The sequence below is a fragment of the Schistocerca serialis genome, chromosome 3 (assembly GCF_023864345.2).
Source record: "Schistocerca serialis cubense isolate TAMUIC-IGC-003099 chromosome 3, iqSchSeri2.2, whole genome shotgun sequence".
NCBI lineage: Eukaryota > Metazoa > Arthropoda > Insecta > Orthoptera > Acrididae > Schistocerca > Schistocerca serialis.
This window is the reverse complement of record NC_064640.1, coordinates 663,858,209-664,002,387: the sequence shown is the minus strand read 5'-3', so window position 1 is coordinate 664,002,387 and position 144,179 is coordinate 663,858,209. Positions and strand designations below refer to the sequence as shown.

The window sequence follows — 144,179 nt, the reverse complement described above, 5'->3', positions numbered from 1 at the left end:
GTAAAGGTAGAGAAGAGTGGAACGATCCGCACCCCAAGAGCTGTGGCCAAGGAAGGGAGGGATTTTGAGTTTACGGAAACATCTAATCTTCAGACGTCTGATACAAGGCAGTCAAGTGAGCTTGTCTAAAAGAAGACCCAGGAAACGAAACTGAGACCACAGGTAATCGTTGTGCATCGAGGTAGAACTCTGGACCAGGGTGGACCATAGCACAGCAACAGAAGTGGACCACACACGATTTTGAAGGAGAGAATTGAAACCCCTGTGAGAGGTTCCATGTAGATGCACACCGTATAACTCCCTGGAGCTGCCGCTCTGCAGAGTCCATCGAAGACGAACTAACCCAAATGCAGAAATCGTCCACATACAGAGCAGGAGTGACCAAAGGAGGCCACAAGTCCATCTATAGCAATGAGGAAAAGAAGTACACTCAATACGGAACCCTGTGGGATGCCATTCTACTGGGTCCGTGAACTAAAAACAGTACCAATCCAAGCCCTGGAAGATCAATGTAACAGGAACTGGTGGATAAAAATCGGGAGTGGGCCCCAAAGAGACCACTCATGAAGTAGAAGGTATGATGCCGCCAAGCCGTGTCATAGGCGTTGCGAAGGACGAAAAATACTGCAACCACATGACGGCACTGGGAAAAAGCCTGCCAAACTGCGCATTCCAAGCGAAGTAAGTGATCGATCGGAAATCGTCTCTCTCGGAAGCCACACTGGTATGGGGACAATAGATCCAGAGATTCAAGGACTGAATTGAGCCAACGGGCTACCATCCATTCAAATAACTTGCAAACAACGTTTGTCAGACTAATTGGCCGATAGCTTTCGATAAATAGGGAGGGGGGGGGGGGTCTTACCAGACTCAAACAGGAACCACGATGCTATCCCTCCATTGAAAAGGGATGTCACCCTGGAGCCAAATACAGTTAAGTACCCAGATAGGATGTCATTGCAGAGGTAGGTAGGTAGGTAGGTAGGTAGGTAGGTAGGTAGGTTGGTTGGTTTGGGGGAAGGAGACCAGACAGCGAAGTCATCGGTCTCATCGGATTAGGGAAGGACGGGGAAGGAAGTCGGCCGTGCCCTTTGAAGGAACTATCCCGGCATTTGCCTTGTGCGATTTAGGGAAATCACGGCAAACCTAAATCAGGATGGCCGGACGCGGGATTGAACCGTTGTCCTCCCGAATGAGAGTCCAGTGTCTAACCACTGCGCCACCTTGCTCGGTGTCATTGCGGAGCACTGAGATGTTTAAGCAATTGGTTATGAATGGAGTCTGGGCCACGGGCCATATCATGAGAAGAAGAAAGTGCAGAAGTTCCCACTCAGTAAAAGGTTCGTTGTAAGATTCTGACTGACAAGGGGTAAAACACAGTGGAAGGTTCGACCCGCTGTTTCTGGTGAAGGAAAGCAGCCGGATAGGAGGCTGATGCAAAATGGGTGCAAGATATTCCGTGAGACTCAACGGGTCTGTGCAAAGGCCATCCCGCCCGCATCTCGTGGTCGTGCAGTAGCGTTCTCGCTTCCCACGCCCGGGTTCCCGGGTTCGATTCCCGGCTAGGTCAGGGATTTTCTCTACCTCTTGATGACTGGGTGTTGTGTGATGTCCTTAGGTTAGTTAGGTTTAAGTAGTTCTAAGTTCTAGGGGACTGATGACCGTAGATGTCGAGTCCCATAGTGCTCAGAACCATTTGAACCAAAGGCCATCCTGGAGGGCAAGGCCCAAGAGGGTAGACTGCCAATGGCAACCTTGGAGTTTAGCCCATACCTGTGACAGACGGACAATATAACCGAGGGAACAAACAAAGCATTCCCAACACACCCGTTTGCTCTGTTTGATTAAGTAATAGGCTTTGGCATGAAGGAGTTTAAAGGTAAAATGATTGGCAGCAGAAGGATGCATCTTAAGTTGTTGCAAAGCTCGACGGCGATCACGGATGGCAATGGTAACGGCCGTACTCCACCACGGGGCTTGCCGGCGGCGAATTGGTCCAGATGAGCGTGGGATAGCAAGGCTAGCAGAGCGAGATTGCAACGCAAGAAAGGATATAGATTTTGCAATTGTGCTCGCTACCACGTACTCCTGGGAGCTGTGAGTCCCTTGAAGGCAACTCGAGCTAAGTAGTATCTCTGGTAATAGAGTACGTTTAAATACTGTCTTGACTGATGGAACATTATTTACCCTCATTTTCTAAAATAGCATTAAAGTATTTCCATGTAAGTTATTTTAAAGGCTATATCCCAAACATCTAGAAAGTACTGAGCCAAAAATTGAATTTTCATCGAAAAGCTCTTGTATACCCATAAGAGTAAAGAAAAAAAATTATGAACATCCACGTAATCTTTTTAGAATAATTATCGCGTGTGCATATAGATGTACATATGATATTGTATATCCGAAATATATTCTTTCTAGTTCGTTCATGATTCGAAGGCGAAAAGTGGAAGCAGTATTTTGGAAATTGTAATTATGTCAGAGTTACGCTTACATTAGAGGTTTACTGTCTTACGAAAGCCAAGTCAAGGCATGGGACGTAAGTATACAAAATTTAACAATAGTATGATGTAACCCTGTTTTACGTACTGTTTTCGTATTATGGGCATTCGCTCAGTATCCTCTGCGATGCCAAAACTGCTGTTGTCTGCCCACTTCTCGCTCCTCTGTCCAGTATCGCGTGCGGAAAGGTGGACAAGTATCAAAGAATTCACTAAATAATACGGGTACTTTCTCCGCTATCGGGCATTAGTGTGTGTAACCCGTAGTAGCAGGACGAAAACAACCCATGGTGCAATGTGTCGTCAAATGCAATCCTACTCATCATTTAAAACTGCAGATATGTATGTGATCTTGTACCCCGGCCTAACCGATCTTCATGATCTCAGGCTGTGTAACCGAGTTAACCTGATACTTTTAGTTTTGTGGAGATGTTATCACTCTACAGCCACTGCGGCGTTATGTTCAATTACATACGAGGACGAGGTGGAATCAGTTGCTGATCAGTAATTAGGCTGCAATGTGCAACTAACACGTTTAAAACAAACTCACGGTATTTTGTATTAAACGCTGTTTAAAGATGGCAATAGGAAAGTCTTTAAACTAAAGATATGGTTATGTATTAAATCACAAATATTTATGCACGGAGCTTTATTTCCCCTGACACGAAGTGCTTCGCGTACACTCAACATCTGAGAAGATCCAGGGGTTTTAAGCAGTTTACAGCTGCAATTTTCACTATCCCTAGTAGTCTTCGTAACTTTCACTAATCCAAAATTAATGCAGGTTGGTTTTCCATAAAACCATACCCTTAATTACTAAATACGTTATTTGTGTACTAATACAATGATCCACTGATAGTGTATTATGAAAATTTTAACATTGAAAAGCCGGTCGGAGTGCCCGAGCGGTTCTAGGCGCTTCAGTCAGGAACCGTGCGACTGATACGGTCGCAGGTTCGAATCCTGCCTCGGGCATGTATGTGTGTGTGATGTCCATAGGTTAGTTAGGTTTAAGTAGTTCTAAGTTCTAGGGGACTGGTGACCTCAGATATTAAGTCCCATAGTGCTCAGAGCCATTTGAAGAATTTTGAACATTGAAAAATTAACATCCTTGGGAGAAGTAAATATAATTTTCCGTCATATGCATGCCAAACATTTCTACAAGTTTGCAGTAATCCCAGTACCAAGGAATGAAGGTTGTAATTGATATTGTCGAACCACCAGTTTAGTAAGTCATTGTTTGACAATACCAACATAATTATCAACAGAAGTATGGAGTGACTGGTAGAAACTGGCATGGGGGAGTTTGGGTTTGGGAGGAATGTAGGATCACCTGGGGCCATACCGATCATAGGACTAATGGTGTGGAGACAGGTAAACCACTTATAGCATTTTTAGATTTAGAGGAAGTGTGAAATATTGAGTACAATAGACAAACAGCATTATTTGAAGTTATTAGGAGAATTGTGAGCAGAAATACTACAGCTTTTACAGGACCAAGATTGCAGCAAACGACAGTTCCGGGTGCTAAACGAAGACAGTAGTTGAGAAAGGTTTCAGCTTGTCCACGTTACTGAATCTGTGAGATGGAAGTAGTAAAAGAGTTTAAGCTGTATGGAAGGATAACTGAAGTCACGAAACAATATGGTTTGTCTATTACATGTTAAACCAGCCAGAAACTGCTAAGACTTTGAAGGTAAGTTTAACGGAATGGATAGTATCTTGGATCGAGTTTGTAAGATGACCGCCAACAAAAGCAGAACAAGGGTTATGTAGTCGAATCAGGAAACGCTGAATGAATTAGACTAGGCAATGAGACACCAGAAATCGACGGGTTTTACTATTTTTGCAGTAAGAAGTAATGGCAGAACTAAATAGGAAATAAGAAGCAGACTTTCAACATCAAGGAAATCTTTCCTTAAATAGATATGGCAGGGTTTAATGTGAACTTAAGACACTATGATTTTTCCAGAAATGTTTTTTATTCTGCAGCGGAGTTTGCACAGCCTGTTAACTTCCTGGCAGATTAAACGTATATCACCAGAACCAACCCAGACCCTTGTTTTCACAGGCTAAGGAGGATGGAATGAAAGTTTGTTGTTCAACGTCTGATTACGACTAGGTCATCACGTGATGAGACGAAGTCTAAGGAAGGGAATCAGCTACATCCTTTCAAAGGCATCCCCCCTGAATTTGTCTATGGAAAATGCGGAAAATCTAAATCTGGCTGGCCAGACGTGGGATTTGAACCGCCAAATTCTAGCTCAACATCTTACCACCTCTTTCAGTTAGAAGGTAATTTTCTCGGTGACAACTATCCAGTCACGATATACAACTCGCACCCAGCTTCAATTTTGTTAGTATATCATTTTGAAACGTTCCCTAGGATGAAGTTGAGGTAGTTCTTCACAGTTTTCATCCTGGATTAGAGCTCTAAGAATGTGAGAGATTCTGTGAAGTCTGGGAAGTAGCAGAGAGAGAGACTGTCGAAACTGAAGCTTTGAGGCAGGTCGTGCGTCGTGCATGGCTAGCTTAGTCGGTAACAGGGTTAACTTATGGGTCGAGGGAGGTGATAGGACACTGTCGGGAGGACGGATCAAGTAGGAGCACTGTTCGTGAAAGGTAATGTTCGTTCTCGGTCCAGCAGTTGGCATCTGCTACGAAGTTACAAAATAGTTGAAGTATTTGAAATGTGACACTACAGAAAAATACCAACTATTAGGTGGATACACCCGGTAACCAACGAGAACGGTACTTTGAAATGCCATTATCCGTGTCTTTACCACTATTATGTTCACCGACGATTGCTTTCCCACTGTATTAGTATTTGAGTAACACCTATGTTCTTCCGTATACTGTATCATTCTAGAATGAAATCAATTCTTTCAAATAGAAACTGTTCTCCAGGTTAAAAGTCAAACTTTCTACAAGACATTTGAATCAATTTCAGGTACCTGGAGAATCGTTACACCTAAAATTTCCAAAAGATTTAACGCTATTTTTGCTACAAAACTAAATGAGACGCATCTGGTAAAAGGTTTTTACTCACGGAAATCCGAAAGCGCTAACAAGGCTTCCCAGAGTTCGTAGTCATCCCGGTTCTCCATTACGAGAACAATCTGATATACCATGAAGAAGCAGTGCATAACTATCCAGGGACCCATTAGTCTGATGTTTTTCTAGTAAAAAGACAAGCGTTCACAGGGGAAATTAGCACAAATACTTAATTCTCAAGTACTAAAGTTCCATTCACATCTAACTACTTTTTTTATACTACTGATTTGGTGACTTGTGCTTACCCGGTATCTCGATTGCACCAGATAGTAACACGCGAAAAAATACATTGCACTGTGCACCAATGTTTGAGCGGCCATCAACTTTCCTGCAACAAAATTTTCACCCAACTTTTAGTAAACATTCTTAGCCTCTGTGCGTTAAAAATCAATAACTACTATTGCAATGCAGTAGTCTGCACCGTCACAATTTTCACTGAAGTCTGAAGAAAGGTAAATTTTTAGCCCTGATGAGATGTTTAATGGGTAAGTGCGACTCAGACAGCGTGTTTGAAAATCGAATAATCTCTAATAACAGGTAGTTCCGATTCCTCTATCAGACATAAATACGAGAGCGGGTTAAAAACTAATGCCTCCGAGTGTATATGAGAACGCCGAAAGATTTTAAAGCACAACAAACCGTAAAATTGTACACCTTCATTCTTCCTGTCTGTCCTCTGCCGCTAGAGAGTTCCGAATTGTAGCGTATAACGTGGTGTGTAACATAACTGCCTGTGTCTGAGTATCTGTTTCCGAAAATTAAAGGACAATTTCGGGGACTATACCGATACTGATGAAGCGGTGCAAGCAAAGTTGAGAGTGACTCAACAAAGTCAAACATTGTACACTGAAGGTATCAACGAAGTTGTCTGTCGTTGGGAGAAACGTGTTCGTTCCTAGAGTGACTATGTTGAGAAATATGTAGACATCAAGGATAAAAATATCTAACGTTAAAGTTTGCTTTATTTAGATGGATTAAAGATTATCTGTATGAATTCTGAGGCATTACTTTTCAGCACACCCTCAAAGACGAGTCCACACTGTGCTTCAGGCAACGAAGCAGAGTCCATACTTTGGATAACACGCGAAACATGCTAAAAACCATCGGTATACACTACCGAACGTTAATCCCTTGGTGGCATCATACGTAAAATCTGTGAATTGTGAGGAACCACAAAAGTAAGTTCTAAGCGGTACAAACGAATTTTTATAACTTCTGAGAGCACAAAAGCAAGAAAAGTTCAAAACAGAACGTGCGGCTTAGGTAGCACAGAAGAGTACAGGTCCAGCATCGACCGTGCTATTTTCCGTAATTACCACTCTTTACTCTATTTCTTCCCGAACTAATTTCAATTTTAAAGTCAATGCTAGCGATTGAATCTCATTTCAACTACAATAAGCGAAATGTAAAACTTATCTTGTTACCTAAAATAATAAAGGATGTAAAGGCCCCATGTGAGCCGCTACATGATTCTATGAATGTTAATTTTTTGTCATGGTTTTAGGGCGCAAAACTGCTACAGTCATTAGCGCCCGATCTGTGACTTAGGAAAAGTTAAAAAACGAAACTCGGAACCAGCAGAAATGGGAACGAAACTCAAAAATTGGAGAAACTAAAATTAGAAGGAAAGCTTAAAAAATCACTATAAAAGGGGGTTGGTTGTCCACAACAAGAGCTTCAAATGACTGACGTCATCTCACTGGCACTAATAAACTCGAGAACGCGATCGGCTGAGCGCGCGTCATCTGCCAAAATGGAAGATGGTTCAAATGGCTCTGAGCACTATGGGACGTAACATCTATGGTCATCAGCCCTTAGAACTTAGAACTACTTAAACCTAACTAACCTAAGGACATCACGCAACACCCAGCCATCACGAGGCAGAAAAAATCCCTGATCCCGCCGGTAATCGACCCCGGGAACCCGGGCGTGGGAAGCGAGAACGCTACCGCACGACCACGAGCTGCGGGCAAAAATGGAAGATGTATCAGGCGACAGCTGTAGACGGGCGCGTAACGGAGTAAAATAGGGGCACTCAAGTAAAAGGTTTTTTTTTTGGTTCGGTTTTAGGGCGCAAAACTGCTATGGTCATTAGCGATCGGTCCGTGACTTAGGAAACAATAAAAAACCGGAAACGGAAACCAGCAGCAATGGGAACGAAAGTCATAAAATTGGAGAAACTAAAAGCAGAAGGAAGGCTTCAAAATCCACTACAGAAAGGGGTTGGTTGTCCCCAAAAAAAGCTTCAAATGACTGACGTCATTTCACTGGCACTAATAAATTCGAGAACGCGATCGGCTGAGCGCGCGTCATCTGCTAAAATCGACGATATATCAGGAGATAGCTGTAGACGGAAGCGTAACGGATTAAAATAGGGGCACTCAATTACAAGGTGTCTTACCGTCCACAGCTGAGAGCAGTGGGGACAGAGTGGGGGAGGATCACCGCTTAAAAGATGTCGATGGCTGAAAAGACAGTGCCCTATCCGGAGTCTAGTTAAAATTACCTCCTCCCGACGGTGCGTTCGGGAAGAAGAGGTCCAAGCACAAGGAAGAGCTTTCATGTCCCGCAATTTATTATGGGGAAGTGTCGACCAATGCGTGTGCCATAAATGAACAACACGTCGACATAGAACATTCCGTAGATCGGCGAAGGGAATCGATTGAATAGCTGGCCGAGGAATAGATTTTTTTTTTTGTTTTTTTTTGTTTGTGGTTTTAGGGCGCAAAACTTCTATGGTCATTAGCGCCCAGCCCGTGACGTAGAAAACAGGAAAAAAACGAAATTTAAAATCAGCAGCAATGGAAACAAAGTCAGAAAATTTGAGAAACTAAAGGCAGAAGGAATGCTTAAAAGGCCACTATAGAAAGGGGTTGGTTGTCCCCCAAAAAAAAGCTTCAAATGACTGACGTCATTTCACTGTCACTAATAAACTGTAGAACGCGGTCAGCTGAGCGCGTGTCATCTGCTAAAATCGACGATAGATCAGGCGATAGCTGTAGACGGGAGCGTAACGGATTAAAATAGGGGCATTCAATTAAAAGGTGTCTGACCGTCCACAGCTGAGAGCAGTGGGGACAGAGTGGGGGAGGATCACCGCTTAAAAGATGTCGATGAATAAAAAGACAGTGCCCTATCCGGAGTCGAGCTAAAATTACCTCCTCCCGACGACGCGTTCGGGAGGAAGAGGTCCAAGTGCAAGGAAGGGCTTTCACTTCCCGCAATTTATTGTGGGGAAGTGTTGACCAATGTGCATGCCATAAATGAGTAACTTGGTGACATAAACCGCTCCGTAGATCGGTAAACGGAAGAGACTGAATAGCTGGCCGAGGAAGAGAGACTGCAGCCTTGGCCGCTATATCGGCCGCCTCATTTCCACAGATACCAGCGTGTCCCGGGAGCCAGAGGAACGCCACTGTGACGCCCCCCAGGTGGAGCAAGCGCAGACAGTCCTGAATCCGGTGGACCAGAGGGTGCACAGGGTAAAGAGCTTGGAGACTTAGGAGAGAGCTGAGAGAATCTGAGCAGATTACGTACTGTATCCGCTGATGGCGGCGGATGTAGTGGACAGCCTCGAGAACAGCGTAAAGCTCCGCTGTATAAACCGAACACTGGTCGGGAAGCCGAAAGTGATTTGGGGTGTCGCCAACAATATAGGCACTCCCTACACCTAACGATGTTTTCGAGCCATCGGTGTAAATAAATGTGGCTTCCGTCATTTGTGCACATAGAGCAGCAAATGCCCGACGGTAAACAAGTGTTGGGGTACCATCCTTGGGAAATTGACATAGGTCTCTGAGCAAGTCGATCCGGGGACGGAGCCAAGGCGGTGCTGTACCCCAAGTTGTCAAGAAGGTTTTAGGAAAGCGGAAGGAAAGAGAATGGAGCAGTTGACGGAAGCGGACTCCCGGGGGTAGTAGGGAGGAGGAGCGGCCTGCATACCCGACATCAAAGGAGGCGTCGAAAAAAAGGTTATGGGTGGATTAGCAGGCATGGAAGACAGATGGCTAGCATAACGACTCAGAAGGACTGCCCGCCGATTGGACAGCGGAGGTTCAGCAGTCTCAGCATAAAGGCTTTCCACAGGGCTGGTGTAAAAAACTCCAGACACTAATCCACGGTGGTGGATAGAGTCGAGAAGCCGAAGAATAGACGGCCGAGCAGAGGAGTAGACTATGCTTCCATAGTCCAATTTCGAGCGCACTAAGGCGCGATAAAGGCGGAGAAGGACCACTCGGTCCGCTCCCCAGGAGGTACCATTCAGGACACGGAGGGTGTTGAGGGATCGCAGACAGCGAGCCGGAAGATAGGAAACGTGGGAGGACCAGCACAGTTTTCTGCCAAACACAAGACCCAAGAACTTAGCGACGTCTGAAAACGAAAGGTTGACAGGTCCTAGATGTAAGGAGGGTGGAAGAAACTCCTTTCGTCGCCAAAAATTAACACAAACGGTCTTACTGGGAGAAAAACGGAAGCCGGTTTCGATGCTCCAAGAGTAGAGGCGATCGAGACATCCTTGAAGACGTCGTTCAAGAAGGCTTGTCCGTTGAGAGCTGTAGTAGATCGCAAAATCGTCCACAAAAAGGGAGCCCGAGACATCAGGAAGGAGACAATCCATAATTGGATTTATGGCGATGGCAAAAAGTACAACACTCAGCACGGAGCCCTGGGATACCCCGTTTTCTTGGGAGAAAGTACGGGAGAGAGTAGTGTTCACCCGCACCCTAAATGTGCGCTCTGCCATAAATTCGCGAAGAAAAAGGGGTAGCCGGCCTCGAAAGCCCCAAGAGAACAGTGTGCAGAGGATGCCTGTCCAACAGGTATCGTATGCTCTCTCCAGATCAAAAAATATTGCTACCGTTTGGCGTTTCCGGAGAAAATTGTTCATGATATAAGTGGAGAGAGCAACAAGATGGTCAACTGCAGAACGATGCTTTCGGAATCCGCATTGGGCAGGTGTTAAAAGACTGCGGGATTCCAGCCACCACGCTAAACGGTAATTCACCATACGCTCCAAAACCTTACAGACACTACTCGTGAGAGAAATGGGGCGATAGCTAGAGGGGAGATGTTTGTCCTTTCCAGGTTTCGGAACGGGAACGACGATAGCTTCCCGCCATCGTCTGGGAAAAGTACTGTCGGTCCTAATTCGATTATAAAGGCGAAGGAGGTAACGCAGACTATGGGTTGATAAATGCAGCAAAATTTGGACATGGATACCATCCGGTCCAGGGGCGGAGGAGTGAGAAGAAGAGAGTGCATGTTGGAGTTCCCGCATGGAGAAAACAGTATTGTAGCTTTCGTGATTTTGAGAGGAGAAAGCAGGACGTCGCACTTCCGCTGCACGTTTCTTCGGGAGAAACGCTGGCGGGTAATTTGAAGAGCTCGAAATCTCAGCAAAGTGCTGACCCAATGAGTTAGAAATTGCGACGGGGTCCACTAAGGTATCATGCGCGACAGTGAGCCCAGAGACCGGGCAGAAACTAGGCGCGCCTGAGAACCGTCGAAGCCGACTCCAAACTTCCGAGGAGGGAGTGAAGGTGTTAAATGAGCTAATAAAGAATTTCCAGCTTGCCTTCTTGCTATCGCGGATGACGCGACGGCATCGCGCACGGAGCTGCTTATAGCGGATACAGTTGGCCAAAGTAGGATGGTGACGGAAAATGCGAAGAGCACGTCGCCGCTCACGTATTGCGTCACGGCATGCCTCGTTCCACCAAGGAACTGGGGGGCGCCGGGGCAATTCGGAAGCGCGTGGTATTGAACGTTCCGCAGCTGTAAGAATAACGTCTGTAATATGTGTGACCTCATCGTCGACGCTGGGAAAGTGACGGTCATCGAATGTCGCTAGAGACGAAAAAAGTGTCCAATCGGCTTGGGCAAACTTCCAGCGTCGTGTGCGCATATATGGCAGTTGAGGCTGCAGTCTAAGGACACACGGAAACTGGTCACTCGAGTGTGTATCAGCAAGGGCGAACCATTCGAAGTGCCGAGCTAGCGGAACAGTACCTACCGGAAGGTTCAAATTAGAGAAATTTGTCGTGGAGGCAGACAAAAATGTAGGGTCCCCAGTGTTGAGGCAAACAAGATCCGCTTGGTGGAAGACGTCTATCAATAGTGAGCTGCGCGGACAAGGATGTGGAGATCCCCAAAGCGGGTGGTGGGCATTGAAGTCCCCAACCAGCAAATAGGGGGATGGAAGCTGACCAAGAAGATGAAGGAGATCACCTCGTGCCATTGGTGTGGACGATGGAATGTATACAGTACAAAGAGAAAAGGTGTATCCAGAAAGTGAAAGACGGACAGCGACTGCTTGGAAGGAACTGTTTAAGGGGATTGGGTGATAATGGAGAGTATTATGGAGAAGAATCGTGAGTCCTCCATGTGCTGGAATGCCTTCAACAGAGGGGAGATCAAATCGGGCTGACTGAAAATGGGGGAAAACAAAGCGGTTGTGGGGACGCAGCTTTGTTTCCTGAAGACAGAAGATGACCGGTGAGTAGGATCGTAACAGGATCGACAATTCATCCCGATTGGCTCGAATGCCGAGGATATTCCAGTGGATAATGGATATAGGGCGGACAGAAAATGGAATAATGTGACCAAGGTTGCCGTCAACTCAACGACTGCTCAGAGCTTGCGACTGACAGTGTGGAATGGAATTCAGCAGATGGCAGATGATCCTGATCCATAGGTTGTCCAGGAGCAGCTCCTGCCACCAGCGATCGGCCGCCAGCAGTGCGCCTCGGCGACACAGAAGACGGCCGAGGGCGGTTACCGCCAGGTGGTGCTGTAGGTGAGACATGCCGTGGCGGAGAATGAGAGGAAATGGGTTTCTTACTAGCCTTCTTGGAAACAGGCTGTTTAGATGGATGAGGAACCGATGGTTGTGAAGTTAGGGTACATAAAATTCTTCACGAGTAGGCTCTTTTTTGGAAGTCTGGGTGTCTGACTTCTGGGCTCGAGTTTTAGCAGAACCAGATGAAGGGTGATCCCTACAGGGAGCAGGCGAAAGTGGTGAGGTTGAACGGGTGATCTTTGCGCTGGCTGATCTGACGACCGTGGCACTAAAGGTGAGGTCACATGTCTGCATGGCTGCCTCCTTTCTTGGCTGAGGAGAGGCAAGGACAGTGCTGTATTTACGTGTCTGAGGCACAGTGGGCTTTCGACTGGCGAATAATTTTCGAGCAGCAGAGGTCGACACATTTTCCTTCACTCTTATTTCCTGAATGAGCTTTTCGTCTTTAAAAATGGGGCAATCTCCAGAGGAAGCAGCGTGGTCACCCATACAGTTGATGCAACGAGGCGATGGAGGTGGACAAGCACCCTCATGGGCATCCTTGCCACACAACATATTTGGTCGGATTGGAACAGGACTGGCTGGTGTGATTGAACCACTGACACCGATAGCAACGCATAGGGTTTGGGATGTAATGGCAAACTGAAATTCTCATAGCCCACTTATGTTCGATGGGAGTTGAACTTTGTCAAATGTCAAGAAGACAGTACGGGTTGGAATGATGTTCTTGTCAACCCTTTTCATAACTATGAACAGCCGTTACACCCTGGTCAGACAGGTAGTGTTGAATTTCCTCGTCTGACAATCCGTCGAGGGAACGTGTATAAACGACCTCACGTGAGGAATTTAAAGTGCGGTGCGCTTCCACCCGCACGGGGAAGGTGTGTAACAGAAGTACGCAGCAATTTTTGTGCCTGGAGGGCACCGACTTTTTCTAACAACAAGGTGCCATTTCGTAATCTGGAACAGGACTTTACAGGACCTGCAATTGTGTCGACACCTTTCTGAATAATGAAAGGGTTGACCATGGAGAAGTCGACCTTTGTCAGACCGAGAAACAACAAGGAACTATGGCAATGATGGAAGGACTGTCTGTGGCTGAGACTCATTGAACTTACGCTTGTGAGCAGACATAGTAGAAGAAAAGGAAACCATTGCGAAAGTATCCCCTCCATGATTACTGGCGTCTCTGATGGCGCGCTCCTTCCTTGGGGGGGGGGGGGGGGGGGGGGCTCTCTGAGGGCACTCCTGCCTTAGGTGATTGTTCACACCTCAGGTCACACCTCCCGAGAAACTGACGGAGGGACCAATCGGCACTTTCGGAAGGTATCAGCTCGGGTAATCACCCCTCCCTGGGCCTGGCCGTTACCAGGGGTACGTACGCTCCTACCTGTCTACCCGGGGTGGGGAATTACGCGTTATCCCGTCACTGGCTACGCTTGGAAATGCGTGGGTCGGCCTTCAGACACGCACAGGGAGGAAAAAACAGAGGGAAAAAACAAGGGGAAAGGAAAGCAAAGAAGGGAGGTCTCAAACGCTGCAGCGGAGAAAAGGGCAAAGAAGAGGTAAGGCAAAGAGAAGGACAAAGGAAGGATGAATACTTGCAAGCAGAGAAAGCAAAGAATCTGTTACATTTTCGAGCGTCCGTCTACGGACATAGGCACAAAACATACTCCCAGAGAGGGAGAAAGGGAAGGAAAGAGGCGGAGGTGAGTGGGGGGGGGGGGGGGCGAAGATGGGGGATGGGAAAGGATGCGGAAAGGAAAGGTATTTTTTTTTTTTTTTTGTGGTTTTAGGGCGCACAACTTCAATGGTCATTAGCGCCGTGACTACTCTAAGAATGCACCGCGAGGCACAAGTTGACCACAACAACTAAAAGGGAAAACACGATAAAAGACAGACTGACAGGCATAGGATTAAAAAACAGCATCATCAAATGTCCTTAGCGAGGTTTGTCAAATTGATAAAACGAAGAACACGAGCAGCTGCTCGTGGGTCATCCGCTAAAATGGCATCGAAAGTATTTGGCAGGTTAAGATCGAGGCGCAGTGTGTTAAGATCTGGACAGGACATTAATATGTGTCTAACCGTCAGCAAGTGCCCACATGGGCAGAACGGCGCCGGCGCAGCCGTCAGCAGATGGCGATGGCTGAACCGGCAGTGTCCAATTCTTAACCGGGCTAAAACGACCTCCTCCCGCCGAGAAGGGCGTGAGGAGGACGTCCAAGCCACGGGAAGAGGTTTTAAGGCCCGAAGCTTGTTGTCGGTAAGTGCAGCCCAATCGGCATGCCACAGCGATAAGATGCGCCGACAAATGACCCTGCTAAAATCGGACGAAGGGACACAACAAGAAGCTGTCCGAGGCTGGAGGACCGCAGCCTTGGCCGCGGCATCTGCAGCTTCGTTCCCAGGGATACCGACATGGCCAGGAACCCACATAAAGCTAACTGGAGAACCGACGTCCACCAGCTGCTGAAGAGAGCGTTGGATCCGGTGTACGAAAGGGTGAACCGGGTACGGATCACTGAGGCTCTGGATGGCGCTCAGGGAATCTGAGCAGATGACATAAGCAGAATGTCGGTGGCGGCAGATGTAAAGAACAGCCTGGTAGAGGGCAAAGAGCTCAGCTGTGAAGACCGAACAATGGCCATGGAGCCGGTATTTGAAACTTTGTGCCCCGACAATAAAGGAACACCCGACCCCGTCATTGGTCTTCGAGCCATCTGTATAAATGAAGGTGCTATTGATGAACTTTGATCGAAGTTCAACAAAACGGGAGTGGTAGACTGAACTGGGGGTAACCTCTTTTGGGAGCGAGCTGAGGTCAAGGTGAACGCTGACCTGAGCCTGGAGCCAAGGTAGCGTGTGGCGCTCACCCACTCGAAAGGTTGCAGGGAGTGAAAAATTAAGGTGGTGAAGGAGGCGACAAAAGCGAACTCCAGGGGGTAGCAGGGCAGAGACATACAACCCGTATTGACGGTCGAGAGAGTCGTCAAAAAAGGAGCGATAAGACGGGTGGTCGGGCATTGACAGTAGCCGGCAGGCATACCGACAAAGCAGTATATCGCGCCGGTAGGTGAGTGGCAATTCGCCAGTGTCAGCGTGAAGACTCTCTACGGGACTAGTATAAAATGCTCCAATCGCAAGTCGTAGACCCCGATGTTGTATGGAGTTGAGGCGGCGTAAGATGGATGGCCGTGCAGAGGAGTATACGAAGCTCCCATAATCCAGCTTGGAGCGGACGATCGACCGATATAGACGAAACAGGACGTTTCGATCTGCTCCCCACGACATACCACTGAGAACACGGAGGACATTTAAAGAACGGGTACAACGGGCAGCCAAATATGACATGTGGAGACCAGCTAAGTTTCCTGTCAAATGTAAGACCTAAAAATTTTGTTCTCTCCACGATTGGGAGAGCAACGGGACCGAGTCGTAAGGACGGTGGGAGAAACTCTTTGTAGCGCCAGAAGTTAATACAGACCGTCTTCTCGGCAGAAAAACGGAAGCCATTGGCGACACTCCAGGAGTAAAGACAGTCAAGAGAACGCTGAAGACAACGCTCCAGGACACGTGTACACTGCGCACTGCAATAGATGGTAAAATCGTCCACGAAGAGGGAGCCTGATACATCAGCTGGGAGGCAATCCATTATTGGATTGATCGCGATGGCGAAGAGAGCGACGCTCAAAACTGAGCCCTGTGGCACCCCATTCTCCTGGCGAAAGGTGTCTGACAGGACAGAACCCACACGTACCCTGAACCGTCGATCCATTAAAAAAGAACGAATAAAAAGAGGGAGGCGACCGCGAAGGCCCCGTGAATGCATGGTGCGGAGAATGCCCGCCCTCCAACAGGTGTCGTAAGCCTTCTCCAAATCAAAGAACACAGCCGCAGTCGGGCGCTTCCGCAAGAAGTTATTCATAATGAAGGTCGACAAGGTAATCAGATGGTCAACAGCAGAGCGGCGCCTACGAAATCCACATTGTACATTGGTAAGTAGGCGTCGAGACTCGAGCAGCCAAACCAAACCAATCGAGAGTTAACCATTCGCTCCATCACTTTACAGACACAGCTGGTAAGCGAGATGGGTCGATAACTGGAAGGCAAGTGCTTGTCCTTCCCCGGCTTAGGAATCGGGACAACAATAGACTCGCGCCAGCATGCGGGGACATGTCCCTCAATCCAGATGCGATTATAAGTACGAAGAAGAAAACCTTTACCCGCAGGAGAAAGGTTCTTCAGCATCTGAATATGAATAGAATCAGGCCCTGGAGCGGAGGACCGTGATCGACCAAGTGCGTTTTCGAGTTCCCGCATGGTGAATGGGGCATTATAATTTTCACGATTCGAGGAGCGGAAGTTAGGTGGCCTAGCCTCCTCTGCCTGTTTGCGGGGGAGGAAGGCAGGGTGGTAATGAGCGGAGCTCGTAACCTCGGCGAAAAAGCGGCCGAAGGCATTGGAGACATCCTCAGGGGCCACAAGGACGTCATTCGCGACCGTCAAGCCAGAAACTGGTGAGTGGACCTTAGTGCCAGATAGCCGGCGCAGGCCACCCCAGACAACAGAAGGAGGAGTAAAACTGTTGAAGGTGCTTGTGAAAGCAGCCCAGCTGGCTTTCTTGCTTTCTTCAATAATACGACGACACTGAGCACGTAATCGTTTATAATTGATACAATTCGCCACTGTAGGGTGGCGTTTAAAGGTGCGTAAAGCACGTCGACGAGCACGTAAAGCGTCTCTACATGCTTCAGTCCACCAGGGAACCGGTACGCGACGTGGAGAAGAAGTAGGGTGAGGGATGGAATATTCAGCAGCAGCGAGAATGACTTCCATGAGGTGTGCGACCTGACGATCGCAGCTCGTGAAGGTTTGATCCTGAAAGGTCGCCCTGGAAGAGAAGAGCCCCCAGTCTGCCTTGGAGATCGTCCAACTAGAGGAGCATGGAGAGGGGGTATGCTGCAGGAGATGGATAACACACGGGAAGTGGTCGCTCGAATATGTATCAGAAAGTACATACCACTCAAACCGGCGTGCAAGTTGGGGAGTACATATAGAGAGGTCTAAATGGGAATAGGTGTGAGATGTGTCCGAAAGAAAAGTAGGAGCGCCAGTATTGAGGCAGACAAGGTTGAGCTGGTGAAAAAGGTCTGCTAACAGGGAGCCCCTCGGGCAGGATGCTGGAGAGCCCCAAAGGGGATGGTGGGCATTGAAGTCTCCAGTTAACAAAAATGGTGCAGGTAGCTGAGCAATAAGTTGCATCATGTCTGCCCTGGTAACGGCAGATGACGATGGAGTGTAAACGGTACAAATGGAAAATGTAAAAGTGGGGAGAGTAATGCGGATGGCAACTGCCTGCAGGCCGGTGTGCAACATGATGGGATCATAGTAAATATCATCCCGGACCAGCAACATAACCCCTCCATGAGCCGGGATTCCTACCACAGGGGGTAGGTCAAAACGCACAGAGGTGTAGTGTGCCAAGGCAATTTGATCGCTTGGGCGTAGCTTCGTTTCCTGGAGGGCTACGACGAGCGGACGGTGCAAGCGGAGCAGCAACTTCAAGTCCTCTCGATTGGAGCGAATGCTGCGAATATTCCAGTGAATAAGTGCCATCGTGAGAAAGGGAAGGTAAAAAAAGGGGTCACCTCGAAGGCCGCGGAGGGCCTGGCTTCGAGCGAGCACTGCCGCCGCTATCAGTAGGCGGACAGTCTTCGTCCATTGGGTCTATAGGTTCATCGGCCATCTTGGGAAGATGGCCGGGAGGGGGAGCTTCCTCCGCCGGGGGACGGCCAGATGTTCGGCTACCAGCGGTGCGGCCAGGCGAAACGGATGACGGCCTGGGGCGGCAACCGCTGGGTGGCGCAGGAGAAGAAATGCGCCGTGGCGGAGAAGGAGAACTGTGCTTCCTAGGAGCCTTCTTGGAAGTACGTTTGGTGGAAGTACCGGTCGAAGGCTGGGAGGTCGATGTACGCAGGAAGTCTGCACGGGACGGTTCCTACTTAAAGGCCCGTGCATCTGACTTCTGGGTCTTCGTCTTGGCAGAAGCTGATGAAGGTGCTTGTGTCTGAGGGGTGACGGGAGGAAGAGGAGACGTCGACCGGGCGATCTTAGCACTGGCCGAACGGACGACCGTGGTACTGAAGGTCAGATCGCATGTCTGGGTTGCCACCTCCCTGGTAGTCCGAGGAGAGGCGAGGACAGTACTGTATTTCCCCGCTGGGAGCAGCGTGGGCTTCCTACTAGCCAATAGCTTGCGAGCAGCCGAGGTGGACACTTTCTCTTTGACCCGAATTTCTTGTATACAGCGTTCTTCCTTATAGACAGAACAGTCGCGGGAGCATGCGGCACGGTCACCCTGACAGTTCACACAACGAGGAGACGGAGGTGGACAGTCACCCTCATGGGCATCCCTGCTGCAAGTGACATTTAGCCGCATTGGAACAAGACTGTCGAGTGTGATTGAAACGCTGACACTGGTAACAGCGCGTAGGTGTCGGGACATAGGGGCGAACAGAAATAACCTCATAGCCCGCCTTGATGCGCGATGGCAGCTTAACACTATCGAAGGTCAAGAAAAGTGTCCGCGTTGGTACAAGGTCACTGTTGACCTTTTTCATGACCCTATGGACAGCCGTCACGCCCTGCTCAGCGAGGAAAGATTGAATCTCCTCGTCAGTCAGTCCGTCGAGGGAGCTAGTATAGACCACACCACGAGACGAATTCAAAGTGCGGTGAGCCTCCACCCGCACAGGGAACGTGTACAGGAGTGTGGCCCGAAGCAGTTTTTGTGCCTGAAAGGCGCTCTCAGTTTCTAGTAATAAGGTACCGTTACGCAACCTGGTACAAGATTTGACAGATCCGGCTATGGCATCTACACCCTTCTGGATAACGAAAGGGTTGACAGAGGAAAAATCCTTTCCGTCCTCAGATCGAGAAACGACGAGGAACTGTGGGGCAGGCGGTAGTACTTTAGTCACTGATGGCTGGTCACGTTTCCGTTTTTGGGCAGAAGTCGAGACAGATGGAGTGAAATCCATTGCGGAGGAATCCCCCATGATTGCCAGCGTCTCCGATGGCGCGCTCCTTCCGTGTGGGGACCCTCTCAGAGGGCACTCCCACCTTAGGTGAATGTTTACACCTCAGGTCACACCTCCCGAGAACCATACGGAGGGACCAATCGGCATGGTCAGAAGATATCAGCTCAGGCAATCACCCCTCCCCGGGCCTGGCCTTTACCAGGGGGTACGCGCGTGCCTTACATGTCTACCCAGGGCGGGGAATTACGCGTTACCCCGTCACCGGCTACGCGTGCGAACGCGTGGGTCGGCCTTCAGGCACGCACAGGGAGGAAGGAAGAAGAGGAAAAGGAGGAGAGAAAGGGAGAGAGAGGACTGACTGTCTCAAACGCCGAGGTGGAGACCAGAGAAGGCAAGGAGAAGAAGGTAATGAGAAGGCAAGGAGAAGAAGGCAATGAGAAGGCAAGGAGAAGAAGGCAATGAGAAGGCAAGGAGAAGAAGGCAATGAGAAGGCAAGGAGAAGAAGGCAATGAGAAGGCAAGGAGAAGAAGGCAAGGAGAAGAAGGCAAAGAGAAGGCAAGGAGAAGAAGGCAATGAGAAGGCAAGGAGAAGAAGGCAAGGAAACAGTAAGGAAGACATTGGGTGGAAAAGAGCAAAGAAAGGAACCAACCAAAGGAAGGAAGAAACGAGAAGGGAAAAAGCAAAATGACCGCAAATAGAGGTCGTGGAACCGTCCGTCTCCGGACGCAGGCGCTAACGACCCCCTTGAGGGGGTGGGACTCCTTTTAGTCGCCTCTTACGACAGGCAGGAATACCCGCAGGGGGGGGGGGGGGAAGGTATGCAGCCCGGAAAGGAAGGAAGGCCACATTAGCTCGGGGTCCCGTGCTCGCTATGCACGTATCCACAAAAGAGTTGAAGAGAGTTGTGGACCCCCGAGGGGGGTCACGTGAGAATGGCAAGGTCGGTTTCCCATGACCTTTACTCTCTGAAGCTACGCTCGTTTGCATGGAATCGTTGGTTGGTTTGTTGATCTGGGGTATAAAGGGACTAAACTACAAAGTCATCAGTCCCTTTTTACTGGCGCAAGCAAGACTCAAGTTATAAAAACACCCAACACCACACCTGAAAACAAAACGAATGGAACGAACAAAAAATGGGGCAACATACACCACAAGGAAAAGCAGAAGAATGTATTAGATAGATCATATGGTCTGGGCTGGCTGATCACAATAATAAAAGAGGACAAGCCAGCCACTCTGCAACACAAAATGTCCACCCCAAAAACACAAGGCGATATGAACACTTAAGGAAAAGACGACCGCCAAGACAAACAAATGCTAAGAAAGTGCGACAGAGCTAATAATGAAGGGAGGGTGGCGACCTCAGAGAGAAGGCTAGCTGCCCACCCTTAGATGGTATGAAAAAAACCGTCATGAATAAAACGTAAAACTAAAGCTGAGGTTGAGGCACTGTTGCCAAACACCAAAGGTAGGGTGCTGGGAAGGTTAAAAGTCCGCCACAGAGCGGCTAAGAGTGGGCAGTCCAGCAAGATATGGATGGCAGTTGTATGTGAGCCACAATGACACCGAGGTGGATCCTCGCGACGGAGGAGATAGTCATGTGTTAGCCACGTATGGCCAATGCCGAGCTGGCAGAGGACCAGAGTCGCTGCAAGAGGACTCCAGTCTTCCACATATTCGTAGTCTCCTTAAGGGCACGCAATTTATTCTGTGTACTGAGATCATGCCATTCCATCTCCCAAACTTTAAAAACCTTGTGGCGCAATAATGATTCCAGGTCAGTTACAGGGATACCAATCTCCACAATAGGTTTCTTTGTAGCTTGTCAGCAAGTTCATTTCCTGGGATTCCGACATGGCCTGGGATCCACACAAATACCACGGAACGACTGGACTATTCCAGGGCATAGATTGACTCCTTGGATGAGCGCCACCAAAGGACAGCAGGGGTAGCACTGGCCGATAGCTTGTAGCCTACTGAAGGAGTCAGTACAGAGGAGAAATGACTCACCAGGACATGATGTGGTCAAGAGCACGAGAAATGGCCCCCATCTCTGCAGTGGAAACACTGCAACCATCTGGCAAGGAGTGCTGTTCAATATGTCCTCCATGAATGTACACGAAGACAATGTGACTGTCATCCATTGAGCCATCAGTTTTTTTGTGGGGTTATAGGGCGCAAAATCTCTAACCATCAGTGTAAACCACTTTATGGTCCCAGTACATGTCAAGAATCGAGAGGCAGTGGCAGTGGTGACCTGTGGGGTTAACTGAGTCCTTTGGACCATGTGAAAGGTCCAGGCAAAGCTTCGGCCTATGTGTACACCATGGAGGCGTACGTGAATAGCTCTATATTATAGGTGCTAAAGGCAAGTACTCTTTTCGGACAGAAGTGATCGGACACAAAACACAATCTTAAGCATTGACCTGGGCCTCCGATGCGGGAGATGAACTGCCATGGATGGGAAAAGGAGACATTAATTCAGATGCTCAGAACTATGAATGTGTGCAATGCAACTGGCGAGCAGTTACGAAAGCCTAACCTTCAATGGAGGGACTCCAGCCTCCACCAAGGCACTGGTCACCGGACTAAAATTCCTGTTGCCAGTCAAACACCAGTGATGGACTGGGTTGAGTGAACGCAATACTGAAGGCGCCACCAAAACAAACCAGACTCCCACAGACAAGGTGGGAATGAACAAGGGCTCTGTAGAGCTGCAGCAGTGTACAGCTATGTGCACCCCAGGTGGTACTGCTCAGGCAGCAAGGGACATTGAGGTGCTGCCAGTACTTATGCTTCAGCTGATAAATATGAGGAAGCTGCGTCAATCTGGCATAGAAAACCATTCCCCAAAATCGATGTCTCAACCAGTGAGTGGATCGTCATTAAGGTAAAGTTCCGGTTCTGGGTGAATGGTACAATGCTGACAGAAGTGCATGGCACACGACTTCGCCGTTGAAAACTGGAAGACACTGGCGAGAGCCCATGACTGCAACTTGTCGATGGCTCCCTGTAGGCGCTGCTCGGCAACACCAGTACTGGGGGAGCATTACGAAATGCATGAGTCGTCTGCATACGGAGAAGGTGAGACCGAAAGGCCTGACACCTGCTGCTAGACTATTAATGGCCACTGAAAGTAGATACACACAATACAGAGCCCTGCAGGACCCTATTCTCCTGGATGGGGGAGGGGAACAATGGGAGGCACGAATTTAGACATGAAAGTACAGAGCAAAAGGAAATTTTGGATAAAAATCGGTAGGGGCCCCCGGAGACCCCACTCGTATAATGTGGCAAGGATATGATGTCGCCAGGTCGTGTCTTAAGCTTTTTGTAAATAAAATAGATGGCAACCTGATGCTGGCGTCTGGAAAAGGCTGTTTGGATAGCAGACTCGAGGGACAAGATTATCAGTGGTAGAGTGACCCTGACGGAAGTCACCCTGGCATGGAGCCAGTAGGCCACGTGACTGCAGGACCTAACAACCACCGACTTATCGTACATACTAACACCTTACAAATACCATTGTTGTGGCTGATAATCCTACAGCTATCCACAACAAGCTGGTTTTTACCGGGTTTGAGCACTGGAATGACCATGCTCTCCCACCATTACGATGTAAAGACTCCATCACACTAGATCCTGTTGAAGATCATGGTATGTCTCTTGTAGTCAGACTAGAGATGTTTAATGATCTGACTGTGGATCCAATCTGGACCAGGAGCTGTGTCAGCCCAATGTGCAAGGTTGGTTGGTAGGTAGGTAGGTAGGTAGGTAGGTAGGTAGGTTTGAGTTTAAGGGACCAAACAGCAAGGTAATCAGTCCCTTGTTTCAAAGATGAAGTATCTCACATCTGACTCAGTACAGACAAGACCACCTCCTATTCGAAAGCATTTAACCGCTAGAATGTAAAAGTGCGTAGTGTAAAAGGTTACTAACCAAATAAAAAAGCTATAAGAACAGAGTAAAAGAGAGAGATAAGAGGATCATGGCCAGAGAGGGGAGTCAGGAATCTCCAAACATTTTACAGTGGGAGACACCCCAACCCTCACCGCCCTGCCCCTACTCCAGAGGGAGATTAAAACTCTTACAACTGAAAATAAAAACTACTTTCACGGAGGAGACTGAGAACTAGTTCAACCATCCACGAATCGTCTGCCAATATTAAAGGTAAAGTACGGGAAAGTCTGTTCTTAGTACGCAGACCCAAGAGAAGGGGGCATTCCACCAAACTGTGGGATACTCACTAGAAAGCTCCACAACCACAAAGTGGGGGTAGCTCATCACACAAAAGAAAACCATGGGTCAGCCTGGTGTGCCCAATGCACAGATGACACAGTGTGGTAAAGTCCTTTTGGGAGAGGCGAAAGGAAGGATTCCACGGGCCTGGTGCCACCTTAATGCCACGAAGTTTATTAGACAGGAAAGTAGCCTCCCAAGAGTTGGCCCATGATTGTGCGAAGTGGGATTTGATGTGAAGCCGTAAATCCGCTGCATGAGGGCTTACAGAAAACAGGGGGTAAGTGACTGCTCCCCCAGACAAACGATGAGCGAGCTCATTACATGGGATACCCACACGGCCAGGGACCCTAAGGAAGTTAGTTGGTTGGTTGGTTGTCAACGGAACAAGCAGTGCGGTGAAAATCAGCGAGATGGTCATGGATGGCAGAGACCAAGGGAGGGTGGAAGAAAACACCGGTCAATAGGCAGAAGGCCACTCATTGAGTCCGTACATAACAAAACGCGGTTGTGTTGGGACTGTTTAATAAAGGTAAGGGCCTGGGAAATTGCCATCAATATCGTAGTAAACACCCCACATGTAGGTGGCAGCAGATGACTTTCCGTTCCAACAGAGGACGTGAAGGCATACCCAACATGATCAGCAGATTTAGAGCCATCAGTGTAAAAAACAACAGCATCCCGAAACTCCATAAAATTCGGCAGAAAAAGGAACACCATTGGGGGGATGGAATCTTTCGGACCTCAGCAGAGATACATCCGAATTCGAGGCCAAGGAACTAACCAGGGGGGGGGGAGGGAGGGGAGGGAGCAAGGAAGACAGGACAAAGAAGGAAGCTGAAAATCATGGCAAAGAGACGCAAGGCGGAGCCCAACCGGTAAACCCGCCTGAGGGTGGGAATCAGGTGGGTGACGTCCATGGTCTGGGAACAGGATAGAATAGGAAGGATGAGTGGGAGAGGAACGGATAGCGAGTGCATAAGGCACCAGAAGTTCGAACAGAAAAGGGGGGGGGGGGGAGATCCCAGCTTCAACCAGGAGACTATCAACAGGGCTGGCAGGGAAGGCACCGGTGGCCAAACGGATACCACCATGGTGGACTGGATCCGGCACGTGCTGTGTGGAAGGAGCAGCTGAACCATAAACTTGACAACCATATTCCAAGCGCGACAGAACTAGAGCACAATAAAGACAGAAGGAGGGAATGGTCCGCACCCCAAGAGAAATGGGCAAGGAAGCAAAGGACATTGAGTTTACGGAAACATCCTACCTTCAGAAGTCATATGGGGCACCCAAGTGAGCTTTTTGTCGAAAAGAAGACCCAGGGAACTAAACTGTGGTATCACAGGCAATCGTTGTGCATCGAGATACAGCTATGGATCAGGGTGGATCGTAGTACAGCGACAGAAGTGGACTACCCGCGATTTTAGAGGAGAGAATTGTAACCCGTGTGAGAGGGTCCATGCAGAGGCCATCAGAGGAACTAACCCAAACGCAGAAATCATCCACATACAGGGCAGGGGCGACCAAAGGAGGACCAACAGAGGGCACAAGTCCATCGATAGCAATGACGAAAAGAAGGACACTCAAGATAGAACCCTGTGGGATGCCCATCTCCTGGGTCCATGGAGAACTAAAAACAGTACCAACCTGAACCCTGAATGACCAATGGAACAGGAACTGGCGGATAAAAATTGGGAGTGGACCCCAAAGATCACACTGATGAAGTGTAAGAAAGATGTGATGGCGCCAGGCCATGTCATAGGTCTTACGTAGGTCAAAAAATACTGCAACCACATGGCGGTGCTGGGGAAACGCCTGCCGAACTGCGGATTCCAAGCAAAGTAAATGATCAAATGATCAATCAGAGACCGTCCCTCTTGGAAGCCACATTGGTAAGGGGACAATAGATCGCGAGATTCGAGGACTCAATTGAGCCGACGGGCTACCACCCATTCAAGCAACTTACAAACAACATTGGTCAGACTAATTGGCCGATAGCTGTCAACAAATAGGGGGTTCTTACCAGGCTTAAGGACAGGAACCACGATGCTATCCCTCCACTGAGAAGGGAAGTCACCCTGGAGCCAGATACAGTTTAACACCCGAAGAAGATGTTACCATTGTGGAGCAGTGAGATGTTGAAGCAGTTGGTTATGAATGGAGTCTGGGCCAGGGGCCGTGTCATGAGAGGAAGATAGAGCAGAAAGAAATTCCCATTCAGTAAAAGCCTCGTCGTAAGATTCTGACTGACAAGGGCTAAAACATAAGGTGGAAGCTTCGGCCCACTGTTTCTGGTGAAAGAAAGCAGCCGGATAGGAGGCTGATGCTGATGCCATTACAAAATGGATTGCAAGATGTTCCGCAAGAACTAACGGGTCCGTACAAAGGCCATCTGGGAGGTGAAGGCCTAGGAGGGTTGACTGCCGATGGCAACCTTGGAGAGAGAAGTTTAGCCCATACCCGTGACATAGGGACAGTAGAACCGAGGGAAGAAACAAATCGTTCCCAACATATCCGCTTGCTCTGTTTGATTAAATAACGGGCTGTAGCGCGAAGGCGTTTAAAGTTAGTAAGGCTGGCTACAGATGGGTGCCTCTTAAGGTGTTGCAAAGCTCAACAGCGATCACAGATGACAATGGCAATGGCAATGGCCGTACTCCACCACAGGACTTGCCGGCGACGAAATTGTCCAGATGAGCGCGGGACAGCAAGGCTAGCAGCGCGAACAATCGCGTCAGACACGTGACGTGGGACGTCATCAATACAACCTGACAAAGAGGGAGAAAACTCGACCTGTGCAGTGTATAGAGGCCAATCGGCGCGTTGGAAAGACCAATGAGGTAACCTGTCCATCGGGGAGCTGGAAGGGAGAGAGAGAATCAACAGGAAACGGTCACTATCACGAAAGTCGTCGTGTGGCGACCAGTGTAATGAAGGGAGGAGAGAGGGAGAAGAAAGAGAAAGATCAATGGCAGAAAATGTACCATGACTGGCACTGAAATGAGTAGGGGAGCCATCAATAAGAAGGCACAAGTCGTGGTCAGCAATAAACTGGTCTATGAGAAGACCTCGTCTAGATGGAAATGCACTGCCCCACAAGGGATGATGAGCATTAAAATCCCCAAGGAGGAGGAAGGGAGGAGGAAGTTGCTGAAGAAGGGCAGTTAAGGCAGCAGGTGTAAGATTGCAAACCGTGACCTCAGAGTCCAGGTGGACCCAAACAGCAATCGTTTCCAATTTAGTTTGAAGAGGAATCGACGTGCTACCAATGTCTGTACAGACCAACCTACAAACGCCACCAGAAGCCCGCAGGGGTCCGACCCGATTTCGACAAAAAACATGGAACCCACTGAGGGTCTGTAAGTGAGCATCAGTAAAATGAGATTCCTGTAGAACCACAAAAGCTGCAGAGTAAGACGAAGTAAGGGATTTCAATTCTGGAAGGTGACTATAGTATGCATTACAATTCCATTGGATAACCACAGAGCGATGATTTAAATGGAGGCTGAATACGCTAAATCCAGTCCTACCGCCAGATCCCCACCCGTCATGGACAAGGAGGGGGCGACATCCATGAACGACAGGTCAGAACCCGGTTGTGGAACCAGGAATGGGACCTCTGGTAACACCAGATGCTCTTTGTTCTGGGACGTATGTATCTTCTTCTTTTCAGGCTGAGACCAAGGAGGGCTGTGTGGCATAAAGGAGCCAGCTGCAGCAAGATCAGGAACAAAAAGAGACCGGACGACCTAGGGGCCAACAGGCCGCGGCCCTCGTGGTCAAGTGGCAGTAGACATTTGGCCTGGAAGGTGCCGGGAAGGGGGCATCCTGGGAGAGGCGCCCTTGACTGGCAGACGCCGAAGGAGTGGGCCACTTCTCTGGTGGGGGAGGGGGAGCAGCGCCCAGAGGAGAAGGTGTGGGAGCCGCAGGGGAGGGTGTAAGGAGAGGGGTCCGGGATGGGGATAAGGAAGGGGGAGGAAGGGGTGAAGATGTAACTAAAGCATAACTAGACGTCATGGACGCAGGGTGAAGACGTGTATACTTCTTACAAGCCTCTGTAGGTTAAACGATCAAGGGACTTATACTGCTGTATCTTCTTTTCCTTCTTATATACTGGGCAATCTGGTGAACGTGGAGAATGATTGCCACGACAATTAACACACACACAGAAGGGGGAACACAGGGACTCCCCTCATGGAGCAGACGTCCAGTCACCACAGAGAGGGGCCTGTGAACAGTGGGAAGACATGTGTCTGAAATGCAAGCACTTAAAACACCTCATAGGAGGTGGGATGTATGGCTTCACATCACATCGATAAACCATAATCTTTACTTTCTCAGGGAGAGTATCCGCTTCAATGACCAGGATAAAGGCACCAGTATCAATTCGATTGTCCTTAGGACCCTTCTGAACACACTGAACAGAGTGAACACCGTGCCGTCCGAGATTGTCCCAAAGTTCCTCATCAGTTTGAAGGATGAGGTCCCTGTGAAAAATCACACCTTGAACCATATTTAGAGACTGGTGGGGGGTAATGACCACAGGAATTGTGCCAAGATGGGTACAGGGACGAAGGGCTGCAGATTAGGCAGCTGAAGCAGTTTTGATCAGCAACGAACCTGACCACATCTTGCTGAGGGAGTCCACTTCGCCAAACTTGTCTTCAATGTGTTCCACAAAGAATAAAGGTTTGGTATTGGTGAAAGTATCCCCATCAGTCCTGGTGCAAACCAGAGAACGGGGGAAAGGTTTCGCCCCTAGCCGACAGGCCTGACCCTCTTCCCAGGGGGTAGCCATGCAAGCAAAGGCCGAAGGGGCAAGAGAAGCAGCACTCCAAGAATCAGTTCCACGCAGAGTGACGGCCGCAGAAGAACGGCCAGTGTTCTGGACCCGTATGCATTTCATTTGCATAGTGTCCGCCCTGGTACCACCCACTCCAATCAGGGGCTCTCCTCACAGGTGCCACCCAGCCACAGCAAGGGCCGTCTGGCATGGCAGCCATTGCCGGGAGTTCTGATGCTCCCGGATGATGAGCAACCACTCCAAGGCATGCATGAGGTGGTCACAGCTCAGGTATCAGAAGTGTGATCCCTGTGTGTTCAGGGGGCTCAACCAAAAGGGTACATAGCGACCCCACCACACGGGCTGGCTACCATGCTGGCTATGCACCCTAGCATCAGACAACAACATCAAAGAAAAGGTGGAATATACTAGGAGGGCACACTTCAGAGACACTAGGTAAGGTGCTCTTCCCCAAATGGCTCACACTATGGAAGAGAAATTTAGTAATGGAGGTCAAACCCCAGAGGGGGACCAGGGTGTGCCAAAAGGAGAAGGTGATTACGCAAAAAAGCCAAACCGTAAAACCAACAGAACCAGGAGGGTAGCAGGGGCCAACATAAGCAAGGATACCAAGAGAGGGAGAGGAGAGGGTGAGGGTGAGGGGAAAGGAGCAAGGATGGGAAAGGAGGGGAAGGGGAAGGAAATGCAGCCCTGGAAAGAAAGAAGGTTGCAATAGCTAGGGGCCCCATGCTCGCCACGCACGTATCCACAAGAGTTGTGGACCCCCTGGGGGAGGGGGGGGGGGGGCGCGCGCAATAGACGGAGGCTGGAGTCGTGTCCTTAGGAAGCGAATGAAGGCTAAGGTCACGAAGCCTAGATGGTGAAGGGTTCACACCCACTAGGAAAGTAGCAGGTAGTGTGAAGTTAAACCGCGACAGTAAGAGAGTTGCTAACACAATTTAAACTGAGGATGGTTTCTGAGAGTACTGTCTGCTGAAGGCAATGTTTCGGTTCTACGTTCTTGGATGACGCAGGAAACTACTATCTCGTCTACCCTCAGCCCAAGTGTCCATTACGTGTATATTCTAATTACAGTTACCTCTTAGGTTAATGTGCTATCGCAGTCTGCCATTCTTCATGGGCACGAATCTAGCAATGTTAGCTAGACACTCTGCGAATTATCTATGTCCATCTCCACACGTTTCTGATATCGCGTGGCCTCAACGTAATTCGGACGAAGTGGGATGGTTCTTGGTACTACTGGGTGTTTTACACCCACGCTAGCGGGAACACGAAAATGTATTGAACCACCTGCCTTTAAAATCTTTTACAATGAAAGTATATTTAATAACGTTTTGTTATATATTTTCACGGGGAACTAAATTTCGTGGTCACTGCCGTATGCTTTAACAAAGACAAAAGCTGCAGTGAGCTTTTACCTGAGCGGTGATTGTAGGAAACACGAGGGAGCAAATCTCATGAAGTTTTCTGCATTTTTTATACCTTTGTTTCTTTGGTAACCTGTTGAAATAATTTGTTATTTCATAGTACTGATTTTTACTTGCCGTTTTCAGCTATTTGGAAATCTCTCGGTAACATTCGTATTTACTAAAGAAAATGTTTATTCTGAACTTTTTGGTAACCAAAGGCAACATAATATAAAGCTTATTTTTTATAATAGTTGAGACTACCTGTGAGAGTTCTCAGTGGGAGCCACATCGGAGGTCCCAGTAGTCGAAGCGGAGACCAAGTTGTGTCAGAGCCCCCGCACAGCTTCTCGACCATATCGAAGAACACCATGGCAGACATTATCTGAAAACCAAAAAACGCGTCATACTCCAATGTTTCAATCCATTCTACTTTTTGGGTAATATGGATTATGGAGCGGCCTGTCGTAGTCACTATCAGGTGCCCACAACTTAAATATCAAAGCACTCTAATGAACAGAAATTGTTACAAATTTCTGTACAACTTTAGTATCCATACACTGACGAAGTTACGAGTTTCAGGTGGGAATGCACTTTTTTATATTGTGTACCAGACAACACTACACAATTTCAAGGGGGCTCGACAAAAATGTGGAAACACCAAAATGACGTTACTATGCCTAATAAGGAGTAGAAAATCTGTTGGCATTCAAAACAGCTTCCATTCGTCCCTGAATGGACAACCGCAAGTCCTGCATTGTTTTGGAAGAATCATGCCCTTCTCCCTGCGTAATAGTGCCAAGTTCAGGCAGGAAAGACTTATTGACATCTGGTGACCAAGGGAGACGCGATAGTTCATCCTCACGCATACAGAACGAGCCCTGGACGATACGAGCTGTGGAAACCGTAGCCCTTTCTTTGAACACAGGTACACCATTGAGGAACGAACATTGTAAAGGACCTGATCAGCAAAAATGGTAGCATATCCTCGACAGAAATGCGACCTTGCAGAGTAACCATGGGGCCCATGGAATCTTACCATATTGTCACTATTGGGATGTGAACCCAACCGTAAGTTGGAAACAGTGTGAAACAAGACTTATTCGACAAAATGACATTCCTCCATACTCCACAGTCCAGGGTTTATGGTTTCGACGTCACGTTCTCCTGTCACCGGCATTTGCATTACTGTTGAGTTTGAATTCCAGCCCGCCCTGGAGTTCCCTGCTTATAGAGCTCCCTTCGTGTTTTCGTGCTGGCGAAACATTCAATTCTGCAGTGATTTTTGTAGCTTTTATTTTACTTTTCGTCACAATTCTCAGTGACCGTCCTTTACGATCACTCAACACCTTCGTGAGCGTTTTCATCTACTCATGATAGTCCGCTTTTCCTCTATTCGTTACAAATGCGAGTCTGTGCCTCTAAACACCGAACAATTCAGCTACCTTGGTTACGAACGGACACCCGATATGTGCGCTAACAATTTACGCTGTTTCGAAATCTTAGCTTCGACATAATGCACTCACTACACAGAACACTGCACTGACCACTACTGACACTGAACGTCACGAGGACATTGCACAAATTCGTTTCGTGGTGAAATATAACAGCGAAACTTTCTGGGTTGGCTAGCACGTGCATTTCTGTTGAAGCATACATTTCTCGCAGTGTTTTCACATTTTTGTTCAACCTCTGTACACATTTAACAGCTTGTCTGCGTTTCTGCCGTGGACACAGAATGTGTCCACGGAGGAAGTTGTATCGCCGTCTACATTTTAGTTTATCCAAAGCGGAGAATACGATAAATGTGAAAACTATGATACGCTATTCTTTAATATTCACTAATTTACTCCGAAGAACGTCGCAGTCAAAAACCATCTTCTCACATGGGCCTCTGTTCATTTATACATAAGTGTCAAAGTCTGAAAGCTTTGAAAGGTATTGCAGGGTAGCTTGTGCTGAGAAATAATTGTTAAAAATAGCTGTTCGTTGCGCTGTTCCGAGTTAATTAGCACAGAAGTTAGCCAATCAGGCCGTCGCGCACGCAAATTCGAGAGGCCGGCCGGATAATACTAGTTCGTTATTCTCAGCCGTACATGGTAGGACACGACACTGCTCAGACTTTGGCTTAGGTTCGATCCTTACTACCGTCCCATGACCAATTTTTGTTTCACTTCTTCGCCTTCGGAAACCAAACGAATAATGCGTTTGGCGACACCGTCTCTGGCTATCAGCTTGAATTTATGCGCGCAACGGCCTGATTGGCTAAACTTCAGCGCTAATTAACTCTGAAATGGGGCAACTTATAGCTCTTAAGAATTATTTCTAAGCACAAGCTACTGTGCAACACCTTCACAAGCTTGTCAGACTGTTTCTGACCAGCCTCTGTAGAATTCACGATAAGTGCGTCTCTGCCTGTAATACCCAACAATCGTTGAGTCTACCGATAACTACGCAACATTTTCTTTCGAAGTTATGACGTCACTCAATGATGAAGGCACAAAACGTTCTTATGTAATGAAATGGGGAATTTCACTCATTCGGCACAGTATGAAAGCTTTTGCTTTCATCTTCAAGTATCTCCTGCACTATTTATTTAAGTAATTATTGCTTCGATGTGGCAATTCCCTAGCTGATAAACGTTGGTATGAAGTAACGGAGCACTATCAGTAATACCACTACGACTGTTTATTCACACCAATTAACGGAATGCCTCTAGTCTGTACGGCAGAAGCTGATTTTTGCATCAGTATAAATTACCTCGCTCTCATCGCTACAAAACAATTCCGCAAAATTTTAAAAACTCAGTTTGATTAAACTACAGATTTAGACCACGTGATTGTTCTACAAGTTGGAACTATAACAATGTCAACTTACTCATTTACCAGTTATAGTTTAATTGCCGCGTAATTATTACAGCTCTTTAATGCTTTGGTTATCAAGCTGTGGCACACACAAAAAAATTAGCTTAACGGTGGAACATAGAAATGCCTTTGCACTGAAAATTCCGTCCATCAACAAAACCATGAAAACATTCTGATCATATTACCAATCAGCAAGTGTGTATCTAGAACATTTGATCAAGTAAACAGCTTCTCTGACGCATCGAATTTAACTTCTTGCATTATATTTACCATATAGGAACTGACACGTTTGGGGCATTAGTTTTTTTTAAAGAGTTTCTTCGCCACTACAAACAAATCGCTATCAAAGGTTGCACAGTTATTAGCCATCCCGAATGGACTATTTTATACTTCATCTTTTCTCCAGATGGTGAAGGGGACATATTTTGCTGTACAGCTGGTGCTGTAAATTGTTTGAATTACTCTTCGTTTTAACTGGCGACATTTTATAGTTCGCCAAACAGTACAATAATCCAGCACATTTTTCACAGCGAAACAGTAAAAAAAGGAATATGAAGATCTATTACACAGTGAAGTTTTTTCCTGCCCTGTTAGGCTGAGTTTGTATTCAAGCTGACTGAAAAAGTACGTCAGCCGGTTTCAGGCTGGAATTTAGCACAACACGCAACTGAACATTAAATACTGTCACTTTTCACAGGCTCTCTAAATCTGTTACGAAGTACAGATTTCAAACTTTAAACGTAGTTGCTTTTATATATCCTTAAATAAAACCACGAGTATTAACCGTATAGCTGAATACACGCCCTTTATATATTGTTATTTAACAGAAACCCCATTTCTATATATGCAACTTCTATGGAAATGTTGCAGTGTACACATTACAGGGACGACTCGTGACGCAAGTTTGGGAACGCTAACAGTTTCAGAGACTGTTGGTATTATCACCCGTAATTAGCTAGACCGAAAGTGTCCTTATAAATTTTAAACCGCATAAAAGGATCGTAAGGATACTACCTAGGAGGCAGTTTCATCTTTAAGAACCGTTTTAAAAATTTTGTATCCTACTGAACCAAATTACATCTACCTGTAAGGTTCGTATTAGGGAAAACAGTACCATTACAGCAACAGCTCCACACATGATCATGTTACAAGAGCCACTTTGGACTTACTTTACCAAGGAAATGGAAACAAGAAGCTCAAAATATTTTCTGCCAGAATGAAATGCTGTAAATACACAAGGAGGTGAGATAACGAAAATACGTTTAAAAAGGAAGCAAAAAAAAAAAAGTTCGTGAGTAATACATATTACACCAAGAGCAGTTACAGCACTGTAATGGTAACACCCATCACAGGTTTTTCGTGCTTTTCATGAATCTATGAACACCGAAGCCAGGATAATCCTTTTGAAAATACGTAACACCGCCAGTTTCTTTCCTCATTCGAGCTTGTGCTGTCTCCAACGATCTCAACAAAATGCGAAACCAGACTGCCTTCATGACAAAAAGAAACCTCACACTTCCTGACGTAATCTGACATTTTAAACAAATATTTAGAAATGGGTACACTTCGGCAATTACAACAGTAGACAAATCATTGGACTTAAGTCCTTCCCCCACTTTGTCTCTCCAGAGAGAGATCTCATATATTGCACGAACTATCTTAAGATTCGTTTGTCCAAGTAAACGATATGGAATGAATATTTAATATGGCCATTTCATTAAAAATTAGAACCGTTTCCACTGTTCAGCTGAAAGTAAGCATTTATGCCTAACTGTAAAATCAGGGCAAAGATGCCAGCAGTATCTACTGAGAAAACTTATCTGGAATTAATTTCAGTTGGAAAGTATCTGTCCGTTCACGCGTATGGTAATATGTAAATCATCGCTTTTACTTAAATACAAATTCTACTGAAATACAGAAAAACACGGTTTCGGCAACTTTCACAATTTATGTGCTGGAAATATGTTTCAAACGGCATTATCTTCGAAACATGAGCCGTTACATAGTAATGTCATGAGCACAAAAAGACCAGGTAGTATTGATTTACCTATGAAGGCAACGAAAATCGCAGGGGCCGTTCCCAGAATCGCTGGAAACACACACTAATTTTATACCAAAGCTACCTCATTTTTGTTAAGTACAACAAGTATCCTTAATTCTTTTTCAGGAAAAAAGATTTTAGAGTAACAGTGAGTGCTGCCGAGATACCTCTTGCAAGTGGATCCTATCATACTACTATGACTACTTTTACCGTGGAATAGTTTACACCACACCGTAAATAATGTCAGTGAAATATAAAATTTTGCTAGTATTATTACGCCCGCTATTTTTCACAAAACAGCTTGTGCACAACAACGATGATCAATCGTCTCATGTACAAACGGACTACTCACATGACCGACGACTCCAAACACAAGCAAATTATTTTCCATGTAGAGCCGGCGCACTCGACGAGCGAAGGGAGTGTCGAAAATCTTGCCGAATCGCCTGTCCCAGCACATGTTACCGTCTCAACTGCCAGCTATCCTTTCCTCTATTTCCTACGTGACGTACCCACTAGGCGACCTTATCCTACTGCATAACATCAAAGATTTATTACTCATCATCTTTGACAAACATTTTCGCAGTATAATGTAAGAATTTCTGAGCATGTAACTGAAATGATTTATGTAAGTACCCACGTAATACCACAAAAGTACGTGGTATGTATAAGAGAAGTGTAGACGACAGAAGTTTAATTTGACGAAGAAAGCTGCCAGCAGCTTCGCAAATTTCTCCCATTAACATGCACAGCCGGCAAAAGTTTCTTTGAAATTTGTGGACAAAATTTACCACGTCTTTGCCGCCAGGGTACAATACTTTTTATTTCCTTTTGTAAACTTTATTTATATTGCGATGATTCCAGACTGTCACTAAAAAGAATATTAGTGCACATATTTAAATGTCACCTAAACACTGTGATTACGTACCAAGTGAGCTTAAAGGCTAAAAAACCTGTAACCCTAAAATAGTTGAAGACTCTCAAAACGGACTTGCCGTAAATGAGGAAGCGATATATATTATTACTCTAACAGGAAGGACACATAGATTTTGTCGGTTTTTTTTACAAACGTAATATGTTGATACTTCCGTACGTACGTGTCAATAAATACGCCATATCTTCATCCTGTACTTTATCAGAACCTATCGAATTTAAAAGCGTTTCCATTTTCAGAGACTGAATTTCTTCTCAGTATGTTTGCAAATGAATGTCACTGCACCTGTTGATGTAAACGTAGCAATAAAACTAATAGACAGCCATTGGAAGAATGTTGCCAGGAAGCGATGCTATTTTCAGACAAGTGCGTAGAAAACATGCCATTTTTTTCTCGAAATGATAAATAAATTGCCGGAATAGTTTCATTTTTCACTGATAGTTGACGCTTTGACTCCATCTGTTTATATTGTTATGTAAGTGTATGCATAGTTGCGCTGGTATACTGAAAACTGCGGCCACTGAAATTTGCTCTCGGAAAGGGTCGAGCAAGGGTCCACTAATCCCCTTGCCTGGCAAGTAGAGGAGCTGAGGGACGCTACCTGGAGGTTTCCGAGCCTGCATTTTCAAGCCATACTACACAGAACGCTGCAACTGAGAAGGTCAATGTTACGAGTGAATCGACAGCTTTCTGCAAGAAATCGATACACGTTGTAAGACCATGGAACTCATATCAGATGCTGTTTCAGGTACAAGTCATTTGATTAAAACTTCAGAAACGAAATTTCCAACGATTATACAAAAATCAGTTGACAGTTATGATGAGATACCTCATGAAGATTGTTTCTCCAACTTTATTTTGGCGTTATGATTTTTCTTAACTTTTGCGTGTTTCGAAAACGTTGTGTAACAGAATTCTTCTTTTCAAAAGTCTAATTAAGAATTATCTTGGGTCTACTATGAGTCAACGACGACCGTTTAATGTGGCAGTTAGTCAAAAAAATGGGTTAGCTAAGGATATCGATATTGATGAGGCAAATACAAAACTTGCAGCTGGAAAAGAAGGAAGAAATTTTATGTTACATGTTAGTCTCAAATGTTGTGCGTCAGTGGGGGTGGCAATTACGGCGGTGGCATAAATTAAAAGCTGCACCGGGTACCATACTACCTGGCTACGCCACTGTGCAGACCTCAGTCTGAACCAGAGTAATATACTAGCTATGTCGGTAACCCAATACGGAATTCTTTGTACAATCCCGTACAAGTTCGAAATTAATCATAGCAAATATCGCCAAGACATTTAATAACATTTAAATAGCTCATCAGTCTTATCTTTACGTCGTTAAAGCATGTGTATGTGTCTTGGAAGCTTTATAAAATGAATGACAAGTTCACTCACAACAACAAACATTCCAGCATTTGTGTGGAATGATCTGAGAAACCATGAAAGCCAAATACACCACAGCCGACCATAGAATTGAGCCTATGTTTTTAAAAATAATCAGATTTCTATCGCACTTCGTCCAGGCTTTGGACTGGCTAAATGGCAAAAGTAAATTGTTGTCATCAGCTTATAAGCACCATCATTATATCTTCTTTTTTAAGTTTTTTATTTAGAAGTTGCTATTTACATTTAGTACAGTTTTCTATCTACATACATCTTCTGATAAATTTAGTCCGATTTTTGTAGGTAGGAGATAGCTTTCATGCAAGCTCTGATCTCACCATCCTCTTCGTACTTTTTTACTATTTTTACCAACCTTTCATCCCGTTTCATGTACATTGTTTTTTCCGTCTACCTTCCACACTGAACTCTGTCCTCATTATCGCGCACCCTGAATTTTCTGCTTTTCTTTTCATACACCGAATTACGTAATTCATTTTAGGATTTGGTTTAGCAAACATGTTATTACTTTCGTGGTGTCAGCCCTCTACAGCGCTGGTCGTTCTATGCCACCGTTTGTAGTAACTCCAAAGCCTTGTAGCTTTTTCTTCGTTTCCCAACTTCCTTCGACAAAATAGTAAAAAAACTCAGAAAGCCTCGGGATAACCAGTGCTTGTGAATGTATCTTGAGCCAGCGATAACATACATCTCCAGGCCGTAGGAACGCCAGCGCAGCACACATGCGGATTTGTTGTCTCACTTCTTCATTTTCTTTGTACTCATGAGTAAGTCCTAGATCTTGCACTTTTCTCCAGCGGCACATTTCATGTGGAAATAACACCCTTTTACTTTGACTGTCAGTAGCACAACTTCAGTTGCAGAAATCGCTGCTGATTCGAAACCTACGGTCACGTTTTGCTGGTTTCCATTCTGGAATGATTTCCACCAAATTTCGGAAAAGACAGATGTACACTCCTGGAAATGGAAAAAAGAACACCGTGAATTCATTGTCCCAGGAAGGGGAAACTTTATTGACACATTCCTGGGGTCAGATACATCACATGATCACACTGACAGAACCACAGGCACATAGACACAGGTAACAGAGCATGCACAATGTCGGCACTAGTACAGTGTATATCCACCTTTCGCAGCAATGCAGGCTGCTATTCTCCCATGGAGACGATCGTAGAGATGCTGGATGTAGTCCTGTGGAACGGCTCGCCATGCCATTTCCACCTGGCGCCTCAGTTGGACCAGCGTTCGTGCTGGACGTGCAGACCGCGTGAGACGACGCTTCATCCAATCCCAAACATGCTCAATGGGGGACAGATCCGGAGATCTTGCTGGCCAGGGTAGTTGACTTACACCTTCTATAGCACGTTGGGTGGCACGGGATACATGCGGAAGTGCATTGTCCTGTTGGAACAGCAAGTTCCCTTGCCGGTCTAGGAATGGTAGAACGATGGGTTCGATGACGGTTTGGATGTACCGTGCACTATTCAGTGTCCCCTCGACGATCACCAGTGGTGTACGGCCAGTGTAGGAGATCGCTCCCCACACCATGATGCCTGGTGTTGGCCCTGTGTGCCTCGGTCGTATGCAGTCCTGATTATGGCGCTCACCTGCACGGCGCCAAACACGCATACGACCATCATTGGCACCAAGGCAGAAGCGACTCTCATCGCTGAAGACGACATGTCTCCATTCGTCCCTCCATTCACGCCTGTCGCGACACCACTGGAGGCTGGCTGCACGATGTTGGGGCGTGAGCGGAAGACGGCCTAACGGTGTGCGGGACCGTAGCCCAGCTTCATGGAGACGGTTGCGAATGGTCCTCGCCGATACCCCAGGAGCAACAGTGTCCCTAATTTGCTGGGAAGTGGCGGTGCGGTCCCCTACGGCACTGCGTAGGATCCTACGGTCTTGGCGTGCATCCGTGCGTCGCTGCGGTCCGGTCCCAGGTCGACGGGAACGTGCACCTTCCGCCGACCACTGGCGACAACATCGATGTACTGTGGAGACCTCACGCCCCACGTGTTGAGCAATTCGGCGGTACGTCCACCCGGCCTCCCGCATGCCCACTATACGCCCTCGCTCAAAGTCCGTCAACTGCACATACGGTTCACGTCCACGCTGTCGCGGCATGCTACCAGTGTTAAAGACTGCGATGGAGCTCCGTATGCCACGGCAAACTGGCTGACACTGACGGCGGCGGTGCACAAATGCTGCGCAGCTAGCGCCATTCGACGGCCAACACCGGGGTTCCTGGTGTGTCCGCTGTGCCATGCGTGTGATCATTGCTTGTACAGCCCTCTCGCAGTGTCCGGAGCAAGTATGGTGGGTCTGACACACCGGTGTCAATGTGTTCTTTTTTCCATTTCCAGGAGTGTATGTCCCTTTTCTTTTCTTTGGCAGTAATGCAAAGGCAACTGGATAAAGGTCTGTTTCATTATTTGCACTCCTGAAGTCGGCATGAATGATGTATATTTCGAAAACTGCTTGCTACAGCACTTGAATGTACCAACAATAAAAAAAATCTTGTTTACGTCTTAGAGCCTCTCTACCTGTTCTTCCGCTAAAAATTGTTATTCTTTCTCCTAATTTGTCGTCGCTTAAAAGGACACTGCTGCTGTCATTCGTAGCTAGTAACTCTGCTTTGATGTTAGTTTCTGCTCTTGTCTGCGGATCTCTCTCATGCTTGCTGCTCGGGCATTTCAGTGACAAAATCATACCCCCGATTATCCAGGCAACCCAGCTCCTCTGAGTATATTTTGGAAATAGAAGTTTCTTCCTCCCGTGCATTTTTCTTCACCTCGTTCAAAGTCTTCCTTATTGCCCAACGAGCTTCATCCGGGGCTCCACACTGATGCTCGAATGAAAAAAGCATCGTCGAGTCCTTGGTTTTAAGCATTCCTCGGCAGTAGTTTGCTTTCTGTCTTGAACAGCACCACGTCACACTCCCGTCTTCTTTCGTTCTCTTCACTATGTAAGAATAACCTTCGTAGTGGTAACATGACTCACCGGGAATGGTCATTGAAACTTCCATATCCGAACTGTTGTGACAGAAATACATTAGTCGCATGAAATGAGCTATACCACAGCTAGAGCGGTACTAAGGCTATCAGTTCATACAGACAGCTACTGTGGTAGAGGAGTTCTATGGGGATGCTGTTTGGCTGTGTCTGAGGAGCAGGTGGTTTAGGGTAATTACGACGGTCCGGGCACAGGTAAACCGTGACACAAAGGGAACGGATATTGGGCGCAGATTTCACAGATTTCTGGTTGGGCGCAAATTTCAGTGGGCGCAGTTTTCATGGATTCAGTTATACTAAGGGGATGCACTCGCCGTCTGTCTACAGAGAAACAAGGAAGGATTATTAGTTGTGTCAGTAAGAGTACTTACAGCAAAAGGTAACGTTCTGGGTGCGAGTCCTGGTCCGACGCACAGTTTTAAGCTGCCAAGAATTTTTAATGAATCTTAAGGTTTACCATAACTTTTGCCGTTAGGGAGAAGAGAGACATAGCATAAGCTCTAATTGATCAAGAAGAGGGCTGGAAATCGATATGAGATTTTTCAAAGGAGCTATTTAGGCAGTCCTCCGAGCTAATTAATGGAAACCACGCAAAACCTGAACCTGAGTGGTAGGACAATAATGTGAATCCTTTTCCTTACGTATGTGAATCAATTGGGAGCTTAAAAGTTAGCAAATCAGCTTAGATATGCAGCTGACAGAGATCTCTGCAGTACCATCAATAGACGGAAAATGTGACTATCCGTGCAATAATTTTGTCCTTATTAAAATCCTTTCCGTGAAAAAAGCAGCACGGGATAGACTGCTTCCCCGATTATCGATTTTTCTCTTCTCCTGTCACTCGGTTGAGGAGGCAATGGAAATATCTTAAAATAAAAACAGGGAGCACCAGTGTTTAACATTTATGTACACTGAGTGAACAAGAATCCACCAGCTTTCAATCATTTCAGAATAGTTACTGTACAGAGAAACATTGAATCGGAGAGTTACTTCCTATTAAGTCGTCTCAACTAACAGCACATATGGACGTTTCCATTTGTCGAACCATGTGCTATGGATTAATTATTCAATTAGTTTCTTATTTTTTTTTAGTTTTCATGTCGTGCCCACTCAGCCATCTCAGTAATGGAAGACGATACGACAGCATATTGAAGACAAATTTTTTGTGAGTTACGACGATACGAACATAGGAACTACGCAACACCCGGTTCTTCAGGCGGAGAAATCCCCGACCCGGCCAGGTATCGAGCCCCAGGCTCCTTCGATTAGCCATCTGACATGCTCACCGCGCAACTACCGAGGCGGACTACTCAATTTTTAGCTGTTACGGACGGCACTTACAGCGTAGCGTACTGGCTTGCGAGAGAGAGAGGTGGGCGAGACCCGCAACGAATCCGGGTGGCGGATTAATTAATGTCAGTTGGCAGGTACACCGACCAGCCTGTGTGTGGCTTTCAGGCAGCTTCCCACGCTAGTTTAGTCAAATTATGGGCTGTTTCCCAGATTCTGTCACAGAGAATATTATGCACAAACAGTTAAAATATGATAACACACAAAACACAATTCACAGACAGATGACGCACAAGGCTTCCTCCCTTAGGTTACCATGACTGTGATATCAAGGAAATAATAAAAATTTGCTAAATCCTAAAAAAATGCTGAACTTTACAAGACACAATAAATGCTGTAGGAAAGGAAGAAGATATAGCTGTTATGGTGAGAAACTGCAGCCAAAGGTTTCCATTGCATCTCTGGTAAACATGCCCACATAACAATGGTCGTTAAATAAGTAATGTTCGACAATTTTTTTCTCAAAATATGTTTATTCTTAATAGTTAGAATTTGGTGACAATATCAGTCAACGTCACTTTGACATGTGCTATTTTTCTGCATAGGCTCTATCATGCTTTATGGCCTAACGCCAGCGTTACCTGTTCATAAAAGCTCCTGTCCCGTACTTGCACCTATCTTTTCACTACATTAATTACGCTTTCATCATCTTAAAAGTGTCACACGCAGAGAATCCGCAAGTAGACCAAACAAATGGAAATGTTGGGGAGCTATAGGGCTAAAGGGTGGATGTGGTAGTGATAGCAGGTGGTGGAATCTTGGTGGGTGCCTTTTTGTTTTTGGGTTAAAGTGACTCACTCAGGCTAAAGGTACATGACACAAACGCTTCTCCATTGGCCTAAAATTTCTCAGTTCAAATGAAATGGCTCCTCTTCGAAACTTGTGGTCTGTTGTAAGCATTTGTGGAACCCATACTGAGCACATCTTTGAGTACCCAAGAGTCTCAGTCATTGCACACGCACTTCCAATGATCACCAACAGCTGTACAGCCAACTGTCGACTTGTGACATGCTGATATGCACATATAACGCCATCTATGCAAGTCACCTTAAGAGCAATGGCTGTCACAGGACATCCTGAACGTGGTCAATCATCACGTTTAATTTCTGCACATCCTGATGCTTTAACTCTCCTTACCCATCGCCCAACAGTACTCCTATCAACTGTCCATTACCATTTGCTTTGTCCGCCCCGACAGCTGAGTGGTCAGCATGACGGATTGCTGTCCTACAGGCGCGGGTTCGATTCCCGGCTGGGTCGGAGATTTTCTTCGCTCAGGGACTGGGTGTTAAGTTCTCTTCATCATCATTTCATCCCCATCTGGGGCGCAGGTTGCCCAAGGTGGCGTCGAATGTAATAAGGCCTGCACCAAGGCAGCCGAACCTGCCCCACAGGGGGCCTCCCGGTCAATGACGCCAAACGCTCATTTCCATTTTTCCATATGCTTTACACAAACATTTATGTATGTTCACCACAGTTTATTTTCCACAACCAAAAATTTAATTACAGCATGTTGTTTGTAAAGAGTGCCTTTCGTAGACGCCGCTTTGATGGTTTACTCTGCCACCTATCGAAACTGTTCGAAACTTTACACCTGTGCAGAAGAATCATAAAATTTGATGCACAAAGAAGAAGTTTTCCTGTAGACCATACATTAATGGCAGTAAAAAATTGGAATATTATTTATTAAACATACCTTGTGCATCCTGCTTGTTGGCCAGCAGTAGGGAGACGGCGGTGCTAGGTCACGTTTGATATCAAACTGCAAATTACTTAAAATGAACAATTAATTACCCAGCCTACCCCCCTCGCACCCCAGATGACGTCATATGATTTCTTCAGCCGATACGTGGGTTCCCCACCATCAACCTCTCTCCCCTCCTCCCCCTCCACCTTCCCCACCTACCCTATTAGCAGGAATTACGAATTTTGGTGTGAATTTCTTTGTCCTAGGGCTGTGCTGACATCCCACATCACCCTGTACCCAGGAATTGACGGGAAATTAAAAATGGGGGTGCCCTTTCTGGGACTCGAACCGTGGTCCTTCTGGATGGAAAGCCCATCCCCCAACACGTGGAAACTCTCCAGATGCAGGAGAGGAAGGTTAGGTTAGTGTACTTTCTTTATTTTCATTCGGAAACTGAAGTAAACGTTGGTCCTAATTACATAATTAATCATAAAGATCGGTCCTAATTACACAACTATATGCATAGCGCTACACAAGGAGTGCTTAAAATCGCAATACAGCTCGAAAGTAGACTATATCATACAACTGGTGTTATCCTGCTGGGAAAATATTTCACAATACCACTCGAAACTAGTGGCACACGTATTCAAACTCTACCATTCATCTACAAGCTGGCAAGAAAAAAGGCTGGAGTGGAAGGTACTATATTTTTGCTGGGAACTGAGTTCAACTGACGAGATGCTGGTGTTGGATGGAGAGGAGTTTAATAAGCATGTTACCTGTAAGCATACTGGTGAGGACTGTGTCTATTGCTGTCTGACGTCAGAGTTCGCTACAGACGTCTGCTCAGCATTAACCCTCCTGCCCATACACGCTATCACAACTGATGGAAAATGCTTCACTGTTATAACTAGACATGGAAATTGTTTTGAAAAAACAGCACTTGTAATCAACGGATCATAATGTAACACATGTACTGGAGAAAATCATCTTCCCATAAGATTGCAGGCAGGGTGGCAGTTGAGCGTGCATTCTCCTCAATGTACAGTCGACAACTAGCGAAATTATAGGTACTCCTACCTCCCCTCATCCTCCACCTCCCCACTGCCTCCATCTACAGTGGGGACACAGGCTTTATCAAATGGTCAACAGCTACCATGCACGCCGGCTGGGGTGGCCGAGCGGTTCTAGGCGCTACAGTCTGGAACCGCCCAGGCATGGATGTGTGTGATGTCCTTAGGTTAGTTGGGTTTAAGTAGTTCTAAGTTCTAGGGGACTGATGACCTCAGAAGTTAAGTCCTATAGTGGTCAGAGCCACTTGAACCATTTTTTGAGCTACCGTGCGCCTCGCAGTTTTTCTGCAGGCTACTGCCCTTCCCGCAGCAGACGAGTGGCACCCAGCCTGTCTTGAGGCGACGGTCCAAGCATAGGCCCTTTGCCAACACATTAGGATGTAAAGCCAAGTAAACAATATGAGATAAATGAGGGCCACCAACTGCACCTTGCTTATTCTTCTAAAAATAGCGGCATCGCCCCACCCCACACATCTCCCTCTGGTCACAGCATAGCTGCATTGGTGAACTCACATACACTGGACCATCCCCACACCACCCCCACGAGTGCCCACTGTTCTGAATGTGAAAACACTTCACTGTAACAATTGAATTTAACATCATCGCACCTCTTATAATCTAGCATCTATTAAAAGAGGAAAATACAATCACAATGATAATAAATGTCCTCTTTCCACAAAAATAGGTGTAGTCCATTTCTTTTAGTTTTATGAGCAAAATCTGTATAGTTTTTACATTCAGCTGCAGGATACAATGCACAACTCATTATTTTGTGACATCCAATGAAGCAAAAAAAAAAAAAAAAACTAAAGCTCCACTGCCGATTATGGATGACCAGACTGCAGAGGCCTATACAGGTCCATTCTGCGTAAAATGTGGCAAAAATAAAACTTCCACTATTTTGCTGCAAAAACTGCAGATGACCACAGAATGTCCTCATTATTTTGAAACTGTCATTGGAGTAAAAAAAAGCAAGAATTTAAACTCTGAAGAAACAACATCTACATTAAGCAATTTCTTTCAGCTTTACAGACAAATTACATGACCTGAGAGTGTCTCTCGCATTCAAATTAGCATCTGTAAATAAACTGTCATGCACTTGTGTATTACAAACCTTTCAAACATGTGAAATAACATTACAGTATATAACTTTCACGCCATTTGCTCACATGTCAGAAAAAACTCAACCATTCAAGAGGATGTTGCTCTTTTGTACACTATGGCAGGTCCCGTTTCACAGGTGTGATACTCTATCACTGGCATTTATGAAACAAATCGTGAGAGCCTGTCTTGTAATAGAACATCCTATAAGATTTTACCGCATCTATCTCTTCAGATAAATCGAAACCAAATACCATCTGTGTGCTTACATTTAACATTTTTACTCCATAACTCCCCTCTACCAACCTGTCAGAAAAGTTTCCATCATACAGGAGACAATCATTCACAATAGTGGCAAATTCTTGCAGAATATTTTTTGTAAGAAATTTGATCATCACAGCCTGTTTCATGCCTTCTACTCACATGTCGGGAAAAGCATTATTATTTCAAGGTTCCACAACAAGCTATAATTCAAGTGGTGTCTACTTTATAATTAGAGCTTACAAAGTATGAAATAACACAGGACTTGAGGTGACACCTGTTTTTAAACGCACAATTGTGAGGATAATAACAAAAACAGTCATGATTCCACAAGAACAGATACAGCTGATTTCTATTAGTTTTATGAGCAAAATCGGTATAGTTTTAAGAGAACTATATGCCTCCAATCTTTAACCAGAGTTTCCAACAGCTACCCAAAGGTGACAACCTATACAGTTAATGTCATCCTCCACTATGACAGGGTAGCAGATGTCTCGGTGTTCCATTTTGAAGAGCATTGTTTCCTCATTTTGCAGTCATGTTCATGATTACTGTTCTGGTGTTGACCATCGCTGGAATGTGATGTTCACAGCACATGTGAGATGGTAGAAATAAAAAGAGGTACTGTTATTTTCCTGGTGGGAAAAAAAAGAAAAAAAAACATGTAGAGGGCATCACAACGTATGGAAATAGGACGAGTTTGCAATGTTGAGGAACACTTCCAAATAACTGTCTGAATGTGATGACCTCTACATTTAGGCATGTGGAGTGGCCACGCAGTTTGAGGCGCCATGTCACGTATTGCAGAGCCACTCCCGCCAGAGGTTCAAGTCCTCCCTCGGCCATGGGTATGTGTGTTGTTCTTAGCATAAGTTAGTTTAAGTAGTGTGTAAGTCTAGGGATGGTGACCTCAGCAGTTTGGTGGTTCCTTAGGAATTCACACATGCCTCTACATTTAATCCCATGCTCCTCAGTGACAAGTAGCAGATATCTGGTGTTTCACCAGGGCTCTCTCCATCTCAACCAAGTGATGTCTGTCAATCATTATGTGGTAATCAACAGTGTGCCAGTGGATGGATGGAGTGGAAAGACATCATTGATATGAGACAATGTACTGTAATACACACTGCACTTGATAGCATGTTCAGTTTTAGCAATTTTACTAGTTGTTCTGTAATTTCAATGTTAGCCAATGACACAGCAGAATGCTTCCCAATTTCTGTATCATCACTAAATCACACCCCTACTATTTTGCGAGTACCTTACGCTAGACTGCGAATGCAGATAGATGACTGTGCAGTACGTCCATTCAGTCATAGACAGCAAAGTATACCAGACAGCATCCTATACCAATGCAGTTAGTTTATATATTTCCAGCATATCAATCACAGTGTAGAATTTAGGATTAAAACTGGCCATCTTTCCCCGTGTGGATGGGCATCACAGAGTATTCTCGCATTCACAGGATAAAGTTGAAGATTGACAGATCCCTCCCACACTGTCCTTGACCAATGCTCTATGCAACACAGTCGCCAATTTAATCTGCAGCTGACCAGACGTATAGGGGTTGTACACCCTCATCTTACACCCTCTACATTCCACATCTCATGAAGGAACAGGGCAAGCTGTGTCCATAACTGCTGTTCAGCAAAGAATGTTCTGTGCCAATCCTATCCATGACACCCATCCAAATGAACAAGATCTCTCCAGATGCATGCATGTCAAGGAGGGTGGCACCTCTTATCACTGTATAGTAGACATGAGAGTATTGCGGTGATATACCAGACATTAAGAAGAAACTTGTGGTTTACACATGGTGGAGCTCGAGATCGATAGAGTTTGAAACATTTCACATAAATCAACTCTGCTATCAATTCGGAAGTATTATTCCTCTGTCTGGGGTTAGTACCAGGAAGGTAGTGGCATGAGAGAAATGACCATAGAGTATAAACACACACTCCTATGGCTCCATGATTCTGTACAAAAGAATACTACTTTGTTAAACCCATATGATTTCCGAAATACTATTTGTGCAGAACGCAATGCTCTTAATATTCTAATGCGGGATATATTTCTCCAACATCAGACATACAACCACCTTGTAAGTTTTCTACCCCAATCACTATGGTGACAGACTTTGAAATGATAAAACTACTTCCTTCTACACTACTCATGTGTCCGAGGAAGGCATCATCAGTGTATATCCACCACTCGAGCTACTTATAAACCAACTAGAATGAAGTCAGGAGGATGCTGTTCTGTCTCTTAGAGAGTTAATGTTTTTTGTATGTCTTTTTAAGTCAGAAAGATATGTACTCTCGATCACAATTCCCACATCAGTCATGCTTATTACTAGTAGTCATATTGGTTTTTATGGATGTGGCACTGTCTCACCAGGAAATAGAGCAAGGAAAAACCGACCTGAATATTTTCAGTAGCTGATACACTGAGGTACCACCCAAGCCCTGCAGCAGAAAAATGCATACGAAGAAGCAGCAACTTCTTACAAGGGAGTAAGCACCACCATCAGTAGCCAAAGGAGATGTAACGGTTTTACTGCTATTTACAGTAGCATCACCACAGCTATGGTAGCATTCCCCTTGCTCTGGTCTGATGTTAGGTAGTTTTGCTCGTGTGTAGGATAATACAGCCATTTCGTCCTAACACTACATCTCTTGAGTATACGCCCCTCACACTGTTAAAGGTGATATATGCGGCATTGGTCCACTCTCCTGCAGAACACTCTGGGGTCATTACTTAAGTCTGATAAATATATTCATTCTTATCTTTAATACTTACGGAATAACATTTCTTGTGAGAACCAACTGTAATTCAGTAGTATCTGAATCCGATAGCATGTGTGAGAACACAGTTATGGATTGGGATTCATTGTTTCACTTGCTTTAATATAGTGTAACACTGTTGAAGTGTGTTACGAAAACCCACATACTTTACAGGGGGAGGGGGAGGTTTGAAACTGAGTGCAGCCGGAGCATAATTTTAAGCTTTTCTTGGTCCTGAATGTCTGTGTATCCCCAACCCACCTCAATTGCCCTCGTTTCATGGTACTTTTCTTGTAATTTTATTTCTCAGCCAATTTATGTAATTTTGCAAGTTTTTCACTTTTTACATATGTCGTCACATTTACCTCAATTTTACATATTTCCCATCAATTTATTGTAATTATACCAGCTCTTCCTTGATTTTTACCGACTTTATGTCATTTTCTCATATTTTTTTGATATTTTTCCGTATGTATATGGTCATATTGCCGGCATATGCCTGCATTGTTTGACTTTATACAAGGATACCCTACTTTCCCTTGTGACATTACAATATGGTGAGAACTGTGGCAAATTTAAACATGATGGGAATTCCAAAAAGGCGAGAAATTAAAAATAGTCAGTTGTGTAGTGACCCGCATTTATGCCCCTACCATTCCAGACTGTTGTGGTCTATCCCAACTGGCAGGCAGCATCTGCAAGAAGGGTTTTAGAGGTTCAAATGGCTCTGAGCACTATGGGACTTAACTGCTGAGGTCATCAGTCCCCTAGAACTTAGAACTACTTAAACCTAACTAACCTAAGAACATCACACACATCCATGCCCGAGGCAGGATTCGAACCTGCGACCGTAGCGGTCGAGCGGTTCCAGACTGTAGCGCCTAGAACCGCTTGGCCACCCCGGCCGGCCAAGAAGGGTTTTACATGTGCTTATAAACCCACCAGTTTGTCCTTCCATCTAGCTAGTTCATTCATTTTCATAGGTATGTTGCTGTTTACAAACACATATTCTTTGAACACCTGGGTGCTGAAGTGTCTCAGTGTTGATATTGCAGCCAACATTGAGTCTGAGGTTGTAATTGAGATAGAGGTTGTGTAGGAATGAAGGATGATTTGGCTCTCTGAAACAGAGAGGGGTGGTTGTGTGACAGCCACCATATAGCTAGAGCCAATTAACGACCTAGTAGAACCTGAACCATATTAACATAGATATCTTCACCAGCAGCAGTACCAGCAGCTAGAGCAACAGCTGTGTTACTGTGTCAATAGTGAGTGTGTTCAGTGGCACAATGCTAAAACTATTAGGTCTAGAGACAACATGCAATGTATTTTTTAGAACAATAAAGTGTGTTGCTGTGTACCAATTCTGTCAGTGGAGTGATGATGTTAAAATATTGTTTGACAGTATTGTAAAATGTGTAATGCAGCATAAAGTTCATGTGAGACCTGAGTTGGACGATTGTATAGCTGCATGTGGACAAGATTGCATACTGGGATTACATGCAATACATGTAGAATTTAGTGAACATAAAAAATAATATTGTCACATGGAAAATTGCTATGATATTGAAAGAGGAAGAATAGGTATATCTCAAAAGTTTTCCATATGTAAGCATTTCTCAATTAAAATGTGGTAAATTAATGTTGTTTTAAAAGTCACATTATGTGTATAGCTCTAGTCAAGCATATTACTATGTTTTGCTGGGAAGAGATGCATTCAGTTGATACTTTTTATGTATGAGACAGTTGATAGACATAATGCAGCATATACTACATTATTAAAATAACTATACATAAGCTTTGTGTTTTAACCCTCAAATAGGCATATCATTTTTCATAACATGAACAGGTGTGTTGACCCACTTTGAAGACATGTGATGTATAGCTGCCTTTATGTTACTGAGATAAACTTGTATGAGAAAAATCAAAATTTACTCTCTGTTTGGTAACACAATTATAAATAAACTTACATTATATGAGGTAAACCACTGTTTAATTAAACAATAATAAAGTAAGCTGTTGTCACATTCAAGTGTTACGTCAAAATAATGACCGACTCAAAGCATTAAACAGCAGAGTTGCATCAGGTCCTTGCCAGCCACTTATTTGATTACTGATATTTTAGTAAATGACTGCCTCATTGTGGGATTATGTGGCTAGCTCAGAATCTGACTAATTTCATTCCCCAGAAAGTAAATTTTTTCTCACCTAGCTGGCTCATTATTTTATATTTTTGTAGCTCACTTGAATGTATGAAATCACAACTGTGTTATCTGAAGTAATAATGAAGGAATAGGTATGGGCTTGCAACTGTAAAACAACAATGGAATGGTACAAGACACACTTTGGACATAGGCGCACCCACTCGAGAGTTAAAACAGACTAGCAGCTCACTCCCATCTGTAAATCTCTTTTACTTTATTAAAGTGAGAGAGAATGTGAAAACATACATTACAACTGCTGTATATAAAACATATGTGTTACTGCAACAACTGTCGAAATACACATAAACTGCATGATGTGCTATCACAGTTTGATAGTGTTCAGTGGTGTAGTATCAATGCTTATTGGATAACTATATCTGGGCTGATGTGTGATGTATCTCCATTGAAGTAAGCTTACCTGTATATACTGTAAAGAAAACACTTCATCTGATTCAGTGCAGTGCACTTCTTTTGCAGATGTATATTTAGAATAATTTTACTTGTTTGCAACCATAAAGAAAAAAAACTGTTTGTTTCTCTGTATAAATGTGTTTGCATTAATTCATGTACAATTATGATCACCAAAACTGAGGGTTAATGTGAAAATAAAGAACAGACACAGAATTAATTATATATGTATTGTTGTAAATAGCATGCAATATCTCCATCCATCAGAAGAAACCATCACTCTACTTTACGACTCATGTTGTGTATCAATACATGTTAATATGAGTGAACCAACTGTACCAGATGTAGGCACATAACTACATTCTTATTTAAATTTCCATATCCATGTTTATACATAAGAGTTTATAAATAAATAAAAAGTGTAAGAGCTATGAAATTGTAAGAACAATCCCCTGTATGCTAACGTAAATGCGTAGTCCTCACCATTACCGAGTGGATGAAACACCCCTGTCACAAGAACTTCATAGTAACAGGGGCTGCTCTACAATGATAATGAAACTTGGGAGAAGAAGAATGAATCACTACTTCCCAATAATATATGTGCTGTAACTGTAGGACCCTCCAGCTGCTGGAAGGGCAACATTGCTATGTCATTGTTAACAAATCCGGAGTGGATCCACTTTGGACATTGTTACTGGTGCAATGCTAATGTTATCTTAAAGAAGCTATGCTGTTTTTCTTTGATTTGTGTTATCTTCCATTCTTTATATGCTTTGGCTTTTGCTATTTATTCTTTGTGTGTATTGTTGTCTGCCATTAGTTGTAATGTGTTACGTATTACAATAAACTCTGCACAAACAGGCTTATCTCTGTGCTTTATTTACTGTGCCTCATCACAATTTATGGGCCCAGGTGCATAAGTCTGTTTTTCAGTGTAGTGGCAGAGATTTGTTTGGTCATGTCATGCATAGTAGGAAAATTTGACGTTACTGGCATAGTGTTGGCATTGCGCAGTAGGATAATCTTCGCATGAGTTTCAGGGTTTAAAGTTTTCTGGAGGGCACAACTGGGTGGTGTGGAAATACCAAATGGAAGCGATATTCAGAGGAAAAGGTCTTTTAGGATTTTTCAATAGCATTGTTATTAAGCCTCAACAGGAGAAAGAAGCTGAAGTAAAATGATGGCATGAAAAAGAGATGAAAACACAAGAACAAACTGTGATGCGGATGGAGGTAGCACCACTCACACATCTACTTTCGTGTACAATGTCAGCTGGCATGTGGATGAAACTGAAGACCGTTTATGAAAAAGAGTCCACAATGAGTATTCACCTATTTCAGCAAAAGTTTTTCTCACTCCTGCTTAGTGATGACTCGGTGGTTACAGTTATGTCAAAAATAGAAGAAATCGTCACAAAATTGAAGCAAGGGGGTGAACCACTTTCAGATAAAATAATAATAACAAAAGCATTAATTTCATTGCCAGAGCAATATGAACATTTCCGTTCAGCATGGGAGTCTGCCCATTTGAGAAGCAAATGCTTAATGAGTTAACTTCAAGACTGCTCGTTGAGGAAGGGACAAATAATCAGTCCGATCAGCCTTTGCCCAATGTAAGCACGCAGCAAAAAATTAACTATTATGCTTGTGGTAAGAAGGGCCGTTATGCAAAGGACTGTACAAGTAAAGCAAATAGAGAAACTAGAAGCTGCAATTATTGTAAGAAAAGAGGTCATTTGAAGTCAGATTGCAGGCTGTTGAAATTGAAGAAAGGTAAAATGGCTCAGGATGTAAAATGCTTTTATTTGTATGAATCAAGGAGTTGAGCTGGAAGATTATTGGATCTTGAATACAGATGCTAGCAATTGTATGTGCAATAAGGAAGAACTGTTTGCAAAACTCAACAGTATGCAAAGCTCAATGAAAGATACTGTGGGTGATGGTAGGCTTCTTGATGTAATTGGGGGTGGTACTGTGGAACTGTACGCATGGAATGGAGTTAAATTTATCAGTACAGTACCAGTGGAGTTCTTTTTGTGCCTGAACTGAAATTCAATCTGTTTTCTGTAGGAACTGTGTTAGACAAAGATATATATTTAGTGTCAAACAGAGTGAATTCTTCAACAGTAAAGGTGAAGTTCGTGCATTATACAAATGTGTGAACACAATGTATCATATGTTGTTTTCACTAAACAGAACACAGTCAGAAGTGCCAATGATTACCTTGATGTGTGCACATAAAACACACACTGTGGTTGACAGTAATGACACTAGTGAGGTTTCATCAGTCAATATTGAAGGTGGCCTGGTCAGTTTGTCTAAACATGTTGAAAACTTGAGTGACTGGCATAAAAAATTGTGCTACCAGAGCATTACGCAAGTAAGAGAGTTTTTTTCATCTAAAGGGGTGAGCTTCATTAACGACTTTGTCACTTGTGAAGAATATTTGGCAGGTAAACAACATTGCTTGCCTTTCCCTGTCAGTTCGTCAAGAGCTAACGCCCCAGCTGAACTGGTTCATGCAGATGTCTGCGGACTCATGGAGACGCATTCACTTGGAGGAGCAAGCTATGTTTTGCTTTTGAGGAATGACTACTCTGGTTATATCAAAGTATTCTTTATCAAAAAGAAGAATGAAGTTAAAAGTTTAATAAGGATTTTTTTTTTTTTTTACAAAAACAGAGAGAAACTGATCTGAAAAGTAATGTTCTATGGAATGATAATGGACTGGGCTGGAGTTTGTGAATCCTGACTTAGATACATTTTTTAGTGAAAATGGCATAACCCATCAAAGACGTGTTATGTACACATCACAGCAAAACAGAAGAGCTGAAAGGGATGTGCACATCTTGGGTGATTTCAGGAATGCCCAAACATTTCTCGACTGAAGCAGTTAACATGGTGGCTTATGTACTAAATCAAACTAGTCCAAGTCCTGTAGAAGGTAAAACTCCACTATGAAGCTTTTTATGGCAGAGAATTCTCATTAGCAGATTTGAAAATATTTGGAACTCATATGTCTGTCCTTGTACCCAAAGAAGAGAGACTGAAACTAGACCCCAAAAACAAGATAGGTTTATTTATGGGTTATGATAATGATGTGAATGAGTATGGAATAATTATGCCTTCCACAAAAAGAACTGAGATGCATCGAGATGTAATTTTCTCGCCGCCAGCAGTATCTGAAAGGGAGAAGAAAATGGTTGCTAGTGTAACAGGATCAGATACTATTTGTTGTGATGAAGATAACAGAGATAAAGCTTCAGATTCAGAGGAACAGAAAGAAGAAATGAGGACTGAGGTTGAAGAAGAAAATAAAAGTCAGCCTAAAGAAGAACAAGAAATCAGCGAATACAGTGAAACAGGGACATTTCTTTTGAGGATTTAAAGGAAGATGTAGTTTTTGATGACAAGAAGACATACAATCTTAGACCAGGAGGAAAATTCAACACCCAAATTACTTGGAAGATTACGAGTTGGGCCTGTGGACAGCAGTGAATGATGAAGAACCTAGCACCTATGCTGAAGCAATGTCTTGTAGTGAAGCTAAACATTGTATAGATGCCACAGCAAGAGAGCTGCACACCCTGGAAGAAGACAACACATGGGGTTATGCATGTAAGCCAAATGATTGTGATGTTACTGATAAAAAGTGGGTTTTTGGGTGAAAAAGAGATGAAAAAGATAATATTATTGTTTATAAAGCTCGTCTTGTAGCAACAGGTTTCCAACAAAGCTTATCTTATTCAGATATATACATCCCAGTAGCAAGATAATATTGTTTATAAAGCTCATCTAGTAGTAACAGGTTTCCAACAAAGCTTATCTTATTCAGATATATACAGCCCAGTAGCAAAACTAACTTAATAGAAACTTTTTCTGTTTTTTAGTAATGTGAATAACTCTGCCATGTATCAACTGATAGTCTGTAGTGCATTTCTATATGGAGAGATAGTTGGAGATTTTAATGTTAAATTACCTACTGGATGTTGCAATAAAATGAATCATAAAGTTAGTAAACTTAGAAATGTTCTGTATGGTTTGAAGGACTCACCCAAAAATTAGAATGTAAAATTTCACACAGTAATAACTGGCTTAGGATTTGTAAGAAGTAATTTTGAGTACTGCTTACATATAAATACAGAAAATAGCCATAAAGCATACATAATTGTTTACATTGATAATCTGCTGATACCTTCAGAGTGAAATTAACAATTTAAAGCTCTTATAGTGTGATAACTTTAAAATGAAAGTTTTGTGTATGATTAGAAACTATTTGGGAATGAATATTGTCCAAAATTTAAGGGAGGGTACTATTACTATTTGCCCAAGCACCTATCTTGAAAAGATATTGAAAGTTTTTGATATGTTTAAATGTAATTCTGTTTGAACCCCATGGAAGAAAATTCCGATCACAGTATGCTAAAAAGAGAAAAACCTGAAAATGAAGACATTGAAAAAAGGTGTAGAAAATTAATAGGGTCACTGATGTTTGCTATGTTAGGATTCAGACCAGATGTTTGCATAGCTGTAAGTATTCTAAGCAGGTACCAATCATGCGCAAGTCTGGATTTATGGAATGCTTTAAAACATGTCTTGTGTTATATTAAGAGAACCCCAAACCTGAGTCTGTTGTATGCCAGGGATGAAAAGTATACTGATCTTATAATTGGTTATGTGGACTCTGATTGGGCTGGTAACATAGTAGACAGAAAGTCCACAAGTGGCTATCTTTTCAAAGTTTTGGGTTGTAGTGTTTCATGGACATCTAAGAAGCAGCCCACAATGTCTCTGTTGTCAACAGAATCCGAATTTATAGCCTTAAGCATGGCAACTAGTGGAGCCTGTTGCCTCAGTAATTTTTACCGTAATCTTTCTGGCAGTCAAAGAGCTGTTCTACTTTATGAAGACAATATGCCTGCAATAAGCCTTTGCAAGGACCAACAGTTCCATCATTAACTAAAGCATATAGATGTGAAAATTTTATTTGTGTGAGAGAGAGTTTTACTAAGAAAGTTATGTTATGGTACATTAGCACAAATGATCAACAAGCTGATGTTCTAACAAAGCCACTAGGTAAAATAAAATTTGAAAAATGTAGACCCTCAGTTCCATCATTAACTAAAGCATATAGATGTGAAAATTTTATTTGTGTGAGAGAGAGCTTTTACTAAGAAAGTTATGGTATGGAACATTAGCACAAATGATCAACAAGCTGATGTTCTAACAAAGCCACTAGGTAAAATAAACTTTAAAAAATGTAGACCCTCAATTCCATCATTAACTAAAGCATATAGATGTGAAAATTTTATTTGTGTGAGAGAGAGCTTTTACTAAGAAAGTTATGTTATGGTACATTAGCACAAATGATCAACAAGCTGATGTTCTAACAAAACCACTAGGTAAAATAAAATTTGAAAAATGTAGACCCTTGTTAGAAGTTCTTAGAGCCTGAAATTTATTTTTGTGGCACTGATAATTAACACTGAGGCAGGGTATTAATGTCATCTTAAAGAACCAATACAGTTTTTCTTTGATTTGTGTGATCTTCTATTCTTTACACGCTTTCGATTTTGCTGATTATTCTGTGTGTTTATCATTGTCTGCAATTAGTTGTAAGCTGTAACACATTACAATAAACTCTGCACTAACAGGCTTATTTTCATGATTCATTTACTGCACCTGATTGCAGACATTTGTATATACTTTCAAAAATATTATTTCAGTCTAAGTACTGGCTGTTACAGGAGATTTTACATGGCATTGACAGTGTCACTTATATGACATTCAGTGAAAGCAGTGATATCCCGCTGCCTGAAAAAGTGAAACATAACGGTGTATTCATATTTGACAATGTTGCATTCAATTTATTTATTACCATTTGCAGGAACTGCTGGAATCACATGTAGTATGGTTTTCTGGTTACTGATAAAATAAGAAAATTGAATGACAGGTAATATAGGCAAAACTTCCAGGACTTTCTGTTTAAAAAAAAAAAAGTCCAATTGTACCAATACATAATTGTGTCAAATACATTGTATGTTATGGATAAAATCACATGCATGTAAGGTACTCACTCTGAAGGTATGACAAACAGGTCAAACATATACATATATGTTGAAAGAAAAATTGATACAATTAATGGAAGTCTGAAAATCTCTACTACAGAAACTGAAAATTATAATGGAACTTTTAAATGTCATTCTATAGGAAAGCAAATGCTAAGAGATGCTATGAAAATGGTAACTGTAAATGTAATGAAACAGAAAAAAAATCAGAAGACGTAAAAAAAACTCCTGTAGATATTAAGGAGGAAAAAACTTGGGAAGAAAGCAATAAAAACCTTCTGAGGTTAATCAATGTAGTAAATGCAAGGGCTGACGAGACAGAAAGTTTTAGACATACAACGAGAAAACCCCCTATAAGACTATATAAGATGTGTACTATCTTCAAATGCAGCAGCATGTCAATAAAATGTAATGTCATTGAGGACTGGAAGGCTATTCATCAGAAATTAAGAGTGCTATAATTTGGATGTTGGAGCAAGATCAGTCTCTCTCCAAAACATTGAAACCAGAAACAGAAAGTGTTAAACAATTCTTACACACAACAGTTAAAGGTAGGAGAGGAGGAGGAGGAGGAGGAGGAGGAGAATAAGAAGAAATATAAGCTATTACTGATCATGTTAAACATCACAGTATTAGTGAAATTGATGCAGCTTACAGAGTGAGCTGGGATCAGCCATATAATGCGGGAAAGCATGCTATAAAGCTGGGGATAAGCAATTTGAATGAACACATGCTTTAGTGGAGCTAATATTCTTAAAAACTTTGAACCCAGACAAGTAATTACCAACAGAGACACAAATGTATCCCGAAATATCACATATGACTGATGCACATAGGTGAAACAACACCCCTAACAGACAAATAAAAAGATCAAACAGTAGGAAATACATGCATATAATTAGACTTGCATTATCTGGTGAATACAGTGCAAGTGGAGGCATTGACATTCAGCATAAAAGACTGAACAATCTACCTCTGGCATACATATACTACAATGACCCAAATGAAATAACAGAATGCCTACAACAGCTGACAGCATCAACTGCTACAGGGAACAGAGGTCACATGAATGAAATAATATTGGTCATTTCAGAGCTTTGAGAAATTGTGTATTATTGAATCATAATTATGGAAATTGTGAGACAAGAATGTCACAAATTGACATGCAAAACATTCCCACACAGATATGTCATAATAGGAGGTTTGGATGATTTATGGCAGGCAGATGTCATATATATGGGGCAATATTAACAGGCTGATAAAGGTTTCAAATCTATTTTAATGATTATAAATATATATTCCAAGTTAATCTGGGACCCACCTGTGAAAGCAAAGCCTGGGAAGCAATTTACACAGGTGTTTGAACAACTTCTGCAGACAGGGATGAACTGTTGCCTTGACAATCTTCAAATTGACCAATGGGGCAAATTTTGCAACAGGTGTTTCAAGACAGTAATAGAGTGATTTGGAATAGACCACTACTACTCAACATTTTCCTACATGGAAGTGAGTATTGCGCATCATTTGAACAGAATGATAAAAACTGTGTGTTGAAACGATTTAATCTTCAAGGTTCACACAATTCACTAGATTATTCTCCCACAAATAATTCAGCAGTATAACAGAAGTAATCATCATACCATAAGAATGAAACCTATTGATGTTCATGATAATGATCTAAATTGTATACAATTGTATTTAAATGGTGGATCCATGTGAGCATATATTCAGCATGGGTGATTTTATGTGTATTTCAATATCCAAAACTGAGTTTGGTAAATCTGACCTGACGAACTGGTCATTGGAGATATTTAAAGTTTCCAAAGTACACTGAACAATCTGTTTTTACATTCCCATATTTTATGTTTGTCTGTCATTTACATTATTTTCTGTTGGTCCCATCATAAGCCCTATTCCTTTGATAAATTGTTTTCTTGCCATTTCAGATTGTTTAAGCACATCATAACAAATTTTAATGGTTGCTTTGCATAATATTCACTGCTCACACAGTAAATGCAATTGGATTTAAATTAACAGATTGGAAACAACAGATCTACAATTATGTAAATTTGGTCAATTTTACTTTCATTACAATGAAAGGTTGCCGACACACCTAACAATAGTGGTCTGCAACTACGTTGTGTAGTAACTGCGAATGAGTATTTCAAGTGGTATCGACCAATTTTGGAATATGTGTGTCCCGAGTAATCATATGCTGCTTCGCACAAGGTACAGGAGTTGCAGATTCCGTAAAACACAGCAATGTGGTGAGCGGTACATTCCCCAAACTTCATTACGGCCACTCAGTTGCACCATGAAGTGGGCATCCTAGCCTTCCTCCAGGTATACAAGATGCTGGCAATTTTAATCTTTCCTGTTGTACCTCTCTAAACCAGCACATCAGGAATCTCAGTACACGTGACAGGAATGAAGTCTGGAAACACAGATGACCCTTGTGGCTGCTAAGGGATTGAGACCACTCATTTCTAACTCATAATCATTTTATACTTACACATCCAAGTCATCATTAGCTCACTTATTTTTTATTTATTTAGCGTATGGCTAACACAGACATATCATGAAATTACATATACATATGTACATATTGACACACAAGAAACTTAAGTTTGTCTTTACAACTGAATATCCAGTCCTTCAATCCAGCGCACTGCATCTGGAGTTGCTAGCAGGAAGTCCTCTTTGGCGCCGTGATAGGCTCGAATCCTGCATTCACTGACAATGTGGTGAACAGTCTGTTATGGAGCCCCGCAGTCACAAGCTGCATCAGGCAGCTTCTTCCACTTAAAGAGAGCATCCCTGCATCGCCCATGGCTGGTACGGATTCTGTTGAGAGTAGACCACGTCTTGCGTGGTAAGTCAAATCCACTTGGAAGTTTAGCACCTGAGAAGATGTTATGCAGGGGCACATCTGTCACTGCTTCCCACCGACCTTTCCATTCTTCAAGAGGTTTGAAATTCTTAGCAACCATGTCAGCAGCATCGCACAGAGTTGGATGACGTGATTTCAGTCTCATGCGATTTAAAAGTGGCAGGTCACTATGCACGGGTAGGTTAGAATTCCTGGAGATCTTGTGGAATTCTCTCATAAGGGCAGTACATCTGCGTAGATCAGGAGGCATTATACCGGTTAACAGTGGAAGCCAATAAACTGGAGTAGATCTGATTGTGCCAGATATTATGCGCATTGTCGTATTCAGCTGGGTATCAACAAGCCTTGTATGATGACTATTCATCCAAACAGGTGCACAATACTCAGCACTTGAGTATACCAAGCCCAGAGCTGAAGTTCGCAGGGTGGTTGCTGAAGATCCCCAGGTAGTTCCGCATAGCTTGTGGAGGATGTTGTTTCGAGTCCTCAGCTTTTGAGCTAAGTTAAGAAGGTGTTGTTTGAAGCATAGTGTACGATCCAGGGTGACACCAAGATATTTTGGGTTACAATTGTGACGAAGAATTCTGCCTCTGAAACTTACTTCCAGTTTTACGTTCGCCAACTGGTTATTTAGATGGAAGCAACACACTTCTGTTTTACTCACACCGGGTTGGAGTCTCCAGATTTTGAAGTAATTGTCTAATGCAGACAGGTCATTGGCTAAAATCTCTTCTGTTGTCTTCATTTCCTGGTGTTTGACGGCTAGAGCCAGGTCATCGGCATAGCAGTATTTTCTGGACAAAGTGTCAGGTAGATCAGATAGATATAGGTTGAACAGTAAGGGTGAGAGAACTGATCCTTGAGGCAATCCGTTGTTCAGCTTCCTCTCCTTACTTATGTTGCTTCCAGTGATTACCTGGAACTTCCGATCACTTAGCATGCTGTTAATCAGTTGAGCCATTGTTCTGCAGGGTATGATGCGGAGAAATTTGTAGATAAGGCCTTCCCTCCACACAGTGTCGAAGGCGGCAGTTAGATCAACAAATGCCACAGATGTTTTCTGCTTCATTTGGTATCCTGACTCTATGAAGGATGTGAGAGACAATACTTGGTCGCAGCAGCTACGCCCTGGTCTAAAGCCTGCCTGATCAACTGGAACGTTCTCTAAGATAGTGCTACTTATTCTGTTATATATTAGCCTTTCAAAAAGCTTGTAGCAGCAGCTGAGTAGGGAAATGTGGCAATAGTTTTCTACCCTGTTGCTGGGTTTGCCAGGTTTCAGAACAGATATTATCTTCACCTTTTTAAACTCAGATGGAAGTTGACCAGTCAGCAGGATGTCAGTGAAGAATTCTGCCAGCCATTTCTTAGCTTTTCCTCCCATATGGATCAGGAATTCTGGGTGGATACCATCGAATCCAGGTGCCTTAAAAGGTTTGAGGTCCTTCAGTCCAGAGTCAATGTCTGAAACTGTGAAGGGATGGGTATACTCAGATGAGGGAGATGCCTTCTTTTTAAGGTCACGAAGCTGTCGTCTGATATGTCTTGTATTAGCTCACTAATCAGTGGTCAATACTCAATTACCACCATACCATCTCGATCAATGCCTGGACTGTTAACGCAATTCCTTAGCAAGTATTACTGAAGCAAATGGCAACTGCCAATAGCCATTTGAGGTTTATGAAGATGTGCACACTTAGTGACGTTGGAAATGGGCGGGAGGCATTTTCTTTCACTAGGAACAGAGCTCTCACTATGGTTATCCTCCTTAAATGGGACTGCTTACATATGTAGTAGTTTCTTTATTCAGCTGATCGGTTGCTGTATGTTCATTTTATTATAGCTTACTAGTAATGCCCTGAGTTTGCTGACATGTAATCTTTCTTTCCTTATGAGCTACACATTGTTCACAAGTACTCAAACCTGAATATTCTGGCTATAGAAACGTAAATTTAAGCCTTCAAGGATGTTGTCTTTTTAAGATTTCACTTCATTTTTATACATGTTAATGTTTAACACCCATTTATGACTCAATAATAAATTTATGGTTCTCCTGATTATTATCACTGACATGTCACCAATAACTTACACCAGGTATATCTATCAGACACACTATCATGGCAGGTGTGGATGGGATTGAATGGACAGGGCTTGCTGCAGAAGAGTTCCTGTCACAAACATTTCCTACCAGGTATGCATACTGAAACAAAAATATTGATATTTTGTATCAATGTTTCACCAAACTTCAAGTCGTCGTCCACTATCAAGTAACGCCTGCAAGTAACTTCCACAAGCACTTGCTGTGGTATATACACTGAAACAAAATCTTGCCCAATTTACTTCTGCAAGTCACTTTGGCGAGTTAATTTCAGTAACTTGCCCCAAGTACCTGCAGAAGTGTTTCCAGTAGAGTTGCATAATGGAAAATAGGCAAGCTGAAGTTTATAGTGTTGTTGTCAAAAACAGAGCAGCCGTAACCATTGTTGCATAATTATTATCAAAGAAAAATTGTGACAAGTAATAAAAAGTTAAGAAAATGAATTGTTAGGGTCAAGAATACAGTGGTGTTCATATCTAAGTTATCAAGAAACACTACTGAATGAAACAAAATCAGAGAACTTTGCTCAGGTTAAAAACTTTCTGAAAATGTTGTATGCCAGTTTCGAATATCTCATGTCTATTATGTAAACAAAAATAAATATTCGATAATAGGCTACAAAAATATGGCAAGCTATATAACTTAAGAGATCATATTTTAATTACTCTTCGATTTTTGCATACATTTACAAGATGCCGTGGTGGCATGGTAATGTGAGAATTACCTATGATTAATTTCTGCACTGGAATGACTGCTGAGAAAGATCCACCCTTAGGATACACTAATGAAACCTGTACACAAAGGACTATCTGAACACTTATTAGTATTATTTTGCGTTAGTAGTCAACCCTAAGTTGGCAACTTGTGATAAGACAAATACCAACATGAAATATTCCGCAAAAAACTGTTAAATAACTAGGTATAATCTCTATTGAAATAAGAAAAGCTATTCATTGAATTGACTGATTTATTATCATAGAAATGTACATAGAATATGATGTGCAACGCAAATAATACAGAAAAACAAATCAAACAAAACACGTAAAAATGACAGTTATGTCAATTAGAACAGTCTATTGGCAAAGTTGCTTGAAGAGATGGAATTCTCTGCGTGACACCTCCCACTTTGTTCACCAACAGTAGCTCTAAGTGACTGAGTGCGAACCACTGAACTGAAGGGCTGAGCAACGTGTATTAATTGAATAACTGCTGCCGAAACACGAAAGGACATGCCACAGGGTATGTAAGGCAGATCGGTGCTGCAAAAAATCTCCAAGTCCATCACCTGGGCATCCATGCTCAGGCTTGAACATTGGACTTCACCTCAATCACTGCCCATGGATGAACTCTGCTCCTTAGCACTCCTGAATGAAGTTCCTAACTCGGTGTGCCCAAATCAACTCCCCAATGCACACACCATGCCATCTCCAAAGCAACTCCCCCTCCCCAGAAAAAAAAAAAAAAAAAAAAAAAATTTCCTTTGAATCTCATTCTCCCAAAATACTCCACAAGGAGCATCTCTAAACAAGTAACATACCAGTTGCATGGGGCAAGATTTCTCCATGCAAATTGCGTAATCAAAAATCAATGCACAGTCAAAAGTCATTCCCCCAATAAAATGACTTGCCATCAAAAGTTACTGATACCACCAGTCACTGTCTAATTCCCAGTCATTATACTTATTTCTAGCATATGCTGGAAATCACTTGGCATGGGAACCCAAGTTCCCAAAAAATATTCAGACTGTGTCAGCGACAAACTGTAAGGCATTCAGATTCACAGAACAAACGTTTCATAATCCTAACAGACACAGTTCTCTGAAAAAAGGGTCCTCATCCATGTGGCCCGCAAATACCTGCAGGTTCTGAAGAAATTTCTCTCCTGACAGGGAATAATTTCAAGGGTGTTGGCCCATTGTACGAGGGGGCAAGACGGCCCAAAAGTCGTAAAAAGTGCTCTGGCTAGCACTGTGGATAATATGCCATTACTGCTGGTCGCCTGGCGACTCCCCGTGATGTTGTCCCAGCCCTTGGGCAAACTTCTCTCGTGATGTGACAGTTGCCACCAACTCCCATGTTCTCTCTGTCATGCTACCTGAGACTGGCTGCTTCCACCTTCCTAGAATTCATTTAGCTCTTAAAGGTGGCCCTCCAACAAAACAAATTAATAGGTAAATTAATTTCATACTTCCTTGACTGTAGTCTCCATTTGTATCTGTTTAGCGGTTCCAGTGGTACATTTGTTTTGGCCTATCTGTCCATGTGTCATTCTCCTTTTCGACACTGACATTTTCATATCAATGTTGATCACACAAAACTTCTGTGAGTTTGAGGAAAACTTCCAGCAACTGGCAAGAACTTGCAGAAAAATGCAAGAAACTGCTTTCACTAACTTTTGGTGGCTACTTTGGGAAGTTGACAAAATTACCTTGTGCAAGTGACATGCGAAAGTTTACTTGCTAGTCCAGTTAGTGTGCTTCGGTATCCATCTGTAAAATATCAACATTTGTGTCAATTTTTTAGATTTGTTTTTGAAACCACAGGAAAATATCAAAGCGCATGCTCCAGCTGTTTCAGCAAATGATGAAAGATTTTATAACTACAAGCACATGTTGCACAATGACAGACATTCCCTCATTTCGCAGTACCTCTGCATTCTGAGTGCCACACACTGCAATAGCTCTATGATGACTACACAATTTTTGTATATATTCAAAGATTGAGATTTCTTAAAGAAAAACATAGTGATTTTAAGCTAATTATCCTTTCTGTAATTTCATCTTGAACCACCTACAAAATTTGCAGTTATGCTAGTTATTTTTATAACTCAATTTACATACGTTGTACGTAATTTTTTTGATATTTTCAGGTCATTCCAGTGATAATTTTCCAGATATTTTAGAGCTGGTCTGGGCCTTGATTTTAGTTTCTTTTCCAGTTTTGTAAACTAAATGAACTCTCACTAGGTGAGCCTTCAGTGTGTAATATGATTATGCAGACCCAATCATTGGTAGCGGCTGTCCTTCATTGCTTGAAGATGTTCAGTTTGCTGTTCCACAGACGTCTGACGTGTTCCTACTGGCGCTTTAGTTTCAACCAAAATACTGCAATCCATTCCATTCGAGTATTTCGTTTTACCCATAGACAGCACTTCTTGTAACTGTGTGTGTATGTTTGTAAACAACATCAAGGGTAATCTTTTGATCGGTGCAAGAACAGTTGCCACAACAGCAACACACCTGTGCTGCATATTGGGGTGAAGCAAAACTTGTTTTGGTGTATTTTATACATTGTATAATTGTCAATGTGCAGATTTTATTATTTAGTTGCTCATGAAAGCTGATTCACAAGGCCCTTGTTTTGCTGCTTAATTCTGTTGACTCTCTTGACACATATGCCCATAAAACTTCACAATTTTACTATGTCACCCTTTCTGTTCATTACACAGGCGAGATGCCCATGGTGGAGGTCGGCTATTACGCTCTAATTATGTATTTAATCTGTACCTGAAATGCCCCTAGATACACTCCACACTCAAGAAACACTGCTTTAATTGTACACAAAGCCTTAGCAGTATCTTCACGAGTGGACACGTACACATAATTCATAATTATTATTTAATATCCCCCAAAACATGGCATTAAGGGCAGGAGCTATGATTGATTATTCTAGTACTGTAATGACTGATGGTTTGAATATAACAATAGATTAATTGCATAACAATGTAAACTGTACTGATATTAAACACAGGGCTGTTAACACTTTCGCTGCGGCATCGGTGCAGGCGCGCAACTCTCCAGTGCGGCCCGGCAACACGCGAGTGCGGGCCGGTAACACACTGAAACGGCAGGTACTGTCATGAAACAGATTCAAAAGCTGTGCTTCCTCACTATCATCACTCTGAAATTCTTCTGCAGCCTCTAAATGATAATCTCCATGGTATGCCTCGTCCTCACTACAAAGAATATCACTGTCGTCTAGTACACTAAGTAACTGCTCCTCTGTCAATTTAACACTTTTCCTGCTCCTTTTCACATTGGAAGGTCCAGGTGTCTGTTCATTAGTCTCCATTGTGAACAACATATGTTCGATAACTGGCCAAACAAAGGTGTACACGCTTTTATGCTAGCTTAGACGCTGCAACTAGACTGCGCAATCCGGCAGTGAGCGCAGACGCTTATGAGCGTCAACCGCACCGGCATGTGGCTTGTTGTGACGCTTATAAGCATCAGCCGCAGCGGAAGTGTTAATAAGCATATGTACATGAAGTCAAATCTCGGTTTTCTAACCCAGCAGAGATTGGTTGGCAAAGTAGAAATTGAGGGGCATGGGAACAGCATCAGAGTGTACTATTTCGTTCTTGTGTGTTGCACTACTGCTTCACAGTGAGTGAGCACCTGGCTGAACTATTCTACCCTTCCTGTAACTAGTGACTGTCGTTGCCACAATACGGACACACTCACTGCTGAGGATGTCAGTGCACATCGACAAAGTCCCTAATGTGCTGGAGCTGCTATTATTGCAATCCACTGTCGGCACCTATTGTTGACGGCTGGCAAGAGCCCGAGCATTTCCTGTCTCAGGAAATATTCTAAGTTTTCCGAACAGTGGTGCAGAATGCGAAACTTTGCCCAATTGCCTACACAGCAAACACTTGTTACTCTTCTGGCGGTCCAGAACGAAATCCCTCCAGCACTCTACTGCACAGAGATCTTCGAGTAGTTGGGGGTGTTTGATCCCACCAACCAACTAGATTTTCAGCCAAAAACTCTGGCAGGAAACGCTATACCAATCGACTGGCTTCTCGTCAAAAGTTAGTGGTGCTACTTTATGTCACCAGCCCTGTCCCAATTGTCAGGCTTACCTTCTGCACGTGGAGGAAAGTGCAGGTGACTCCGTAGGCACCTGTTTGTTGCACTCCCTGCTGTGCCAAATACGCTATTCCTGGAATAGCCACACAAAAGGAAGCCAGAATAACATGCAACACCCAAAGCTCACTTTTCATGCTGTAAAGAGATTATGACAGTGTCAGTGACTTGTGTGCCCCTGTAGTCTGAGTCAAGTAGTGGACTTTGACGCCAGATGCACATTGGCGAGTGCCTCACCAGCTTTTGTGCCCAGTCCTTTTATTGTGAAAGCCACGCTTTTGCAGAATCGTGGCGGTCTGCTGGCAAGAGCTCTGCCCTCAGCACTTAGCATAGAATTAAACAGAGTGGCCTTTAGGCCGCGTGAAGTGTGTCAAGCATCCCCCTCCATCCGGTTACCCACAACCACCAAGCTGCTGGCACACAACACACATCGCACAGTACATAGGGAGTCAAATTTCATGTCATACGATTTTCCTTTAAAAAACTGTTTTACGTAGATGAAGCAAAACTACATCTATGTCTGTAGTTAATTTCTCAATAAAACTTTTAGTTTTTGTGTTAAAAAATAAAAGCCACTGTTTTGTGATTTGTGCATGTCCTCCGCTATGTAGTATTTCTCATATGATTTTGAGGTAACTATTCGGTAAAAAAATATTTTTCTACACAGTAAAGGATGACAGCCAAAACAGTTGCAGGATAAAAATTTAGTAAAATTCTTGACCAAGGTTTTGGTACATATAAATATACCTTCATCAGAAGTAAAAAATCTAAAATTACATCATGCAATGGAGATTAATAAAACAATTGTGCCAAAGGCGTCGTCAATAATTAAGACATCTTCTCCATTTGTACAACATGACTATGGGCACAGGGTCAATGTGAAGATTTTGTGTCTGTATTACTCTGATAATTTCACTGTTACTTAAGCTTTTGTGTTTCTCACTTCCGATGCTAAGGCTTTTCTAATGAAAGTGTCTTCCTGTTCAGGATTTTTTACTTCTGATGAAGGTATATTTATATGTACCGAAACCTTGGTCAAGAATTTTAATAAATTTTTATCCTGCAACTGTTTTGGCTGTCATCCCTTACCGTGAAGAATTTCAACAGTTGCTGTTGCAGCCATGTTTAAAATCTTGAAAAATTTTTCTATATTTTGTAGCCACACACTGCAGCTTGATAATGAACTTGTTTTCTTTTCGTTATGGCCCATAGTTATTGTGATACTTAAAGTCCAGCAGAGCTCATGCAAGGCATCATGACAGCCAAGGACTGTCTTACACTAGTTGCAAGCCACGTACACCCCTTCATGATGATCATGTTTCCTGGACGGCAGTGGCATTTGTCAAGAAGTTAATGCACCATGTCACAAGACCAAGAGTGTGATGGAGTGGTTCAAGGAACACAGTGGTGAATTCCTGTTGATGTGCTGGCCCCCCACAACTCATATCTGAACCCGATCAAACACATCTGGGATGCAATTGAATGTAGTATCAGAGCTCATCGACCCCCACCTCCTCCCCGGAATTTACGGGAAGTAGATGACTTGTGTGTGCAAATGGTGGTGCCATCTCCCTCCAGCAACCTACCATGGCCTCCATGCTTCCATGCCACCATGTGTTGCCACTGTTATCCATGCCAAATATGCACATGCCAACTATTCCGCAGGTGGTCATAACGTTCTGGCTATCAGTGTACATTTTCAGAGTAACAAAAACGGACTATGCACTGAACATTTAATTTTACAAATAATAATAATGACTGATTATACTATGAACAATTATTAAACTGACTGCAATTGTGTTAAGTATTATAACTGTGTATCATACACGATAGAATATGCCTTGACAGCAACGTTGCAATTATGTTTAACCGTGAGTATTTTTACGTTCATATTCAGACGTCTAAGAAACACATGTAGAATACCGAGTTAAACAGTTTATTGTGCAATAACATCTATAGAATTTACTGCCTTCAACAATGGCATACATTCGGCATTTGCCATATGGAATCTGCTTATTCATGAAAATAAGGTGCAATTTTTATTGTGACATACTTGGCTACATACATACACTATTCAAGCAAATTTTGGCTTTTTCATATCATTTACATCTTTCTGAAGTCCATCCAAGTATCAAGTATGCAATGCCAACTTTGTTACCACTGCATTTGAAAAGCTGACACAAATTTAAAAGACACCTTCAGTTTTGTGTAATTAAAGAATGAAGTCATTTTACTATATTAATTTAAACAAGTAACACACCAGTTTCAGCTATTGTGTTCATTGAAGACCACGAACTTATAATACTACTAGAATATTACAAGTTGGAACTACTAACAGTAACTGTACCATCGACAAAAGCTTCTGTAGAAAGGCCTTAAAAAGGTCTATTCAGACTCAAAAAAGTTTTTCAGGCATGGTACTCCTTCTACAGAAATTGCTATCCTTCGTTTGGAGTACTGCAAACCCTTTCAGACCTGAAACTTCATTCCTTTTAAAAGGAATATGGACCTACAACTTTTTATGTTCTGTCATTTAATTTAGATCATAAAATTTGTTACTTGCTGTAAACTACTTTTTAGCTTACTGATGATAAGCCCTATAATTTGGTTTAGGTTGGTTTCACCTTAAGAAATTTTCGTGAATGGAAGACCAAGAATGGACTGCTCAGATTAGGAAGAGTACAAGACGGGATTGTAGTCTCACTTCTACTGTTCAATATATACATCAAAGGTGCATTGACAGAAATAAATGCAAGGATCAGGAGTAGGATTAAAATTCAAGGTGAAAGGTTCTGAATGATAAGATTGACTGGTGGCATACAGGGGCATACAAAGGTTTTCATGTCCATAGGGGCAGAACATTTCCCCATGAATGTGATTTAGAAATTCTGAGGACATTGTCATCTGCTCATGATTTTCTCCTATTGGTGTGCATTTTTCATACCTGGTCAGTGTTATAAAAATAAACTAATGGTATAAATTTAATGACACCTGTTTACGCTTTCCCAGATTTTACATTTTCCCTCCATTTACTTTATTTTTTATTGGCACTGTCGTAAGCCCTAATCTTTGAATTGATTGTTTTCCTGCTATTAAAAATTTCATATGGATAACATTCCAAAAGCTTTAACATCAATTTTCATTTAGATTCACATAGGAACAACATGGTTTCAGTATCTAAATCATTTTGGGTTCGAAAAAAAAAAAAATAAAATAAAAATATTATAGGTGACATTTTCTCAAACTGTTTCTGCAGTGTGTTGTCATCTGACTACTCTAAACTGCAATCAATCATCAAAAACCAGCATTTGAGTTTGTTTTTCCTCTTAAAAGACAAGTCATGTAGTCCACAAAGTAATATGCAGGAAACAACTGATTTCACCTTAGCACAATTTGCTTCAACTAATTTTGCCATATTTTTTGTTTGTTATAATATTAACAAAATTACATGACTTTTCCACTGTCTCTTTACGCCATTCAGAATTCATATGCATTTTTGTAGATTTATGCAACTTTTTTGAAATTGGTCACTAAATGGCTTATGAATTCAGCATGATGCCCACTGGCTAGATAAGCCTATATAAACTTGAAAGTGCACCTTTAACTGCTTTAGAATGAAGCCTTCATGGCATCCAGTTCAATCGAAATGTTATTTTTATGCCATCTATATCTCTCTTGAAATTATAATTTGTCAGGTTGCCATAAATTCAATAAAATTTTGTATTTTAAGGAATAGTTCCTTTTTCCTTCAATGTAATTTCCAACATAGAAAATCTACATCTACATCTACACTGATACTCCGCAAGCCACCCAACGGTGTGTGGCGGAGGGCACTTTACGTGCCACTGTCATTACCTCCCTTTCCTGTTCCAGTCGCGTATGGTTCGCGGGAAGAACGACTGCCGGAAAGCCCCCGTGCGCGCTCGAGTCTCTCTAATTTTACATTCGTGATCTCCTCGGGAGGTATAAGTAGGGGGAAGCAATATATTCGATACCTCATCCAGAAACGCACCCTCTCAAAACCTGGACAACAAGCTACACCGCGATGCAGAGCGCCTCTCTTGCAGAGTCTGCCACTTGAGTTTATTAAACATCTCCGTAACGCTATCACGGTTACCAAATAACCCGGTGACAAAACGCGCCGCTCTTCTTTGGATCTTCTCTATCTCCCCCGTCAACCCGACCTGGTACGGATCCCACACTGATGAGCAATACTCAAGTATAGGTCGAACGAGTGTTTTGTAAGCCACCTCCTTTGTTGATGGACTACATTTTCTAAGCACTCTCCCAATGAATCTCAACCTGGTACCCGCCTTACCAACAATTAATTTTATATGATCATTCCACTTCAAATCGTTCCGTACGCACACTCCCAGATATTTTACAGAAGTAACTGCTACCAGTGTTTGTCCCGCTATCATATAATCATACAATAAAGGATCCTTCTTTCTATGTATTCGCAATACATTACATTTGTCTATGTTAAGGGTCAGTTGCCACTCCATGCACCAAGTGCCTATCCGCTGCAGATCTTCCTGTATTTCGCTACAATTTTCTAATGCAGCAACTTCTCTGTATACTACAGCATCATCCGCGAAAAGCAGCATGGAACTTCCGACACTATCTACTAGGTCATTTATATATATTGTGAAAAGCAATGGTCCCATAACACTCCCCTGTGGCACGCCAGAGGTTACTTTAACGTCTGTAGACGTCTCTCCATTGATAACAACATGCTGTGTTCTGTTTGCTAAAAACTCTTCAATCCAGCCACACAGCTGGTCTGATATTCCGTAGGCTCTTACTTTGTTTATCAGGCGACAGTGCGGAACTGTATCGAACGCCTTCCGGAAGTCAAGAAAAATAGCATCTACCTGGGAGCCTGTATCTAATATTTTCTGGGTCTCATGAACAAATAAGGCGAGTTGGGTCTCACACGATCGCTGTTTCCGGAATCCATGTTGATTCCTACATAGTAGATTCTGGGTTTCCAGAAATGACATGATACGCGAGCAAAAAACATGTTCTAAAATTCTACAAGAGATCGACGTAAGAGATATAGGTCTATAGTTTTGCGCATCTGCTCGACGACCCTTCTTGAAGACTGGGACTATCTGTGCTCTTTTCCAATCATTTGGAACCCTCCGTTCCTCTAGAGACTTGCGGTACACGGCTGTTAGAAGGGGGGCAAGTTCTTTCGCGTACTCTGTGTAGAATCGAATTGGTATCCCGTCAGGTCCAGTGGACTTTCCTCTATTGAGTGATTCCAGTTGCTTTTCTATTCCTTAGACACTTATTTCGATGTCAGCCATTTTTTCGTTTGTGCGAGGATTTAGAGAAGGAACTGCAGTGCGGTCTTCCTCTGTGAAACAGCTTTGGAAAAAGGTGTTTAGTATTTCAGCTTTACGCGTGTCATCCTCTGTTTCAATGCCATCATCATCCCATAGTGTCTGGATATGCTGTTTCGAGCCACTTACTGATTTAACGTAAGACCAGAACTTCCTAGGATTTTCTGTCAAGTCGGTACATAGAATTTTACTTTCGAATTCAATGAACGCTTCACGCATAGCCCTCCTTACGCTAACTTTGACATCGTTTAGCTTCTGTTTGTCTGAGAGGTTTTGGCTGCGTTTAAACTTGGAGTGGAGCTCTCTTTGCTTTCGCAGTAGTTTCCTAACTTTGTTGTTGTACCACGGTGGATTTTTCCCGTCCCTCACAGTTTTACTCGGCACGTACCTGTCTAAAACGCATTTTACGATTGCCTTGAACTTTTTCCATAAACACTCAACATTGTCAGTGTCGGAACAGAAATTTTCGTTTTGATCTGTTAGGTAGTCTGAAATCTGCCTTCTATTACTCTTGCTAAACAGATAAACCTTCCTCCCTTTTTTTATATTCCTATTAACTTCCATATTCAGGGATGCTGCAACGGCCTTATGATCACTCATTCCCTGTTCTGTACATACAGAGTCGAAAAGTTCGGGTCTGTTTGTTATCAGTAGGTCCAAGATGTTATCTCCACGAGTCGGTTCTCTGTTTAATTGCTCGAGGTAATTTTCGGATAGTGCACTCAGTATAATGTCACTCGATGCTCTGTCCCTACCACCCGTCCTAAACATCTGAGTGTCCCAGTCTATATCTGGTAAATTGAAATCTCCACCTAAGACTATAACATGCTGAGAAAATTTATGTGAAATGTATTCCAAATTTTCTCTCAGTTGTTCTGCCACTAATGCTGCTGAGTCGGGAGGTCGGTAAAAGGAGCCAATTATTAACCTAGTTCGGTTGTTTAGTGTAACCTCCACCCATAATAATTCACAGGAACTATCCACTTCTACTTCACTACAGGATAAACTACTACTAACAGCGACGAACACTCCACCACCGGTTGCATGCAATCTATCCTTTCTAAACACCGTCTGTACCTTTGTAAAAATTTCGGCAGAATTTATCTCTGGCTTAAGCCAGCTTTCTGTACCTATAACGATTTCAGCTTCGGTGCTTTCTATCAGCGCTTGAAGTTCCGGTACTTTGCCAACACAGCTTCGACAGTTGACAATTACAATACCGATTGCTGCTTGGTCCCCGCATGTCCTGACTTTGCCCCGCACCCGTTGAGGCTGTTGCCCTTTCTGTACTTGCCCAAGGCCATCTAACCTAAAAAACCGCCCAGCCCACGCCACACAACCCCTGCTACCCGTGTAGCCGCTTGTTGCGTGTAGTGGACTCCTGACCTATCCAGCGGAACCCGAAACCCCACCACCCTATGGCGCAAGTCGAGGAATCTGCAGCCCACACGGTCGCAGAACCGTCTCAGTCTCTGATTCAGACCCTCCACTCGGCTCTGTACCAAAGGTCCGCAGTCAGTCCTGTCAACGATGCTGCAGATGGTGAGCTCTGCTTTCATCCCGCTAGCGAGACTGGCAGTCTTCACCAAATCAGATAGCCGCCGGAAGCCAGAGAGGATTTCCTCCGATCCATAGCGACACACATCATTGGTGCCGACATGAGCGACCACCTGCAGATGGGTGCACCCTGTACCCTTCATGGCATCCGGAAGGAAATACTGCCCAAGTGACAATTACCCTTTGCATCACAGCATTTGAAGCCGGCAGAGGTACTAGTTACGTGTGTATTTTCTCCATCAGTAAAATGACGGATTTTCAATAAAGACTTTTGAGTTTGACTTTTTTTTCTATGACATTACATCACAAGTAGTATAATGTCCATTCCATCATTTTCATTTTTTGTTTTAATTTGTTTATGAAGTACAAAAAACTCATGAAGTATTTACAAATATTGTTCATTTTTTCATTGTGCTTTCACATCTCACAATGCACAAAATTCTAAGTAAACCACTTTCATGAACCACTACTCAACTAATTTTTAAATATGGAAACAAAAAGAAATGAAAAGTGAACTTCATTAACTGCCGACAACTCCCTTAGGTCTTACCAATCAACAGAGTTTCACACAAGCATGTAATAGCAGGGTGTATAGGTGGACAAGGAAAAAAAAAAATCTCTGATTTCCCGGTTAAAAATACACTTTCTCCCGGATGAAAATACACATTTTCCGCGTTAAGTGACAGTATACTCTTCCTCGGCACTGTAAAAGTCATCAATCCTTTGAATGTTTATGGTTTTATATACCGACGTAGAATTTCCCGGCACTTTAGAAAATGAAACTCGGGGGAAAACACGTTTTTGAAAGACCTTTGATGTGCAGCAACATGTATCTCCATATTTTCGTATTACGAAGGTATAAATTTGAATTCCACCAAACAATGCATGTCACTTTCCGAAGCATTGAAATTGAGATTGCGATGCGCTTTTGTAAGCGTCATAGCTCATTCACGTGATCTCGTCATCTGATGACAGCAATTGGACACGTGATATAGTCAGCCAATAGCAAGATCACTCTTAAGTAGCGCGAATACAGAAATAAGAAAAGTTAATGGCTTAAATTAATATACATAGCAATCACATATAATATTGGTCTCTAAGATTAATAAGTTGGAAGAGAAGCTAAGCTTCCACTTATAATGTTGATCTTTTTGCGCGTGTTACACTTTAAGATACATCACACAAATGTGCCAGTAAAATTTTTAATAATGACGCAAATGTCTCACCTTCTGGGCTAGAAATACTTCTTAATGGTCATCCTCAAAGAGTTGATTTTTAAATGAGAATCAAACGCTTTGTGATTTAAGAAATTCATCGTACATTCTCGCACATAATTCATCTTGCGTAAAAGGAAATCTGCTTTGAACGTAACGCTTTTCAAACCACCATTCGCAATATTTTCCTGCGACCTGTTAGAAATAGGTTCATTTCAGCAGTTGCAAGAAAGCGCCAGATAACTGGCGTCACCGCGCTTGCACGGCTACGACGACGCAGGAAGCCCATATGTTCGTAGGTGTAAAACATTAAAAGATCTTACATTATGTCATAGAGGAAAGAAGACATCAAAGGATACTTCAAGACCGTCGGGATTTCGCGACCCATACTAAACTGCATAATTCGGCTTAAAATGCACATCCGTATGTAAATTTTCTTGGAGTACCAATACTCATGTTTGGTTCTTTATTATAGCATAATACCACACGTGCACTTGAAATGCTGTGAACAGTTGAAACTAGCCAATAGTGTGAAATTAGACACTTCGTTTCAAATAAATTGACTGCCTCCGTAGAAAGGATTAATAAAAGCCAAATCTCTTTAGCAAACCAGCAAAAATAGCTTCATTGTTCTGTAAGGCGATTAATGCTTGACTGTCAAAGGTGGAAATAAAATCTGAAACTATTAACATATTTTAGCCTGTCGTAATTATGCAAACGTATTTTAACTCATTTGATAGCTTCCGGCCAAAAAAAATCCGTTTATCATCATTTAACGCGAGAGCAATAAACTAAGAGGAAACAACAAAATCACTGAACGTAAACACAGGTCACGTGGAGACGATCCACCTCCCCACAACAACTCTGACTGCCCTGTGCATCAGCCCCGGATCTACGATATTTCCGAACCGGGGCAATATTAAGTAGTGGCGCCCAGCCACACTTCCGTAACCAGAAGCGGAAGAAGGTACTACTCATATGCGATTCAACTGTGCATGCGCATGAGCCCGACCGCAACTGCTCAAACAAATCTAATTTAAACAGTTGTCACGTAACACTCACTGGAGGCAATTTGTTGTTATAAAGCATTGCATAGTGTTCCTAAAGCCTTTGACACACTTTACTGTTGGCAGACACTTGTATGAGCACTGTTTTGTTGTTGTGTACAGCGCATTTCCTTTGCAACTTAAGTTTTATTTTCGTTTTTTTGTTTTTTTTTTTTTCCTCCCGTTCATGTTTTGTTGCTGCAGTATCATTCTGCTGTAGCGGGTTACAATAATATCCTATGTTAGAGTATTGGTTCTTACCAGTCAAAATCACAAAAATTTAACTGAAAACTAAAACAATGAAAAATTCCCAGAATTCTAAACAATTCCCGGGTTTTTCCCGGTTTTCTCCCGGATGGAAAAATTCCCGGGTTTTTTCTGGATCTCCCAGTTGTCCCGGGTCGTATACACCCTGAATAGAGATGTTCCAGCTCAAATATGGTGTTTACCTGCAGTAGAGATTGTGAAATTAATTAAATGAAGGCTGTTGTACAACAATTACCCAATGAGTGCCATAACTGTTAAGAGTGCATACCCCCAGTACTTCCAAGGGCAATGACTTCCTACTTCTACAAGCAAGTACTGATCGGCAGCCACACAGTACAAGTGAACACCCCTCCATCATTTGAATACAAATATAACACAATATGATACTTTAAATTAATGCCTGACACTTCTTAATCATTATCTGAATTCTGAAAGAGTAAGCTTTTGTTGGGTGTGTTTTGTCGTGCGACTGTTTTCTTGCATCAACAGCGATTTGAGGTTTATGAAGACGTGCACAATAAGTTAGGTGGGAACTGAAAGGATGACTATTTCATTCCCTAGGAAAGCAACATTTCTGAGACAGAACTCTCATCACAGATATCTTTCTTAATGAGAATATCTCCCAAGTAAGTTAATTACGGACAAGAAAGACCAAACAAGGTTTAACAACATTGTTCAGAAAATGCTGAGGAAACACACTTTTGCATTCTCGGTTCAAACACAAACGCAAAAATGTTGACAGGAAAAAACGAGTAGAAATTTGTGTGTCTATAGAAAGATCCAACAAAAGTCCAATTCCATGTAACAGGTTCCCAGGTATGTAAGTGGCTTAAAGACTTAAGTCCTCAATGGCGAGTGTTCAGCAGAGACGAGGGTACTGTCACGAGTGTCCCAGGAAAGAGCCATAGGACGGCAATCTGTAACTGTTTGCTGATGATGCTGTAGAGTACGGGAAAGTATCATTGCTGAGTGCCAACAGTTAAAGGTCCCAAAAACTAAATGAAGTCTTGCTAGGGTCAAATGGCTGGCTGCCTGCCAGCCTGCCTGCCTGCTGCCCTCCCCTATCCCACCCAGTGGAAGTATGGAAGAATTGCAGGATCTGTTGAATGGCATGAACAGCCTAATGAGCACATACTACGGACTGAGCGTAAACTAAAGGAAGACAAAAGTAATGAAGAGCAGCAGAAATGAGATGAAGAATAATCTTAGCAATAAAATCTGGACAGGTGGAAAGTGGACGAGGTGAAGAACTTCTGCCACTTGGAAGCAAAGAGGACATACGAAGTACGACTAGCACAAGTAGAGAGAGGGCATTCCAGACCAAAAGAAGTGTATCAATAGCAAAAATTAACCTTAATTTGAGGAATAAATTTCTATGTTTAGAGCTCACATTATACGGCACTGAATCATGGGCGTGGAAAAACTGAAAATGAAGAGAATCGAGGCATTTGAGGTGTGGTGGCATATATGGCTGCTGAAAGTTGTGTGCACTGATAAGAAATAAGGAGAATCTCTGTAACCAGCAAGGAGAGGAACAGGATGATAGGATGTGTATTAAGACACAAAGGAATAACTTCCACAGTATTTAAGACATCTATAGAGGGTAAAAACTATAGGGGAGTATGTCAAACAAGTAACAGGACATTGGGTCCAGCTCTAATATAAAATTGTTAAGGCTTTCATGGCCACTTGTTGACAAATTGCCTGTTGGCTTCTTTCTTGGGTTCTTTGACCGACGTTCGTGTGAAAAATCATCAGACGAACTTCAGCCAAAGAACCCAAGACAGAAGCCAACAGGCAGTTTGCCAGCAAGTGGCCACGAAAGCCTTAACAATTTTTGTATTATGCCTCAACAGGGAAGATCTGGTAGACTGTACAGGTGCCTTGACCGATGACAAAAGAAGAAAGCACGACTGATGTCCTCTCTCAACTTCCTGACACAGTACCGGGATGAAGGTGCTACACCGAAGTTCTTGAAATGTAAGCGCCTATTCACTACCGCCCGAGCATACCGTATCTGCGACAGAACGGAACGAGCTTTTCTTCGTGAGTGAATTCTTACAACATGGACAGACTTGGCAAGAACAGATGAGGAACTTTAGGACATTTTCTATCAACTAATTAGCAGAATGCATCGAGACGACTGGGACAAGATCAAAAGCATCACTCACAGGAGCATGAATAACAAACTCGAGCGCTGCACTGAGCGACAGAAGAAAAAGTTTGCAAGAGGCACTGCACTTGGCACCTTGTAAACCTAAGGTATGGAACAGATACTTAGATGATACCTTTGTTGTGTGGAGCCATGCAGAACAGGACGGTGACTTGCTGAGATGCTAACAGCCTCCATGTCAACATAAAATTTACCACAGAACTAAAAAAGTGCTGGTCACAAGAGATGGTGAAAACCTGGGACACAGCATGTATCAAAAACTGACACACATGGACCAATACCGGCACAAACTATCAAATCACCACCCGAGCCAGAAAAGAGACTCGATTAATATGCTCCTACCACGAGCAAGATAAATATGTGAGCCACAGCACCTCAGATGCAAAATGCAACACATGAGAAGTGTTGGGAGGAGCTATGGGTACTCTACAAGTTACATTAGAAGTATAACAGAGCCAAACATCAGGAAAAGAAATGTCTGGTACGGCCTTTCTGCCATACATTCCCAGACTGACTGACAGAATTGACCATATATCGTGCACACAAAGCTTAAAGACTATTTACAAACTGACAAAGAAGATCAAAGAGTGTCTCAGATCGTCAAAGGAGAAAAGGAAACCACTTGCAATGTTGGCAATATACTGATACTGCATACCATGCACGTTTGGCAACGTTTATATTGGAATGATTGGACAGTTGATCAACACCAGTATCACAGAACATACATGACTCTGGAAGTCGCGGAAGTCAGCTGTGGCAGAGCAAGCACTGTGCGAGACCATCCACGAAGTAAAACTCGACGACACGGAAGTTCTGTCTGTACAGAAGAACTATCCCACCCACTTGTTCAGAGAAACTACAGACATACACAAACACAAAAATAGCTTCAACAAGATAGCCTCAAGGTACATGAATCCTGGCTTCCCTAGCTGCAGCGAACGACCGTCATAGGTAACAAGAGAACTGCACTGGTTATGACTACAGAGGAGCCATCAGACGTTGGCGTACCAGGGACATATAGTCTGCGGCCATGAGCTTGGCTCCAGTCCACCACCAGCAATGGAGGGTGAAACTTTGACAATGTCAACCACTTGTGCTGGCAAAACCACAGAAAAATCAGACGAACTTCAGCCGAAGAACCAGAGACAGAAGCCAACATGAAATTTGCCAACTCTGATATTCGAAAAGTTGGTTATTATAGAATAAATACCATCCTTTACACTGAAGTGATTTAAAACACAAAATTGAACTTTAATTAGTGAAGAAACTGTTCATTACAAAATAATCTTGCACTGTGATATGATCAGAACCAGTTCCTGTCTTTCTTTACGAATAACTACACATTAAACTGTTCACTGCTTAAACTTGTCTTTGAACATAACATTTTTAAATGACATCGTGGATAATTGACATATGGTCATATCCAGCAGAATGTTATGAAAATCTAGATTACTTTCTTTTCATGTGAGGACTGATAATCATTCTGCAATGACCATATAGTATTTTATACAGTTGGTTATATCCCTCCTTTCATTGCTTATGGTATTCTATTAACCAGTTTATCCTTATAAATTCCAAAAATTTAACATCCTTTTAGTGGCTATTTTAGTTTTATTTGCATCCAGAAACTCATTTCAGGTCAACACCTTTCATTGTAGAGGAAACATCAGCATTCAATGCACTTCTATTTCACATGAACTATTCTTCTAGGAGTCGTATCAGCAGAATTCTTGAAGTTCTCTTCATTTGACACATTCAATAAAGTGAAACCTTCCCAATGCATACTTGTTTGAGGCAAGAAACAATGCAAACATCCAGTTCAAACAAAACTTAAGAACTTCCAGAAATGTTTGGTTGTTGAATTTACCTATACATTTTGTACCAGTATCCGACACGCAAGTAAGAAAGGAAGACTATCTTTAATGTCTCGTTCACATAGTGGTCACTTGGGATGGAACAAAACTTGGGTTGGGGAAGGGAATCTACCATATCCCTTCCAAAGGAACCATTTTGATAACTACCTTAATGAATTCAGAAAAACCACAAAAAACTTACATCTGGATGGATGGATGGATGGATAGATAATGATTCATACTGCCTGCTTTCTGAAAGCTACTACTGTGTCTCACTGCTGTGCCACCTTTCTAATACATGCAAGTAAGGTCTCATTGAGAGTGAATATACCATTAGAAAATAAAAACTTATATCTTCAATTTTATTCTAAGCTGTATGGTTCAAGTCACTACAAAGGATTTATGTATTTTAATTGTCAACGTTTTTTGACTGGAATTTTATGCTTTAAATAATGTAATAAATCATCTACACACCAAAAAACTAAATGTGGTCAAACCTCTTCTGCCTTCCATTCTGACTACCGTAAACAGCATAGCAAATGTCACGTACTACTGCACACTGCTGTCTTCATATTTTTATATGGTAGTATCCACATGTAAATATTCACCTTGTTTTTATGCAGTGTAGTACAGAAAATACTATTCAAATAAAACAAATTGTTGAATTATTTTTATAATTAGAATCAATATGCATTTCAAGCTAATTTTTTGTAATTTTCTTTTTTTTTTTACAAAATACTATTTCAGTTTCTTGAAGAAACATTATACTTCAGGTACATTACATCACAAAATGTTCATATCCATAATACCACACTCAAAAGCACTTCAGTTGCTGCAACATCAGATTATCTGAAGTAAAGCTTAAAGCAAAGTGGGGATTTCACATGTGAATATGCATTCTCTGCTATTAACAAGATTTTTTTTCCATTTTTTTCGAAGCCAAACTGATCGAGTCACACAATCTTGATTGTCAGTGTTGGTTGAAGTTTGCTCCAGATGTTTCACTGTAAAGAAAAAAGAAACTTTCTATAGAACAGTAGAACTGTCTACAGCACACAAAAGAGTGGTGTAAAAATAAATCTTAGTCTTTATGGAAATGCTTGAAATTCCACCTGTCTCACAGTAAATTGATAACACCTTAAGTGAAGAAACTTCCTGGCAGATTAAAACTGTGTGCCCGACCGAGACTCGAACTCGGGACCTTTGCCTTTCACGGGCAAGTGCTCTACCATCTGAGCTACCGAAGCACGACTCACGCCCGGTACTCACAGCTTTATCCTTTCTTTCAGGAGTGCTAGTTCTGCAAGGTTCGCAGGAGAGCTTCTGTAAAGTTTGGAAGGTAGGAGACAAGATACTGGCACACGTAAAGCTGTGAGTACCGGGCGTGAGTCGTGCTTCGGTAGCTCAGATGGTAGAGCACTTGCCCGCGAAAGGCAAAGGTCCCGAGTTCGAGTCTCTGTTGGGCACACAGTTTTAATCTGCCAGGAAGTTTCATATCAGCGCACACTCTGCTGCAGAGTGAAAATCTCATTCTGGAAACCTTAAGTGAAGGTTAAATTAATGAAATTTAAACAACAGTTTTGTTGACGAGACACTTCCATTCCACACATGATATGGAAACATGAAATAATCTAATGCAGATGTTTCTAAACAATAATGGAAATGATTATTCATGAAACATTGGTAGTCCTTAAAGTCAAAAGTCTGGAAATTCAAAATACTAATAATTACCCAACAGAGGCTAATATTACAAAATTGTGTCTAGTTTACACACACACACACACACACACACACACACACACACACACACACACACACACAAAATATTACTATATTTAAATAAATCTTTTGAGAAGGTGGGGGGCAGGGAGGGGGGGGGGGGGAGAGGAGAGTGGAGAGAGAGGAAACAGACAAGTGCAAGTAGAACACTCACTCTGAGGGTTCCGTACAAACTTAATGACAATAACTTCATGTGCCTCAGTGATCTAGTGCGAGTCTTTCTACTGGACGTCACTTGGGTGACTTGAGTATCCCTAACCTACCCATTATCCAACCACAGAAAGGGAACCAGTGGTTTAACATGGAAGCTGAAACATGTGTTTTTGGCAGCAGCTAAAATAATTGAGACGTGAAGGCTATGTTAAAAAGAAGAGAGAAAAATCTGTCCAACCAAGATTCGATCCCGTGACCCCTCTGTTTCTAGGTATGCGCTTTACCGCTACACCACCATGTGTATGCAGATAATTCATCTATTACTATAGATGAGTGAGTTTCCAAGTGTCAAAACATGACACATATAAGCCCACATCTTTTGGCTGCATTAATTTAAAAGTTTAAATTGCTTACATTGCCAATGGACCATACATCTTAGTACCTGACATAAATTTCAACTTAGCATTTCACTCATCGTTGAGAAGAAGAGTTCTAGACAGACAGACAGACAGACAAATGAAATTCCATTTTACTAATTTAGCTACAGAACCCTAAAAACCAAACAAGGTACTCTACTTTTAACTCATAACGTATTGTGTGATGTAATTAATAGATTTGCTGCCTAGAACGACAAGAAACTGACACCCCCCATTATGAGAGTAATGTTAAATTCTTGTATTATTTTATCCGTATATATATTTTCAAACATACTGCACTGTACATAGTGGACAGTTCTTCTTCCCAGCATGTCTCATTCTTTGTATCCCATCTGTGAATGGTGTGAGGGGAAATTTACTGCCATTATTTTTGGAAATTTGTGGTAAGGTCTTACGGGACCAAACTACTCCCATTACACTTCTGTATGCACACCAATATATCTTATCTTACTTTCATGACTCCTGTGAGACTTACATGACGGAAGTGGCAGAATTGTTGCACGGTGTTCCTTAAACACCGATTCTCGAAGTCTAACCAACAGCTAATGTTTCATCATCTTCCACCACCAGGTAAGTTTAATGAACAAGATTCTGTAGGAACAATGCTGCCTTTAAAGAAGGCTGCATATCAGCACACCAAGTGAAAGAAATATGTAAGCAATTCTGCATTTCCTTAAAGCATCCAATGATGATACTTTCCAGTAAATAGCACCCTCAACAAACAATATGAGATCAGTGTGTGTTTACATCATTAGTAGTCCTATTTCACTACCTTGGGCCACACCTGATGCAACTTGCTTCAGTTGAATATCTGCTGTTCAGTACAACATACTAGATTCCATCAACCAAAAATTATGTGAACTAATCACATGCCCAAGAACTTAATTACTATGACTACTTCAATTAACAACTGACAGTGTAGTAAAGTGTACAATGCTTGTTGAGAACCTAGTAACACCCACCTGCTCACCTGGAACAACATTTCGCAAGATACTGTGCGTGAGAAAAGTGACTGTGTTTCACACCTTTAGTTTTCCGTGGACCAGTGCTTATTCTCTGAGAGATGTTTCCTTTCCTTTAGGCTTAAAATGTAATTTAGAGTCCACAGCAAATGCATAAAGTTAATGATCAGTATCATCAATCTCCATTTAAAAAAAAGTTTACACCAGTAGCCTTATACACTCTTTCAGTCGCAGGACTTCACTGCACACAAGATGTTTAATAAATAAAGCAAGGAAAGAGATGATTCTGCAGCAAATCCAAAGTAAAACCCAAAAGGAATTCTGTCAGAGCCTGGTACATAGCTCAACTTGAGTAATCTTGATTTTCAATGACAGATTGCTTTTCACAAAATATATATAACCTAGTAGATAGTGTCGGAAGTTCCATGCAGCTTTTCACCGGTGATGCTGTAGTATACAGAGAAATTGCAGCATTAGAAAATTGCAGTGAAATGCAGGAAGATCTGCAGCAGATAGGTACTTGGTGCAGGGAGTGGCAACTGACCCTTAACATAGACAAATGTAAGGTATTGCGAATACATAGAGAGAAGGATCCTTTATTGTATGATTATATGATAGCGGAACAAACACTGGTAGCAGTTACTCCTGTTAAATATCTGGGAGTATGCGTATGGAACAATTTGAAGTGGAATGATCATATAAAATTAATTGTTGGTAAGGCAGGTGCCAGGTTGAGATTCTTTGGGAGAGTCCTTAGAAAATGTAGTCCATCAACAAAGGAGGTGGCTTACAGAACACTCGTTCGACCTATACTTGAGTATTCCTCATCAGTGTGGGATCTGTACCAGATCGGGTTGACAGAGGAGATAGAGAAGATTCAAAGAAGGGTGGCACGTTTCGTCACAGGGTTATATGGTAAGTGTGATAGCATTACGGAGATGTTTAGCAAACTCAAGTGGCAGACTCTGCAAGACAGGAGCTCTGCATCGCGGTGTAGCTTGTTGTCCAGGTTTTGAGAGGGTGCGTTTCTGGATGAGGTATCTAATATATTGCTTCCCCCTACTTAAACGTCCCAAGGAGATCACGAATGTAAAATTAGAGATTCGTGAGCGCACGGAGGCTTTCTGGCAGTCATCCTTCCTGCGAACCATACACAAATGGAACAGGAAAGGGAGGTAATGACAGTGGCACATAAAGTGCCCTCTGCCACACACTGTTGGGTGGCTTGCGGAGTATAAATGTAGATTTAGATGTAATGAACTTCTTCCCATTAAAGTTTTCATCAGTATGTACACACAAAAAAATTGGAGCAGTCTAACCTATTTACTGAATCCTGCTCATGGGCAACATGAATTGTTCGTATGACTATTTGTGGAAGAGAAATGAATGGAACATTTTTTTTTTTTTTTTTTCAAAATTTAGGGACAGTCCATTTTCAGATAATCCTGTAATTATTTGGAAAATATCATTTACCAACTCGTGTTGCGTTCTCTCAAATGGGATTTATAATAACACTAGTACTGTCTGCAAAAAGTACCGATCTTGCTTGTTGGTGTTCAGTGGAATGTCGTTCACATATAGAAGGAATAGGTGTGGACCAAAATTGAATCACGCAGGACTCCCTTTACGTTTTCTCCCAGTCACTAAAATTTTCTACCTTCCCCACACTGTCTGAAATATTCAGTGCAACTTTTTGCATTCTGTCTGTTTTAATGCTTTAATCCGGCTGTGAGTGAAGCCATCAGTTCCATAAAACTTCAATTTTCTAAGAGTGTATAATGATCTACACAATCAAGTACCTTAGAAAGATCACAAAAATACCAACTGGTGATGTACTATTATTATATTATTAGTATTACATTATACTACTTGGTGAGCATTTTCAGTCCAGCAAATCTTCTGGAATCCAAATTGTAATATGCTAAGTATCTTGTTTCCACTTAAGTACAGTACTACTGAGTACAACATTACTTTTTTGAATATTCTGGAAAAAGATGTCATTGAGGAAACTGGATGATAATTGTTTAAGTTTCTCATCATCTTTCGCATGAAGAGGCTTCACACTTGCATATTTTAGCCTGTCTGGAAAAATTCCCTGTGCCAGTGATGAATTGCATGTATCACCAAGGACATAACTTATTTAGTTGGAACAACTTTTCACAATTCTGCTTGAAATTCCACAAATCCCATATAAGCTTTTATTTTTAGAGCTTTTATAATGTTTTTAATTTAAGTGAAGGATGTTGATTCTACTTCTAGGTGCTTAAAGTTTTGTAGAATGACATATTTAATGTATTCTCTTGCTTCTTCAACTCAACTATTTAATCCCGTATTTGCTGCTATGTTTAGAAAGTACTTACAACTTGTGAATTATCAGTCACATCACTGTCATTTTAGTTTCATTGTTATGGAATCTTGTACAATGACTGGCTGTCCTGGCTCCCATTTGACAACGCTTCATAAAATTTTACTCTTATTATTGGCATCACTTATTTCTGTAAGGACACACACACTTCTGCACATCTTGATGACTTTGCTTGAAACAGTACAGTATTTTTTGGAGTATGCATGTAGTGTCAGATCTTGACTCACTCAGGCCTTTACATAAATTCTTCTCTTCCTCTTACATGGAATTTTAATTCCCTTTGTTATCCACAGCTTACTTTTTTTAAATTGACCTTCTGGATAATTCTTTAGGGAAGTAAGTTTCACAAACTGACACAAACTTACTATGGAATAAACTGAATCTGATGTCAGCATCTCGTTCTAAACATACCTATTCCATACCACCCCTTTAAGCTTATTCTTAAAATACCGCATATTGTCATTAATAAGCTTCCCTGCTTTATATGGGAAGCTACTGGATATGACGACTACTATATTACAAATCACTGATGGGGAAATTCAGTGTTCCCCAGTAAGTGACAAGAATGGAATAGTAAATGTTGTCATACCCTTTACGACCATTGTACCTATGGGCATATTCCAAAAAGATAATTCAAGACCCTACACTCCAGTTCAAATCACAAACACTTTGAGGAATCTATGGATCCTTGACTGGCTGCCCATTTCCCTGATGTATCGCCGACATAGCATGTCTGCGACGAAATGAGACTACTTTTACTGTCCTACCAGGCCCCAGCCTGTAACCTTCATGAACTACTAACACTGCATGTGTTTGAAGAATGGCAAAAAGTCCATCAGTCAGTCCCTCATGGAGTCAGTCTACTTCCATGCCATAGCAAACACAAAGGTACATTTCTGCCTATGGGGGAGGGGGGGGGGGGGGTCACACTTATAGGCATCATCATCAAGTTTGGGGTGTTCAGCATCCAAGTTGTTACTAGTGTCCGCAAATAATTCTGTGAACATGTGTGCTTTAAAAGTAATAAAATCTTTCTTCTAAATACATCAAAATGGTTAGTGGTCATACAAAAATATAATTTTCAGTAAAAAATACAATAATAAAATAGAAGCCTCAAAATTTGAGGCTGGTTGTCCACCAGTAAATAAAACGGACAAAGAACTTGACAATGACAAATGTTGAAACCTGTGGATGCATCCAGAGCTAACAAGCAGCTCACTGCAAGCAGACCCCATTTTTCATTTTTCACAGCATTGTAGTAGATACTACACACACACATCCTTGGCTGCTGTAGCCCCAGATCCACTGCCCCAAATTCCCACATGCCTTGGCCCTTTTTAAATGGGCATAGATTTGGTGAACATGAGGTTTGTGAGTGTCACCTGTCTTGTAACCTTACGCTCTGGGCATGCTTCAACAACCACCATGGAGAATGAACATGTAATACCATATGGCACAGGGAGCAAGGGACACTTGAAAAAATTTCACGTACTACAGTAAGAAGCTCTTTTGGAATATATAACTGTCACTCAAATCAGGATGTAGCAAGCATTACTGCCTACTGTTGAAAGGGTTTGGCCTGTGTATACATAAAGTGTGTATAATCTCTCTCTTGCATATACGTATCAAATTAATTGCTCAAGGCAGTCATCAAATAATGCATTAAGTATTATTTAGCTACACATAATAAAATGTTAGCTGCTAGTTGGTCTTCACCATACAATTTCATAGAGTTGTCTATTTTTTATCCTGATAGACCTTATGTACCTGCTGGTTGCTACAAATACACAATCCTCTGGTCACCTTTCTCATTTCTCTACGTTCTGCTTAGGGTATCAACTAATTCACAGTGTTCACTATTATTGAAGGGCAGTTACTTTTTTAAATAATGGGGAGTTCTGGGTCTTTTCTGCAAACTTATGTGCTGTTAAATACTGGAATTTTTATTTTATGGCTACCAGTATTTTATACTCGATATTTTTTTCAAATGTGGTTTGTGAGCCAGCATTATTTTGAGGATATCTGAATTTTGATTAATGTCAAAAACAGAACACATGAATTTCAGATGCACTCTGCTACCAAAATGACTGCTATCACTGTACACTTAACCTATCAACCACATCTCGGTAGGATGCTGCAAATCAACTGTTGTTCTGGGACTCTGCCACTTCTTATGATCTACAAAAAGAAAAATTGCATCAGATCACAAGCATTATTAATGATCTACATCTGACTACAATCGATATTCTTGATTGGTATCATTATGACATCTTCCAAATTGTAGACAATTCCACCCAAAATGCAAAGAGTCCACAACAAATTTTTCCTCTCTTGTAACACCAATTTCTTAACAGGAAACACCTGTCAATTAAATCTGAACAGCTACCAACAAACAACACCTTCTTTAGCTTCCATCTGGTCTTCAAAGGTGGCATCACTGCTTAATAAAGAGGGGCATGGTCTGCTGGTTCTTTCCTTCTCATCAGTGGGACAAAAGGTCTCAAACCTATTCCTTTGGAGTATGGGGCTAGACTTGCCCAATTCTCACAGAGATTTTCCCCACACAGTAACTACAGATCTACGTAATGACTCACAAAACCTTCCAAGTGTGTGTGTGTGTTGAGAATGCCAGAGCCCCATGATGCAATCATTAATACAGGACATGGCCATGTCAACCCATCACCTCACAATTCACAGTAGTCATTCAAAGAAGCTAGTTAATAATCACCAACCAAGGTACCAGCTGTCAATTGCTGGGAGGAAAAAAAAAAAACACTACTTAAAACTCCATGAAGTTTCCACAAATCTCAACCATGTCTATTGTTGAACGGGAAGAAATCTACTTTAAATATATCTACAAGAAGAAAAGCATGCAACTAGACATTACATGGACTACTGCACCAGAAACAATGATCACAAGAAGTCCACAGTATTCACCTCAGCAGCCATGCTACTTCTGAACTAGACTTCTGTACGGTTATACATTAACAACTTCTAAAACATACAACTCAGCACTACTAAACTGTTGTGTACTAAATAGTCACTCTTAAGGATACAAAAATCTCGTATTGGATAGAGCTTCAATCTACATCATCTTTACTCAATTCATACTATGGGTTATGAGAAGTATTTACAGTTGTGGAAAGAATAAATGGTTTCCAAGTGATTCTGAAATGTAATAAGGTATGTTACTCAAAAGTCATTCAAATTAGTGAAATACATAAAAATTGTAATATTCTATTCAGACATTTGGAGATACCGTATTTACTCGAATCTAAGTACACTTTTTTTTCCAGTTTTTGTAATCCAAGAAACTGCCTGCGGCTTAAATCGAGTGCAAAGTAAGCAGAAGATCTCAAAAATGTTGGTAGGTGCCGCCAAAACTAATTTCTGCCGTTGAATATATGTAGCGCTACACAGGCACGCTTTGCAGCACAAAGGTAAATACTGGCGCCAAAACCTCTGCATCAGTAAAAAAAAAGTAGAAGATGGGCTTTTGTCTCTGCCCCAAGTTTCGACCACTGCATTTTCATACATTATCCAACAAAGTAAATATAAATTACGTATTGTTCATCTTTGAATGTAGCAGCCTTTCAAATATTCGTAGCAACAAAAATAAATTTCCTTACACAAAAATACCAACAATGCACAAGGCTTTAGGATTGTTGCACGAGTTGATATGCTGGGGCTGATTAAGATTTCACGTAGAGGCATCTATTGCTTCGTGTAATTTTGTGAAGTGCATATTGGTGTTGGTGAACCATAAAGAAGCGTTTTCATTATAGTGCCAAATTCAAGAGGGGTGTTATTTCTTTTGCGGAACAAACTTCTAATTGTGCTGCAGGTCTGTGATATGGGATTGATGAGAGCAACGTCAGGCAATGGCGAATACAGAGAGACAAATTATATGGATGTTCAAGTAGGCGGAAAGCATTTAGTGGGCCGAAGTGTGGCCGATATCATGCACTAGAAGTGATTTTAAATGAATTTGTTAAGGAACAGCGTCAGAAATTCCTGCCTGTGAATGTCAAAATTTTAAAAATTAAGTCTCATGAAACTACCAGAGAGAAAAAAATCTAAAATTTTAAGGCTAGTCGCAGCTGGATTGATCTGTCTATGAAGCACTGGGGTTTTTCACTTTGGAGGTGAACTTCAGTTACACAGAAGCTGCCAAAAAATTATGAAGAAAAACTTGTGGAATTTCAGCACTTCATAATTAGGCGGCGCACAGAAAAGCAATACTTTCTTGGTCAGATACGAAATGCTGACCAAACTCCCGTATATTTTGACATGCCATCAAATTGTATAGTTGATGCCAAAGGAAAGGAAGACATAAGTGTTCTTACATCAAGGGGTGAAAAACAGTTGATGTCCATCACGCTTGCACAGCAGATGGACATAAATTACCCCATTCATAGTTTTCAAGCGAAAGACTTTACTGAAACCAGAAGTTTTTCCAAAGACTGTAATTGTATGAGCAAACTAAACTGGGTGGTTTTCGGAGGACATGGTGCTGGAATTTATTAGGCGTGTGTGGAATCGTTGTCCTGACACAATGCTTGATTTACGCAGTCTGTTGGTATCAGATGCATACGCAGGCCGTGCAACACCTGCAGTAAAACGAAAATTAGAGGAATGCTAAACTGACTTTGCAGTAATTCCAGGCAGGATGATGTCAATTCTGCAAGCACTTGACATCTGTTGGAATAAACCATTTATGGACAAGCTTAAATGCATATACAAAGACTGGCTTTCGAAAAACGACATAACTGACACCAACAGGACTTGTAAAACTTGCAAGTTTGTCGTAAGTGTGCCAATGGATTTAAGATGCATGGAAGTGCGCTCCAAATCAGACTGTGCAACAAGCATTTAAAAAATGTTCAATATCCAGTGCACTAGATGGTATGGAGGATGATGCTCTGTATGAAGAAATGAGCAAGAAAGAATCGAGTGATGGTGATTCAGAATCATGACTGATATTTTAAACATTTCATATATGATGTATTACAAAACTAATAAAATTTTGTTTTAAATTTCAGCATTTAATTTCTAATTTCTAATTTTCTTATTTTATAAGTGTTGCTACTCTGCATTGCACAGGATAGAAAAGCGTGGATAGCTGCATCAAATCAATCTAAGGACTGAAGACAACAACACACTCTGCATTTGAAGTCATCACTAAAGATCTACAACGAAAATCCGACTGGCAAGACTGTTTGGGATGCATGTCAATATGGCCAACTCTACGTTCTGAGTTTTTTCCTACCTGTGACAAGAGGTGGTTGCTAATAGGAACTTTTATGAATCATGAATCACATGCAGTTTTCTCTTCACCACAAGAACAATACCCCGTGTGGAGCTGCTAGTCTCCCATCAGGCGCCTCCCCAGGTGGCGGATTGGGGAATACGGAGTTGGCACACATCACCTCTTTATAGATTTCAAAGCAGCTTATGATAGCATAAATAGAGAGCAGTTATATCAAGCCCTTGATGAACTGAAAATCTCTAGAATGTTGGTAAGGCTGGTGAGAATGACAATGAGCGAAACACAAGGCAGTGTAAGAATAGGAGGAATGATGTCCAACACATTGAGTATTAAAAATGAAGTGCGACAAAGGGATGCATTGGCATGCCTTCTCTTTAATGCCGCCCTGGAGAAGGTGATGAGAAACGCAAACCTTCTGAACAGAGGAACGATCTTCTATAAATCGGTGCAGATACTGGCCTACGCAGATGACATAGATAAATAACAAGAACCCAAAAAGCAATGGAAGAGACATTTACAGCTTTTGAACAGGCCAGTAGGAACATGGGGTTAATTATTAATGAACAAAAAACAAAATATATGGCGGCTGGAAAAGCACATAGAGAAAATATGCCAAATGCAATAACAATGGGCAACTATACATTTGAGAGAGTTGAACATTTCAAGTATCTGGGCTCGATAGTTACACATCTAAATGATACCTCCTTTGAAATTAAGCAGAGATTAATACTGGCCAACAGATCCTATTTTGCCCTAACAAGACTTCTATCCTCAAGGCTCCCGACTCGTACCACAGAATTAACTATGTATATATCACTTATACGACCAGTGCTTACATATGCCTCTGAAGCCTGGACATTAACAACTAAAGATATTAAAACACTGGATGCATTTGGAAGAAAGGTACTTAGACAAATTATCAGCCCAATCTGTGAAAGACCAACCCATCAGAAGGATAGTGAAATCATCCAGACTGAGGTGGGCGGGACATGTGGTTCGCATGAATGATACAGAAGTACCAAAAGAATATTACAAGGAAAGGCAGGAGGGCAGAGATGACGTGGTCGACCAAGAGCCAGATGGGAAGATGGAGTAATCTAAGATCTTAGGAAGATCGGCTATAGGAACTGGAGAGTATTGGCAAAGGACCGAGAGAGATGGAAGGAAATTGTAGAAGAGGCCAAGGCTCATCATGATCAGTAGAGCCAAGAAAGAAGAAGACAAGAATAATACGAATGTAAACATTATGCCATGTATTCTTTCGTGTTTGCTGCTACCTCATTTAAATCCTGTCTGCCTAATAAACTACGAAAGCACAGTTAGACAATAGCAAACACAGAAGAATATACATATCATGTGATGTTTATATTCATATTATTCTTATGCTGTATAGTGATACAGTCAGAAATGAAGCACGGCAACTGACTAGATTTTTAAATCTAAGGTGACTAATTTCTGTGAAGAATGTAATATACTAAAGAAGCGCCTGTAAAGATTTTCAAACTGAGAAAAATTTTCGTTAAACTCTCGTTCAGATCATCATCTATCATACACAATCTATTATTTGGTTCCTGCTGATCATTATAAAAGAAAGCAGCAGTGAAAGCAACAACAAATAGCAGTCTCTTGCCATTGTTTCGCTATTGAAACAATTCCTCTCTTTTTTTTATTGTAAGTGGCGGTAGCTCACACAAAAGCAAGCCATGCCGCGAGCAGCGACAGGTCGTAAAAACTCATTATCAGAATGTGACAAACAATGCATGACACAGTATGTAATGTAATGTACTCAACTGTTGGGAATAAAGTTTGTCTCATGCGAAAAGTACGATGCCCACAGTAAAGAGTTAAGGTAATTTCATTATGTTGCCAGAAAACATGTTTAATTTATTTAATTATGAATAGTTTCTTTGTGTGTGTGTGTGTGTGTGTGTGTGTGTGTGTGTGTGTGTGTGTGTGTGTGTCTGTCTATATACACTCCTGGAAATGGAAAAAAGAACACATTGACACTGGTGTGTCAGACCCACCATACTTGCTCCGGACACTGCGAGAGGGCTGTACAAGCAATGATCACACGCACGGCACAGCGGACACACCAGGAACCGCGGTGTTGCCCGTCGAATGGCGCTAGCTGCGCAGCATTTGTGCACCGCCGCCGTCAGTGTCAGCCAGTTTGCCGTGGCATACGGAGCTCCATCGCAGTCTTTAACACTGGTAGCATGCCGCGACAGCGTGGACGTGAACCATATGTGCAGTTGACGGACTTTGAGCGAGGGCGTATAGTGGGCATGCGGGAGGCCGGGTGGACGTACCACCGAATTGCTCAACACGTGGGGTGTGAGGTCGCCACAGTACATCGATGTTGTCGCCAGTGGTCGGCGGAAGGTGCACGTGCCCGTCGACCTGGGACCGGACCGCAGCGACGCACGGATGCACGCCAAGACCGTAGGATCCTACGCAGTGCCGTAGGGGACCGCACCGCCACTTCCCAGCAAATTAGGGACACTGTTGCTCCTGGGGTATCGGCGAGGACCATTCGCAACCGTCTCCATGAAGCTGGGCTACGGTCCCGCACACCGTTACGCCGTCTTCCGCTCATGCCCCAACATCGTGCAGCCCGCCTCCAGTGGTGTCGCGACAGGCGTGAATGGAGGGACGAATGGAGACGTGTCGTCTTCAGCGATGAGAGTCGCTTCTGCCTTGGTGCCAATGATGGTCGTATGCGTGTTTGGTGCCGTGCAGGTGAGCGCCACAATCAGGACTGCATACGACCGAGGCACACAGGGCCAACACCCGGCATCATGGTGTGGGGAGCGATCTCCTACACTGGCCGTACACCACTGGTGATCGTCGAGGGGACACTGAATAGTGCACGGTACATCCAAACCGTCATCGAACCCATCGTTCTACCATTCCTAGACCGGCAAGGGAACTTGCTGTTCCAACAGGACAATGCACGTCCGCATGTATCCCGTGCCACCCAACGTGCTCTAGAAGGTGTAAGTCAACTAGCCTGGCCAGCAAGATCTCCGGATCTGTCCCCCATTGAGCATGTTTGGGACTGGATGAAGCGTCGTCTCACGCGGTCTGCACGTCCAGCACGAACGCTGGTCCAACTGAGGCGCCAGGTGGAAATGGCATGGCAAGCCGTTCCACAGGACTACATCCAGCATCTCTACGATCGTCTCCATGGGAGAATAGCAGCCTGCATTGCTGCGAAAGGTGGATATACACTGTACTAGTGCCGACATTGTGCATGCTCTGTTGCCTGTGTCTATGTGCCTGTGGTTCTGTCAGTGTGATCATGTGATGTATCTGACCCCAGGAATGTGTCAATAAAGTTTCCCCTTCCTGGGACAATGAATTCATGGTGTTCTTATTTCAATTTCCAGGAGTGTATATCTTTGGAGTTTATTAATGTCAGTAGACCAAAGCATCTAGAATGCAGGAATGTCTGCAACTTCCGGGCACATGTTGGCTTGCCCGCCACTTCTTTGTCAGTATTGGAGGGAGACGAATGTGCTTATGTGACAAGTGTAGTATAATGGAATTAGATTATCAGTGTTAACAATGAAAATGGTGTAGCTGCTAACAAGACGTACAAATAAATTTTTTTTTTTTAGCTGAAAGTATTTCAGATCCGGTGGAGTTTATTTCAAACAGAAGCAAACCCAGGCCATGCTTGTTGAAATGATTATTTTGCAGACCAAACTACAAAAAAACCCTAGACAAACGAGATCTGCAGTGTGTAATCTTTCAGCAGCTACTAAAAAAATAATTCTTGCTGAAATTGTGCTGGAACTGGTCGTAGTATCCCCATTCAAAAACACGTGGTGAGAGTGGCCCTACCACAATATGCCACGTAAGATTCTACAAACAATTTTTCAGTTATCTAAGAAACGAGAAAGAGAACAACCAGTACAATATGGTGGCGGCATCCGGGATTATTGAAAAAGTTATCGAAATAAATTACCACTGAGATTGCGAAGACGACAGAATTCATACATCCTGGATGAAAATGTTCAAGAAAGTCGTATGCTGATACCTTCAAGACAACAGAATGCAGTTATTGGAGCAAGAATAACGGCGCAATGAACCAAGAAAGAAAAAAAAAGTGTAAAGTGTCGTGCAACAACAAAAAAAATCAATATTCATATAAGTGTAGTGCTTCAGTGTTGTGAATTCCATCAGGCACCAATCAACAAAGAAGATGTTATAAGATAAGAAAACCAGTAAACTGTGAGTAAGATAATTTAGTATCATTTAGCAAAGATAAATTTATTGTTTGTTTATTCCTGTGTAAAAAGATGATGATTGTAAAAGAGGAAAGTATTGAGAACGGTATCGCCGACGCTAGTACCGATGTAAATTTATCATATGAAAGTGAATGCAACTGGAATAGTCTGGATCCTGTAGAGGAAGTTGAAACTCGTACGGAAAGACAGGATGAAGTTAAAGACATGTTATCAACAATAATGAATTATATGGAGGGAAAATTTAAGACAATTGATGACACTAACAGACAAAATGGGCAGTGGTTAGGAAATACTAAAGACAGACTCGATGCTAATGACATTTGTTTGGAACAAATGGAGAAAAATAATGAGATTTGTTTTAATAAAATGGAGCAAAACAAAGCTTCTCAGTTAGACCAGAATCTTAAGGACATCTGTGATAGATTTGAAAAACAGTTCAAAGAATATGAAAAGAAAAATGACAATCACTTCCAAAAAGTAGAAGCAAATATTTCCAGTTTGAGTAGTAATAAGGCTAAGATCACGGGTAAGGTCAATTATGTTGGGAGAAAGGTTGAAAATGTAGATGCCAAAGTAAAAAAATCTGAAAACTGAAATTAGCACAGGTAGAGAGAAAATCCGTAATACGTTTAAAGTTGAGCATGCTGTATCAGACATGTAGAAGATACAGTATCTGATCGTACTTCTATTGTAAACAATAAAATTGTTCAAGGAGAAGGCAAATTTGAACAAAAGATAGGAATCATTACTGAAAAAATAGATGTAAATAAGCAAATAAGCAAAGATGAAGTCAAGAGTTTAGAAAATAGTATTAGTGACATCACTAAGAAACTTTGAAGTGCAACATTCCAGTAAAAAACTTTTCAGATGAGAGCAGTATGCATCCGGTAGATTTCCTGCAGCATTGCAAAGATAACTTTTTACCGAATATGAATGATAATTTGAAAGGCTAAATTTGTGAAACGATTTCTGGAAGGCGAAGCATTGTCATGGACTAATCAATATTGTATTGAGGGAATAACTTTTGCAGAGTTTGAGGAGAGGTTTTTAGTAAATTCTGGTCAGAGACAGAACAAGCTAGAATAAAAAGAAAATTCTTGAATAGACCTGTTTATAAACATGAGTTTGGTAGCCTGAAGCAATTTTGCAAAAATCAGTTAAGGAAACTCACTCACCTAAGCAAACCTTTTGATGAACTCACTCAAATAGATACACTAAAAAGAAGGCTACCATATGGATTACAGTGGGAGTTAGCTTATGGACCGGATGACACAATAGACCAGTTTTTGAAATATATAGACAAACTAGACAGAATTATTGAGAAAATGGGTAAACCACCACACCATAGCCAAAATCATTTTCAGAAGATAGGAAATACAAATTGGGGAAACACACAACACGATAAAAAGGAACCACAGAATTTTGGAAGTAATGATTCTCATCAGAGAAATCACCAGTACAACTTCAAGGGATCAGAAGGAAACAATTTCCATTGCAAGGGTCAATATGGAAATAATCATAATCAATTTGGTAACAGACACTTTGGAAATAAACCAAAGGAGTGGCATAGTCATAATGGTACAGGGAGAACTGAACAGGAATTAAAAAACTGAATAGGGCTCCATTGGCGGTCCGCAAGGTAGGAGCTACTTCTACACAAATGGAAAGGATCAACCCAAATTGCCAAACTAAACAGAAAAATATCAATGATATAATAAGTAATTATTTTAAAGAGAAGTGTTATCCCATGAATGTGGTATCTGTTACAAATAATATATGTCATATAAATGAACCAGAAACAAAAGGTAAATTATTTAAAGACACTGATTGCTTAGAGAACTGTGAAGAAGAATTAAACTTAGATTTATTCTACGAGTGGGCTGAGAGGGACCCCTTGCTGGAAAATAGTTGTTCAAATGATCAAAGTGTGTTAGGAATTAGATAACTTATGGAAGAGTCTGGTGGGCTAGGAATGAAAATTGCACCTAGTAAAGATGATTTAAATGTGTATCTGCATACTGAAGGTAAGGGCGTAGAGGATCAAGAGGATATTTTTTGTGATGCTGATTGGGAAGAAAAGGAGATTGAGGATAGTAGTGAAGAAAGATGTTTTATTGGTGTAAGTGAGGGGTTGAAAGCTTTAGGGATTACTAATATAAAAGAAGATAGTAATGAAGTTAGAGAGGGACACATGAACACAGTTGACAATTTGAACGATAAGGATGCCAGAAGTTTAGTCAATGAGCTATTTAATTTCAATACACATGAGAAAATCAAAGAGAAGGAATAAACAGCAGGTAATCTTAACAGCATTAGGGGAGTAGATGATGAAAGGTCAGATAGTGAGCAATTTTTGTTTAACATATGGATTAGCAGTTGTGCCATTAAGGATGATGAAAATTTCAAAAAGATGACACTTGATATATGTGAAACTTTGTATCCAGAATGGTGGCATAGAATTAAGTATCACATTGCACAAAAGTTAAGAAATAAATATAAAGTAGAGATGCACAATAGCACAAAAGAATGTAGTTGGATTAATGAAATATTCAGGAATAGTGATCAGGCCAAAGAAAATGCAATTAGGTTATTAACAGCATATAACTCTGGTAATAACTATACTGGTAAGGACACTAGAAAGGGATATGGATTTAGTGAAATTGAAGATGACTTATTACATGAGAATATTAATAAAAAATTTGACTTTGATGTAACCAGTCCGTTTATTGATGTACAGATACTATCATTGAAAGGAAAGTGTTTAGTGGACACAAGAAGTCAAGTATCTGGGATATCAGAATCATTAAGTAAAAAACTGAAAACTAATAAGGAGTCAGGCTTTTATTACTTTTGAAATTGAAGGAGTACCAGGGTCACATGGGTGTCTCGTTATTCCTGATCTCTCAGAGGATTTTATCCTAGGCATGTCTTGGATAACAAAAGTAAATGCAGCATTTGATTGGGTAGGACAGAAATTAATGATGACTCTACAAAGTGGTGAAGTCATTGCTACGAAACTTCTTACATCAAATGTGTCTTGTACGAAAAAGACTGAACAGTATTGAATTTATTAAAGAAAGTAAGTACATTGAAGGCCATGTCACAGATTTTGATACAGATGAGAGAGAGTTTGAAAACTTGGTAAATGAAAAAGTAGCCGAAGCTAGAGAACTAACTGAGAACCAAAAACAAGAGTTGAAATTATTTTTGTGGGAATATAGTGATGTATTCAACAACATACCAGGAAAGTAATTGGATACCAATGTACTTTGCAGTTTAAGCCACATGAACCTTTCTTTACAAAACCATAAAGTATTCCAATCTCGAAAAGGATAGCAGAGGAGAAAGAATTACAAAAGATGGAAGTGTGTGAAATCATAATCCCTTGGTCATTGTAAATAAACCTAATGGACAAGTCAGATTAGTACTAGATTCCAGACAGTTAAATGTTTATACAGAGAAATTGACCACCCAGAACATCAATGAGTTGTTATATAAATTTAAAAATATCCAAATTATGTCATTCCTTGACCTAACTTCGGGTTTTCATCAAGTACCTCTTGCAGTTAGTTCTAGAAAGCACACTGCTTTCTTATACAATGGGAGATGTTACCAATATTGTGTAGTGCCTTTCGAATTAAACTCCTCAGTTGCAGAATTTATAAGAGCACTAGACTATGTACTTGGCCAAGAAGTTGTGTCAGAATTAACCATTTATGTAGATGATATATTAGTGTGAAATCAAAGTTGGGAGGATCATTTGCAGTTATTGAAAAAGGTGTGTGAAAAACTCAGAAGAGGGGGACAGACATTAAAACTAGAAAAATGTAAATTAGATGTGTCAGAACTCAAATTTTTAGGTTGTGTCATTACTAAGGAAGGGTAAGTGCAGACCCTGAGAAAAAATCTATTGTAAACTTTCCATCGTCTAGAAACCGAAAAGTTTAAGCAACTAACTTAGAAAAAATGCTACATGGAATAGGTCCGAAGAGTGTCAGCAAGCATTCGAGAAAATTAAGAATGAACTGTATAAGAACAATCTTTTACACAAACCAGATTTTAGTTTGCCATTTTGTCTTCACACTGACAGTAGCGATTATGAACTAGGAGCAGAACTATTTCAGGAGAAAGTTGTGAATGGAAAAGTCTTCATTGTGCTATTGCATTTGGCAGTAAATTCTTACTTAAACATGAGAGAACTTACACAGTCACAGAAAAAGAACTACTTGCGGTACACTGGTCATTTACAAAATTTAAAACATACCTGTTAGGACACAAGATAAAAGTGTATTCAGACCACAAAGCTTTAAGTTAATTACAGGAGTGTAGACTATATCATAATAGATTAACCAGGTGGGCAATGTTCATGCAACACTTTGACTATGAAATTGTGTATATTAAGGGGTCAGAAAATGTAGTGGCTGATGCTTTATCAGGTCACCAGTAGGAGGCGATGAGGAAATGTTTGATCAAGAGGAAGAAAAAGAATTTAAAATAAGATACACGAACGGAATCCAATATGAAAAGCTCATAAGGACACTTTGCAATAACATCAGGAGGGGACAAAATAATTATCCTAATTGGAAATTGGTTAAGGACAGTTTAGACAAAAGAGGGTATAATAAACTTGACAAATACTATAAGGTCTTTAAGGGAACACTCTTTAGAAGAACAGATGTGGACTGACAATTGGAAGCTATGCTGGCCAGAGTGTGAGGCAGACAAGTTTATAAAGTACACCCATGAACGTTACGGTCACTGTGGAATACAGAAATGTGAAAAAAGTTACAAGAAAACAACTACTTTTATAACACAGTAAAGAAGGTGAGGAATGAAATATCAACATGCGACATGTCAAAGAGTGAAAGTAAGCAACAGAACATGTGAGAGAGAAATGCAGAACATTTTTCCGGATAAGCCATTAGATTTAGTAGCTGTAGACTTTTATGGTCCTTTACCTAAAAGCAAACGTGGTCATTGTTTTATATTTGTCATGGTTGATGTATTTTCCAAAATAATTAAACTCTATCCTGTTCAAAAAGCTACGAGTAAAGAGATCATTACAAAGATTGAGAGAGAGTACTTCAAGAGTGTAGGGAAACCTAAAGCCATATTATCTGATAATGGTCACAATTTGTTTCAACAAACTGGAAAGCATTCATGGAAGAAACGAACACAAAACACATCTTGATATCCGTGTAAAAACCATTTTCAAACCCAGCAGAAAGGTACATGAGGGAAATAGGAAGACTTTGCAGGACATATTGTAGTCACAAACACCCTAGTTAGTCCAACCATGTAAACAACTTTGAGGACATCATGAACAGCATGCAGGATAGCTCTACTGGATTTTCACCATATGAAATTGTGTTTCATCTCAGACCAGCAAAACTTATTTCTGAATTAATAGACTTTCCACAATGTGCTTTAATATCAATGAAAGAACGTGAAGAGACTGTAAAGAAAACCATGAAGAAACTAGGTGAAGCTAGGAAAAACAGACATGATAGGGAAATAAAGGCTACCACATTCAGAGTAGGTGACCATGTCTTAGTGAATCCCCATGAACGATCGAAGTTACTAACAGCAGAACTCAAGAAGTTTTTTTGACATTTACATTGGGCCATTTGAGATTATTGAGAACCCCCACCCAAATGTGTACCGATTAGTATATCCCAAGTCGAGAAAGCTGTTTGGTCTTAGGAATGTTGTTTCTTTGAAGCTGTATATTGAGAAAAGGACAAATTGAGCCTACAAAGATGCCTTTACCTGGAAAGAATTTTACTGGAAAAATGAAATGCTGTAAGATAAAGTCACAGGAACAAATTGCAATCACCATACTATGCCATGTAACATATCTCATGCAAAATGATGATGTATCTAGGCTGATTGTCACTTAATTCTGTTGTAAAATTAGATTTCATGATTCCAATGTGCTTGTTTAAGTAAGTGTACAGTATTTAATGAACTGCAAAATATGCAAACTTGATAAATGAGGGATTTTATTTTACTGATTATGATAGGAGACAATACATGTCACCCACCCCGACAATTTGAGAACAGCCAATCTCATAATTTTTTAAATCTTTTTTTTATTCATTTAAATAGGCCATAACACTTATAAAATAAGTTCTATAGTTAATAGACTATACTTTCTTGTATATGCAAGTATGCTTTTGTTTTACATCCTGCTTACCATCAATAACCATTTTTATTCGGCTGTGTTGATCACACAACACAGATACTTTATATTGGCTTATTTCACCTCTTCACAGTGATATCTATCACATAATCTACAAGGTTCATGAGAGGATAGTATTGGTGAACTGAAATACTTTTGTAACATCAGTGATGATATAGGAATTAGTGCTATGTTTATTCTAATATGAGAAAATGTTTTAACTTTGGTATTATTTTATAGTAAGTTTCTGGGCAACAAACTGATATATGTGTTTGTGTAATTTATGTTGTGAGACAAAGGAGGGAGTCAATGGGTGATGCAAGAATGAACAATTAACTAGAGTTGTGATAAAAAGTTGTATACAAGCCAAGACGGTGATGCAATTTCTGTATTGGACTGACAAGTGGACCAGTGCACACTTTTTAAGTCCTGGTAGGCTATTGTAATTTAATCAACCATTGGAGATAAACTTTATCTCATGCGAAAAGTAAGATGTCCACAGTAAAGAGTTAAGGTAATTTCATTATGTTGCCAGAAAACATGTTTAATTTATTTAATTATGGAGTTTATTAATGTCAGTAGACCAAAGCATCTAGAATGCAGGAATGTCTGCAACTTCCAGGCACATGTTGGCTTGCCCGCCACTTCTTTGTCAGTATTGGAGGGAGATGGACGTGCTTATGTGACAAATATAGTATAATGGAATTATATTATCAATGTTAAAAGTGAAAATGGTGTAGTTGCTAACAAAAAGTATGAATAAACATAATTTCTAATTGAAAGTATTTCAGATCTGGTGGCGTTTATTTCAAACAGAAGCAAACTCAGGTCATGCTTGTTGGAATGATTATTTTGCAGACCCAACTACAAAAAAAAAACCCTAGACAAACAAGATCTGCACTGTGTAATCTTTCAGCAGCTACTAAAAACAGTAATTCTTGCTGAAATTGTGCTGGAACTGGTCATATTATCTCCATTCAAAAACACGTGGTGATAGTGGTCCTACCACAATATACCGCGCAAGTTTCTACAAACAATTTTTCAGCTATCTAAGAAACGAGAAATAACAACTAGTACAAGTACAATAATGCATTTTCAGCTTAGAGTGACAAACAACTATAACAAAGAGAACGGCAATTATCAGAACAGAGCAAAATAAGCAATCGATTCAAACCAGACAAAGCTTGTGAAAGGAAGGGTACCCGTATAAATACGGACTGAGCACCTGACGCATAGCAATGGCTACCTGGCAAAGCTTAACTGCCAAGCTTACGACTTGAACCAAACTACTGTAGCTGTATCTTCATCCATTTGACCTAAATTGTGTCCCATGTTACAACTGACCAACTTTGTTTCCATTTGGAGGTGCGGTTTAAAACTTATCTCTCCCCTGGAATTTCGAGTCTCAAATTTCACGTGCGGCTTACATTCGGGAAATTTTTTTTTTCCTTTATTTCGAGTCTCATTTTTCAGGTACAGCTTAGATTCGAGTAGATACTCGATATTCAATTGGTATTGTGCAAGTTGGCATGGTACTGTCAAGAAACACTGCAGGCACAGTTTCAAGAGGCAGTGTTTGTGGCTGGATATGAAACAATTCTGTAGTTTCTAACAAATCTTTCGCATATGCAGGGTGTCTCGAGCCCTTTGGGTCAAATTGAAACAGGTGTTAGTGGGTCCACAAATGATTATATTGAGGCAGGGAACCAAAAGATGGAAATGCATGTTTATTGTATTACTGACAAATACACGATACACCACATAATAATGTAGCTCAAAGTAATTGTTCAAAGTGGCGACCACCAGTCTCAATGCGAGTACTGCAATGAAGCATGCAGTTCTGCTGCATTCTCGTGAAGTTCCTGACTGCCTGTTGTACAATGGAAGAGGCAGCTGGCGATAAACAGCATAGACCCCTGACCACCCCAAAGACATACTGCACACAACTTAACTCATAGTACATGTTGTGACTACCACATGCATTGCTCTGGCACATTAACCTGTGCTGCATGCATACTACTATCCCTGGTGTCAGTTTTCCATTGCATCAGACAGCTTGTAATGTGTCCATGGTAAGGTGTGTTATTGTGTACAGCACATGACAGATGGAACATTACTTGTCACAAGAGTTGGCAGACATGTATTTAATGTAAGGTGTGGTAGGATGCAGTGCCCATAAAAACAGCATGAATGTATAGAGAATGCTTTCCCAATAGGCATAATCCTAAATAGATGGAGTTTACTGCATGGATACTAACTTACGAGAGACAGGGTCATCCACATCACAGAGGGCCAGCCAAGGTGCCGCCAAAGACATGCCCCAACAGCAGACTGTGAGGAGATGGTGTTGGATCAAGTGACTGACTACCCGGCAATGAGTAATCATCAACTTGCCAGTGAAATGCAGACTTTGAAGGATAGTGTGTGGAGAGTACTGGTGGAACAGTTATTACACCCCACATTATAAAGACTGTGTGCAAGCACTAGGACTTTGAGCCCCGTATGCACTTCTGTTAATGGATTATCCACTGCAGCACTATAGTGCCAAACTTCATACAGTTTGCATTGTTCACAGATGAGGCCTCATTCACCTGTGACTATGTTTTCAACAGCTGTAGCAGTCATGTCTGGAGTGAGGACAATCCCCACACCATCCCCATCCATCAGTGGCTATCAGCAACAATTCTCAGACAATGTATGGGGGGCCACTGTCCAAAATTACCTAACAGAACCTTAGTTGCTGCCTCCCCATTTGACTGGTCCACATTACCTGGTGTTCCTGCAAGATGGCACCACAGTTCTTTGCGAGAGCACCTCTTGTTGTCCACAAAAGGATGTGGTTTCAACACAGTGGTGCACCAGCCCACTTTGGTGTTAATGCCTGTGAGCACCTGAACAGCTTGTACCCTCACCATTAGATTAGAAATTGAGAGCCCATGCCATGGCCAGTACAATTGCCGGATCTCACACCACTGTACTTTTTCCTGTGGCAATTATGTCAAGACATTGGTATATGAAACGCCCGTAGAAATGGATGAAGATCTGCTTGCTAGGGTCCAAGCTCCCTATCTCCTGATATAACAGACACCAGGTATCTTTGTCAATGTGTGGCAGACCTTCATGCGTCACTGCTATGCATGCATTGAGATTGGTAGTCACCACTTTGAACAATTACTATGATCTAAGTTATGTGGTGCATGCTGGGAAAAAAAAACCAAAAACAAAAACCACAGTCCTGTACCAATTTCTTTATGAAATCTGCATTTACTACAGAATTCATTCTTTGTGTAAAATAAATGCCATTACCTGCTGCATTATCTCTTTCTTCAAAAGCTTTTCAACAGGACAACAGTTCCATCTTCCAATTTTTGTGTGCTGGTCCTGTAAATATAGAGAGCTTCTTTTGAATATACACATTTTGTGAAAAGTTCAATGTTAAATCCTGTCCTAAAATTGTGATTTTTTGTGGTTTATTACCACAACATTCTTAGTAATCCAATATTTTATTTTCAGTTACAGTTATTTAAGCTTTCTGGACATAGCACCACATCTTCTCAACATTGTATGTTAATTGGAAATTCACCAATTGGGAGAGTGGCACGAGTAAACAGTCTCGAAACACATTCCACTAAGAGACTTAATTTGAATGTAACTTAAGAGCTATGATGCAACACTATTTTATTTTTCCAGTGACTGTAACCCACATTTTATTACTCAAAAATTTCGAATAGTCTCTTAGGGCCTGTCCATGAAATGTACCAATATAAATTAGGTTACTCACTAGTGTTCAATCTCATTTTCAAACATACAAGTATATTGCAATTTTATAGGCATAAACGTTAATACAAGTTAATAAAAGTAAATAAAAGTAAAAGTTAATAAAATGTAACAAAAGCAATCTTGTTGTGATTAAAAGTGTGATTTTCAAATAAGAAAGAAGCTTGCCTGATGGTGGATACAACATAGTAACAACGCAGCCTCACCTCTCTTTAAGCTGTCATGGTGAAGCATTTATGAACATGAAGCACAAATCATTTTAGATACTACACAAATACAACTTCAGCTTTGACAATAAGCTGCACATATGTAACTAATACAAGATTCTTAGTTTTATTTTCTTGTAAAATTTGTGAAAAATCTTAAGCGTTAGATGATCACCTCATCATTTTAGTTAGGGACTGTTGTTTCTCCTGACAAAGACGATAGAGGTAATTATTTGAAACTTAATGTTTTACGCAGATCTGATGCACCAAGAAAAGAGTGTGTTTTATAGAAGAATGTAATTGTGAGAAACTTAATTTTTATAGTAACTATGACACTTATACCTGGATCAGAACAACAAAGTGACTGGCAACTAGGCACACGAGACAGCTATGTTGTTGAATACATGATACTTGGGAGCAGAATATGACAGTGACAGCAACAGCTGTGCAGTTTAGAAGTGAAAATTTTCACACACTTCCCTTTAATGTGTGGAAGCAGTTTGTTTTAAAGCATCACAGTAGCTTTGTCACTTTTCTGCTCACTTCAGCTGCCAGCTTCAGACATTATGGCATGTAAAAAAAAAAAAAAAAAAAAAATATGCTGGCGTTTGTCCAATACTGGAATACTGCTTGTCAGTATGAGACCCTTAACAGATAGGACTGATAGACAAAATAGAGAAGATCTGAAGAAGAGCAGGGCACTTCATTTCAGATTCATTTAGTAAATACGAAAGCATCATGGAGATAATCAATCAACTCCAGTGGCAGACACTGGACGAGAGGCATTCTGCATCACAGTGTGGTTTACTGTTAAAGTTACGAGAGCACACATTCTTCGAAGAGTCACCATGGGTTTTGCTTCCTCCTACATATCCAACATGGAGGCTTACTGACAATCTTTCCTCCCAAGAACCATTTGAAACTGGAACAGCAAATAAGGGAGGTGACAGTGGTACAAAAAGTACCCTCAGCCACACACCACTATATGGCTTAAGGAGTATAGATGTAGATACAGAACATGCTATTACAGACTGCAGACAAACTACTTATATCAAATTTAAACACAATGTGAATAAAGTATAGTTCACTCAATGCAGCAATAAGGTCACAAAAACTGAATTTTGTCTTTGTAGCAGTAGCAGTGTCAGTTAAATTAAAAATTAAAGCATTAAATATCATTTTTTTCTTGAACTTTTTAGGAAATATGCAACACTGGTACAAAAGCTTAGATTCATACTTGGGCAAAGAAGTAAGTCACTGCACTTGCAAAAACCATTTGGGATTGCACTGTGAAATATCTGTACACTAGAATAATTAAGCAGTCATCAATTATTCAAAGTACTCGCACTCATGTGCAACAATTACATCACAGGAAGTAAATACTAAATTACAACTTTCACACATTACCCACAGATCTTGCAAATTACTAAAAACTGCAGCTAGTATTAGAGGAAGAGAAAACGATTAACTATCTATCTATCTACTCACTACCACTTATTTTAGTTTCACCTTGACACACAATAATTAACACACACAATGTGTTTTCAATAGCCATCATTATAGCTATGTTTACTATGAAACATGGAACATCCCTCAGTAATCAATACACCTGTCAAACACATTATCTCCGACAAGGAATTAATGTTCCCATGTTTTAAGACTTTTTTCTGAGAATTTGTAAAACACTTAATTTGCTAGTAATAAAAATGTTCTTACAAATTATTTCATAGAAGCAATTTGCTGAATATTCACTGACAATGAGCTGTCTACAAAATGCAAAAACAGTTACAACAATAGGTATTCGACTTAGTCTGTTGTCTGCTCCGGTAGTTGCTTATGTTTCCCTTTGAATATAACCAGTCTGATCAGTCAGTCAGTCAGCAGTCATCACAGACATTTCAGCTCCAGTGATATATCACAAAGTGCATTACAGTGGTATTCACGGTTACTTTGGCACAGCAATCAATTGACATCACCTGAGGCTCCCTACCTCTTGCTTTCCATTCTGCCTTTGTCAGCCATATTTCTCCTTTGTCCTACTGTGCCTCTCAAATGTACTTGTCATTTTTAGGTATTCTGTCACATTTGTGCCAAATTTTAAAGATTGCCTGGGCATATTGCTGATTTGCTTCACTGTGTGCATCACAGTTTCTCAGCACTACATTTACTCATGCCACCTCTTCCTAATATCATTAAGTATATGAGGAAAGATTGATAGGAGGAGAGCAGAAGTTGTCACTGCTTATACCTTGGTTCATCTACAATCTGATATTCATGGATACCAGTTCTTCTAGCTCTGACATTTGTTAGCAACTTCTTGTGCAAGAACGTTGTGTGGTAAACAAAAGTACCATAAGATGAGGTGAACAGAAACAACCAGTCCAATTGCCAGGAGAGTGATTTGCTGACCATGTGCCCCTCCATAACCACATACAGTTAACACCTATCAGCTGAGGATGACATGGCATTTGGCTGGTACTGGTGGACCTTCCAAGGCCTGTGTGGATGGAGTTTAGTATGTTAGAAACAATCAGTAAACATGTACTTCTTTAAAGAATCTAACTCCCATGTATAACGCAGCTTCAAACTTCTGGTTACTTTACAAATGAGTTAATGGGTTAAACATTTGAAGTTAATCAAGAGACTGAGAAAAAGTTCAAAAACAGTTTCTGTCTTACAATTATATAATTTTGCAGGTATATTCAGTGGTATATGTGAATACTGTACACAAACTGTGTTGCAAATAGAGTTGGCAGTAAAGTAACAACATGTGGGCATGCTGAAATGTAATGCCTCCAGATTTTTATATGTAAAAGCTCAAAGCTTTTTAAATAAAACAAATTTCATTAACATCCTAAATCTTTGTTCTTCATGTCTACATATTTATTTCTCAACATAACCATCCTGGTGACAAACTCATTTTTCCCAATGAGAGACCAGTTTATTGCGATCATCACTGCAGAATTAATTACTTCGTTGACGGAGCCACATCACCACCTCTGTCTTCAACACTTCACTACTATCAAACTGTTTGCTAGTTGAGAATGCAGGGTTGTGTTTCCAGAAGAAGATCAAGACTGTGATGGAAATGAGGAATCATCTGGCACTGCTCTCAATCCAATCAAGGCAGTGATTCAAATATATGGAAGAAGTATGCAGTTGTTTAGGTTGTATGCAAGTAAAATTTGTTACTTTTAAGCCAAAGTTATGTTGGTTTAGAAAAAACACCACACACACACACACACACACACACACACACACACACACACACACACACACACACACACAAAAAGGCCCTTCATTTTCGTATACAAGGATTCATTTTTCAGTCAATGAGGCGTCTGAAAGCTCTTCATTTATTCTGGAGTATTAATTTTAGATCCAAAGATATTTTTAAAACATGCTAGTGACTTAATGTATTAATCAACAAACTTCATCAATTTAATGTTACAACAAAGTAATTACAGATCTGACAATCTTTATTTGTAAGACACAATAGAGAACAACAACTCATGCAACATTTTTGTTTTATGGATAAGACTTATCTGATCCAGATAATTTTTTTTCTTCTTGTTCTTTTATATCTAAAACAGATTTTGACATGACCCTGTTCACTCCAAAGACCAGTAAATAAGCGGGGAAATTTAATAATGCCGTTTCTATTTACACCTCTCCATGGGGTGAATGAGACAACCAAGGTTTTATGTTATATAAACAGGAGTTAGGTCCCGAATTTATTTACGAGTTAGGTATAAGACCCATAATCCCATATATTTCTGATTTTCATATTTCTTTTTAAAATTATCAATTTTTTCTTCTTAAGATAAACTTTTTCTGTTAACTCCATTTTACAGTAGTTCAATGGACAAACATCATAACAGCAGACATCAGCTCAACAGACAGTTGAAAAATCACACATGGGGGCAAAACTGTTGCGCTTAATAAAGCAAAGACATGGGCACACACAAAAACACCACAGCATCCTTAAATTGCTTACATTGTTAACTACTGTTGTTTCAAAATAAAGCAAAACCGAGTGCAAAATGTGGAATAGCAACAAGGGTCATTGGTGTTTGTTCGGGATATATATGATAGTGCAGAACGTATGCAAATCATTAGCCATTTCATTCAGTTGCCATTCCTATGATTTCAGGAAAACAGCCGTGTGCATGCTATCCATAGTACTCAGTGTGTCTTCTTTCTAAGACATTCCTGAACTCCACTACTGAGCACAATTATCAGATGGATCCACCATTGACCATGTATAAAATATTTGGGCAGGGGGGGGGGGGGGGGGGGGAGGAGGACATTGTTACTGGCAACATCCCTTTCCCTATTGCACCTACTGGTTGGAATCAGTAAGAGAGGCATCATCACTAGGTTGAGGCACTGTAACAAAGTTGTGCAAAAACAGAAAAGGAAACCTATCTGAAAACAAACCAATATGACTCATCTTGTATTAATGAAAAAAGTAACACTATAGCCTTCCAAAATTAGAATAATGATTTTACTGCCTACTCCTGCTACTGGAAGCTCCAGCCAATCATTTCTCTCATGGTACTCAGCTGTGTCACTTCATAAAGTCCAACAAAATCATCTTTAATACCGAGCAATGCACCTCAGTTCCAGTATCAGTAACTTCCTAGCTCTTCAGAAACAGAGCACCTTTCTCAATCTTTATACCAAGTTTAAAAGCTGGAGCATGTTTATTCTTAAACAATTTGTAAAGCAAAATAGATACACCTATACTGGCTAAATGGCCTGTATTCTTTGAATTATAAAAGATCAACAGAAGAAACGCTACCTTAATTTAGAATATAAATCCTGAATATCAAATTGTAGGAATAAATGAGCAATTAATATTCTTCATCAGCAAACAGAAAAACAATTCTGAAATTTTCATAGAATATAGCAAATTAATACTTGTAAACATATGACATAACAACAACAAATATACGTGTGGCACTGATACAGTGCAATATAAGTAATGGATCATATGTTGGTAGAGTAGGAACCATGTACCGAGCAATAAAACTGCTGAGCTCAAAACAACCATATCTGACTTGCTGAGTGGTTCGTTTTGAACACTGTGTGGGATTAATAGTCATCAGTTACCCATCAACACAATGCCAACATGGGCAATTACGGGCCTATGACAGGCTGAATGTTCCTTCAAAACTGTTGAAAATGTAGAACAAAGTGTCAACAATGTAAAAACAGGGTGTATACGTGGACAAAAAAAAAAAAAAATTCCCAGATTTTTCCAGGGTTTCCCAGTTAAAAATACACTTTTTTTGCATTATTAAGTAACAGTATATTTTCCCTCGGAAATGTAAAACTTATCAATTCTTTTGAATGGTTATGTTTTTATATACGGGCATAGTCTTTCCCGGCACTTTAGAAAACCAAAACTTGGGGAAGAAAACCCCTTTTGGAAAGATTTTTGATGTGCAGCAACATGTACCCTGCATGTTTTCATATTATGGAAGCGTAAAATCTAATTCCATCAAACACCGCATGTTACTTTCTGACCCATTGTAATCGAGATTGTGATGCGCTTTTGTAATCCAGTCGTAGCTCATGTCACATGATCTCGCCAGCTGATGACAGCAGACATTCAGACCCCAGAACACATGATGTAGTCAGCTAATAGCAACATCACTGTTAAGTAGCGCGGATACACAAACAGGAAAAGTTAATGTTTTAAATTAATATACATAGTGTTGCTACAAGAAAAACAAAGCTTTCACATAATATATTGGTCTCTAAGGTTAATAAGCTGCAAGAGAAGCTAAGTTTTCACATATAATGTTGATAGTTTTTGCGCGTATTACACTTTTAGATAGATCTCACAAATGTGCCAGGAAAATTTTTAGCAGAGTCCAGTGACTTATCCTCAAAGTATTCTACAAATAAATTAGCTACCACAGAGGAGAGAGAGTTTCCCGTAGCACTACATCAATTTGCTTATAATAACGACATGAATGTCTGATCTTCTGGGTTCAAAATACTTCTAAATGGCTTGTCAACAAACGCTCTGCGATTTAAGAAATTCATCGTACATTCTCACACATAGTTCAACTTTCGTAAAAGGAAATTTACTTTGAAAGTAATGCTTTTCAAACCACCATTCCCAATATTTTCCCGCGACCTGTTAGAAATAGGTTCGTTTCAGTAGTTGTCAGAGAGCGCCAGATAACAGGCGCCACCGCGCTTTGGCAGCTACTATGACGCAGGAAGCCCGTCTGTTCGTATGTGTAAAACATTAAAAGATCTTACATTACGTCATAAAAGAAACAAAACATCAGAGGATACTCCAAGAGCATCGGAATTTCATGAACGATACTAAAATGGCACATTTGAAGTGCATACTTAAAGAGCACATTCGTATATCCAAATTCCCAATGAAGTAGGTCTCGACCTGATATTAAGCTTTTCAGTGGGGGTTTCGGGATGTAAATTTTCTTGGAGTACCAGTACTGTATTAACTCATTTTTGATTCTTTATCATGGCATAATTCCGTATATGCTAGAAGATGAAAACGTGCACTTGAAATGCAGCGAGCAGTTGAAATTAGCCAATAGTATGGAACAAAACACTTCCTTTCAAACACATTGACTGCCTCGTTCTACAAGGCAATTAATGCACGACTGTCAGAAAGGTAGAAATAAAATAAAATCTGAAACTAGTAACATATATTAGTTTTCTGTAATTATGTGGATGTATTTTAATTCACTTGATAGCTCCCGACCACAGAAGTCTGTTTTGTTTTCATTTGACGTAAGAGCAATAAACGAAGAGGAAACAGCAAAATCACTAGATGTAAACACGGTTCACGTTGAGACTACACATTTCCCCACTATAACTCAGACTGCTCTGTGCATCATCAGTCCTGGATCTATGATATTTCCGAACTGGGGAAATACTAAAACCAACAGGGATGTGTTTCAGAATTATATGAGTAATCGATAGACCAATGTGCTCTGGATGCTAGGCGCTTTGTGAAACGAGGTTTTTTCTCCTGAAGAATATGAATTTGGCGACAACAAATCTATGTCAGTGAAATTGGCCAGTAATTGTATGCATCCGATTTTCTACCCTTTTTATAGATTGCTATGACCTGGGCCTTCTTCCAGTCCCATGGAACATTCCCCTGTTCCAATGATCTGTGATAGATGATGGATAAGAATGGTGCTGTATCTGTAGCATGGTCAACATATAATCTTAGGGGGATACCATCTAGGCCAGATGCCTTCCTTGCGTCTAAGGATCTTAACTGTTTTACAATCCCAGATACACTAAACACTACGTTAACCATCCTTGCGTTTGTTCAATAATTGAAACGGGGAATGGTGCTGCAGTCATCTACTGGAAATGAGTGTTTGAAAGCTAGGTTTAGAATTTCGGCCTTCTGTTTATCAACATCAGTCACATTACCCGTACTGCCAGCAAGAGAAGCTATTGCATTATTTGTAGTGTTCATACATTTAAGTATGACCACAATTTTTTGGGGTTACTTTTAGAATCCGCAGATAAAATATTGCTTCTAATTTGTTAAAAGAATCTCTCATTGTCCTCCTGACGGCTGCTTTCATTTCGCTTAATTTCCGTTTGTTCAAAATGGCTCTGAGCACTATGGGACTCAACTGCTGTGGTCATAAGTCCCCTAGAACTTAGAACTACTTAAACCTAACTAACCTAAGGACAGCACACAACACCCAGCCATCACGAGGCAGAGAAAATCCCTGACCCCGCCGGGAATCGAACCCGGGAACCCGGGCGTGGGAAGCGAGAACGCTACCGCACGACCACGAGATGCGGGCTAATTTCCGTTTGTCAGCGGAGCAGTGACTACATTTAAAATGACTGTGCAAAATTCTCCGCTTTCTCAGCAACTTCCTAATATGTTTGCTGTACCAAGGTGGATCCTTTCCCTCCCCCTATATTTTTGGTAGGCACATACTTCCGTAGCACATGGTGGACAATACCTTTAAATTCCGACCAAAGATGCTCAATATCTTTGTGTCCCACGGTGAATGCTTGGAGCTGATTATGAAGATATTCATTAATGACACTTATTTGCTTTCCCAAACAAGAAAACTCTACTCCATTTTTTTTTTTTTTTTTTTGCAACTTCCACGGACATAGAAGCCACAGCAACATTATGGTAGCTAATACCATCTTCTAGATTAACTTCCTCAAAAAGATCAGGTCTATTTGTCTCCAAGATATCTAGTATGTTCCCATCTCGAGTTGGTTTTCTAACCAAATTGCTCGAGTTTATATGTTGAGAGTGCTCCTAGAATAACTTCACACGAATCTTTGCTTCTGCCTCCTGTGATAAACGTGTAATTTTCTCAGTCAATGGATGCCAGATTATAGTCTCTACCTGTAACTAATGGATCATTTACATATTTATTTCCTATATACTGAAGACTTTCCCTGAAACATTCTGCGACGTTTGTTGCAGATGGTGGTGCTCTATAAAAACATCCTAATACAATGGTCAATCCTTGTCAGATTGACAGCTTTATCCAGACTATTTCACAGTCTGGCCCAGTATTTATCTCAGCTGCATTTAAACAGCTTTAAAACTGCAATGAACACACCACCTTCCATAGCATCAGTCCTATCCTTCCTAAACATTGTCCAATCCGAGTTCAAAATTTCACTGCTTTTTATGTCTGGTTTCAACCAGCTTTCAGTACCTAATACAATATTGGCATTGCTACTGTATTTCAGAGTGTAACTCGGGGGTCTTGCTACAGACACTTTGACACTTTACTAACATGAGATTAAGCATATTTAAATCCTTTGGAATGACCTGTTTAGGCGAACTAACAATTTTTACTGTCACTTTAGTATGACGACAATGCAGTGTTATGCAAACATAACTATTTCTACCTTTTCCTCCCTTTACTATTCTTTAATAATGGGTCTTACCCTACATATTGGCAATGCATATTCTCTTTAGCACTGTTTATTATCTGTAAGCGTAATGGCTTTTCACCTAAGTTTTTTTAATATATACTCCCATTTCATTTAATGCTTGACATTGATCTGTAATAATATATATATATATATATATATATATATATATATATCCTTTTTTTCATTTGTATCTACTGATACCACATAAATTTTAATTTCCAGAATGACTGCATTTAATGAAAATGGCCAAAATGTAATTAATTTTGTTGCATTCGTCCATTATGTAATATGTTTATAATACATTTGTTTACATAATAACTCAGAGATTACTGATGTCACATTTGTATGGTATATTTTATAGGGCCTGAAGATGACGATGTTACAACGTTCAAACTAATTGCCAAAATACAATCGACACCTTAAATACAACTGGAGCCATGTCTTCATTTTTAATATAAATTTATACCAGCTGATGTCCCACTGTCCTCCATTTAAACTATGGATGTACGAACAATTTTTACAGTTCACATCAGTGACACGAACTGGTAATTTTTTAGGCCAAAATCATGCGTGAATGGAACAAGATATGCCCACCATCTCTTAAGATTGGAAGTAATATTCTACTTAAATGGCTTGCATTTGCAGACGATTTGGCACTGTTAGCAAACAATATTGATGAAGCAAAGGTTCAGATAGAACAACTATAACGGTTAGTGGCAAAGGTTGGATTGCAAATTTCATTTGAGAAAACAGAAATGATGCCCAGCTTCCCAGTTAACACATCCCATATCATACTCCATAATGATCAAAAAATTAAGGTAGTATAAAAGTTTAATTAACTTGGTGAGATTATTACCTGGAATGCAAATGAAAGAGCATCAACAGAGAGTAGAACATTAAAACTACAGCGAGCGCAGAGAACCACATGGCCAACCTACAAAAGACAATCTCTCCCAATAAATGCTAGATTTCGACATTACTCCTCCGTTGTTAAACCGGAAGCAACATATGCAAGTGAAATACTACGAAACGAAATATTCAAGCAACAACTGACAAACTGCAGAAAGTTGACAGAAGAATACACCGAACAATTACCAGTAAAAAACATCAAGTTAATGGGCAGTGGAGACTTTTGCCCAATTTAGTAGTGTATAAAGAAAGTGAATCCATTATTGATACAGTGCGGAAAAGAAGGATTGCATTTTTCAGCCACATATCTTGCCTACCAAATACTAGAATCCTGAAGCAACTTTTTGACTACTTCTGGAACAGTAAAACCAAAAACATCTGGTTTAAAGAAGTACAAAGTGATCTGGATGAACTGAAGATCACCAGACACTAAATTCAACACAGAGAAGAGAAACTGCTTCTGAAGAACAAATACACATGGCTGATATTCAAACCATCAGAACAGAAGAAGAATGTAATATCTGCAGAAGAACGAGCAGCCTCATCACAGTGAATGAGGAAATTTTGGAAAACAAAGAAACTGCTCACTGCTAAGACCTAACCTTAATCATTGTAGACTCTGTTGTATTATGTTTGATTTTAGTGCTCCAATGTGAGCGTAATGTAGTATCAACATTCGATACCACACTTGTTAGGGGTTGCAGTTATCGACTGCGGTCCATATTAGTATCACTGGACCCGCGACCAGCACCGCTCCGTGGCTTGTATCAAGTTTCTAGTGAGCTCTCGTCCACTGTTGCTTGGGATGTCAAGTAGTAAAGTAGAATAGCCTTCAGCTGATCAGAAGCAACCTCTAACAAGGCACGCAGTAACGTATGGCCTAAGCGAGGCCTCAATAGCTATGAGTTTATAATTATATGTATGCAGCCAAGAAGAATCCAGCAACGGCTTCTAATTATTTTAGTCATTGCAGATCCAGACCATGCAGCCAGCACCTTATTGACATTACTGACAAACCTGCTGCGATTTGTGTGTTTCTATTTAGCCACCAATCAACATTGGCGACGACTCTTTCATCGTCATCGTAACACATAAACCATGTAAATAAATAAATAAACAAATTTGGGGATCCACTTGTGTGTAATGTTTGCAGATTGAGAATGGTAGCAACTATTACAGAAGCCACGAGAAGTCCGTGAACTGTAGTGGTGTCATGTACTGGGTACTATTTTAATTCAGAGAGGTTCTGACAGTTCATATATGAGAAATATGAAACACACAAGAGTTTTACTTCAATTTACATTTCTCGTTTTAATAATGTTACACCAATTTCTATATTTCTAAACTTGGTGCAGACTCCCCAATGTTTATTTCGATCAGCCATAAGAAGAAATAATGACATAAAATGAAATTACACACACACACACACACACACACACACACACACACACACACACACACACACACACACACAAAAAGCAAAACGTTTTTGTTTATGAACTATTTTAGTCAGCTTTAACTTCTCCAAATGTTAGCAAAGTTCCTTTGCAATCTCGCACATTGGTATTGACAATACCTGTGACAGAGCAATGAGACACCAATTGTATATCTTGTGACACAATTATGGATCTGTCAAGTTTGAAGTAGCTGTGACTTGTGCAGTTTCTTCGTTTCAGCACACTTAAGCCATATCATTACATTTAGTTTCTATAGTTTTCTCTTCTCGGTACGTTTAAAGCATAGGGGCAACAAAAGATAAAACTGAGGATGCAGCCATAGTGTTCCTGTTTGAGGTCTGGCAATATCTTTTCTGCCTCTCATATGCCTATCTGGTCCTGCAAACTGTGTTACCAAACAATAAATTTCCATAATTTTGTAACATATTCCACCAACTGATATCCCTTTAACAGAAAAAACTATTTACTCATGTTGTTATCCATTGAAATCACAATGCAAATCACAGTTTTATGTTTTCTAACTTTGTGACATGCACTCTTTTGTAAATACCACATTAAGAACACTTAACTGGACCCGCTAAAATGTAATTTGGGTGAGAATAATCCATAGGAACTGCAATATGAAAAATCAGCATTCCTTTTGTAGCAAGTTGATGCTATAAAATCATGTAGTTTCACTACATTAATCAATCGGCAGGCTGTCGCTAGCATTTGAGGAAGCACACTTTCTCCTGTCTGCTTCCCAAACTAAATGGACATCTTGTTCAGAAATTAAAAGGTATCCTCCACTGCTGGTTTAATGTCACTAAAGAATCAAAATAAACATGATCTGCTTGCACTTGTCTAAATAAGGGCCGTGACAGGTAACAAATGCTGATGTTTTTTCTGTTGTTGCAGATGTTTACTGACCTGATACTACCAACATAAAAAAAGACAGCTTTTACAGCCAGTATCTAAATTAACTAGTTGACCACCATCTCCGAATTTTTGGCAACTACAGTCGTCTTTTTCCCCTCCATGATTATAATTTCTCAATAAAGACAGCACAACACCTGGCACTAAACGACTGTTTTTGATAAAACAATTTTTTATGTAGTCCCTATTAAGTCTACATACTTTGTCTCAACTTAGCTCTAATAAGTACATTCCAAATCTGAACCACAATCCCGAAAACACCACAAAATACCCATCTATGATTGACAAAATGTCTTTAATAGATCCTAAATGTTTTCTAGCAACAATTTCTTTACATTTTGTAATGGGTAGAAGTTGGCTGGAGACAATCTCATGACATGGGTAAATGTCTCAAAAATTTGTATTTCAAATTCCACTGCCAAAGCATCTTTGTTGGCAAGAGTGTTGTCCTTAGGACAGATAATTTCCCCCTGTTCTTTTGAAATCCAGATCTCTTCTTACATACTGTTTCAACCAGCTAGTCCAGAACACTTCCAAAATATTCAGCATTTAATCGTTTATGCTTTGCAAACAGACCCATAACAAAGTTCTTCAATATCCCAGGAAACATGGGATATAGCATTTTAAGCAGATGAAATACACTTCACATGTGAGCTCAAATTTCCCTACCTATGTGATCTTTCCATAATATATATGTAAAGGAAAACAATGTATTGCTTTCAGGGTTCTCAAGTGTACTGCGAGATGCAGTCATCTGAAGTCCACGATATTTCAGCAGACAACCGTTTCGCCACCATCAGGTGTATTACACTCAATACATTAAATTTGTTTATGTTGAGGGACAACTGCCAATCCCTGCACCAAATGTATCCATTGCAAGTTGTCTTGTGTTTTGTTACAGTTATCCAGTGTTGTGACTTATCTGTAAACATCACCATCACCGAGACACCAATGTGAGTACACTATAACGCTCCTCAAACCACTGTAGCATGGTTCTGCCTATGAGACATCGACAATTATGCTGCTTAAAGATGACATCGCCATCAGGGAAGACATCAAGCATGAAGACATGCAAGTGGTTCGCAGATATCAGTGTCTCTTCGATTACCACCACAGATCCCATGCAAGCACAAGAGAATGTCTCCCATAGCATAATACTGTTCCCACTAGCCTACGTCCGTGGTGTGCCACACATTTAGAGGCGCGTTCACCTCAATGAGTGTCTGCAGAGACGACCATTGACCTAGTGCAGCAAAACTGTGATCACTCTAAGAACCAACACAATTCCATTGGTCAAAGGTCAAATCCCAATGGTCTCGTGCCCACTGCAATCTTAACTGACGATGACATTGGGTCAACATGTGAACATGTAGGAGTAGTCTGCCGCAGAGCCCCATGTTCAACAATGTATAGTGAATTGTGTGCTCTGAAACTCTAGCGTGTGCACCAGATTTATGCTCTTTTGGCAGAGATGCAACAGTTAACTATCTACCATACTTTACACAGCAGACAAGCCTCTGAACTCCACGTTCTGCAAAGAGTTGTGGATGTCCAATCAGTTAGTGCCTAGTGGTAGTTGCACAGTCCTCCCTCTTTCCATAGATGCTCATGACAATAGCACACAAACATTCAACCAGCTTTGCTGTTTTCAAGATAATAATTTACAGGTTCTGCGTAATAGTAATCTGCCCTTTGATGAAGTCTCTGATCTTGACGGATTTTTCCATTTGCAGCCCATATCTTTGCTAGGGTGATCCCCTGTCTGTCTGCGTCTGCTCTGGTTACACACTTTCATTACATCATGTGCCCGAAGTGCCACTAGGCGGCATCCAACGTTGTAGTGGGCAGTTGCCATAATGTTTTGGCTAATCAGCGTTTATATCAAATAATTAGTAAGGGGTTGTACTGACCCTTGTGGTACATGAAACAGGTCAGAATACACGGCTGCAGAAGCAAAGAAAAAAAAGCATGTCAAATTTAAAAGAACACAAAATCCCGATGATTGAACTTTTACTGAGGCTAAAAATTTAGTTCTAACTTCAACGCAAGATGTTTTAGTAGTTTCTACAAAGACACTGTCTCTAAACTGGCAGAAAATCCAAAGAGATTCTGGTCATATGTTAAGTACACTATACTGTGTTCATCATTAGAATAAATTTGATATGAACATTACACCATGTATTCATCCTTGTTTTCTTGAATCTCAATGGATTTAGTTTCACATGGAGCGGAAGCCAAGCGGTGTTCAGTATAGTCAAGTATAATCATAAGTATACGTTTTATGCTGTGTTACATGCACACAGTCTGAGTAATAATGCGGGACAACAGTTTTAATGGCGCATTTCACTTTGACAGTACTGGCCAGCCAGCTGGTCCAATTAACCTGCAATGATGAGAGCAGTTACAGTTCAGACGTAAAGAGAGATGAGCCGAGAGACAATATAGCTTTGAATGTCATTTATTTTTTAAAGAGAATGAAATAATATTCAGCAAAACTCCAGCATTACTGCAGGCTTCTTAGGTGACCAGACAGAAAGGATAAAATGCTCTCATTCTGGCTTAAAATAGTATTCTAATTACAAATACGAGTGATGAAAATTCCCAACTCAAGCACTGGGTAATTTTTCTGAGTGAGCAACATTGTTGTTTTTGTTGTTGTTGTGGTCTTCAGTCCTGAGACTGGTTTGATACAGCTCTTCATGCTACTCTATCCTGTGCAAGCTTCTTCATCTCCCAGTACCTACTGCAACCTACATCCTTCTGAATCTGCTTAGTGTATTCATCTCTTGGCCTCCCTCTACGATTTTTAACCTCCACACTGCCCTCCAATGCTAAATTTGTGATCCCTTGATGCCTCAAAACATGTCCTACCAACCGATCCCTTCTTCTGGTCAAGTTGTGCCACAAACTTCTCTTCTCCCCAATCCTACTCAATACCTCCTCATTAGTTACGTGATCTACCCACCTTATCTTCAGCATTCTTCTGTAGCACCACATTTCGAAAGCTTCTATTCTCTTCTTGTCCAAACTAGTTATCGTCCACATTTCACTTCCATACATGGCTACACTCCATACAAATACTTTCAGAAACGACTTCCTGACACTTAAATCTATACTCGATGTTAACAAATTTCTCTTCTTGAGAAACGCTTTCCTTGCCATTGCCAGTCTACATTTTATATCCTCTCTACTTCGACCATCATCAGTTATTTTACTCCCCAAATAGCAAAACTCCTTTACCACTTTAAGTTTCTCATTTCCTAATCTAATTCCCTCAGCATCACCAGACTTAATTCGACTACATTCCATTATCTTCGTTCTGCTTTTGTTGATGTTCATCTTATATCCTCCTTTCAAGACACTGTACATTCCATTCAACTGCTCTTCCAAGTCCTTTGCTGTCTCTGACAGAATTACAATGTCATCGGCGAACCTCAAAGTTTTTACTTCTTCTCCATGAATTTTAATACCTACTCCGAATTTTTCTTTTGTTTCCTTTACTGCTTGCTCAATATGAAATATGCAATGCAAAATCATACTGCAGGGATTTCACTGTTTTGTTGAATACTGAAGCCACTGAAGGTATTAATTACAGCCAGTTTTCCAGTAATCTCTTAGCTCCTTCCTTATCTGGATCTGAGAAATACATTTCCGTTCTCAAACTGTCATCTGTTACATTGATAACTAGATCAACAACAGAATCCACAAAGCCACCAAGGTGCCACATTTTCTCCTCCTCTTTTATGATGTGCCATTTTGTATCGTGCCAGCGTTCAGCAGTGACGTGAAAAAGCTGCATGTGTTAGTTCCAGTACGTTTGGCAGCTTAACAGCCTTGTTACTTCTTGTGACAAATCCCTTCACTTTGCTCCTGTTCAATTCTGTTGGGTTCACATTGTAGTAGTACAGTGGCAAATGTAAAAATGCAGCAAAAGTATGGTGTGCTCGATGCAGTGAAAATGATTATTTTTCACATCTCTACTACACTTATCACTCTGGTTCATGTGAGATTACATCTGTGGTATAAAAGAATGGACATGGTCCAAATAAAAGAGTATCTGAGTTTTATTAACAATCTTTCATAAAATAATGATAATTAAGAATTTATATTTGAAATCAGAACAGAAATTTTATGTGCAGTATGTAATTAGAAACAAGATGACGCGTTATTCATAAAAAATGATAAATTTTACAATTATGAGATGTAGGTATTTCAAAAATGTATGATAAAGGCAAGACTTGAACAATGGCTCATGAACTGCACAAGATTATCAATCTACTTCACTACCGATTCCGCTATACATCCAGGGTGTATTTGTATCTCAGTTCTATCAAATACAGTCCCTCGGAAAACTTCAAAAGCAATTTTTTCTGCAAATTTAAGAAAAATATCTTTCTCGGCACTTTTTAACCTTGTTCCACATGCACGTTTCACTAAACAACAGGAAGCAGCCTCAGCCATTTTCATACTGCGTATTAACAGCATGACAATCAGAGAACAACAGTACAGAAACTGTGACTACACACAATTTGTGAAATAAAAATTACATAGCTGAAGCGTGAGTAAGAAAAATGTTGATGGCTCCTAATACATTAAAATATCAAAGCTTCACTTTAGCTAAGTTAGTAATAAGATATCTAATAAATAAGTAGGACCTACTAACCAAGAGCATAACACCAGTGTACATGTGCTATGGCTTCTGACCAATCACCGTGTTTCTGTTTATTTACATCAGGTTTATTCTTATGATGAATAGAGTATAGTGGCAAAACACTATCAATATCTTCACTATGCAATAACAATGGTGATGTTTCTGATGATAGTGCCAGTAAAGCAGAGTTACTAAACACAGTTGTTCAAAGTTCCTTCACCAAACAAGACCAAGTAAATATTCTAGAAATCAAATCAAGAACAACTGCCAATACGAATAGCTTGGACCCAGATATCCTCGTGTAGCAAAGCAGCTTATATTGCTCAATAAAGGCAAGGCCTCCAGTCCAGTGAGCTGATTCAACAGCTCCATACTTTAGCAACCATATACAACCACTTGACAGTCCACAGAACCGTACCTAAACACTCCGAAGTTTTGTAGGTCACATGAATACTCAAGAACGGAAATTGGAGGGAGCTGCTGAATTAGAGACCAATATCACTAACATCTATTTGCAGTGGGATTCTGGAACACTATGAATTGCCTCGAAGGGAATGATTTATTGACCAAACAGCCAATACCCATTCAGAAAATATCAGTCTTGTGAAACGCGACTAGCTCTTTATTCTCACGAAGTAACAAGAGCTATCGACAGGGGATACAAAATTGATAAAACGCATTTAGATTTGCAGAAAGCTTTTTTGACACCTTTCTTCACATGTGAATTCCAATCAAACTGTGTGCCTATGGAGTATCACCACAGTTGTGAAACTGGATCTGCGATTTCCCTTCAGAAAGGTTACAGTTTGCAGAGAGTGAAAGTCTGCCGAGCAAAACAAAAGTAATACCTGGCATTCCCGAAGGAAGTGTTAAGGGCCCTCTTCTGTTCCTGATCTATATTAATGATTTAGGAGACAATCTGAGCAGCCCTCTTGGACTGTTTGCAGATGATCTACATCTACATCTACATCCATACTCAGCAAGCCACCTGACGGTGTGTGGCGGAGGGTACCTTGAGTACCTGTATCGGTTCTCCCCTCTATTCCAGTCTTGTATTGTTCGTGGAAAGGATTGTCGGTATGCTCGGTGTGGGCTCTAATCTCTCTGATTTTATCCTCATGGTCTCTTCGTGAGATATATGTAGGAGGGAGCAATATACTGCTTGACTCTTCGGTGAAGGTATGTTCTCGAAACTTCAACAAAAGCCCGTAACAAGCTACTGAGCGTCTCTCCTGCAGAGTCTTCCACTGGAGTTTATGTATCATCTCCGTAACGCTTTCGCGATTACTAAATGATCCTGTAATGAAGCGCGCTGCTCTCCGTTAGACCTTCTCTATCTCTTCTATCAACCCTATCTGGTACGGATCCCACACTGCTGAGCAGTATTCAAGCAGTGGGAGAACAAGCGTACTGTAACCTACTTCCTTTGTTTTCGGATTGCATTTCCTTAGGATTCTTCCAATGAATCTCAGTCTGGCATCTGCTTTACCGATGATTCTTTCTATGTATTTGCAGAACATTACACTTGTCTACATTGAGATTCAAATGCCATTCCCTGCACCATGCGTCAATTCGCTGCAGATCCTCCTGCATTTCGGTACAATTTTCCGTTGTTACAACCTCTCGATACACCACAGCATCATCTGCAAAAAGCCTCAGTGAACTTCCGATGTCATCCACAAGGTCATTTATGTATATTGTGAATAGCAACGGTCCTATGACACTCCCCTGCGGCACACCTGAAATCACTCTTACTTCGGAAGACTTCTCTCCATTGAGAATGACAACCTGTGTTCTGTTACTAGGAACTCTTCAATCCAATCACACAATTGGTCCGATAGTCCATATGCTCTTACTTTCTTCATTAAACGACTGTGGGGAACTGTATCGAACGCCCTGCGGAAGTCAAGAAACACGGCATCTACCTGTGAACCCGTGTCTATGGCCCTCTGAGTCTCGTGGACGAATAGTGCGAGCTGGGTTTCACACGACCGTCTTTTTTGAAACCCATGCTGATTCCTACAGAGTAGATTTCTAGTCTCCAGGAAAGTCATTATACTCGAACACAATACGTGTTCCAAAATTCTACAACTGATCGACGTTAGAGATATAGGTCTATAGTTCTGCACATCTGTTCAACGTCCCTTCTTGAAAACGGGGATGACCTGTGCCCTTTTCCAATCCTTTGGAACGCTATGCTCTTCTAGAGACCTACGGTACACTGCTGCAAGAAGGGCGGCAAGTTTCTTCGCGTACTCTGTGTAAAATAGAACTGGTATCCCATCAGGTCCAGCGGCCTTTCCTATTTTGAGCGATTTTAATTGTTTCTCTATCCCTCTGTCGTCTATTTCGATATCTACCATTTTGTCATCTGTGCGACAATCTAGAGAAGGAACTACAGTGCAGTCTTCCTCTGTGAAACAGGTTTGGAAAAAGACATTTAGTATTTCGGCCTTTAGTCTGTCATCCTCTGTTTCAGTACCAATTTGGTCACAGAGTGTCTGGACATTTTGTTTTGATCCACCTACCGCTTTGACATAAGACCAAAATGATGCTGCAATGTACCATCTTTTTAAGTCATCTTTTATCGGATGATCAAAACCAACTGCACAACATTGTAGATAAGGTATGGTGCAAAAAGTGGCACCTGATTATGAATAATGGAAATTGTGAACTCATCCACACGAGTACTGAAAGGAATCCCCTAAATTTCAGTTCCACAATAAATCTAAAGGCTGTCCATTCAACTATTGGTGTCAAATCATCTGTAGCTGATGAGTAGGGGTAGAGGAGAGTAGTACACACACTAATTGCCCAAAAGCAAGATTCATTCTACTGGGCTTTCTAACTGTGGATGTCTTGCTGTTAACAGCACTTGCAAAGAAAGTGACACTTAGGAATACTCCATTTTAGGACATCATTTTATTGGAACACATTGTCAGAACATCTCTTATTCTTTACTGTAAATGTGTAGGCTTGAAAAATGGATCACAATAGAATGAGCTGACACCCTTAAAACCCAATAATACTGTTCACTGATATGCCTTGTGTATGGCTGTATTCAGCAAGATCAGATTGGGAAGGTCTACGTGGCACTTTCCGAGGCCACAACAGAAGTGACAAGACCCCAAACTTTTAGAACAAAGTGAAGCAGCAATAATAATTCTTTGAAGCATTTCACACCCCTCCACACAGCCTGGGTAGGAAATATCGAGGGAGACATTCGGAGTTGTATATATCCCTTCTGTTTCAGAAAGGGACAGTGAGTACTTTCTTCCACGCAACTGGGGCAGTGGCCATTGGCCTGTAGTTTATTAAACTTTTCCCTTCGGATGTAGTTCTCACTACATACAACTGTGGATGTCACCAGACTCTGTTACTGTCTCTCCACTTTCTGGCTGGCTAGTCAATCTCCACACTGAGGAAGGACAGCATTTTTAGAAATTAAATCTAATCTACCTCTCTTTGGCAGAGCTGTACAGTGCTAAAATGTGGATCTTTGACACAGTCAACATTATGTAATTTATGTCAGAGTTTACTACGTGACTGATTCCAAGTATCACTTGTGCAGAATGCACTCTTACTCGCAAGCCTCTGGATGAGTTCCAATACACGAGGTGACAGTAAAGCAATTACCCAACTGCAGGAAATTTTTTCATTATTGTCTCTGACTTTAAAATCAGTTTAGTTTCACACTGAATCTTTAGCTAAAAATATGTCTGTTTGGTTAACTCCCAACCAGGATTTCTGGACAAGGCCATTGTACAAATTAGATTATTATTTGTTTGTTGTGTTTATAGTTTACCTGACAGAAGATCTTATTTCACTGTAAATCGATGGCTAGTGCACAAGCTGTAAAGATCATTTTGACATCATCCTTGAGACTACTGTCTTTTTTAACATAAATTTACAGGAATTTGGCATAAAATCATTCAGCATATCTGCATGCAACAGTAATTCAGTGTTTACAAACAGGCACGAATATGTTGCCCCAGAAATGCCATCACTAACTTTTATTTCGCTAATAGTTGGCATGAAGTCAAGAATTCATCTGATGACAGTTATATCAAAGGTTACACCCATCACTATCTGCTGAAATTTCCATCATCATACTATATCTTTTGACTAATTAATTAATATCTTTTTGTGCATTAATAGCTAAGTGACTGAAAACTGTACACTGAGGTGACAAAAGTCATAGGATAGTGAAATGCACATATACAGATGGTGGTAGCATCGCTTATGCAAGGTATAAATGGGCAGTGAATTGGCTGAGCTGTCATTTGAACTCGGGTGATTAACGAGAAAACATTTCCAACATGATTATGGCTGCACAACAGGAATTACCAGACACTGAACATGGAATGGTAGTTGGAGCTAGACTCATTCCTTTTCATGGCTCTTTAGGGAATTCAATATTCTGAGATCCACAGAATCAAGAGTGTGCCAAGAATATTAAACTTAAGGCATTATATCTCACCACAAACAACACAGTGGCTGATGACCTTCACTTAATGACCGAGAGCAGCGGCATCTGCACAGAGTTGTCAGTGCTAACAGACTAGCACCACCACAGAAATCAACGAGGATATGATGACCGAAGCTGTTAGGACAGTGTGGCAAAATCTGGCATTAATGGGCTGTGGCCTGCTAACAGCACCTCTCTTGGGCTTATGACCATATCGGTGGTACCATAGACAACTGGAAAACCATGACCTGGTCAGATGAGCCCCAATTTGAGTTGGTAAGAGCTGACTGTAGGGTTCAATTGAGGCATAAGCTCCATGAAGTCATGCACCCAAGTTGTTACCAATGCACTGCACAAGCTGGTGGTGGCTCCATAATGGTGTGGGCTATGTTTGCACGGAAACGACTGGGTCCCCTGGTCCAACTGAACCAATCATTGCCTTGAAATTGTTATGTTTGGCTGCATGAAAACCATTTGCAGCCATTCATGTACCATGTCACCAGGCAACAACTGTTCACGATTGGTTTGAAGAAAATTCTGGACAATTTGAGTGAATGATTTGGCCACACAGATCACCCAACATGAATGCCATCGAACATTTATGGGACATAATCAAGAGGTCAGTTCACGCACAAAATCCTGCACCAGAAACACTTTTGCAGTTATGGACAGCTATAGAGGCAGCATGGCTCAATATTCTGCAGAGGACTTCCAAGAACTTGTCGAGTCCATGCCACGTCTAGTTGCAGCACTACACCGGACTGACACAATACTGGGAGATATCTCACGACTTGTCACCTCAGTGAATTTTAGAGCTGCATAAGATTAAAATTTACAGCATGTAGAAAGATAATTTTTGTGAGGACACACACACACACACACACACACACACACACACACACACACACACACACACACACACACAGTTATCAAATCCACAAATGCTTATTTCATGCTTAATGTATTAAACAGAACCTTTCTAGCATTGTCCAAAGCTGTCATTTGCTTCTTTCTCAGCTGATGTCTCTGGGGCTGCAGCTTTTTTGTGACTGGTTCATTGATATCTACACTGTATTTTTCTTTCCTTATTATAACAGTGTTTATCGTGTTTTCAATGCTTCTTTACGTCTCTCAATAACCCAACCAACAATAATTAAGTCTGGCTTTGCAGTTATTTTCTTCTGCAGTTTCACTCCATTCTTGAGTTTGCATCACCCTCCACACTGGACAGAGCTTGGAATGAAATGAAACTCACCAGTTCCTAAATGAAACTACAAACTACAGTTGAGCTACAAGAGCACCAACCACATTTTACTTTATTTTTCTCTGAGAAGGTGGTGAGTATTCTATATTCTGCTCTGTGGAACTATGTTATTAATTCAAAAGATAAATTGCGAGTGTGGCGAGGTGGGGTATGCTGAAAGCAGTTGGATGAGACTGCCGGCAATCTACCTAAGGGAGAAGCCCACTGGTTTAAATCTAGGTGTATTTTAGGATTTTGAAGATAACAAAATCCCGTACACCTTCATAAAAGCTTGCTTCATTTATGTTTAAAGGAGATGAATGCCTGATCTTTTATTCCATATTAATGGAAAAACATTATGACATAGATAATATTACTTTGTTATACTGCTATGAAGATTTGAGGTAAATGTGTGTTTCAGAATGGAGTCTCTATACACACAGCACGAGCTCAGATTGAGTAAGAACATTAACAGCTTCCTTTCTAAACTATTTTGGCATTTATCTTACATGATATTTTAAAACCACAGAAAAACCAAATTTGGACTGCAAGATGATATTTGCGAGCGTCTTCTGAAGGCAGTACTTGAACTTACTATATCTTACAGCTAAGGTGTTTCTCTGGATTCCAACATATAAATTAACATAAACCACCATAATAGGCTATTTTAATTAACCTGCATTAAAACATTTTTCATCAATATTAAAACTACTTAAATACGAGGATCATTCAGAAAACAGCTCATCAAATGCTGAGCAAACAGTGAAAATCGCATACACACCAATTCCTGACTTTCTTGCTCATCAAACGACACCATTTGGATTAGTTTTGTTTCAGTGTGCTGTTTATAAAGCAGTTCAAAATGTTTAAAATAACTGATCAGCCCACTGACTGAGAAATACGGTTAGTGATTTCGTGTTTGACAGCAAGGAATGTCGCATCAGTGGAACTACGTTGACATAAGTATGGTGCCAATGTGATGGTTAACAGTTAGGTGCATAAGTGGTTGAGAGCTTTTAAGACACGGCAACATGTCCATGAGAGAACTGCAATTAGATCAACCATCAGTGATCCCAGAAGATTTAGTCAAAGCCATGGACAAAAAGATTCGTGAAGACCGGCTATTCACAATTTCAACTTTAGTATTGGTATTTGACTGTAGGCAGACTAACTTAGCACAAAATTGTCTTCAAAAACGTTGAATTTCACAAATTCTGTGAATGTTTATTTCCCATGCTGCTTACTGAGAGACACAAAATGGGAAGAAAGGTTTGTATTCTGAGGTTTTGGACTGTTATCATAAGGAAGATGATAAATAATTACAGAACACTGTCGCAGGGGATGGACATGGGTTTCTCACACAACCCCAGAGTCTAAATGCCAGTCAATGGAATGCCATCACATGACATCACCAGTCAAAGTCAGGCCAAGCAGACGATCTCAACATGCAACTTTGTGGCAATCTTGTTTTGGGGTTGACATGGGATCTTGTTGGTTGAGTTTATGCAGCAAGGTCAACAATAAATGCAGCCACTTAACTGCGTGACCCTCACTAAACTTCTATGTGTAATACAGAATACGTGACTTGGCCTTCTGATGTCTGGGAACACATTTTCCACCCACTGTACAGCCCCAACTTGGTACCAAGCAATTTTCAGTTCTTTCTGTTACCTAACGGAATTTCACAGTGGCAAGCACTTCATAACAGACAATGAGGTGAAAGAAGCAGTTACAGATTGGCAATCCTCGCAGGCAGCAGGTGTTTATGACTTAAGTATAGAAAAGCTTGTAGAGTGTTATGGCAAATGTTTAAACAAATATGGAAACTATATAGAAAAGTACATAAACATGTAAGGAATTAAATAAAAATTTTTGAAAAATCTGTGATGGTTTATGTTTCACAAGAAAACAGGCCTTACTTTCCAAATAATCCTCATACTTATCTGAACATAAAAATCGGAAACAAGAGAAATAATTTTAAGTTCAGGCTTTGTTAAACCATTAAATAACAATTTCATCTCTTCAGACCTCAGTATTACTTTTTGAACAGGTAACCGCTGAGCAGTGAATGACATAGAAAATGGAAAATTTGTAGTGGAAACTATAAGGCAACATACACACATGGTAGGGGTCAAATAGAAAACAAGGCAGTGCAACAGGCAAAATAAGTATCTCTCACTTGTGAAACATTAGTTTCCCCTCATGTACTCTATGTCAAACGACTTACAGGAATGTAGCCAAGTGTTCACCACAAAAACCTCCAATACTTCAACAGGTGAACACATCTTGCTACTCCATTGAGCCCACTAGTAGGTCAGTGTTAACATCACATTATGAATTCGGCAGATTTCACATCTCTGTTAGAGGAACTGAATTTAATTAACTGACATTTTAGTAAGTTTCAATGTGGTCTCTCCCTTCACTCATGTTCCTCTGTTCTCTGTTTTGCATCCCACTATTCAGTCAGCACACATGACTGCTGTTAGAGCATAAAAAAACCAAACACTGAAGAAAGTTTATGTTACAAATCCACAAGTTGTTACTAAACAAAAATAGACTGTGGAAAAAAATGAAAATGAAGTCTGTGAGCTCCCATGAGACAGTTAATAGCTCACAATCATGTTAGACCCAAAAAGCTTGCAAAGAAGAACAGGTCCATAAAAACTGTCCTTGTCTTCTCACACTTTAAGCCCTACAGAATACACACACTCGTGTTTTATGGTGTTCAATATCAAAAATGTGGCAACAGTTATGACATTAAATTTGAAGTGACATTTTTAAGGAGAAAGTTACCAGTTTTATACAAGAAATGATGAAAACTGAAAACTATTTCAAAATGAAATGCTCCAGGTAATCCACAAAATGAACACTACAGAATCCTTCACAGTGGGGAAGTTTCTTGGAATAAGAACTCCATACACATTGTGCTCTTTCTTCCACATTCACAGTTCCTTGGAAAAGTATGCTTTTAACTGTAAAACATGTAAAATTATTACAACAACAAACTTAAGATTTTCATGGTTTTACCCAATTTTAATTTACAAAGCTATTAGCCTATTCAAAAATGCTTTGTGACAGTTTAATGTCCTACTAAAAGTGAGGTAATTATAGATAAAAGTGGTAAATACATATTTACTTCCTTAGTAATGCACAAAACTACACATTTATTTATCAAACCACAATATGAAATTTTTCCTCGAATTATTGTTGCTGGATTATATGTAATTTCATTTATTAATTGCTCAATGTGTTTTCAATGACGAGAACACCAGTTAAGGGGTACTATTCTACTTTATAATGCAGACTTATCTTCACTATCATAGTTGGTGTTAAACTGGGTTTCTGACTGGCAATGGTACTGCGAGACTCCGTTCCATCCTAGCCAGCAGTATGACCATCATATGTTTCCTTGAAACAATATTTTGTAGTGGAATACCAAATGTCATCATTATACTCCACATGTGTGTCATATGTACTGATATTAAAACATCATTGAGGCTCAAGTACCAAATACTGCTTGTGCCATGCTGACATAGTCTGATTCAATGTGATAAGTCTTGCTCACAGAAAAACTACTGCTGTAGAAATTTAGCTGAACTTTAAACATTATTCATTAGTAAAGCAGTGGATTGTTTGGTGGGAACATACATTTCAAGTGTTAAGAGACAGGTAAGGAATGAGAAGGTTCTCCGCAGAATTGGTGAAGAAAGGAACATATTGTAACACTGACAACAAGAAGAGAGAGGTTGGTAGGACACATGTTAAGATATCAGGGAATAACTTCCATGCACTAGAGGTAGCTATAGAGGGTAAAAACTGTAGAGGAAGATAGACATTGGAATACATCCAACAGATAACTGAACATGAAGGTTGCAAGTGATACTGTGAGATGATGAGGATGGCAATGAAGAGGAATTTGGGGTGGGCTGCAACCAACCAATCAGAATACTGATTACTATGTGTGGTAGGTCTTCTTTTGTCATTTATATGAAATGGTATACATTAATAGTTTATATTCATTAATTTTTCTCTTTTTTTTATCATGTTTCAAGCACGTTATTTTACTTGTGCCCTTTTCTGATGCAATTACATAGTTACACTTACTTGGAGTTTATTGGATCACATCTGGTAATTCATGTGCTATCTGCCTGATGACACAACAAACAGTTCAGTTTTCCCGTCATTACTTCAGCCCCCTGTACACCAAAAAATTACATTACAAGTTGTATAGAAAAAAAGAATTATAGATATAAGCTGTGTGATTCCACGACATTAAAAAATTACCATGTGCCATAATTCACTGACATACTCTTGTGATACTATAATGAATGCCTCCTGAGGTGGCTAAGAAAAATCACCAATAAAGTACATGCACATAACACATCTATTTTAAAACTTCTAGCAACTATTAATTTTTTTATTGAACATAGGTTGTAGTCTGTCATTCTGACAAAATAAAACTAAATACTTTGATCTTTAACTTCTTTTACAACAAAAAAAGAGTAATGAAGAAATTTGCTGCAACTTACTGTTGATTCTGCTTCTTCATAGCACCTTCTCAAATGCAAAAAAAGTGAAAGGTTTTTCTATCCAACACCTTGAGCGTCACTGCTGTCTGTGTGTGTGCCTGGAAACAGATTTCCACTCATTCAGCTGATTTCATCTCAGATAGACAAAGGTGATTACCATCAAATTATGTAAGATGAAATAGCCACACTAAACAGACACAGTGAAAATTGTGGTCCAACCAACAAAAGTTAAATCAGATACCAGTGAAGCTATCAATAGCACATATGGCATGGAAGGTAGGTTAGCAAGAAAGGAAGGAAGGTGACTTAACAGTTCAACATCGAAGTGGGAGAGAGAGAGAGAGAGAGAGAGAGAGAGAGAGAGAGAGAGAGAGAGAGAGAGAGAGAGCGCAATGAAATGTCAGGGTAGGGCATAACACACCAAATACAATGCATGGTAATAGGCAGGCCTATACCAATAAAATGGTAATAATACTTTTTTTTTAATAAAATGATTTGAATCCACTTATTAAAAGTGGAAACAGAGAATAATGAGGAAGAGAAGTGAGGAATGGAAGAGGGCAAGTTAAGTGTAAGGAAAGATCAACTAGGCAAGGTTTTGCATATTCTCTTTCTGGACTGCTTTGTCATTTAATCATTCAGTCATATCAATTAGTTTCTGTTATTCCACCTTCTTTCATCTCTCCATGTCTCAACACCATAATCATTTTCTTTCTTTCTTTCTTGTTTCCTTTTTTTTTTGTCGGTAGCCTTTACTCAGTATTTCTACTCAGATTTGCCCAACCTAAAGTTTGTTATGTGTCACACTACTCCAGTCTCAGTCTCACCCCCCCCCCCCCCCGCCCCTCCCAGGAACCATGGACTTTGCCAATGCTGGGGAGGCTTGCGCACCTCAGCAAAACAGATAGCTATACCGTAGGTGAAACCACAATGGAGGTATATCTCTTGAGAAGCCAGACAAATGTGTGGTTCCTGAAGAGTGGCAGTGGCCTTTTCAGTAGTTACAGTGGCAACAGTCTGGATGATTGACTGATCTGGCCTTGTAACATCAATGAAAACAGCGTTGCTGAGCTGGTACTGAGAATGGCTGAAAGCAAGGGGAAACTAGAGTCTTAATTTTTCCCGATGGAAAGCAGCTCTACTGTAAGGTTAAATAATGACAACATCCTCTTGGGTAATATATTCCGGAGGTGAAATTGTCTTCAATTCAGATCTCTGGGCGGGGACTACTCAGAAGCACGTCGTTATCAGGAGAAACTAAACTAGCACTCTACAAATGGGAGTGTAGAATGGCAGATCCCTTAATCGGGCAGGTAGGTTAGAAAGAATTAAAAAGGGAAATGGATAGGTTAAAGTTAGATATTATGAGACTTGGTGAAGTTCAGTGGCAGGAGGAACAGGACTTCAGGTCAGGTGAATACAGGGCCATAAATACAAAATCAAATAAGGATAATGCAGGAGTACGTAAAAAAATAGCAACATGGATAAGCTACTATGAAGAGCATAGTGAACGCATTATTGTAGCCAAGATAGACACAAAGCCCACATGCCCCACAGTAGTACAAGTTCATATGCCAACTAGCTCCACAGATGAGGAAGATATTGAAGAAAGGTATGATGAGATCAAAAAAATTATTCACGTAGTTCAGGGAGCCAAAAATTTAATGGGGGAATGGAATTCGATAGTAGGAAAAGGAAGAGAAGGAAAAGTAGCTGGTGAACATGGACTGTGGTAAAGAAATGAAAGGGGAAACTGCCTGGTAGAATTTTGCACAGAGCATAATTTAATCATGGCTAACACTTGGTTTAAGAATCATGAGAGGAGGCTGTATACATGGAAGAAACCTGGAGACACCAGAATGCTTCAGACTGATTATATAATAGGTAGACAGAGATTCAAGAACCAGATTTCAAATTTTGAGACATTTCGAGGGGCAGCTGTGGACTCTGGACACAATTTATTGGTTATGAACTGCAAACCTAAACTGAAGAAATTGCAAGATACAGGAATTTAAGGAGATGGGACCTGGATAAACTGAAAGAACCAGAGATTGTAGAGGGTTACAGAGGGACTATTAGGGATTGACTGACAAAACCAAGGGAAATAAATACAATACAAGAAATATGGATAGCTTTGAGAGATGAAATAGTGGAGGCAGCACAGGTTGAAGTAGGTAAAAAGACAACGGCTCGTAGAAACCCTAGGCTAACACAAGAAATATTGAAGTTAATTTATGAAAGGAGAAAACATAAAAATGCAGCAAATGAAGCAGGTAAAAGGGAATACAAATTTCTAAAAAATGAGACTGACACGAAGTGCAAAATGGCTAAGCAGGAATGGTTAGAGGACAAATGTAAGGATATAGCAGCATGTATCACTAGGGATAAGATACAAAATTGCCTACAGGAAAATAGAGACCTTTGGAGAAAAGGTAACCACCTGTATGAATATCAAGAGCTCAGATGGAAAACCAGTCCTACGCAAGGAAGGGAAAGCAGAAAGCTGGAAGTAGTATGTAGGCAGTCTATGCAAAGGACAGGCTCTTGAGGGAAATATTATGAAAATCAAAGAGGATGTGGAGGAAGATGAGAAGTGAGATATGATACTGCGGGAAGAATTTGACAGAGCTACTGATAGCCTTGAGACAGCCAGCCATGACAAAACTCTTCCATTTGGTGAGCAAAATGTATGATGCAGATGAAATACCCTCTGACTTAAACAAGAATATAACTATCCCAATTCCAAAGAAAGCATGGAATGAAAGCTGTGAAAATTACCAAACTAACACTTTTAGTCATGGCTGCAAAATACTAACACAAATCCTTTACAGAAGAATGGAACATCTCTTAGAAGCCGACCTCGGGGAAGATCAGTTTGGATTCAGGAGAAATCTAGGAACACATGAGGCAATACTGACCCTACAACTTACAGAAGATAGTTTAAGGAAAGGCAAACCCTTGTTTATAGCATTCGTAGACTTAGAGAGAAAACTTTTGACAATGTTGACTAGAATACTCTTTTTCGAAACCTACAGGTGGCAGGGTAAAATATAGGGAACAAAAGGCTATTTACAATTTGTACATAAACCAGATGGGTTATAAGAGTCAAGGGGCATGAAAAAGAAGCAGTGGTTGAGAATAGAGAGAGGCAGGGTTGTAGCCTATCACCGATGTTGTCCAATCTGTATATATGAGCAAGCAGTAAAGGAAACAGAAAAAATTGGAGTAGGAATTAAAGTTTTGGGAGAAGAAATAAAAACTTTAAGGTTTGCCAATGACAGTGCAATTTTATCAGAGACGGCAAAGGACTTTGAGGAGCAGCTGAACCGAATGGACAGTTCTTGAATGGAGGATACAAGATGAACATCAACAAAAGCAAAATGAAGATAATGGAATATAGTCAAATTATATCAGGTGGTGCTGAGGGAGTTAGACTACAAAATGAGCCACTTAAAGAAGTGAGTGAATTTTGCTATTTGGGAAGCAAAATAACTGATGGTTGAAGTAGTGAGGATATAAAATTTAGATTGGCAATGGCAAGAAAAGTGTTTCTGAAGATGAGAAATTTGTTAACTTAAATGCCACAAAGTCCTTCCTGAAAGTATTTGTACGGAGTGGAGCCAAGTGAAACATGGACATTAAGCAATTTAAAGAAGAGAAGTTTTTGAAATGTGGTGCTACAGAAGAATGTTGAAGATCAGATGGGTAGATCACATAAATAATGGGGAGGTACTGAACAGAAATGGGGAGAAGAGAAATTTGTGGTACAATCTGGCCAAAAGAAGCGATCAATTTATAGGACATTCTGAGGCATCAAGGGATCACCAAATTAGTACTGGAGGGAAGCGTGTGGGGTAAAAATCAAAGGAAGACCAAGAGATGAACATAGTAAGTCAATTCAGAGGGATGTAGCTTGCAATAGTTATTCTAGATGAAAAGGCTTGCACAAAATGTAGTAGCATGGAGAGATGCATTAGACCAGTCTTTGGACGGAAGGCCACAACAATGACACTATTCTAGTAAACCTGCACTCATGCTGTTAATATCAGATTTTGTCTGTATTATGTCCCATATGAAATTCAAATGTTTTTATTAAATCCCTGCATGTCAAATACACTGGTTTGTGGAAAGTCTTTTCTAAGAAATGCTGTCTTCAATGCAACAAAAACTGCTTACAGAAAGTGCCTGGAAAGTCTGAAAATGACAACTGGCTACTAAGAACCAGTTATGTCAATGTGAATTGCTGATCTGATCGTGTTGTGAAAAACAAAAAAAGAACAATATTATTCAATCTCCAAGACAGTACACCACTTTTTCCAGAGATTAGAAGTAAGTGGTAGTCAGCAGATCCAAATGGATGTAGGTTGCAACAGTACTGCCGATATTGTCAGTATTGTACAGGACAGATTAACATGGAAAGCTGCACCAAACCAGTCTTCCGACTGACGAAGACTGCACTCATGGTATACATAAATGGCAAAGTTATAGATTTTTCTCAATAATGACACTTTAGAATGAATGCCTCTACCAAATGTACCTTTGGCTCAGAAAGTGGGTGCAAACCATTAACCGAGATGTTAAACATTATTCAATGTTATGTAAATTATAACTTAATTGAAACTGAACGTATTTCCACAGACATCATTTGTACAGAAACGTATATTGAGGCATTAAATAAAGCACACACTGGTTTGTTCCTGGTGTACTGCAATCACCAGTACAGTGCATTGATTTAGTGCTTTGTTGATGGGGTGTTAAATCCTTATTCCATCCCTTATTTCGTTCTCAAAATTGAGCATACGTTTGGTAACACACTACAGAAGTTGACACTGAAATAACATCCTTTAATCAACATAGTACTCTTCTGCAAATGCTGATCCCATCTTCAGTACCGTATAACACACACGGCTTCTTACTTAGCCTGCTAATTTGCCTGTATGTCAGCAAGTGACTATACATACCACTGTGTCTTTTAGTTGATATCTAGGGATTACGGATGTGTCCGATTCCACCCGTCTGCTCTGACCCATGACGTCATCAATATAGCGGGAATGGCTATTCTAAGCGTCATATGGCGCCTATGATGTCACTACATAAACACGGCAACAAACACGAAAATACTTGTAAGAAAGACAACATCTCCCTCCTAAAATACAATCAAACTAACGGGATAACCGCGGGAAATTGGGGGGTTTTTGGGAGGGGACAAGCTAAATATAACAGTAAAAAAGCACATCACGAGCCCAAAACGAACAAAAATGACGAAAAAATGCGATTGCATAGCTTTCTGCTGTACGCATATAACATTTTACTTCTCCTTGTGCCTAAATAACATGAATGCACTTCCTATCCGCCCTAATGAACGCTTACTTTGAACCTTACAGCAAAAACATTTTACGCTACCATTGGTACCACGATCACTGGAGAGAACGCGCACCTCTTCGCCAGGATCGCTTGTAAGAAACAGTGTTTAAAAGCGATCTTGGTTAAAATTACCACCTTCTCTTAAGTAATTATTACAGATCGTCCCCTTGTCACTCAATATGAGTAAACTAATGGGTTCCTATTATTATTACTACTTATACGCTACACAAATGAAATACGTTCGGTTTTCATGTCATGACCACCATATGGTAATGTTTTCATCCAGCTACCAAGTTCTTACAGCCCAATACAATGTATTTTCCTGAAAATCGTCTCCTAGGTCACCGCTGACTTACTATAATGAAAAAGGGATATTTTACTGTTAACTTATCTAAAACCACTTCTGAATCAGATTAATTAAGCATGGCTGATGCGAGCTCGTGCAGAATAAACTTTAGTTTCACTTTTTTTATTTCTAAAAACAATTACTTACCGCGGGAAAACGGAATTATGCGGTTACATTTGTATGAAACAGGTGCGCTTCGACTGCAAGCTTTTGTGCATACTGAGCAAAGAATGAAAGATTAATTTCGAAATTATGAGGTATGTAACAGGAAGGTCTCCCGATGCTATCCTGTTAAACTGGGTTATACACCTGATGATTATGTACTCCATATTTATTATCGAAAGTCTGTATTGATTATCAGAACTTTCTTCGCGGATGGACTGTATGTGAAATTTGACTATATCACAACATCGGTGTATAGTTTTATTTTCTGTACATATCGCAACAACAGATTCTCAAAACAATGTTTCCTCCCAATACAAATTAAACATTTTCCGTGAGAATATCTGCCTCTCCCCATAAATTTCTGAAGCTGGGCATTTTTCTAAAAACTGGTCCACACATACACATCGTCCATTTGCGGCAAACTAATGAATGAAAATGCGAAGGCTGGATAACTGTACTTACTGCAGTTTCTAGCAAAGCACAGCATCCCTCAATCACTCCCACATATTTTCAATTTAAACGGCAAGCCTCAGCACAGACATCAACACAAACATCAGAGATTATGTTTCGAATTCGACTGGAAGGCATTGCAGCCAACGGACAATTGAAATGCAGATACTGTTCAAACGAAAATGGGTAAGGAAGACTGTATTTCTATCAAACTCAATGAAAATATTAACAAAAAGTAATAAATGGAAAACATTTTTAACAGCCATTATAAGTGTTGTAGATAAAACAGGATCCAGCTATTAATTAGAAAATGAAGGGCAGTATATGGAAGAGGCAAGAGCGTGTAATAAGAATCATTTGTGGTGTAAATTCAAGAATATCATGCAGAAACCGCTTCAAGGGATTTTGTATTCTAACCACTGTTTCTCATATTTATTCCCTAGTGAAATTTGTTGCAATTAATATATCTCTATTTCGAACCAACAGGTCAATACATGGTACGAACTGTGGTATCAATAACACGAATAAGAAAAAAAGGCTCTGAGCACAATCGGACTTAACATCTGAGGTCATTAGTCCCCTAGAACTTAGAACTACTTAAACCTAACTAACCTAAGGACATCACACACATCCATGCCCGAGGTAGGATTCGAACCTGCGACCGTAGCGGTCGCACGCTTCCAGACTGTAGCGCCTAGAACCGCTCGGCCACTTCGGCCGGCTTAGGAATAAGAACAAACAATCTACATAAAGACCTAAAACCACTTACCTTGGTCCAGAAAAAAAGAGTCCAATATTCAGGAACACACATTTTAAATAAATCGCCAGCAACCATTAAAACTTTGTTTCAGATAAAGCATGGTTTAAACTATTTTTGAAATATTTTTTGATAAGCAACTGCTCCTCTATGGATTAATATCCTCACAGGGACTGTTAGACGAGTTTAAGTAAAAATGTATGTTAGATTTCAGTCTTGATAGTACTTGGTCACAACAGTCATAATTAGGTTTTCTGTGTATGATAAATTTATTAAACTTACTATTTAGAACAGTGTATTCATTCGGTAAATATTAGCAGTTCCAGTTTACTGTACTGTATTCACCTATTTTGACTATCTCCTGATAAAATGATCAGGGTAGTAAGTATTATATTAAAATGTTTTATATTTTTCCATGTGTGACATGTTTCACACCCACAAGAATTATCTCATTTTTGGATCTATGAAATGAAAACTGTATCTAATCTACAACATTTGATAAAACGTAAATTCAATCTACCTCTCGTGCTGAAATTAGGAAAATCATAAATTCACTCGAAAGTAACAGCTCACACACAAATGATGGCGTTTGCAAGAGAGTACTAAAAGCTTGTTCCCAAGGTAAGTGGAATTCTCAGTCACATACATAGTAGCTCACTGAAACAGCATTTTTCCGAATAGACTGAAATATGCTATTGTTAAACCATCATATAAATAAGCAGCTAGGTCTGATTCTAACAACTACTGCCCAGCCTCCCTTCTGACAGCCTTATCCAAAATTCTTGGAGAAGTAATTTATTCAAGAGTACCTTCACACATTTGTAAAAATGAAGCACTAACAAAATGTCAGCTTGGTTTGCAGAATAACTGATCATCATCCATTAGTATTTTTTGTGATCACTCAAGAGCTTTTGACCATGTGTGTCAGGAAATTCTTCTAGATAAGCTTAAGTATTGTGGTATGAGTGGGATGTTGCACAGATAGTTTAGTTTGTATTTAACTCAAAGAATGCAGAAGGTTGAAATAAACAGTACAAATAGGCTGCAAAAATCAGCAGAGTCCTCTAACTGGGGAGGTATGAGAAGTGTCCCACAGGGTTCAGTCATGGATCCTTTGTTGTTCGGAATATATATTAATGACTTGCCACTCTATATTCATCAAGATGCAAAGCTAGTTCTTTTCACTGATGATTCAACAAACAAGAATTAGCTGAGGAAATTGTAAATAATGTCTTTCAGAAAATTATTAAGTTCTTCTCTGCAAATGAGCTCACTAAATTTTGAGAAATACAGTACATAAAATTCTGTACAGTAACTGGCATAACACCATTGATAACAACAGACTTCTATTCAAAATCTGTATTTAAGGCAGACTATTCAAAATTTTTTAGGTGCATGCATCGATGAGAAATTGAATTGGAAGAAACACATTGATGATCTGCTGATGTGGTTAGATTCAGTTACTTACGCTATTAAGGCTATTGCAAATTTTGGTGCTAAACGTATCAGTAACATAGCCTACTATGCCTATTTCCATTCACTGCTTTCATATGGCATTATGTTTTGCGGTAATTCATTATTAACTGAGAAAGTCTTAATTGTACGAAAGTGTGTAATCAGAATAGTAGCTGGAGCCCACTGAAGATCACGTTGCAGACATTTGTTTAAGGAACTTAGGATATTCACAGTACCTTTGCAGTGCAAATATTGAGTTACGAAATTAGTTATTGATAACCTATCTCAGGTCAAAAATAACAGCAAAGTTCATAACTACAACACTAGAAGAAAAGGTGATCTTTACAATTCTGGGTTAAATCTGTCTTTGGCACAGAAAGGGGTGAATCATACAGCCACAGAAACCTTTGGTCATTTACCAACTAGCATTAAAAGTCTGACAGATAGCCAACCAATATTTAAAAACAAATTAAAAGACTTTCTGAATAGCAATTCGTTCTATTCAATAGATGAATTTTTTATATGAAGCAGTAACTCTAAAAAGAAAAAATTATATTGTGTACAGAAAACTTATGTTAAAGTGACATGTTCCATATCATTAGAAAGTGTCATATTCATGATCTATGGACATGTATTAATGTAATGTGACCCTGTTTAGTTGTGGAGATTGTTCTTGTTTATCAGCACCATTAGTAGCTTCTGATATTCTCTTTTGCAGTGGTAAGTACAACATGTGTCTGAAAAGCTTGGTGAATGGTCTCGCAAAACAAATGGGAGTTACAAACAAAATACCTTTAATGGCTATTAAAGTAATCACCATTAGTTACAATACACTGCTGGCATCAGTTGTAAAGTTGTTGGGAACTGTCCACAAACGCTTCTTATGGCATAGCTGGAAGCACTGTGGTCATGCGTTGTTGGATATATGCAATGTCTGCCTGCTCAGCAACTCGCTTAATGGTAGGTGACTTATTCAGTACCCACATTCTCCAATTTGAGGCTGTGGACTGTTTTTTTGTTTCCCAGGCTTAAATAGTACTGAAAGGCTCGAGCAATTACACAAAAATTGTTTGCCAACTGTTTCCAACACCTTAAAACTGGTGTCAGGAGTATGTTGTAGTTAATGGCTATTACTCTTAAGGATAGTGAAGGTTGGTTGTTTGTAACTCTTGTTGGCTTTATTTTTTGATACCATTCAGTAAACTGTATAATAAATCGTTGCAATATTCAGTTACTTTTCCTTGTGAAGGAACATTAAGTAGACAAGCCCTGATTTTGCTGTTTATTTTATGAACAAGCATGTGGACACTATTTTTTGGTATTTTAGGATCCCTGTGAAGATATTAGGAAATTTTTGTCACATTGTGGCTATATCTATGACTATCGTTTGCCACAGTAATTATTGATGTTTCGCATATTGGTCTTCTGGCTTCAATAGGCATCTCTGCGCGAATGTTTCCCAAGAAATTGTATCTGTAAGTAATAAATAAATCTAATATGTTTCCATCGTGACTACAGTACCAACGTAACTTTCAGAGGAAGATTTTTTAACAGTTTGAGGAGGATTATATTGCATTCATCACTTACGAATTTATATTTGTAAACTGTTTTGGTTAGCGTAAACTCTCATACAACTATTATGGCAATTCATGATACATTGTCACATCTCTAATGTAGCGTTTCTTCTGAGTGGACACTTAGTAATGCACATTTCAGAAAAAAATGTGTCACTTACTGGACATAGTCAACTTTCAGTATTGTGTATCATATTAACTTTACTAATATCTTTGAAAGCTTCAGACATTCTTGAAAATAATTCGAACGGACCTCTAATACCATAATACTGTCATGGGATGAACATTTGTTAAGATCTGATCAGTACTTTGGAGCAATCTACAGCTAGATTTTTTTTTTGTTTTTGTACGCTGTTTACAGACTTGTGTGTAATGCACTGCTGATTACAGAATGAGATTTTCACTCTGCAGCGGAGTGTGCGCTGATATGAAACTTCCTGGCAGATTAAAACTGTGTGCCCGACCGAGACTCGAACTCGGGACCTTTGCCTTTCGCGGGCAAGCGCTCCACCAACTGAGCTACCGAAGCACGACTCACGCCCAGTCCTCACAGCTTTACTTCTGCCAGTACCTCGTCTCCTACCTTCCAAACTTTACAGAAGCTCTCCTGCGAACCTTGCAGAACTAGCACTCCTGAAAGAAAGGATATTGCGGAGACATGGCTTAGCCACAGCCTGGGGGATGTTTCCAGAATGAGATTTTCACTCTGCAGCGGAGTGTGCGCTGATTTGAAACTTTCTGGCAGATTGGAGCGCTTGCCTGCGAAAGGCAAAGGTCCCGAGTTCGAGTCTCGGTCGGGCACACAGTTTTAATCTGCCAGGAAGTTTCATATCAGCGCACACTCCACTGCAGAGTGAAAATCTCATTCTGGAAACATCCCCCAGGCTGTGGCTAAGCCATGTCTCCGTAATGGAGTGCTAGTTCTGCAGGGTTCGCAGGAGAGCTTCTGTAAAGTTTGGAAGGTAGGAGACGAGGTACTGGCAGAAGTAAATCTGTGAGGACCGGGCGTGAGTCGTGCTTCGGTAGCTCAGTTGGTGGAGCGCTTGCCCGCGAAAGGCAAAGGTCCCGAGTTCGAGTCTCGGTCGGGCACACAGTTTTAATCTGCCAGGAAGTTTCATATCAGCGCACACTCCACTGCAGAGTGAAAATCTCATTCTGGAAACATCCCCCAGGCTGTGGCTAAGCCATGTCTCCGTAATGGAGTGCTAGTTCTGCAGGGTTCGCAGGAGA

General features: G+C 41.1%; 1 long non-coding RNA gene across 1 annotated transcript; it reads right to left on the bottom strand.

The window, feature by feature from the left end:
• Positions 1-80,696: 80,696 nt before the first annotated feature.
• On the bottom strand, positions 80,697-139,286 carry LOC126469555 (uncharacterized). Its single transcript, XR_007586012.1, has 5 exons — positions 139,176-139,286; positions 132,839-132,936; positions 132,414-132,505; positions 105,059-105,133; positions 80,697-81,357 (listed from the first exon to the last, which is right to left on the bottom strand). It is a non-coding gene; the product is annotated as an uncharacterized LOC126469555 (long non-coding RNA).
• Between the last annotated feature and the right edge of the window lie 4,893 nt (positions 139,287-144,179).